General features: G+C 41.2%; 9 protein-coding genes and 1 non-coding gene across 13 annotated transcripts; 5 read left to right on the top strand and 5 right to left on the bottom strand.

Annotated features, from left to right (window-relative positions):
• Positions 1-30,290: 30,290 nt before the first annotated feature.
• On the top strand, positions 30,291-39,377 carry slc16a1a (solute carrier family 16 member 1a). Of its 2 annotated transcripts, none has more exons than XM_053440748.1 (6): positions 30,291-30,641; positions 33,340-33,495; positions 33,922-34,194; positions 37,061-37,204; positions 37,386-38,159; positions 38,263-39,377. In XM_053440748.1, exons 3-6 carry the CDS (start codon positions 33,978-33,980, stop codon positions 38,496-38,498), a joined length of 1,371 nt encoding a protein of 456 aa, XP_053296723.1. In that variant the 5' UTR covers positions 30,291-30,641; positions 33,340-33,495; positions 33,922-33,977; the 3' UTR covers positions 38,499-39,377. The 2 variants fall into 2 exon arrangements, with proteins under 2 accessions (XP_053296723.1, XP_053296715.1); XM_053440740.1 differs by having other exon boundaries at positions 33,340-33,511.
• Positions 39,378-41,266: 1,889 nt separating this feature from the next.
• sycp1 (synaptonemal complex protein 1) lies at positions 41,267-48,784 on the top strand. The gene is made up of 35 exons (XM_053439718.1): positions 41,267-41,395; positions 41,506-41,590; positions 41,678-41,721; positions 41,841-42,005; positions 42,109-42,176; positions 42,275-42,348; positions 42,440-42,498; positions 42,628-42,694; positions 42,816-42,889; positions 42,975-43,083; positions 43,297-43,391; positions 43,488-43,672; positions 43,764-43,831; positions 43,908-43,969; positions 44,061-44,177; positions 44,291-44,395; positions 44,497-44,591; positions 44,681-44,790; positions 44,847-44,854; positions 44,909-44,979; positions 45,062-45,143; positions 45,236-45,298; positions 45,383-45,445; positions 45,548-45,610; positions 45,709-45,825; positions 45,910-46,020; positions 46,102-46,194; positions 46,289-46,363; positions 46,444-46,530; positions 46,617-46,763; positions 46,973-47,026; positions 47,397-47,468; positions 47,558-47,665; positions 47,787-47,852; positions 47,954-48,784. The coding sequence occupies exons 1-35, from the start codon at positions 41,267-41,269 to the stop codon at positions 48,086-48,088; spliced, it is 3,126 nt and encodes a 1,041-aa protein (XP_053295693.1). The 3' UTR covers positions 48,089-48,784.
• Positions 48,185-50,024, bottom strand: si:ch211-105j21.9 (sialomucin core protein 24-like). Of its 2 annotated transcripts, none has more exons than XM_053439729.1 (4): positions 49,910-50,024; positions 49,016-49,507; positions 48,771-48,923; positions 48,185-48,684 (listed from the first exon to the last, which is right to left on the bottom strand). In XM_053439729.1, exons 2-4 carry the CDS (start codon positions 49,491-49,493, stop codon positions 48,557-48,559), a joined length of 759 nt encoding a protein of 252 aa, XP_053295704.1. In that variant the 5' UTR covers positions 49,494-49,507; positions 49,910-50,024; the 3' UTR covers positions 48,185-48,556. The 2 variants fall into 2 exon arrangements, with proteins under 2 accessions (XP_053295704.1, XP_053295713.1); XM_053439738.1 differs by having other exon boundaries at positions 49,016-49,502; positions 49,910-50,000.
• A 377-nt stretch (positions 50,025-50,401) lies between these two features.
• On the bottom strand, positions 50,402-57,278 carry slc5a8l (solute carrier family 5 member 8, like). Its single transcript, XM_053439233.1, has 15 exons — positions 56,925-57,278; positions 56,496-56,561; positions 56,278-56,329; positions 55,655-55,722; positions 55,221-55,375; positions 54,388-54,528; positions 54,171-54,300; positions 53,990-54,078; positions 53,668-53,780; positions 52,177-52,244; positions 52,007-52,093; positions 51,747-51,910; positions 51,208-51,311; positions 50,996-51,081; positions 50,402-50,904 (listed from the first exon to the last, which is right to left on the bottom strand). Exons 1-15 carry the CDS (start codon positions 57,276-57,278, stop codon positions 50,809-50,811), a joined length of 1,773 nt encoding a protein of 590 aa, XP_053295208.1. The 3' UTR covers positions 50,402-50,808.
• A 1,468-nt stretch (positions 57,279-58,746) lies between these two features.
• Positions 58,747-60,328, top strand: tshba (thyroid stimulating hormone subunit beta a). The gene is made up of 3 exons (XM_053445206.1): positions 58,747-59,082; positions 59,179-59,375; positions 60,053-60,328. The coding sequence occupies exons 2-3, from the start codon at positions 59,214-59,216 to the stop codon at positions 60,326-60,328; spliced, it is 438 nt and encodes a 145-aa protein (XP_053301181.1). The 5' UTR covers positions 58,747-59,082; positions 59,179-59,213.
• Positions 60,329-64,770: 4,442 nt separating this feature from the next.
• On the top strand, positions 64,771-70,650 carry slc25a55a (solute carrier family 25 member 55a). Of its 2 annotated transcripts, none has more exons than XM_053439216.1 (10): positions 64,771-64,893; positions 65,590-65,680; positions 66,325-66,450; positions 66,878-66,933; positions 68,338-68,428; positions 68,516-68,634; positions 68,728-68,917; positions 69,011-69,165; positions 69,246-69,321; positions 69,416-70,650. In XM_053439216.1, exons 2-10 carry the CDS (start codon positions 65,661-65,663, stop codon positions 69,573-69,575), a joined length of 993 nt encoding a protein of 330 aa, XP_053295191.1. In that variant the 5' UTR covers positions 64,771-64,893; positions 65,590-65,660; the 3' UTR covers positions 69,576-70,650. The 2 variants fall into 2 exon arrangements, with proteins under 2 accessions (XP_053295191.1, XP_053295199.1); XM_053439224.1 differs by lacking the exon at positions 64,771-64,893 and adding an exon at positions 67,603-67,673.
• A 733-nt stretch (positions 70,651-71,383) lies between these two features.
• tspan2a (tetraspanin 2a) lies at positions 71,384-80,798 on the bottom strand. The gene is made up of 9 exons (XM_053438120.1): positions 80,523-80,798; positions 77,200-77,302; positions 73,934-74,031; positions 73,449-73,523; positions 73,256-73,348; positions 73,098-73,169; positions 72,866-72,949; positions 72,469-72,537; positions 71,384-72,320 (listed from the first exon to the last, which is right to left on the bottom strand). The coding sequence occupies exons 1-8, from the start codon at positions 80,589-80,591 to the stop codon at positions 72,472-72,474; spliced, it is 660 nt and encodes a 219-aa protein (XP_053294095.1). The 5' UTR covers positions 80,592-80,798; the 3' UTR covers positions 71,384-72,320; positions 72,469-72,471.
• A 6,137-nt stretch (positions 80,799-86,935) lies between these two features.
• ngfb (nerve growth factor b (beta polypeptide)) lies at positions 86,936-88,271 on the bottom strand. The gene has a single exon (XM_053443992.1). It carries the CDS (start codon positions 88,269-88,271, stop codon positions 87,669-87,671), a length of 603 nt encoding a protein of 200 aa, XP_053299967.1. The 3' UTR covers positions 86,936-87,668.
• Positions 88,272-134,134: 45,863 nt separating this feature from the next.
• Positions 134,135-135,676, top strand: kcna3a (potassium voltage-gated channel, shaker-related subfamily, member 3a). The gene has a single exon (XM_053439861.1). The coding sequence runs from the start codon at positions 134,135-134,137 to the stop codon at positions 135,674-135,676; it is 1,542 nt and encodes a 513-aa protein (XP_053295836.1).
• Positions 135,677-138,717: 3,041 nt separating this feature from the next.
• On the bottom strand, positions 138,718-138,789 carry trnad-guc (transfer RNA aspartic acid (anticodon GUC)). The gene has a single exon. It is a non-coding gene; the product is annotated as a tRNA-Asp (tRNA).
• Between the last annotated feature and the right edge of the window lie 3,734 nt (positions 138,790-142,523).

Raw genomic sequence — 142,523 nt, 5'->3', positions numbered from 1 at the left:
TGATGAATTATCAATCATAAGTGTTGAGCAACGTGTTCACTGTTCATTAATGCGTTACAGCTAATTTAAGATTAAGATGCATTTATTAATCCCAAACACATGCACAGTCATGCAAAGGAATACTCATGCAGGTAGGGAAATTTAATCTCTGCTTTTCACCCATCTGGTGCAGGACACACGGAGCAGTGAGCGACCATGTACGGCGCTCGGGGAGCAGATGTTGGGGGAGTAAGGTGCCTTGCTCAGGGGCACTAGACAGGGTAGAGAGAATCCTCTTGGATTTTTGGACAGATCAATCCAGGTTCGTCTTTTGTTGTCTCTCCGTGGAGTCGAACCAGAGACTAACCAAAAACCTTCTCTGCCCATAGTCCAAGTTTCTGCCACTAGACCACCGCCTCTTCGGTGAACAGGGGAGAAAAAAGAAATCCTCCATAAAGAAATGAGGCACAATCTGTGGAAAGTGTAGCTTGCACGGGAAGACATTCATTCCTAAAATCTGCTTATCTGTCTGATCTGACTAATGCTGCTGCGTGTCATCCAGCAGCTTGATTAAAACGGCTGTCGGTGTCAGCGTGTAACCAGATTACTGAATTATTCTTTATAGTAAAACTGGATGTTCTGTGAAGTGCTCCAGCTGTGAGCCTTTCAACACACGTTAGGAGTGAAGTGGAGCTCATTAGGCAGGATGGAGTGTTTCCAGAGGAGAGAAGTGTCAGCTTCCTGTATACCATGAGGTGAGAACTTCTCAGGGTTTGTTTGAGAAACCCTGAGATGCTCTGCCGTTCTTCTCTGTTATCGTTTTTTCGCTCGTGGAACTGTGTGGTGGTCGTCAGGCGCAGATGTTAACAGAGACAACAATGGCTGATTGAATACTTGAAATCCTTTTTTCTTGTGATATGTCCTTGTCTCAAATAAGATGAAAGCAGGCTTCTCAAGCTCGACCCATTGAAACGTGAAGGAGTCTTTAGTAAACACTCGATTGTTAGTTGCTTGTGCTAAACAAATAAGGCTGCAAGTCACAGGCGAAAGAAAAAAACATCTCCATTCTCGTATTCTTATTCTTATTTCATTTTCATTATGATGTTGATATAGTAAAGAATTTTTAATAACGTTACCTATAATCCTACAAACGAAAGGTTAACCACGTCCTCCTTAGAGTTGGTTACTGTATCAAGCTAATGTGCTGATATGCTACTTATCAAAGCTCAATGAGCAAATTGTCTTCGCTTTTCATCAAGCTACTGTCTAATTGTACTGTGTTGTATTTTTGTAAATATTGTCATGATATTATTGCAGTATAAAAGGTAATATATTTATCTGTAATGTTTCAAAATGATGTGAAAATGCATATCTTCGCAAAGCCTAATCTTCCAGTAACCATTTACATGAAGCATCAATATTTGGGCCATTTACACATTCATATGGGGTTGGACTAAAATTATTTACACTCTCAAAACACTCATTATTTTTCTCGTACCATTACACTTTTAACCATAGCAGCAATGACATTGGCTTGGCCGTACCAATCTGAGTCAAACTTACTGGTCAGTGGAGAAGTTACATAGTACTACGTCAATTCTGCAGTGGGGGTGGGGGGGGGATCCAGGAATGCAAAATAAGAGATGTGTCCTAAGGTTAAATCAAACCGGACTTTTCTTAACAATGCTACAGAAGACACAAAGTACTCTTATATACTGGGCAGAACTTTTACATTCACAAAAATCTGTTTGACACAAGACAGGAAAGAGAAAAACCTGAAAAGCATAATACAGGCACACGTATGGAAGAAGATTTTTCCCCTTATATTAAATTCCTCCTCCTTAAATTCCTTCTTTCTCTGCCCTCTCACGTCCACACAATGTACCTACATACTGCGAATCAATTCCAATTGTACAGGCTCCGTGAAGGTTTTCTATGAAAGCACAGGCGCCGCAGTCTGACTTAAGTTATAGGCGGATACCTGTAGAGGAGGCCAATCTTCAGCCGAGCTCCCTCTCAAGCTCAGTCGGCTCACAGTTGGTAATATGATGGTGGGCTGACACTCTGAAAAGCTCTGAGCTGCCTTGAAGAAAATCCAATTATGATCTGTGATTCCTCTCCAGGAACAGATTACCTATCTCACTAATGACTTTTTTCCTTCCCATTCATGCCCTCGCTAAATGAGATGATTGAGAGGCTGAGTGGCTGCAGGGATGGTGATTACCATCTACTCCTCACAGGTCTATCAGATGGACAGCTGACACTATGTATAAATGCTTGTCTTGAGATTCCCAGGTGAATGCAGTTCACTTTTTAAAGGATTATTCAAACTCCTCCATATATATAAAAAAAAAGGCAACAGAGGAAAAATATCTTTTGCTCAGTTTGATTCAATTGAAATAAAATGAGGTGGACATTAAGACAACTTCTGGTTTAAGTCCTTTCAGTCTCATTAAAAGCTGAATTTTAGGTTGTATTACCGCCCCCTATTGTATATTTAATATTAAAGTGTCATTAGGGAAGGCAAAGCAGGACAGGATCTGGGGCCCTGAGCTGAGAGGCGCCCCCCTGAGAACGGATGATTACATTACTCCACAGCAAAGAAAATGTTATGAGAATCTAAGTTTTATGATCGGCTACAGTTGACTGCAAAGGCACTGGAGTTGGCTATCGTTTGGTTTTGTCTTATTAAGTTTGTCGTGTTCCTCCCTTTACACAGAGTTGTTACACATCCCAGTGTCGGAATCCAGCCTCACTTTCCTCCATTTAGCTTTAAGCCATTTGCTGTTTCAACGCGAGGTAGCTGCTGGCTAACTATAGGCTAATGTTACGTGCTGCCAGAGCCATGCAGAGAATGTGTTGCCCCCTAATAAGGCCCCATGCCACCAGCTGTCTGCCACAAGATTCATAATTTGACCATTTTGTTGGAGATTAGAACATCTAAATGTGTAATGTGTAATATTTTAATATAGTTGTGATGGTAAAATAATTTGTTTGGTTCTTTTTGGGCCCCCCAGGTCTCTTTTGCCAGGGCCCCTGAAGTCCCTTGATACACTCCTGGGTGCTACTGCAACATAGTGAAACTTTTCAACATAGTCAGCACTTCCAAACCAGTGTCCTTGTATTTTTTGTACCTAAAAATTTTACTTTTCACTTGAATATCATTTTAAGTGATGAATAATTCCACAATTCATCCATACCGCTCACTGAAGCCTCTATTTCAGAGCCCTGCAGGCATCACACGGATAATTAGAACCTGGAAAGCTTCCTTTACCGCAATCATACTGGGATCAGCTACTGCAGAGATTGCAAATCATTTTGTGCATTTTGTTTATAGACGACGCTTTGTGTGCTGGATATCTGTATTATGTAAATCAGAGCAACTTGTGTATTGTGCAATTGCTAATCACGGGGTCTCCTCAGGCCACAATCAGAGCAGCATCAACCTGACGGGGGTATTGGACTAAACATATTGGGGATGATTTTTTTATTAATCCTGCAAATACTGAACCTGAGGCTTCTTTCCCTGGGATTTCACGTCCTCTCACACAGTATAGCTTGAGGATAGAATGCCATTCTCTCTCTAACACACCAAAGTGTAACTACCGCACCTGCACAAATACTCCTGCCAGTGCACCTCTGATTCTGCCTCCAAAGCTCTGGCAACACTACGGGCACACTGGCACTCAGGTGGAGTACCTGCTGCCAACCATTAGAGCTCCACACCTGAGGCTAAGTGAGCAGCAGTAACACAAACCACAAAAGAACCAGCTCAGCTTTGCAGTGCTGTTATGTTTATTTTATTTTTATTTTTTTACCACCTTCAGACCACATTGAATGAGGGACTCTGTCTCATTCCAGGACCCGCTGTTTGCTTGTGCGCTCCAAAATGAGTAAACATGAGTTTTACAGAACAAGAAAGCTCAGTGTGTACTGTACGTCACTGCTGATTTCATCCTGTAAATATCAATCGTCTTTTCTTTTGAGCTTTTTCGTATTTTAGAGTCTCACTTGTTTCAGCAGGCTTCCTTAAGAATCAAGTGATCAGGAGGTGAGTTGTAGATTCAAGGAGAGACGCAGATTGACGGTCAGCGGACAGATGGACAGGGCAGCCGTCAGAAGGCCCGGTTGACTCCTCTTTTCTTCCTCGTCTTGAATGATCAGAATCTTCATTGAAATTCAGCCACGTTCATGGCCGGGTAGTTAGCATGTCTCCAAGGTTAACATTTTTAATGCAAGACTGAGGGATTCAGAGAAGTGCTCCTTTGAAGTTCCTTGTAGGAGTCAGAAGGGAGGCTGCGAGGCGGTTGAAGACTGTCTGCGATATTGACATTAAAACTCAACACATAGAATGATGCCAATTGAAATTTCATAGTGTTCCCTTCGGGAAGCTGGGGAGTTGGGCATGCCAGTGTGAGATGAATAATGAAACTCCTCTCGCTTTGCTCATTTTTTATTTAATGTGGAACTCTCCTTTGTTGCTCCCCGAAGCTCCACAGGAGCCTGTGTGCTCATAATACAGGTGTAGAGTCAAAGGAGGGGAGTCAAGTTCTTATTTTACACATGCATGAAACTGGGCGTGAAGGTTAAATGATTATGAGTAGTCCTTTGTTGTGGATTCATGGATCACTGCTGGCTGGTTGTTTGTCTTCACACGCGGAATCTGTAAAGCAGGCTTTTGTAAAGACTTCGGGCTGCGGTTCAAATCTCATTTTCACTCCGGGATTGACAAAGGTACCTCAGGGTATAATTGAGTCATGCCATTGTGTGTATATATGCACACACACAACCAAAATGTGGAGTGCAGTTTTCCCTCGTCTTCTCACACATTCAAAACGGGTCACATCCACTTACTCACACTGCCAGTTTAGCCCATAGGGACTGGAGAGGTACGGTCACTTGAGGTTAACTGAATTCGCTGGGTGCACGATCTCGCTGGTGCAATGGGTGATTTTTAAACTGCTGCATCTCTGCCCGCTTGGATTCCGACTTTGCAAGAGGCAGAGGTGTTGCCAAATATAAGTGATGTAAGAGTACTGCGATATAGTGACACACAAAAGAGTAAACGCGTATTAGTCCACAGTTGAGAGAAGCCTCCCAGCAAATGTACAATCTTTTCTCTAGAGCCTGACGGATTTATGGGATAACGATGAACCAATATGAGCCCTTTGCAGACATATTGGTATCGACTGTGTTTGCTGATGCTTTTATTTTACAGAATAAACAATGCACACTAGAATGGCATTCAGTAACTGTCCCTTTACGCCTTACATTTAAATTCACTAAATCCAGATCTTTATTAACAGCTGCACCAAATTACACGGACTCATACAACTCTAAAACCTGATTTTCTTCATCAAGATCCATACATTAAAGAAACTAGGGAAAAAACCCTGGTTCCATCCTCTGATCCATATCTGCACCACATAATGACATCTTAGGAGTCATTGTCAATTGTTTAAAATATGCATTGATATAAGTTTTTGCATTTGTTGACATCGACCCCCCCCGAAAATCCATTTTGCTCGGCCCGTCTTTGGGACATTTGCTCAAAACCGGTTTCAGGAAAGAGATTTTAAACTTTTTATATTCGATTCCTTCTTCCTGAGTATGAACTAATGGTTGGTGCAAGGCCGGAGACGGTAAAGCCGGAGAGAAAAGATTGTACTGATCTATTATTCACAATAAGAAGAATATGAAACAACACCAGCTTCATTCCCAGTCTCTCAGTGCATGTTCTGTAGGAAATCTGACGGAGAGCAAAAACCTGGTGTATAGTCATCGGGGCCTTTTGAGAATTTGTTGTATAACACGGGGGGGGGGGGGGCAACATGGGATGGAGACTCGACACAGCAGAGTTAAACTGTACAAGCTCCCGGCTGAGCTACAGAGGCCGGGCTGCAGCTCCTCCTACAAGATTGAAATCCAACCAGTGATAAAAAACACGAGTATCAATCCAGACAAAATGGCACATTTGTTGTTTGTTTATTCTTCTGAGCCGTCGTTGTGATTTGACACATTCCGGCGGAGACACTGGTGATTCAGCAAAACAAGACTTTTTAAACATCTGTTGTTTTCCATTTGTCAGAAACACCTGCCCTCCACCTCCACCTCCACCTCCATCTCTCTCCTGCTGCATCTCCTCTGTTCATTTTTTTCTTTTTTTCCTGACACTGTTGCCTTCAGGGACTCGGAATCATAGCTCATCTCCCAAAAGGTTAATAACCTAATGAAAAGTCAAGGGCATCTGTTTGAGCCGCGCCACAGCTCAGTGCTTGGGAAGCAGGAGAGAGGAGACAGGAGAGAAAGTGCCAGGGCGGTGTATTGGATTTTGATTTAAGCAAACAAAGGTGGTTCACCCTTTTCAACCCCCAGATGGAACGACGATGGAGCCTCTTGGCTTTTTTATGAGATCATGAGGTCGGGGGGGGGGGGGCAAGAGGGTTGTTTGTGTCTCCCATTATGATATTGTCTCTGAAGTATTTGATGGCCGGGCAGATGCTGCGTGCTGCCAAATATTAAGAAAGGTAGGGTTTCAGGCCACGCTGGCTGATTTATCCGTTTGGCAGAGGTATCATTTACAATATAGATGTTTTCAGATATTAACCATGAAAAACACTTTCAGGATCTTCTTGTTAGATTTAAAGAAACATCTATAACACATGTGATATGCATAAAGAACAGCTCACACCTTTCAACAAATAAAAAAGAATCCCTTTGGGGAAACAGAATATCCACCAATATGTCTTTTCTGTGACAATACCTAATTGCAACGAACAATTAAGAAAACATATCGGGGAGAAAAAGAAAGCACACAATCCATCACAGCCTTCAGACGCCCTATCAGGAGATTACTTGATAAATTGGCCTGCCTAATCTAGATAACACGGTAATTTTTCAGATTTTAACGATTTCCTCAACGAGTCCTGTCTGAGGAAACTCCTCAAATAAAGAGAGAGCAGGCAAGCTGACGGTAGAGGAATAGAAATCGTCCCTTTTCCTGTTTTAGTGAGAAAAACAGCCACATTTTCCAGATGTGAATTTTTTATTTTATTTATAAAAAGTAATTCTGAAAGTTTGCTACATGCACATATTCAAATACTATGTTTTTCTATTCAGTGTTTTCCAACCAGTGAATACAATTATCTGAACCCTGTCGACTTGTCATTTACACACCACACAAATCCAATGATTCATTCCCATCTGCATTTGCAGATAAACCCAAAAAAAAAAATCCAATCCTCACACTTTGCTGTTTAATCCCAGGGTTCAATTCAAGCTGACAGATTCAGAGGAGCTTTTCCTTTGTAACCTGTGCTTTCACCATTAACCACAGAATGGGAACCAGCAACCCTGGACATGGAGCAAATTGCATCAGATGCTATCATCAATCTCTATCTGTTGGCAGCGTGTCTTATAAACTTGCCAGGGCCGAGGAGCCGCAGTGTTGTGCTGTATCTCAGTCACACAGATCTGTTCAGAAAGTCCTGTGTGACAGCCCATGAAAGACCTCCTTGATGAACCCTCTGCACCCCCGGGATTTCCAATCTATCCCAAATAAAAGAAAAACAAACAATTGTTACAGAGCGGCTGACGTAGCCAAGCTGTGCTCTTATTTTAAAGGTGATAACATGATTCTAATTCTATTATTTTTTTACGTATGGCAGTGTTTGCATGTCAGTCAGTCTTGTCCAACTTTTTGCTCCAAACTCAAATATCTGAATTACAAAAAAATCCTGCCACTTTGCTCCATGATGCTCAGACAATGTTTTCTATTGTCTCAGGTGATCTTCAGACGTTTCACCTCCATGAGGTTGAGCTCGTGGAGGTGAAGATGAGAAGATGAGCCACTTCTGAGAGAAGTGGCTCATCTCTTATTACAGAAATGAATGTCCTGACAATGTTTAAACTGAACTACAACTAAATTGTAATAACTACGATAATCCCAAATGTTTTCATGTAGCACCACCAGCAGGTCGGATTCTAGCTTCAGTTCACTTCCTTGGCTAATGACCATACACTTTGTTGTGCTAGGTGCTAATTAGCATAACGTACCATGCTAAATTAGGTAGGGTTAGACAATGTTCAACAGAAATGAATGTCCTGACAATGTTTAAACTGAACTACAACTAAATCCGTTCTAGATGCTTCATATTAAAAAAGTAAAAACTGGATTTCTCCATGTTTTCAAAACAAAAAACAATGAATGTAATGTGAATGTAGTTTAAATCTCTACTGCCTCTTATGCTTACACTAACAAACTAATACTACCACACACGTAGTCAATCTTAAACCTATCATACACACATCATAAACCCTTGTGATATGATTTAGGTTTGACATATAATGCCTTTTCTGAAGACATTTACCCAAATAATACTTTCACAATTTTCAAATGGTATTAATTTATCGCAAAGTTAATGTTGTTGCTCGACCATTTTAGATTTTCTTTTACTTTTCACTGTTGAACTCATATTGTGAGTACTGCCCCCAACATTTGTCATAGTCTTACACTCATAAATATCCAATACTGAAACTTTTTTGTTCCTCGACTCATTCATAATATATCAGCTGGAGTGTTAGGGGAGAGGAAGTGTGTCCTGTGCTGTTCATGTGTGTATGTTCAGCCCTCTGCTGTATATTTCACAGAATTTACAGAAACTTTCAAATACCACACAAAACCCACATTACATTTCTATAGGTTGTGGTGGTTGAATTATGCCGACAAGACACTTACATACAGATGTGCTGAATATATATTTCGTGATTTCTGTGCAGAATTAAAAGCCTTTCTGAGCCGTTGACAAAGATCTTTTATCTCAGGTTTCAGAGAACGTTACTCCCCTAAAGGATCTGCTTCAACGAATAACAACAGCTTGTCTTTCTTTTTTTCTGATCAAGCCGACTTTAAAGCACCAAAAACCCATAAACCCACTAATGATCCACGACTGGCTGCCGGTGTTGAGGATTGCTCTATTTCAACAGCTCTTCATCTTCACCACAGCCTTGGATTCAGATGATTGCTGCGTTTTTTACTTGACAGGAAATGAGTTAACACCGAAGACCCAGTGTTCATATGTTGAAGCTCCCTGTGTGGTGCAGGTTCGAATCCAGGTACATTGATGGTTTCAACAAACAACCTACAATAAATAGCAGATTCTCATTAAAGAAGAACCAATACAATTTGGATGAACAGGTGCTTTGCTTAGGACTGTTAATGGGCAAATAGGATATTTTTTCTTATTTCATATTATCTTACAGAAAATGTATTTATTTCGGGAAAATAAACAGCAGTTTAGAATGTAATTATATAATCAGTATTATAATAATATTGATATAAAAAATAGTTTCAGTCCTAAACAGCTACTTTATATTTATAAATGACACCAAAGATAGTTTTAGTCATTTTATTTAATAAGGAGTCTGATTTTATTATTTAATTATTCTGTTTGTTTGAGCTGAAGTTACAGAAAAAGTAGCTTTTCAATTTATTATCATATGTAAATCACTTATTGTTTAAAGTTACTTCATTAACTATATTGAGTCACATATCAACCTGAAGTATTTATTATTCCCTGGTTGACAAATTACAGCCCAAGATCATCAGCTGAGATATTGATGATCCACAATCCTTTTTAAATGAATCATGTACCATTGATTTATTGCTTTATAAACCGCTCAGCTTGATGCGATAGAATTTTGATCAGGAGCCTGCGGGTTATTCAAAGTCGGTATAAACCTGCTGGGATTTGAGCAGTGACCAGTTTAGCTGCTCAAACGTGTGTGAGTCTCACCGTGGCTGCCCTTGTACTCGCTCTCAATGAAATGAGGCGCAGGTCGGCACTTTGCTCGCTGCTCCACACCGTTGCCCGAAAGGATCAATATCCAATTCAGACTACAATGCCTTTCGCCAATAACCACCTCACCGACCGAATCACTTCGTCCTAGAAATCGGTTTCACCTCCGATGCCTTTGTGAGACTTAATGAGACGTCTCTATGACTACGACAGCTCGTGCCAACGTCTCCACCTTCACCGCCGCTGTCCTCTTCGCCCCCCCCCCCCGCCTGTAAAACTGCTCATATTACTGTCAAATACATTCACTGGCAACTTTATTAGGTCGTCTTGCCACTATAAAATCTAATGAAGTCTAATACAACAGCTCAGCCATAAATACAAGCTTTACACGGATAATAATCTTGTCAGAGGAGCATTCATTTAACTTAATGTTAGTTATAGTGCTGGTGTTGACCTGGACTATATTTTATTGAAAGGTGTTTATAATATTTTTTACATTCACCACTGAGGAGGAATATTAGAGGCACATTTTAATAGATGATAAAGTCCAGTTCAACACCACTTTAAATGGCAGGAGAGAGACTAAGGCTCAACATGAAACCATATTTAAATTCACCATATCTGGATTTAGATTTTGATCTGCACCAAATTTCCCACTTTCGTAAATATCAGTCCCCTAACTATGCCAGAGGTTTTCCCCCATCTAGATCTTTGAATTATTCTCACTTGAAAACGTGGAAAAACACGATGTTCAAGAAAGTGACACAGAATTCGTGGAACTGACCCCTGATCAGGATCCACACCTTCCCTGACCTACATCTGTGCACTACTTATTGTGTGATCCTTCAAACTAACTGACAGACAAACAAACTAGAGACAGAACGATTTTATCGGTTGGCTGGAACTTTCACAGACAAATCAGTCTCTGTGTTAATGTTTCCTGATGTGCACTGAGAACTTATATTTTACAGACAAAAAGCTAGAAAACACATTGGCTGTTGACATTTTTGTCTTTTAGTCGGTTGTCCACAACAAATTGTAGTTATTAGTATTATTTCTTTTCTTTTTTGATGTTCACAAAGATCAATACAATGTTAACTAAAATGTAACACTATTTTGATTGTATACATTTGTATACATTTATTTTGTATTTGTTTTGTTTTCATTTATATTTATTTTTTAACAAAGTTAATGATCAAGCCTCAATTACATTTCTTTGTGATAACGGTTTGATAACGAAATCCAAGGAATCATTGACAAATATCACAATGGGGGAGTTTTTACTCCTTAATATTGTCATTAAGCCCCAACCCCCGCAAAATCCATACTGGCTATATTTCAAACTACAAACTCCTATATAAGCTGAGTGAAATGTTGACTATAAAAGTTCATACATATCCAGCAGAGAGAAAAACTTTAGAACGCCTCCACTTCATTCACAGTTCAAATATATTCTATGGTGTATATATTTGAACTGAGTTGGCAGTGATTTACTGTTTGTGTCAAAATCTGCTTTAAACTCAAATATTTTGGACTGTGTTGAGTTATTAATCTCTGAATTGAAATTCCACAAGCTTGAGTGCATATACTGGAGATCACCGCCTGATATTGGCCTTTATAATGAGCACAACATTAACAATCCATTTTCTGTGGTGGTCCCATTTATTTTTTGCAGTCCGTAAACCACCAAATATATGCTCCTGACTGCAGCCCTTATTAAAACAAAGCCATAACTGGTGCACGCTTCTCAACAGAGAGGAACTTTACTTCTCGTCGGTGCAGCGTTCGGACGTGATGGAAGTTTTGCATCAGTACTTGTAGTCAACAGCACGTGACCTTTTTAATTGAAGCATCTTTGCTCCTAAAACAAAGCCATGAAGGAAAAGATTGTCCTTAGATTAAGTTACAATTATTTCAAGGGCCTTAAATAAGGAAAGCTGCTTCCAGACATACGCTGAAGTGCAAAGTCAGAGTCAGTTGGTCTGGATATTTTTCAGAGTTTACTTCTGATTATCTATGGTTTCTGATTATTATGAAAGAAAGAGTGCAATAATCTTCATTTCCCAAAAACACAATTTGAAGTGGTCAAATAAACGAAATGGAGTTATTGATTAATTTTGACAATTATTAGCGCAGACACCAAATCCAATCTGTACCTGGTTTGGAGACTTTTGTTTTATGAAGGAAGTCTCAAAATATACAGAATATTCAAATCGCAAAAATGACTGTTTACACTTTTCTCTATTCTTTTAAGAAATTGTGGTATTTCTTTTGTGACCAGACCAGTTCAGGATCCCTTTATAAACATCAAAGGGTTTTGTCTCCATTATTCCAGCTCCCACTATAATCTCAATAACCATGACTAACGGTGTCAACCCCCCCCCCCGACACTTGCTTCATATCAGCAAACCCTCCCTGTGTTGTTGTGTTGTCACCTGATCCTCGTAACATTGTATTTTGTTGTTTCATTCAGAGGATTTTTTTCTCTCATGTTTCAGTTGAAGGGAATTAAAACTGTGAGCCAAATATAAATATACCTGTAATCCCATCATACAGATTTGATTATTACTCACCCAGTCCCACTCCGTCTAATATTGTCCCGCTAAGTCCTCTTTGTTAACAATCCAGATATTCAAGGAGAAATCACATTTTTTACACAAGCAAATCTTAAAGAGAGTTCTGGCTCCCGTTCATGAGTCGAGCTGCAAAATAAATCTAACAAATAATGAATAAATAAATAAAACATTATTGTCTAATAAGAAACACCGATGAGGAAAGTAGGACGCTCAAATACACACAATCCTCGTGAAGTGGAACAAGCTTGTGAGGTTTCACTACAATCTAATTGTTTTCCTGTTCAAGGTTAATCCATTAACTCCTTTACCTTCTTCCAGCTTGATTTCATTACACAGAGTTTTCAGGGTTTTTTGTTTTGTTTATTTTCACTTCGAAACACGAAAAAATGATTAATAAAGCAAAGCCAGGCAAGTTTTATTTTTATTATAGCCCCATTCAGACACTGCCTTAAATTAACAATAAGACATTAAGAATACTTTCAAATATAAAACTTTAATCGAAGCAATTCAGTTTGTTTTCAGAAGCAAATAATAATCATAAAAAATGTATTTTATTGAGAGAAATTTAACTCAGAGAAAAAGTTTTCAAGATTGGAATTTATTGGTAAGCTAAATAAACTGACAGTCACTCATACTTTGATCAGAGTATCCAGCCCCCTGAAAGTAAAGCCAAAGCATCTTGACCCCCCCCCCCCCTAGTGGCTGGCTGCAGTATAGGTCATAAACCACAACTCCTCCACGTCATGATTGACAGCTAGGACTTGCTTGTGGTTGGTCGAGCGTGTGTATCAGCGGGAACCTCAAAACCATTATACTCACTACTGGGCAGACTGTGCTTTGATATGATGTCAAAAGCAAGATGGCGGCACCGTTACCCTGGATAGTTTGGCTTCATTTTTCTACAGTTGGAGGAAGTGGAGATGTGTTGTTTATCTTTGTATACAGTCTATGGTGATAATTGTTTATATTGTAAAGTCCCCACCTAACAGACGACACAGAACCTCTTCTCTTATTTGCAGCTTTATTAAAGTCAACACGAACATGTCACACTTTTTGTTCCTCCTACAAAACTCCTCACATCAACACTTGTCTTCTTCACTCTCCTTCCTCATTCACCCTGAACCGCCAACAAACCAGCCAATGAGAGCCTGTCATCCCACACAACCCCAAAGCCATTGGTCTAGAACTGTCACATGCCCCACCCCGACCTGTTCACTGACCCTCAGGACATCTCAATACTTATTCAACACGGTGTACTTAGCTGAACATAAGTCATGACACAACATAAGCATAAACCTAACTACCAGGCCGTTGCAATATTAACCCAACCTTAAATTAGGAATATAGAAACAGAGGGTCAGGATGGTGAAGCTGAGATAAACATTTAGATTATTCCTGTTGTTTGCTGACTTTAGAAGTTAAATCGATTGAAGATATTCTGATCTGATAAAAGCACAGTGTACGATTCCCTTCCATGCTAAATCTGTGTAATAAAAAAATATTCTTAATACAGCAAACCTGTAAAATCTGCCTTTTTTTTTAAACCATGACCTTTTTGCGTTCCAAGTTCGACCAAATCCGACGCTCGGCTCCGCGCCCGCCTGATCCCGGCGAGCTGTGAAAAGCATCATCATCATCCAGCACCAGCGGCTGAGAGATCCTGACATTTAAATAAAAGATGATGCAATTCAAAAGAAACGCCAGGCTTCATAGAAAACCTGATAACACGGAATAGCTTTTACTCCCATTTCATAAAGAGGTCCTCACTTGAAGGAAGCATTATTTTTATCTCCTGTGCTACGTTGCCAGGAGATTAAATATTCATGGGCCGCTGTCTTCATATTTACATATGCGTTTTCCCTCTGTAGGTGTGTTTTCATCACGGTGATTCACTAACCTGTCCTTTTAATTGTGCCGTTGAATTCCGAGTCGCGACTGAGCTCTGATTCAAACAAGCAGGAATTATGTAAGCTAAATTCCGGCTAGGATTTGTGCACCTGAGACGTTTGGAAGTGAGATCATTGTCATGTAGCCTCATTGTCAAAAGACAGCAGCCGATTAATATTTCATCTCTCCAGCCTACCGCTGCTCGCTGCTTACAGATGTTCGCAGCATTAAACCCTGGTTGTGGCCCGTGGAGCTTCCTGTGTTCGAGGGTTTGGATTGTTCAACTGTGCAAGATGGCCATAAAGCTTCATTTGGTCCTTTTGTCTCTTCATGAAATAAAAATCTGCATTTTGATTTAAAAGAAGCTTGTTTATCGCTCCATCACAGGAGATTTTGTAAACTAATCTTCACATTTATTATGGGTAGACAGAGCAGCATGACATTTTGTTATCGATTCAGTTTTATCAAAGTAGCTTTAGTTTTAATGTTGTTGATATTCAAGCAGAGCCAAGATGTTAAAAATGAGAACAGCTGTAATGGCTCATGGACAAATCTGATTCAAATCTGAAACATTAGATGATGTTAATAAAAAAAAAATTGAAAACTACATAGAGTAAAACATCAGTTACAGCCACTTTAATGTAATTAATTACAGTGTTGAAATGAAGCCGTCTGACCACCCAAGTTATTTGTTTGTCATAAAACATAGTTAAAACCAATGCAAATAAAAATTCCTCTTCATTTACAGCATCTCCCAAATGGAATGTATTCAGGCTCCATACCTCCACTGAGTTTGGTTGAAATCAGTGGAGCTGTTCTCTGTGTAATCCAGGTCACTGATGAGCCAACACACACTCCAGTGCGACAGCGTGAACAGTAGCAAACCCTGAAACTGCTTCACCCTCATCCATTTGGAGCCAACATTAATTAAAACCAGTGCTTTTCATGGTTTGACATGTGAAGATGTCAAACCATGAGAACGGCCTGTAGCAGGTCACTGTCAGGAGAGCTCACAGTGAGTGTTGACATTTCTCTCCTTCCTCCTGCACGTTCTACACAAGTGTCATCCTTCCTCTCGACTACAGACATCAGCGTACTATATATATATATGTATTCTTGTACTTTGAGTGGGGGGGGGGGCTTATCTGACGTGGACAATCTACTGCTCTGCTGCACGTGTGAAAGAGCAGGTGAATCTCCGCTATTGTTCAAAGATCATCTGACACTTTAGAGTGAGTTTCAGTCCATTTTCTTTTTGCTGAGTGAAAACAAAAAAACATGGAGAGGCAACTTTCTGCCATCATGGACCAAAAGGGCAGAACAAACATTATGGATATGAGACATTCAACTTCTGTGAAATCCTGTGAATAAATATCTTAAGACTCATCTTTGTTCAATGTGAATCTGTGGGAAATACCTTGAGCTGCATTGCATGGATGTGAGAGTGGGTTTATTTTCACCTCTGTCCGTTTTGTTTGGAAACAGGATTACACAAAAACTACTGGACGGATTACCACTCAACTGTGAGGGAGGATGTCCCGTGGCTCAGGGAGGAAGCCATTCAATTTGGGTGCGGCTCTGGAACAGGGGCGAATCCCGGAATTTGTCATCTCGTGATTTACAATTGTAAGATAGTGTTTTTTAGGAGTATAGTTCATATATCTTAATGTAAAAAATCAAGCATATTCAGGGGAAAGATATTTATGTGACATTTGATACAGCCTGGTTGAATTGAAGGGGACTGTTGGGCCATGGAGGAGGAATGTGCTCCACTGAGTCCCATTCTGGCTATTTTTTTTTAAAGTATAATACAGTAGAAGCAGCAGTTGCATTCCGGTGCTGAATATGTAAAAATATCCAGGGTAACTGTTAACTCTGGCTCATACAATACGTGCTGCACACACAGGACAGCATGGTAATGTGTTCTCTGCTCCTCTGTCCTGCTCCGGCTTTCCACTGCCTCGCTCCCTGGAGGCCACCGGACGGCATTATGAGGTATGAGGTTTGAGGAAAGCTCCTCTCAGGCCGTTTGCCCTCCTGCAGAGCGGTTGCCACAAATCCACCACGCACATTCAGAAAGACGCTGAGAAGCAAACCAGGCTTTTACAACAGGTCGGGATTTGTTGATGTCATTATAGTTTTTTTGCAGTATAAATCCGCAGGCTGCGAGCTGTTGTCTCATGCATCTTTGCAGTGATGAATATTGCATTGGATTCCTGCTTGACTGGCCAGCCCGGGCCGGTCCTTAATAAAATCACTGTGAAATGGTGAGGTAAATTATGCTCTAACTGCGTCGGCACCAATTAATTATTCATTGGCTTTTCAAACAGTCCAGGCCTACATACTGACAGAGCATCCGATGGCCAGGCTGAGTTATTACTCACAGAAAAGTTCTGTGCGGCAGAAATAAAGGATTGTGTGTGTACCTGTCATGGAAACAGATGTGTGAAATGCAAATGGAATTGTATTACAGGCTTTTTCACTTCCTCAGAACTTTGTTTACCCCTTGTTTGTCTTAGAATTTACTGTTTTATTCACTAAAAACTGGGAGATTATGATAATGGATGTGGTTTGTATTGCACTAGAGCCACTCTGTAGCTAGAGAGGACGGACACACATACAGAACATGACTCAACAAACAGTTACATATCTGAGCTCGACCAATTCTCCAGTTGATGTAAGGGATATGAGCCTTTCACAGATATCGGTATTTATGTTATTTTAGCTTAACGAAATTCTGAAAAAAACTTTTGGAAATGATGTCATTGTGTATTTTGTTTGTGTAGTCTATAGTAATTAATTCAATGTTTACAAAGATGTTTACAATTTAGGTAGGATGTTTATTTGCGTTTATACATTTTTCAAGTGATATACATTTGTGTTTTACTGTTACAGGTTGTTATTTTTTAATAAAGTTTAAAGGTTAAATGGTAAAATATCAAGTGTCAATTACATTTTTTTTGTAACAAGCTTTTGAGAGCTAAGTATATATATATATATATATATATATATATATATATATATATATATATATATTCGTCAATACTGTATAGATCCATATTGGATTTTTTTTACTTCCAAATATCTGCATCAGAGACCAAAAATCTATATTTGTCTTGCCATAGTGATAGTATATTCTATCACTATGTCAAGACATATTGATGCACCCTTTCATTATTGAAAGGTGCATCAATTTACTTGATGCACCCTTTGATGCATCAAGTATATTGATGCATCAAAGGGTTTTAATGAAATTACAATGTATAAGGATGTCATCAAGAATAAAAAAGAAAAGGCTCTTCAAATAAAATGCATTATAATAATTTGTTATGAATTGGATGTCCAAGAAAAGGACATCCAGTGAATGTCATCCTCAAGTTCAAGTTTCAAGTTGTATTCGTCATATGCAAGTTAACACCGGGTCGACACAGCAATGAAATCTGATGGACAAGAAAAAACCACTCAGCTCAGCAGTACAATTATTTTATCTTATAAGTAAAAGCAAGGTAGAAAGAGCTTACCATAAATGAGTCAAATTCAAAACTAAAACTATATCCATTCAAAGGTGCAGAGTGAAGCAAAATCTTAAAAACGTCTGAGTGTGTGTGTGTGTGTGAATAGTTATCACATCCTTTCTAAATGGTCAAATTTAATTTCGGAAAGAGACCAAGGTTGAGCTCCAGCTGCTTGATCCACTATTTCACTCAAGCATACGCTGCCTTTTTCCCTTTTACGAGCCTCGACGGGAAGGAAGCAGCATCCTAAATTCCTCTCCACACCTCGGCCTATTAATGAGAATGCAAGTGCTGATGGTTTTTATTTGCAGCATGGACGCTCAAGGTCTCTGGAGCTGCTGAAAAAAAGCCCCATGCATATACCTGCGCCACACTCCGGTGCCCTGTGTCTGAGCGTGAGAGTGGAAGCTGCAGCCACTTTGCATGGGGAATTTCTAAGTCAATTTTCCTAACTTCCTCAAGCGGAAAATAAGCCGAGCACAGATAAGATGGGAGCGTGTAGTATATCTGCTTTATGACAGCATTCAGTGAAAACTCCTGTAGACTATCAGCAGGGACGCCACTGTAACTCAAATGGCGTTGCATAAATATTCCCCCATCAGCTCCACGGTAATGTAGACAGCTCATCCGACCATTTCTGGCCCCGATTTTGTTTTGTTATGCTCTCATCAGGTGTTAGCCGGTGTGTATACACTTCACTCCTCGAGCCGACAAAGCCATAAAGCTATGAATTCACGGATAAATGGATTTACTAAAAGCTCGGATAAATGCTTGCGATGCAGCCATGGCATTGAAGAGACATTAATGAATGCGGTTAAAAGCCAACAGGTAACTACAGTGAATGAGTCATTGACCCGGGCATTCACACTTGAGGAGAATTGAATTATCAAAGGAGGGAAAATATTTAAAACTGTACAGCACTTATAGGGGATAGAAGCGATGTCGTATAAAACATCTTCAGAATTTTTTTTTATTTGTATAAATGTGCGTTCAGCAGGTCTGAGGAAGTTGCTTTAATGGACTTTCCTTATATTTAACGGCTGCCTTTTTTTGGATTTGTCGTGACGTGTCCTGACAACTGCTGGATGGTCGACATGAAACTTGGTGCAAAGACTTATGTTCCCCTCAGGATGAATTTAAATGTGGTAATACTTAATTATTTCCAGCAATGAGGTTAAAAAAAACTACTGGTTGGTTTACCACAAAACTTTGGGAAAGAATGCGGGTCAGGAAAGAACCCAGTGAATGTTGTTGTGGATCCAGATCAGGGGCAGATCCAGGAATTGTTTTGTAGAAGTCTTTACACATATTCCATTGATTTCTCTGAGAAGAATTCATGGATCTTGAAGGAAAAAAATCCAAAACATTTCGAGGATTTATGTAAAATGTACAATTTGAAACATCTTTATTAAAATTATGTGGACCATCGGTGGAGGTATGCACTCTGCTGTTTGCCACATTACTAAAGTATTTTATAAATACTTCTCATTAGTCTCATTAGTCTCCCAAGCAGCAGAAGAACTAGCAGCATTCCAGTCCTCAGACATCAGACATGTTTAGGGGACTGCTATTTGTGATTGTGTGCAATTTGGTGCAAATAAAAAAAATGGAAGTAAGCATTCTACTTGGCGTAATTCTAGTCACAAAATGTAAACTCAGGTGGTGAGCATTATATCTGCTTAACAACAGCATGTTAGCATTTAGCTCCAGTGCCGCTGTGTCTCAGACTGTTGACTTTTGGTCTTTTCTTTTGTTCCTCAGAGCTAACCCGAAACCTGGATCAGAGGCACGACTTCTTGTTGATCCTCCACAGCACACATCCAGACCAATGATGCATCCTTCCCAATATCTAACACCTCCTGTGTTTGTTCACAGCTTGTGCAGGAGGAGCAGTAAGAACACAAATCAATACATGCAGACACATGGAATACAAACTGTCCTCCTGTAAATAAAAAGAATGACCACGGCTGGTCTGTGCAAGCAGCTTATTACGATCCAGAGTAATGTGAAGAGGAGGATGGATGAGCGGGTCAGTCCCTCGAATTCTTTTCCAGGTTGGACATTAAAATCAGTTCATATATTGTCTTGGCTTTCCATGAGAACAAAATGAACAATAAAGGTATAAAGTACAATTCATTTCTCAAGGTATAACAGTAGAATCTGTAGAATAAATGTAACGTATATCTGATGTGGTTTGTTCAGGAGGTCGCAGCATCACACCAGCATGAAATCTGTTTGAAGGTTGTAAGAACATAGGTGTTTACGTTTTATTAAACATTTGTAAAGATTTTATACTTTTCTTTCGCAGTTTGCAAAGGATTCAATGGAAGGATGAGCAATTCTCTCTGCTCATCAACATCAAGCATGTTTTTTCTGCTTGTAATTCAAAGTAGAAAATAAATAAAATATTGAGATTCCATCTAATGCTTCGGAGGCCTCTCTTCTCATGTGGCAGATCAATCCAATGCAAAATACACCTCGTCCACAGGGTGTCCCCATCCATTAACATTATGAGTTTCATGTTTTGTTTCACACAGAGGGTTTTATTTGCAGAAACATCTCAGCTTCCTGCACAACATCTATCACACCCATTTAATCTGAAACAGCTTGCATGTGGTCGTCCTGCATAACTCACCCTCTTCATTATGATGTCCAGCCACTCTGTGGAAACCGCAGCTCAGTCTGTCGGCCGAGCGGGAGGCGCAGATAACGAGAGGAATTCAAATGTTGTCCCGAGTTATGTGCTCGTTGCAGCCTCGACTGGAGCCGGGGCCCGAGCCAGAGAGTCTCATGGCGTAACAGTGCACTTGTCTCTCAAATTTTATCACCCAATAGACGTGCCATCTGGCCGCACTGGTAGGTGCAGGGAGATGGGGATCTAAAATAGAAGCAGTAGTAGAAAAGGTCGGACAGAGTAGAGGCAATCCGCAAAATCATTCTTTACAGGTGGAACAGGCCACAGTGTACCCCCAGTCTGGACTATACCTGGGGTTAAAGGGGCCTAGGGTAGATTATACCCCGGGTATATTACGGCCTAGGACAATTGATACCCCTCAGGCCAGATTATACCCCAATGATATCAGAAGTGTTGAGTGATATAAACAATAATTATTTTCAACATTTTATTGGGGGTTCAGCTCTGTCAGGTAAGTTAAGTGAGAAAGCTAACTGACTTAAATCTTAAAACTCTAAAACATAGACTTTATTACTTCAACCAGACAAAAATATTAGACTTCCAGAAATATCAAAGATTACTACGTCCTGAAACTTCAACTTCTAAGACTAACAAGTCCTCGCTACAATATAAATGTTCAAAGTTAAACACTGATAACAACATCAAAAATATCATGCCTGTCTCCCGTTATTGCAGTGCGTTGTGTTTTATTTTCTATCAAGTTATAATTTTTTTTTTTTTAAGAATGTCCGTTGTACCAACACTCACCCATACCCATCAATGCGCTAGCATGTTCTGGCAAGACCCTACCTCTTCTGATTTTTGGCAAATTTCCCCCTTATAATAAATATATTTTTTAATGTCAAAATATTGGTTGGAGAAATAGAAGGGGCGCAAAAAACTCAAAACAAAAAAATGTTGCCAGGCGCAGTTTTTGTCGCCCCCCTCTACGTTCTAGGCAACCACCTTTGTCGCCTATAGGAAGGCCCAGCCCTGCCTGTAGGGGTATAGTCTGGCCTAGGCTATTTTACACCCCCGGGGCCAAAGTATACCCAGGTCTAATCTGGGCGGGGGTTAATTTGGCCTGTTCCACCGTCATCGCTCTGACGTATCCAGCGTAGATCTTTGATGTCTTTTCTACAGCGAGGAGGAATATGCTCTGGCCACAAATGAGGATATTCGTTTTTATCACTGGTAATAATAACATTAATGCCTGTATCCTCCAGATAATAACCTGTTCCATGTCCTTGATGTGTCAAATAATTGAAGGGAACAGTGTGAAATTGCCTCTTAAAGAAGATTTGAGTTGGATTGGAGCCAAAGTGCAGAGGCCGCAAATAGCAGGAGATAAATCTGCTGATGCACGTTTTCCTGCATAACAAATCCTCATGATTACCCCGCTCTGCTGGGTTTTGTGTGAATGATTTTTCTGGGGCTCAATCAGCGGCTCAGTCATTCAAAAATGGATCCATCCTAACCTCTCCCCGTGAAGGCTTGAAAACTCTGATCTATGGTACTGCAGCAGGAATTGACCCTCATCGGATAAACCGCTCCAAATTGCCTCCCTGATATATAGCAGGCCCTTGTTACTGCTCTCCCCCCTCTGTCAATTTCCCCTTCCCCTCAAGGTCAGCTCTCCGTGCTGTTGGACAAAGTAGCAGAACAGCTCTCCCGTTATTGCCTGCCTACCTCACTACCCAGCTCGCCGTGCCGCCGCCCCCTCCGCCCCTCTGCTCCAATCACATTACAGATACTTTAATGACTACCACCACCTTCCTGCAGCGCCACGGGGGGGTTAGAGGGGGAAGAACGTGTTGACAGCAGAAAATGGCTCCAAATCAAGGAGATACAAGGTTTAGATAAACTGCTAAAGCTTCGAGGCACTCGGCTCTAAAAAGCCTGTGATGCCTCAGAGGTGTGTTGATCATATTAGCCTCCAACAAAACCTAAAGTCACTTTGTCATTTCACTTGTTGGACTAGAAGCAATTATTAGCTCCGCTAAAGAGGTTATGTGTTCACCCCTGTTTGTTTGTTTGCAGCACGATGATGTAAAAAACAACTACCATTAAACCTGGTGGAATGAGGCGGTGTTAGTCAGGGAGGAACCTGGAAGCTTCGGTCTCTTTCTTCAACATTGCGAGAAAGGCAGTTTTTTTTAAAGATTTTCTTAGACTTCTCAGAGATTAATTAAAGGATCTAGATTTGTTTTAATCAGCCATGTTTAGGGGACTGATCTAGTGAATTTAAATGTGGTTTCATTAAGGGACTCTTGGACCATGCTGGAGGTATACTGTGTACTTTCAATTTGACTTTTTAATTACTTTCTGAGTTATTTAATCAAACGCCACAACCCGAAGATATTGGGTTCTAATTTCTTAAATGATTGATTACAACAGTTTTCAGAGGTATAGGATCTGGGTATAGAAAGCAGGAGACATGATGTATAAAATGCGAAAAGCTTTAGAAACCACTTTGATATTTGTATTCATGTTATATTTCAGTTTTGTGTCGGCCTCGTGTTAGAAATGTCAACACACCCACTCTCCCATTGTGTGTTTTCCTACTTTATTCTAACATGGACTCACTCTGACATTTCTCGGACATCCTACCAGGGGCCTGGCAGGAGTAAGTCCACACAATGTCCTCAGCCTTGGACATTTTCGTTCTCGCATGGAGCCCCTTACAGGAAATTCAGGAGAGAGCTCAGTGCATGTCTGAACACGTCTTATGTGAGAACACAAGGTGTTTATCACAACCCCCTGAATAGACACAGCACGTCTGTTTCAAAAAAATCATTCAGCTGAGAGTTTTCCGATTTCCAGGCTTGGTTACGTTCAGACGGTGAAAGCTATTTGTTCAAGGTTACGGAGCATGATTGTGGTGATTGTGTAAATAGAAAAAAAGACAATGTTGACCGACCCTTGCCCATCCACCGTGACTGTGAGGTTACACACTGTCATTTGAACATCATGCTACTGCACCGCCACCTTTGCACCTGAGAGACGACACTCTTCTCTCAGCCGAGGGAAAAGTCCCTGTCAGGAAAACATTGTTTTCTGAGGCGTTATCTTTATTATGATTCAACACTGGCTTCTCTGGCTTCGGTATCTTCCTGTGAAGCCCAAACACATCAGACAGAACCACGGCAAAGTGAATGTTTTAAATCGAATCCACCTTTGTAGGCGTCGGTTCTGATCTATACATCAAGATCTGAAACATAAAGAAACACTTGTGAAAAGGAGAAAAGAACAAGGGACACGATGAAGTCAATGACATCGGTGACATGTCATCAGTTTGTGGTTTATCTCACATTTACCTGATGAAAATCCACAGACAGACCAAAGAGATTTATTATAAATAGGGAATAAAGGACAAGTCCGATGGTCGTTCAACAGATAATTAATCAGCTTCTGGTCTTCAGTGATTTTTCAGGACAAACTGTCAGATATTCCCAAATTGGTGTCAGTGTTTGATGCATAGACTCAGTATAAAGATGGACGACATGGCAGCTCGCCAAAAGTGAAGCCAAAGTGCCGATATAGCCCCCTGGTGGCTGAAGGCACTATAGGCCATAAGCCCCACCTCCTCCATGTTAGTGGATGGAACTTGAGCCGACCACAGTCAAAGAGTCAGTTTTTTATTACTTGTCATAAGTTTGGTTTTTAATTATCTTCACCTTGGGGGTTATGTTTTCACCCCTGTCCACAAAACCTGGATGTTGTAAAGGTCAGGGAAGAGGCCATTGCATTTTAGTGGAGCTTGATTGAATTTAAGTCAGTTATTAGTTTGTTTTTAAGCAAAACTTCACAAAAACAAAACTTGCTTTATATTTTAGGGGACAGCTCATGACACTTTGGTGCAGATGCAGCAATTTTTTTTTTACTTCAACATAGCAATAGGCCTTTTTCAAAAGAATAATTTATGAATCTTTCTTGAAAGATCCAGTCCGTTTAGGGAAACTACAGTCGTGCTCTGCTGCTGACGACTGTGTCCCCTGTCCTTTTGGTTCCCTCTGGAGCAAATCGATGTTTCTTTAGTTGACGACAGGCGCTGCTTCCACATGTCAGCGTCAAGGTCCTCACTTCATCTCAAATGCTCTGTGATCAAACAGTGGGATCCCTGTGATAGCGGAACATGCCCCGATCATACATGCTTTGTGTGTGCACACAGTAAACCGCTCTGCTCGGTGTTTGCCGTGTGATGAATCACAACCAGGCTGTTCGCTCTCCAGAGATCTAGAAAAAACATGTCGGATTCATATTTTTATTCCTTTGTTTTTCCACCGGACAAATATGTGCCTTGTGAACAGTGTGTTTTTAAATTACGTTTGATTTGGGTGGCAGAGAGGTTGGATTTTATTTATTTAAAAACGATATCATTAAATATTCAAAGCTATAAAAGTGTTTGCATCAGAAAAACTCTCTCTTGTGTATAATGAAAGAACACAGATAAAATTCCAGACCTCTGCTGCTGGAGGTTTTTCTCTTTGCACAAATATTTGTATTTTATGATGCAGAGCACATTTGATCTTTAGTGCGAGTTGCTCTTCCAGGGGAAATTTAGCTGTTGCATTAGAAAAGTGCTTCAAAATGTAAATGTTTCAGGAAAGTAAAGCAGAAACCTGTATTTATGTTTAACATTTCTTCATGTCATATTGATGATAAAGACCAGATACTATTAAAGATAACGAGGCAAATAACCACAAAGAAATGAGATAAATCCACTTGTAACCAAACAAGAAGGGAGTTGGGGTTTTGTTCGATGTGGACGTGAGGACATAGGAGATGCAAAAAAGAAGATAAAACACTGTTTCACAACCAAAACCTGTGATTTTGTGTGTATAACATGCATTGTCAGATTGTGTTTAAAGATGGAAATACCGTCAAATACTCAACTTTCAATACCAGCTGCTCATTGGAAAACTGTGCAAGCGAGGCAGGTGCACCGAGTGGTGCAGAGAGGAGGAGTGGAGAAGAAAACATGAAGGTCTACGGTCGCACACGTGTCCAGCCGGGGGCCTCAGCTCAACACAACCTATAGTGCGTTGACATTAAAGCCTTTATGGCCGAAAGTATGTGGAGCCGGATGTCTGTCAGCGCAAAGGAGTGCTCGAAGGATAGAGAGAGGGTTGACTGTGTGTGTGTGTGTGTCTGTGTGTGTGTGTGTGTGTGTGTGTGTGTGTGTGTGTCTGTGTGTGTGTGTGTGTGTCTGTGTGTGTGTGCGTGTGTGCGAGTGTGTGTGTGTGACTGTTGGAAGCGTAGGAGGCTTGTAAACAAACAGGAGATCAAAACAAAGCGTGTGCGACTGAGATATTTATCAGAAACCTTAAAAGTAGCAGTTCCCGTACCTTTCACCGACACTTTGTGCGGCCCACGGTGGTGTGTGTGTGTGTCGCTCTGTCTCAGACTCTGTGTCATAACATTGAAATGTGTTGTGACATGTAACAATACCTCATGAATCATTTGTGAGTCAATAAAAATACATGTGTGCGTGATGCTGGAGCTCTGGCACGGACCTGCATGCTCTGGTCTGTCCGAGCACATTAGGATGCACAGTCAGCCGCGTGTTGAGCCACACAGCACGACGACAAATTAGAAAGATTAGGTTGTGTAATGTTATTATTGCACTCAGGTGTATCTAGAAAAGAACCGTGTAGTTGCTGGTGTAATTATTATCCGGGACATACCCCCATTAAATGCAGACACGGCCGGAAGCTATGATACATGATCAGGTTCATTTAAAGTATTACAGTGGACCCAAGGTTTTTTATCTTAATGTAGAATTTTATATTTGAAGATTGGGATTTAAAAAATGGAAAAACAGGTTCTGCACTTATCCTTATTATCAATGTATGACGAGTAAATGCTTCTGCAGTGATGCTAATGATGTTGGTTTGTGACGCCCTCTCTTTCACACGTGGTCTGATTTAGCTGTTAGGTGGAAGTAACCGCCCACTATCCATCAGCAAAAGCTCTGATTGGCTGATAACAAAATCAGATCACAAAATCTGATTTGGTGGAACACTGAAAACAACAACACACGTGTTCTTGAAGCCGATCAGGACGGAGTGGCTACACCGCCACTCCCTCACTGTCGCTTGCTAAGTAACTCACGCCTCCAATATACCAGTGGAAACTAAAAGAAGAGCCTGGTAATTTCTTTTTATTCATAGTTAATGATAACGTTTACGGTTAATCTCCTTAAAATATCAAGCCTCAATTACATTTTCTTTTTTATTCACCATATAAACTAACCATGCACATAGCTAGCTCATTAGCTTTGTCACCACAATGAATCCTGGGATAGGTTAGTGCAAGTATCCATCCATTAGTCCCTTCTTTGCTCACGGATGGAAGGATGCATCTGTCGGCCGCATTTCAAAACGGGACAGGGTGGTCCAGCGCTGTGGGACAATCAGATTTCAAACAGCCTCTGAGACACAGGTTCTCTGTCTTTAACTCACAGGGACGGACACAGGTCCACTTACGCCAAAACTTTGAAACTAAAGTTTGATCCACAGACTCTGTCCTCGACACCACTCCGGTCTGCGTCGCCTGAGATAAAACAGACTGTACTCTGAGGATCCGAAAAAGTCCATTAATCCTCATGTGATGAATGCGCTGCCTCAGGTCTCATTGATCTAATAAGAGCATTATATCCTGTAGTAAGCCGTTCAAGAGACTAATGTTCCCTGAACGGCTTTCTCAAGCAAATGAAGCATCGCTGCCGGAGCCGGAAGGACCGTCAGTCACTTTCAGGCTTAGTGTCCCAGTGACTGTGTTGCCTGGCTTTGTTCCACAGAGAAAATGTCGGCCAGCGCCGGTTTCCCTGTCCCGAGAGGACCCGCAACAAACACACAAACAGTTTGTGTGATTGTCGCGGTGGAGGGAGGTGCGCTGGGGCCTTGTCGAACACTGCACCAGGTGAAAGCTCGGCTGTCACTGCAGCCACTAAATGAAACAGATGTTTTCCTACTGGTACGTGTGAGCTAATTGGTTTTTTTCTTTAACACCCTGCCCTCACACTGACCCTTTATGAAGCCTGCTCTCGCTCCCAGTTCAGCTAACCGGGATTTACTCCGCTCTAATCTCCGACACCCTGCCTCAGCGAAAAGGTCATTCCCACTGACATTTGACCTGTGAGTGTCAGTTCTGTGAGCCAATTACCTTCAGGTACTTTGTTAGGTTTCCGGGCTCAACTGCTGGTGTTGTTGTTTTAAAAAAACAAAAACTATCCCGTGTTCTTATTATATTTGTGTAAAAAGAACAGGTAGGTACTCTACACTTTATGGGGAGAGGGCTTACTGCATGTGAACACAAGGCAGATCAGTCCCAGTAATGAACAGAGACCAGTGGTGCTGTGACAGAGAACGCCTCAGCCTGATTGGGAACGTATAGTGCTCTTACTATAGCTTGTTATACTGTACAGGGGCTGTGTTCACATAGCTGAGCTTATACATTTTAATCCCTCTGATGAATGCTATAAGGTGTTTTACTGCCATGCTTCCTGATCGGCCTCGAAACCTTTGGTACCCGACAGAAAGGAAATATTATGATTTTTTTTAAAAAGCAGGAAATAATTCTGCAGTTTTAAAGGCTTCTGTTTTTACAGCAAAGCAGTTATTTGGGGCTAACGTCTCCCGGTTAATTTTTACATTGACATTAGTTCAATCATTTAGGACGTTTACTCACCTGAAAGTCTGAACCCACTTTAAAGTCTTTGTTGCATTTGATCTTTTAGACTTGCATCAAATATAAATATATATATATAAACATTTAAAACAATAAGCTCTAACACACAGTCTCAACAGTTGGTTTCTGTTTGCTGCAGCTACAGAGACGTTTGGTCTGGTTGTGACTTTTTCGGTGCAGAAACTCATTTCACAGAGTTGCAACTTTAAAAATCCTTTTTACATGACTGCTTTAGAAGGCTGCACCACCTGCAGCCTGTTTACTACACATAACCCCTGACTAAGCATGCCCCCCCCACCCACCCTGCCCACCACTTCTCTGGTCCTGCCCGCTCATATAGGAGGATTAGCACAATTAACTCCCAGGGCACCGACAGCTCTGACACGTAGCCCACAGACAGCCAGACGTGATTGGATGTGATGTGGGAGAGGATGGTATCATGGTGCCTGAGCCTTTGAGTTGAGATCTGCGGCACTGAGAGTCACTACACTGATAAAATGGACAGATTCCTGCACCTCTACCGGTCAGCGATAATGTAATTATTTGTTCTGAGGGATTCCAAATGGAAGACAAAGATATACACAGCGAGGCTCAGACTGTACAAACCTCTCGTGGTTCACACACAAGATAGAATCAGAGCAAGCCGTGCCGTGGTGATATGGTTTAATCTGACAGAAACACCGGAGTCCTCTTCAGATTTAAAGCAGATATGGCAGCTAACAGTTACTTTGCATGCAGGAAAAAGACTCAGAGTCTGCATCAACACTCGTCTCTCCGTGAGGATAGATTTAATATCTGTGGACACCATCTGTACCTTTAGAAGCAAATGCAAACCCCTCTTATTACAGTTTTACTTATTTTATTAATATTTTTTATTTTACCGTGGCTCTGTTTCTCCTCTCTTTCTTTAATCGGTTACTGTGGAGCACTTTGTGATGTCTGAACAAGGAAGCTGCTGTATAAATAGATCAGAGTCGTTCCAATTCATCCTCGAGGGAACAGCCGTGAATGTGTGTACCGAATTCCATCGCAATCCAACCGACAGAGATATTTCATATAAGAGTAGAAATCTAAAATGTTTAGAGGAGAAGTCAGAGGATTTACCATCTAGATCTGCAACATGCTAGTCTACAGTATGTAACATGTCATGTCATCAGGATTCATCCTCTGGGGAGCATGAATCATAATCTGTATCATGGTCATGCTATACTTTCACTATCTGCGGAAATATCTCGGTCTGAACCAAAGTGGATTAGGGATCAAGATTATCTTTATTATCCCTGAGAGAGCAGTAATTACACATCCATCACAACAACAACTGACATTGAACTATATACAAATTAGAACAGATTACATAGGCACGACAGACTGAGGACATTTTTGGAAAGTGAGGACATTTTGACCGGCCCTCACTTTTTCGATGGGCTGTTTGAGGGTTAAGACTTTGTTTTAGGGTTAGGCATTTAGTTTGGATGGTTGTGGTTAGGGTAAAGGAATAGGGAATATATATATGTGTGTGTATTAGTGTCCTCACTAACATAGTAGAACAAATGTCCTGGGCATGTGTGCGTGCATGCATGCATTTGAGTGACATTTTGTCCAGATATGAAAGTTTATGTCCCAAACTCTTTTCCGTTCTACCAACTTGTGAATAACCGGCCCCGGGAGGAAACTAAGAATTGTTGGCGGCGCTCTATTGAATCCTCAGGTTGAAAAGCAATAAAAAAGGAAAGTTCTTATTGCAGTGAAAAATCGAGAGGAACAACATAAAACAGCGCAACAAAGAGAAATCATGTATCAAGGATGTCAAAAAATGAGAGGGCACTTTGCTGGCCCTTTCCTTTCACAGAGTCATTAATGGTTCCTCGGGGAGTTCAGCATAAAGGCTGGACCAGCACTGACCCCTGAAGGTTTCAGAAATCTTTCTTTCAGGTGGCTGACCGAAACAATGTCCAAATTGACATGACGCTGATAAATCAGCAGATGCAGGAAAACAGTGTCCCAGAAAGCATCTTATCTCTCAGAGTGCAGACATTATTCGATTTCCTCTCAGGTCACACATGCTGGACGGCCACGGCGTGAACTCCTCTTACCTTGTGTGTGCGAGCCCGGCACATGACAGAGGGGTGGAGGAAGTGTGGCAGGGGCACGGCACTAAGCCTCCCGCTGCCTATAAGAAGTGGACCGACCCCAGCGTTTAGCACCGTCGTGTCCAGGTTGTCCAGCCGTTTGATCCGGACGCTGAACGAACTCAACTTTTCCACTTGAGTCACTGGAGGAAGCAGATGAGGTCTGAGGCCGAGGTGCCACGGGCGACGTCCGGCCTGTCACAGTGGATACGGAGCCAAAGCTCACGTCTGGAGTGTTTGTGAAACATATGCAGAGATATTTCTTTTTTCCTTTTATACATATTCCGAGACACCGAGTCCCTTTCAATGACATCTGCGGCGTGTTAACGTGCCTCAGAGACGCCTGTTTATCTGCAGAGCTCATCTGGCCTAGTTGGAGAGCTCCTGCCAAGGTAAGAAGACGCCTGACAAAGACCACGTGCACCATCCAGCATTTGACAGATGTTGCTTTTTGTAATTACCCGCATTTGAGTATTCTACTTTCACGAAAGATGTATTTATTTGTCAGTGTTTCAAATATATGTGAGTGGGCCAGATTTTCCCTGAACAAATATTCTACACACTGTTCTTCATCTATCAGACAAATGCACTAGATCTAATGGGTGGTATTAGAAACCTGCAGGTCACAGGAGGCCCGCGGGGTGAATGCAAACAATTTTTGCCAGAAGCTCAGGGGGATAATGAAAATCCAGCAAAAGAAGCAGAATGTAAAGTTCATTTAACATAACTCAAGGTACATTTACCGTGAATCAAACAAACCTAATAAACAAACATGTGGCTGATTGAATAACTCAGGAGGGGGACTTTAGAGAATCCACTCAGGGTCTGTGGAGTTCGATGCTCCGTGTAATATTTCTGTTAAAATCTCTTTATGCATTGACTTTCAATCCTGCTGTGTTAGTGTCCTCTGCAGAGCTGACCCTGCTCTGTGCTGATATCTGTGTGTTGTCAAGTGGCACTTTGAGGCTGCCTACTTTAACTGCTTTATTTAGACCTGAGCAGCAGCAGGAGGAGGTGGTGGTGTTGGGGGGGGGGGGGGGGGGGGGGTGTTACCAGCGATGCCCCAGCCCATTCGTCTGCTTACATCACTCTCCTGCCGACCTTAAATGAGTCAACTCAGTGAAATGTTTGATAGCCCACATCTTCCTCTGTGTTTTAGAGCCAAGACGATCCGTCCTTTGTAGGAAATCAGTTGTATTCATTATTCCTGCACTTCCTGCCATTCCATTGTCCCGTCCGTATCATCTCCTCCCTCTATTCGTAATCTAATGTTCACGATTGAGCCTTTTTTAACTTTTTCTTTTTAAAACACCCTCAGTGTCGTCTCGGTGCTGCCAGCGCTTTTCCCCAGCAGCCTGTCCTATTTGAGAGGCCTCGTGGATGTGCGGTGCGTCTATTTTAAGAAAATCTTTTCTGCTGACTTTCTTGTGATTGTGCAGAACTTCTGTTGTGAAAGAGGAAAAGCTGACGGCTGTGGATCCAAAACATCCATCTCTGTTCATCAAACCGTCTTTGTTATACTGGATGGATAAATGAAACACAGAAAATGATAGTTGTGCTGCTCTATTTTAATTTGCACAGAGCCAGGTTAGCTGTTCCACCGTTCCTCCAGTCGTTCTGCTAAGCTAAGATCAGCTACACCAGCCCTGCACAGATAAATCCTGAGCTTCTCAAGAAACCCAAAAAAGTAGTTATTTCCTGAAATGATGAATTATTCTGTTTATTGTTAGTAGCTGTAAATGGTTCCCTGAGAAGTGTTCGAGGCCTTGTTCCACAGTAGAACACTCAAGTGTTGATATGTGATGATGACCAGAGCCGGACCCATGTGGATTTTTGGCAAATCCAGATACTTGTATTTGGGAGTAAAACCTCAGAATCCAATACATCGGCCTATTTATAAATGCAGATACCTATATACCTGTGAAAGGCTCTTATATAAATTTGTATTAGCTAACCAATAGGTGAGCTTTTTCAAAAATCACCTGTTACACCAACGTGTATGATACGTGTACCGCCCCCTGCAGACATCCCTCTGTCTCTGTTCAACTTACAGGATGCCGAAAAGTCCCTGATCATCCAATATATACCAAACACTTTTTCATTACACTATTTTAACTTTATGTGTTGCCTGTATGCAACTTTAATTTGTTACCCCCAAGTGACACAAATTCCTATGTCTCCTCCTTTACTTAATTTATCTGCAGAATAATGCAGCAGGCGCTTTTACAACTGCATAGCAGCAGCTAAAATCCCAGCTCAATAACAAAAGTTCTTTAACACATTAAATATTCACCACTCGCTGCACACAGCCGGCCTACCCAATAAGTTTCCAGAGCGCTAAACTAATTCATCAACAGAATCAAGCCCTCCTTGGCTGAAAAACACTATATCATCCCCCACTCCCGAGGATCGCAGCGGGCTACTGAGCAGTGTAAATTCAACCTGTATTCACGGCCTGATCGATGTTCTCCTCGAATAGTCTCCTCTGTGTAAACAATACAGTAAAAACCGCTTGACTCTGCAGATGGACTCTTATTCATCACCTCTAGAGTGAGACTGTGGAGGATCAGTGGGTGGGAGCTCAGTCAATATCACGCAGAGAGCAATTCAAAGCAACGCCAGGCAAAAGAATGGCGTCCGGAATCTTAAACTCTGTTGTCGAGTTAGGGAAATGTTTTTTGACAAATCTGATCTTTGGGAGTAGGTGCGAGGTTCCGGCAGAGCAGCGGTGCTGAGTGGTGCTTAAAGGTCAGGGTGCCGGGGGTGCACTGTACCGCACCCTGCGCTCCACACCTTGATGCTAAATGTGCACAATGACTGGAATCAAACGTCCGGTCAGTATTGTGGATGAGACAAAACCAGCGTCAGGGGGTACAAGGATCAAAACTGTCACAGAGCTGTCAACGTGAATATCTTGTACATAATGAAGGTAGAATATCTCTTACAGTTCAGATGTGAAAAGCACTTACTGGTGGTTGGAAAGAAAACTGTGTAATTAAAGGGTAAAAGGGTTTTCATAACTCTGGAAGCAATGTTATGTTTTACCATTGTGTGCTTAACATGAATATTGTTTTTTGTTTTTTTCTTCAGCTTTGAAACCTTCGGCGAGAGTTGCACTGCACCCACACACTCCTCCCCACACCCCCACCATCATTAACGGTTCCATTGAAATGAAGTGAAACCTGCCTAGAAAGTGGAATTAGAAAGTCAGAGCGACAAACAGTTCTGAAAGGACGAACTTAACAGGTGAACTGTGGCAGACGTGAGTCACATCCATTAACAGCACAGAACCACATCTAGGTCCCTCCTATTGGAATGATCCTTGAGAGTTAACACTGATGACCCGAGGAAACTTACAAACTAAAATCATAATTTAGTTTCTTTTTTTAATCTGTATAAAATGATTAAATGTTAAAATAGTCATATCACCGATTTACTTTGATCACTTATTTAATGTTAAAAAAAACTTGTATTGCTCAGTCAGTAATTTAGTTAGAAATATTTAGGTATTGAAAACGGCTCATTCATTCATTCATGAGTCTAAGTTACTGAACTAAACTATTTTATGTTTCAGTCTCTAAATTATCTTAAACAGTAACATAAATTATTATATGATTAAGAAAATCTTAAATTAATCTAAAATAACTAATTGCTTTGCTCTCTCCTGAACAGGTCCTCATATTTGAAAACCGTGTTCAGTTTGAAGAGGCCGTTATATCCGCGCAAAAATGGCGCCCGCCGTCGGTGGCCCTCGAGGCTACACACCACCCGAAGGCGGCTGGGGCTGGATGGTGGTGGTCGGGGCTTTCATATCAATCGGCTTCTCTTATGCATTCCCCAAGTCCATCACGGTCTTCTTCAAAGAGATCGAGGTGATCTTCGACGTGACCAGCAGCCAGGTGTCCTGGATCTCCTCCATCATGTTGGCCGTGATGTACGGCGGAGGTGAGCGATGGCCGAAAACACAACCTGCCGAACGTGGCCCTGTTAACGTTTGACACCTGGGAGATTTATTCAGGCTGTGTCCGGTGAGGAGCCGATCCATTACTGTGAGCACTGTCACCTCTCAGCCTTGGTTTGTCCACAAAGAGACCGGAGACGCTCAGAATTATGATGCAGCTTAAATCAAACATCTCACACTGAGATTAAATAACACTGTATCTGCTGTCTGAAGCCGTATCTGTCTCTGGGGCATGTGGATGGGTTTGTAGCCATGTTGTTTCCCCCTGTGCTTTTACAGTTTGGTCGTATTCCTTCACTAATAAGATGAGCGGTCTCTCTGGGTGATGTCACACGGGTCCAGTCAGTCCCGTGATGAGCAGGCCTCGTTCTTGAGGGAACCAGAGAGAACAAAGTTCAAAGCAGCTCCCCTCGTCCCTGCAGACGGTCCGGCTCTGAAGTCAAAACACTGCGGCTCTCTTTACCCTAATGTGTGATAAACTGGGAAAGATGATGACACAGGCAACTTTCTTCTAATCTCAGGAAAGTTTCTGGAAAGTTGCCTCAGCGTGCCAAACTGATTTGAAGTGGAAACTCTATAATATACCAGCACATAAAACACTTTATATCCAATCTTCTTTTTCTGGCATGAGGCTAACATTTATTTGCAAGATCTGCAAGCAATCAAATAAAAGTAGACAGTATTTTCTTGCTAAGCTGGATCTGCTAACATTGCATATTGAATGTTTTAGATAAAGATTTATATTGTATTTTTTACTACATATTTTCTATTAAGGCAAGTTTCCACATATCTGCCGTTAAAGGAATCGGTGCTGCTTATGCAAGTAGCTGCAGGGTGACATGCGAGCAATAGAAGAGGCAGGGGCCGCTTTATCTGTGAAGCACATTTCATACACAGAGGTAGAGTCAAGGTGCTGTACGGGGACATTAAAAACAACACAGACACACAATTACATGAAATCAAAAGGCCCATTTCAAGCAATATAAGAGAAAGAGGTAGGTGAAGAGATTAAAAGATGTAAAAGACATAAAAAGGATAAACACCTGTTTAGAAATGTAAAAATATGTAAAAGGATTAAAAAAGCAAAAAAGAAAGAAATGTATAAAATAAAATGACCTTAGTTATTTTAATCTGAATGTAAATGCTGCAATGGACGGGGGGGGGGGGGGGCCTGTGCTTGATAATGACTGAAGGCTGCTTTCTGAGTTACAATGTTGATTTGTTCATTTTTCATTGTCCACGTATCCATTATCTTTATCGTGTTTCCTGGAGGGTCACAGGGGGCAGCTGGAGAGGTTCACCCTGGACAAGTCTCCAGCGTATCGCAGGGCCAATACATAGAGAAACAACAACATCACACTCATACCTACAATGCATTTAGCATCTCCAATCAACCTGACCCCACTCTGCATGTTTTTGGACTTTGGGAGGAGGCTGAAAAACCCCACAGACACGGGGAGAACATGCTAACTCCACGCAGCAAGGCCCAATCCGAGTTGGGGTTTGAACCAGGAAACTTCTTACTGTGCCAACCCTTGCACCACCATGCAGATATTGTGTAATATTTGTTATCAGAAGTAATACATAATTAATTTAACCTCCTGTGACTTTACCATCTACTTTCACGGCTGTATAAGTGATATTTGCACCTCTCCTCACAAGTTCGGAGCCTCAGTCGACTCGACTTCTCTCAATGTCTCCACGTAACTTTGCCAGTTAATGCAAATGTTGTCTTTGTACATAAATACACACTGATGAAAAGGAAGCTATGCATGATGATTGAAAGTAAGTGACAAGTTGTTTCTCGGAGCCGTGAGTGGATGACAGCTGACGTTGTTGCTGTTTGTTCAACATTCCGAGCACACCAGCGGAAGTTCATTAACAAGTCACTGTTGCATACCTCCGCACTCCTTCAATTTGGGATTCATTACAATAATATTCTACATTGGTTTGTCTCTTCCTTTTTTTTTTTTCATATATCCGAAGCTACTCTCCCTGCAGGGCGGAAGGAAAAAACTCATTGTTGGGAGTGCGGTCTCTCTGTATTAGAATTTAAAAACCCTTTGTCTTGCACCGTGCTGGCAAATGAGACTGGACAACCACTAAACAAAATCTGTCAGTTTCCATTTGGGTTCATTGGGTAGTGCAGGGATTTGGCAGAGAGGCAGAAGTGTCTCCTGCATGGATCCTCACACTCATTTAGGCCAGTTGTTATAAGCCATAGATGGAGGGGGTGCTCGGTGACCTGAACCCTGCTTTGGATTTTCAGCCATTTGTTTACAAGTTATTGGGATTTTGTTGAATTGATGTCGTATCCAAGGTGCATGCATATTAATGAGTTGGGTTACTGTTGGCTGACACACACACACACACACACACACACACACACACACACACACACACACACACACACACACACACACACACACACACACACACACACACATACATACACACACACACACTTGCATACTCACACCCACTGAGTTGCTTCCAATAATCTTTTCAAATGTGTTTAAAGTCCATTTAGGAAGAATTCACAAACAAATCATTCCTCTGTCAATTTATATGAAGCTCTGAACCAAATAAGTGATTATTTCATTAGAGCTTTCATGGTTTTTCTGACAGATTGCATTATTAATGACAGGAGAACACATCTACTGCAGTGCAGCACTGACAAAAAAGCGATTGCAGGAGTTGTTTGAATGCGTTGAGCCACAGATGTGGCACCAGAGCCCTCTGGTGGTTAAATATTGAACTGTGCATTGATGATGGAATAGATATCAGCATCTCTCAGTTTTAATATGGATGTTTGTCTGTTTGCTTTTTTTACTTATTTTTTCTGTTAAGGTCCCATCAGCAGCATCCTGGTGAACAAATATGGCAGTCGTCCTGTTATGATGGCCGGAGGATGTCTGTCTGGTTTGGGCCTTGTTGCTGCCTCATTCTGCAATTCTGTTGAAGAACTGTACTTTTGTATTGGAGTGGTGGGAGGTACCTATTTTCACTTCTTCTATTTTTTTATATTTAATCATGACTCACCCATTTACTTGCCTGCGCACCGTTGCCCTCTTGTGCTCTTGAAAAATAACAGCACACACACACACACAAAAAAAAGAAAATAATGTTTTATTTAAGCTCATAAATTTAACATTAATCATTTAAAATCGTTCAGGTTTGGGTTTGGCCTTCAACCTCAACCCAGCCCTCACCATGATTGGAAAATACTTCTACAAGAGGCGTCCTATTGCTAATGGCATTGCGATGGCCGGCAGTCCTGTGTTCCTCTCCACCCTGGCTCCTCTGAACACCTGGTTCTTCGACCGGTTCGGCTGGAGAGGAAGTTTCCTGATCCTCGGCGGCCTGCTCTTCAACTGCTGCGTGGCCGGGTCCCTCATGCGGCCAATCGGACCCAAACCCAAACCAGTGGAAGAGTCCACAGAGAGTAAGACAGTGATCCAGACCATCAACAGCTTCATTGACCTCTCTCTGTTCAAACACCGTGGGTTTTTGCTTTATATCCTGGGCAACATCATCATGTTCTTCGGCCTCTTTGCTCCTCTGGTGTTCCTCAGCAACTTTGCCAAGAGTAAAGAGATCCCTAAAGAAAAAGCAGCCTTCTTATTGTCTGTGCTGGCCTTTGTCGACATGGTCGCCCGGCCCTCAATGGGCATGGTAGCAAATACCAAATGGGTGCGGCCCAGGATACAGTACTTCTTTGCTGCCTCTGTGCTGTACAACGGTGTGTGCCACGTCCTAGCTCCCATGTCAGTGGACTACACAGGCTTTGTCATTTACGCCATCTTCTTTGGGTTCGCCTTTGGCTGGCTGAGCTCAGTGCTTTTTGAGACCTTGATGGACCTGGTGGGAGCTCAGCGCTTCTCCAGCGCTGTCGGCCTGGTCACTATTGTGGAGTGTGGGCCGGTGTTGCTGGGCCCCCCTTTGCTTGGTATGTACATCAACCAATTTATGAAGATGAGAAACATTGTAATGAAATCATATGTGTGATGTTAGGCACCGTGGATGGAACCTGACTCTTCTTGTCCTCACAGGAAGGTTCAATGACATCTATCATGATTACAAGTACACGTACCAGGGCTGCGGGATCATCCTCATCGTCTCCAGCGTCTTCCTGTTTGCGGGGATGGGACTCAACTACCGGCTGCTGGACAAAGAGAAAAGAGAGGAGGAGAAGAGGGCCCGGGGGGGAGGTGGAGAGCAGGAGTCCAACAGGGACAATGCCGCCAAGGAAGTGGCGGACGCAAGGAAGACAGACGACACCGTCTAACCTTCTGCAACATGTTAGGTTACAGTCTCTCCAATTTAATATTGTCTGTGAGATGTATATTATATATCATATTCATTAAAACAGATGCTTGCGTGAAGCAGTACAGAGAAACAATGTTCTGTTTCATAATGCATTGTATTTGAGGACCACCATAGAAATCATCGCTTCATTTGCAAAACCATGTAAAATATTTACACACCTATTAAAGCCCTTTAAACTTTTATAAAACAATTCATATAATACCTCTGATATTCCTCTATGGACTGGTATAATGTGTTTGGATGACTATTACATTTTATTTTGCCTTTTATGTCACTATAATATATTGATGTTTTTTTTTTTATCTCAGATTGTGTAACTCTAACTTTACTGCAGCATATTATAGTAGTTAGTTTAGTATTTTAATATTTGAAAAAAGTACCGTCTGATAATCAAAGTTTTTTTTCTTCCATTAAGGAACATTTACAGAGCAGGGTTTATTTTGTAAAAGAGACTTTGAACATATATAAAAGAGTATTATTAAAGTATTCACCGCCCTCTTTGCTTTCAAACTCATTTTAAAGACATTTTTGTGTTTACAAAGACCTGGTCGCACACTATTTGCACTTTTTGAAAGTTTTAAAACACCCTTGGTTCCACAATATTCTATATTCCACAATGTCTTCATGTAATCTCAGTTCACTTATAAACTTGCTTTATTTTTTTGTTAAATTTTTGATTATGAATGATGCAAATTATTAATAATGCAGAGGGCTTTGAACCTTGTCACATATTCACGATAGGAAAATGCACCACTGACTAAACTTTCTTGTAAATTTAGCACATTTCTGAAAATTCAATAAACTGTCAATTGACAAGAATAAAAACATGTCCACTGTATCCTCAGTTTATATTCTTATTATATTATAAGGATACTTTTAGACATGTAGCAGTAGCTGTAGTTTGAAGTAAACAGGACCTTCTATTCATGCTTGACTATTCTGTACAAAACTGCTTTTTCACTTGTGCTTTCTCCTGTAGAGAAATGCTCAAAACTTACAGTGAATTTCAGGACATAGAGAGTTTCACATGTTTTCATTTAATTAATTCTGCATAATTCATGTTTTTTTAAGATGCCAAGGAGTTAAATCTAAAGAATCTCTGGAAACTTTTATTCTTTTTTTATCCCCTGTCAAATTTATTTAAGGCTTGATTGATCAGTTTCTACTTGAATGACCTGTCTCCCACTTCTTTTCTGAACGTACGATTCCTTCAATGAACCTGAGAACCTCACTGAATCCTCTGCTGATGGTCTAAAAGTCTTGGCCTGGCCTGGCAGAGGATGATATATATTATTATTATTTCAAGCAGGGGTGGAAGAACTACCATCTTTTGCTTTGGTAAAATAGCAAAAAACACAAAAATAACCACAACACAAATAATGATTCTGCTTTTAAAGTTTAACTGAAGTAAAAGAACAAAATAGTAGTATGAAAGTTCAATTAAAATAACAAAAGTAAATTCCTGTTGTAGAATAGCCTATTATATTATTATCTATTATAAACCAGGTTAGTGCCATTGAGATTAAACATCTCTTTTTACAAAGGAAAAATAGAAGCAACCCAGTTTCAACAGTAAGAAGTTGTTTATTAACATTAGTGATGTGTATTCACGTATTGCCTTTTAATTCAACTAATTAAATTACAATAACCCGAATATTATTTATGAAACACATAATAAAATAAAATATAATAGGCAAGCTTATAATTGCTTATAATACAATTCTTTACAATAATGATTGCTAATAATCATTATTGCAAAAACTATTATCTCTCATCCCTCCCATGTGAGCGTGAGTGTAACTTTATAAGTCGGCTTATATACCCTGTCCGATAACGGACGCAGGCACCGGGACGACCGTTACAACAGAACGAGCCGAGCTGTCATTAACGCACGAGCTCGCGTCGCTCACCTGGACTACGTCACCTCAGTTTAACGGTTAACTGCCGTCTAACGGTTAACTGCCGTCTACAGGTTAACTGCAATCTAACGGTTAACTGCAATCTAACGGTTAACATCCTTCACATCCTCCCGTTTCTCTACCGGTAAAACCTCCCGGTTCACGCCCCGCAGGTTGGTCCCGCCGTTGTTTACCGGGAGAATAACGTCGTCACAGCCGAAGCCCGGTGTTTTAATTTGTCCGTCTGTCGTTTTATCTTTGTTTTATAAGAAGTTTTCGAATTTAGCTAACGTGCTAGCTCCGCATGCTACATCCCGGTACATTAGCCTGCTAAACCGAATTAGCATTAGCAAGTTGAAAACCAGTCAGGTGAGTGGGTGAAGTCAAATCCTGTCCTCTCTGACATTATCATTATATTTATTAAACTAAATTTGTTTTTCTTTGGATAGAGAGTTATCCATACTAGCTTCAAAGCTAATTCAACTAATAAATTGCTACAAATTAGCTTCTCTACAGTAGTTAACATACTTGTCTTCACTATTTGATGCCATTTTAAACTTGTTTTCAATCTTGCTGCACAACATTTATTAAACAGATGTTTATACTTATGCTTATAAAAAGCAGAAACTTTCTCTGTCGTCAAATATCTGGTGACTTTTTTACCTTCAATACCAAGAAAAATGGTGATTAGTTGAGTGTTTGAATCACAAACAAACGTCTAATAGAATATGTTTACAAGGTTTTATTCATATTTATATTGTGTGTTATAGATGTGCATACTTCCTCCATGTCTGCTAACTACTGTGTATTACTGTGTGGTGCTTTCAGGATGGAGCGAGACCGAGCTTTTAACTTCAAACTGCTGGTGCCGCCCCGGGTGAGCGCCGGACAGGTGTCTGCTGTGAGGCCTCAGGAGGCTGTGGACAAGTGCGGGGATTTCATGAATACATTACAGCAGGTGAGCTGAAAGACTCTTTACACTTGTGAGCGGAAGGCTTTCATGTATGGAGTCAGCTTAACGTAAAAGAGGTGACTAATATATCTATAATTGTTGTTTTTTTCCTCTAGGAGTACAGTACCTACTTTGACAAAGGGCAAAAGATGGCTTTTCCCGATACTAGTATGGTGACACCAACTAAACCCACCAGACAAGGTGTTACACAACACTGTAAATATAATTTCAACGCAATTAACTGGTTGTTGTTCATGTTGTAAATTTGTTAATTTCTCTCCCCAAAAGACTTTTACAAGATGAAAGTTGTGCCACCGATGGAAAAAGATGAGGTAATATTTTCATTGTATACGGAAAAGATAAATATGAGGAGAAATATGTACTTGGCTTCTACAACAGTTTTATTCTAGAGTACCTCAGTTTACTTCCCATCATTGTGATTGTTCCCCAGGATAAGAGTAATCCTGGACAGCTCTATACCAAGCTGCTTGATGAAGTTGATAAAATCAAGGACTGGAAGGTCAAAGTGGATTCTGACACAGTACAGAAGGAAAGAAGACTCCAAGAAAACAAAAGAACAATAGAAACTCAGCGCAAGGCCATTCAGGACTTACAGGTGTGTGTCTTTCTGTCATACGTGCAGATCTTTTTAACAGCATATTAAAACCCCTTTTGAAATATGTATGGTGTTATCTGTTGTGTGTGTCCTGTTTTTACAGTTTGGTAATGAAAGTCTCAGTTTAAAGCTGGAGGAGCAGATCGGTGAAAATGAGGATTTGAGGAACAAGTATGGGTTTTGATATATGTGACAGCCAGATTTTTAAATATGTATGACAATATAATTAATTTAGTGTTTTATTCATAACAAATTCATGTTAAATGCAGAAACAACGCAACCAGGAACCTATGTAACATACTGAAGGACACCTTTCAGCGGTCAACTGAGAAAATGCATCTCTGTAAGTAAAAAGACCCGCCCATATACATGTCTGACATATTGCTAAGGTGCAGAAAATACTGACATTTTATACCAACATTTATATTTTGTAGTTGAATCTGAAAGAGAAGAAACTCATCAGCTCTTTCTGGAAAACAGTGAAAGTGTTCAGGTAAAACGCATCTACATTTGTCATGATAAAGTATTTATATAAATGATTTTTTGTTTGAAATGAGCTTGTAAAGCGGTTGGTTAAGAGGTTTGCCGGCCAGTTTGCAAGTAATGTTTTTTTTTTCTGTAGAAACTGATTGGAGTATTCGAGAACCTCTGCATCCGAGTAGAAGCTGATCAACAAGAATTGCACAAAGGTATGATTTTCATCGCAGCTAACCAGAATCCTAAAACATTTGAGTTCTTAAAATTTATTATAATTTAATCCTGAAATAACATCGAAGACTAAATCTTTATAATAATTGTATCTTCTCCCAGTGAAAGAAGGCTTGCTGCAGTTTGAAGAACTCAAAGTGAAATATTGTCAAGAATACAACATGAAAGAGGAAGAGGTTTGTGAAAAAAAGAGATTAATGTATTTTGGAACTGGACAACTATCTTTGAAACAAGACTTGAAGGATGATGTTGCATTGACAGGTTGCAGAGCTTCAAACACAACTTAAGAATAAGGAAAATGAAGTACAAAAAATCCTGCTTGACCTGAAGGAAGCCCAGCAGCAGGGCAAACAACTTCAGGAGGCCACAAGTAAGATCATGATTAGATAAGATAAGGTTTTTGTAGCTGGTGACAATTTTGTGTGCAGGGTCTCAGGACCATTGTTTAACTGCTTATTAAAATGAAAGAAATAAATATATCAATCCACTGAACACCACGTGAATTCCACTGCTCTTTTAAGTCAAGTTCAGTTTAGAGGATTATTAGTAATTATGTCATATCCAGTAATTACTGCTCTTACAGATCAACAAAATGAACTTCTGAAAAGCTCAGCAGCCGAACTGAAATCTCTTCTTCAAAAGCTGCAAACAGCCGAGCATCAGCGTGAAGAAACTCAGGTGAGTAGGTTGAGATTGTTGTGATTTTCAGTGGAACTTGGCTCTGTTCTGCTGTGTTCTGTCGGCGTTTATTGACACATTATTACTCTCTAAAAGAAAAATCACGAAGCCACTGCTGCAGCACTGAAACAGAGTAAAGATGAATGTGCTCAGATCATCCAAAGCAAAGACTTAAGCTTGCAGGAGCTGGAGACAGTTAAAATTCAACAAGCTGAGAAGCTGGAGAAGATTCAGACAACCGTTGAAGAGCTACAGAGTTCATTGGCCTTAGAGATGTGGAGGTATGTTAACTTCTGAAAACTTCATATTTTTTGCACAAAATACAATGTTTACTTGTATCATTAAATTCTTTGTTTTTGACGCATTTTCAAGGGCTCAAGAGCTTGAGGAGAAACTCATGGCAAACAACGAGGAACTAGAGATAAGGAGTGTCGTTTCACGTATGTCCCACCGTGTGAAATATGTGTTTTATGTGATACTCTGTCCAGATGAACAAAACATTTTCTTACTCAACAGGTGAGTCCAAGGAGCAGAATGTTGAGAAAGACGGGCAGATCCAAATCCTTGAAAATGAACTGGTAAAGAGTCTATTGAGGAAGTGTCTATACCCTTTATTCATTTGCAATATAAACATTGCTGAAAAGACAACATGTATATTGTTGTTCCTAGGACATAAAATTAAAGTCCATTGAGTCCATGAAGAATAAGGTTAACGTAACTGAAGTCAGAGTGGTGGAACTGTCCGCTGAGCTTTCAAAGAAAACTGAAGAAGTTCAGCTATTTAAGGTGAAATAAAAAACTTTATCGCAGAAAAAAAAAATTGTTTATTCAACTGCCTGATGTAGATTCCTTACAGATACCTTGATTTAATGTACATTATATGGCTTTTATTGCTGCAGAGTGAATTGGAGATGGCCTCTGCTGAAAACCATCTACTGAAGAAGGCTTGTCAAGCTGCTGAAAAAGCACAAGAAGATTTAAAGAGGAAATCCACTGTGACTGAGGTTTTTATTCAGTTTTCATTTTCTTGCTCCGCTTTTGGGAAATTTGTTTTTATCATAAAAAAGTGTCGGTGATATTGTGTGTCTTTTTCTAATACCCTCAGCTCAAAGTGCAGGAGCTTGAGGGGCATTTGTTTACTGAGAAGAAGAAAAATAAAGACGAGACGGAGCAACTGAGGAAAGAAGCCACAAACCACAAGTGAGTTCATAACATCCAGCCAGTCCCTAACGTCAGCTCATAGAATATTAAATTAAACTGTCTAATGTTTATCTTATGTCATTTTAAAGAGCAAAGTATGAAGAGCTGTTATCTAACTTTGATGAGCTTCAGTCTGAGAAGATGTTCATTCAGCAGCAGTTTGAGTTTGGATCGTCTAATGCGAAAGCTACTGAGGCAAGTCTTCATTAATTATCCATTCAAATATGATTTTCATGAGTCCATTATTATGTGTAGATGTTTGGGTTTAATGTTGGATTGTTTTATTTATTTGTTACTTATAACTTCTGATTGATCAGGAGAGTGAGGAGAAGGCTGCAAAGCTCACAAAGGAAATTCAAAGACTTGAAGAAGAAAACGTATCTTTACAGTGAGTTCACAGGTTAGGAACAAAAGTGTTTTTTGAGCATGTGTAGTTTTGAAGATTAAAAATTCCATCTTTTGTTAAATAGCGAGGAAGTAAAGTCCGTTAATACCAGATTCCAAAGGAAATGTCAAGAAACTGAGACGCTGGAGAAGAAAATTGAAGAAAACGTAAGATTGTTAACAAGAATAAGAATCAATTCACAAACAACGTTAAAGTGTTCTCAAAGTACTAAACAATGATTTTTGCTTTTTGTGTTTAGTGTGAACTTCTGCAGGACGAAGTTACAGAAAAACAAAAACTGATCAAAACTGTGGAAGCAAAGGTGATTTAAAAATACTGAAATGTTTAAATGTTTTTATTATTTTTGAACTTTTCAGGAACCAACAAGAAATATTTTGTTTTTCAGTTGTTCAATTTCCAGAGAAAGATTGAAGTTAAACAAAAAGCCCAGGAGGAATATCAGAAAGAGGTTTGTGATAAATGTCAAACTGTAGATATATAACCCTTGATAAAAGTTTCATGTTTATTTAGCTTTAAAGTTTGTATCTATCTGTACACTTGTATCTTTCAGAATAAAATGCTTAAGAAACAAATTGCAAAGGAGATCACAAAATCCAGTCAGCTTGAAAATGTGGTATGGCTATGTTTTAAATTTTCCAGTTCGTAATATTCATATCGAAGATTTTAATGAACATTGCCTTGTTAAATTGACATGCATACTTTTGTCTTTAGATCAGTGATCTTCAGGATGAGTCCCTTAGCCTTAAAAAACAGAACGAAGAAGACCAACAGGAGTTGCTCAAGGATCTTGAGAATAAATCAACCTTCACAGCAGAGCTTGAGAATGAGGTTAGTTGAATAATGTGAAGTTATGTGCCACATTTTTAGCTGATTAGAATAAACAAAGAAGAATAAGGGCATCTTGTCTCACAGGTACAGAAGCTCAAAGTAACAGCAGCAGAGGCCGCCAAGCACAAAGAGGAAGCAGAACTCAAGTGTCAACAGAAGATAGCAGATATGGTCGTTCTTATGGAGAAACATAAGGTAAAGCTATCATGTGACGTTTGTTGTGTCTGAAAAAGGTTCCTGACTGTCAGTTCCAAACAAGCGATTTGTCTTCATTAGAGCCAGTACGAGCGCATGGTTGAAGAAAAGGATGAAGAGCTCGAGGACAACAAGAAGAGGGAGTCGGGGGCTGTTGCCCAATCGAAATCCCTGGTATGAAGTAAAACACTTACATTTATATATGTCACAATGAGATAATTAATCAGTTGTATCCTAATATTTTCCAAAATTCATTTCTTAAAATAAGGAGTTGGATCTCTTGAAGCTTCAGACTGAAAAAGATGAACTCAAGAAAGAGCTGAAGACAGAAATAACAAAGAGGGTATGACTTGGTTAGAATCAATTTAATTTTTTTATTGTGAAAAGATAATGTTTTTGAGAAACACTTTATCTTGCCATCAGGAAAACCTGCAGAAGGAGCTCATTGATCTGAAGACAGAAATGTCATCAATGAAATTCACTCTGCTGTCAAAAGCAACGACCAAGCAGGTAGAGAGTGTGTCCAACTGCAAATATGCTACTGAGGATGTTTGTTTGTCATCACTTAACCAACCAAGTTATGTTCAAAATTCTAGTCACCTGCTTCAAACCGTAAACAAGACGGATGTTCAGAGACTCCAAAGGAAAGTGCTTCAAAGAGACACGTGTTCGACTTCTGCAGTACCAGGAGAACTCCCTCATACAGCAGAGACCATGGAAGTGCTGCCGTTCTGAAGAGCGTGGTGAGCTTCTAAAACGCTTGTCTCCTTTCAGGTATATTCTTTAATGTTGACCTGAGTTGGAAAATAACTCAGGTAATTTGTATTCATAAGCAGCTGTCAATGAGATTTTACCTGCCATGAACGGAAAACGTTCAGTTAAATACTGTGTATTGACTCACCTGTTAGTCATAATCATTCCATCATCACAATCAATGTTTTCTGTTTTCAAGGAACCTGACACTGAATCTCTCAGATCCTCATTCGGAACCACACCAAAGAAAAAGGTAGACACCAGTTAAATATCTGTCTAGTAATTCCAGAAATATTTGTCAATCAATATGTGGATGTAGCTCGAGAACTGTTCATTGTATCGGCTTCAAACTTGGAATGTGTACTATTAGGGCCCAAAGAAGTGTAGTGATGAATTTGGATTGATTTGGACTCATGATACATTCAATTAGGGCTGGGCAATTTGACTTCAAATCAATACCACAATTATTTCAAACTTTTACTTCAATTACGATTCATTAACAAGCTCTTTGTGCGGCAGCAATAGATTAATAAAGTAAATAGAGTGATTTAATTAAATTTTTATCTGTCTAGTTAAGAATACTATACATGATATTTCAAAATGATACTGATTTTGCATCGTAGGACTTTCACATGGACGACTCGAAACCCTCTAAAACTCTGACCTACAAGGTTGGCGGAGCATCAAAGATCAAAGTAATATACTGTATTATTCTGACATTTTCCCAAATGAATAAAAATGTCAGTGACCTTTGCTGACATTTACTCTGTGAATTCCCTTACAGTCCTACAGAATAAGAACGCCACCTTCTGATGAAAAAGCAGCGCGCTGGAAGAAGACTACCATCGAGCTCGACCCTAAGTCTGACAGCTCTGATCATAATGATCTTCTGGTGTGTGTTTTTTTTTAAATTTACAGAATCTTTCCATTAATGTATGAATTAATATTGGATTATCTGTGCAGGATCACCATAAGAGCTTATTTGCCCTGTTTCTCTTTTTTCTCTTTGACAGACCTTTGCAAACGAATCAGCAACTGTTTTTTCTGCTTCACACTGCAAACTCGACACCTTCAAAAAGGTAACACATTACTTATGGGTGTAGTGCTACTTAAAAATGATCTTTATGCATGAAAAACATAAATAAGAACTATTTTTTATCTGAACACTTGAACGATTCAGAGCCCGGTCACTCATAAGTCACCAGGGAACTTCCTGAAGTTGGCTGCAATGAAGAGAATGAGAGATGCTGGTTGGACCGCAGTGACCAGCTGTGACAAGAAGAAGAAGAAGAACAGCGAGAAGATCTTTGCATAAGTACACAAGTTACATTTCAGATAAACTGTATTAACATATACACAGGTTTTGTATAATATGCTTAAATAATTCTGTTAGGCATCAAATAGAAAGTGGTAATAATAATAATAATTTTATTTTCTTTACATTCGTTCAGGAAGTGTTGTTATGGTTAAACAGTGTTCTTGGGTTTTTAATATTCTATCCTTTTAACCTCTGATGTTACCTGATGCGTTACTGATGTTCTATGTTTAGTTTATATGGCTGGTATGGGGAGAGGTGTAGGAGTTATGTATTCAAATCTAAACATATATAAATCTGTTCTCGTTTTGATAGTGATATAAGTAAAGGTGTTCAAATAGATCAGCTCAGCTCTTGTTTGAATGACTTCCTCATTTTTTCCTTCCACATGAAGAAATTTATCTTCACATTGGTAGATGAGGAAACCTTGTTGTGTGAGGGTGACGTCTCAAACGGGGGTTAACTGTCTCAGTGAAGGAACTCGAGGCGAAACCGAGATTGGTCGTCTGGGGCTGCAGGTGCATTATCATCCATGGGATGGCCGTCATAAAGTCCTCCAGAGATTACGAGCGTGTCATCATCGGCTACGAAAGCATCTGTTGAAAATAAATGGGTATTATTACCTGCTAATGATACATAGAGTGGTTGGTATTGATCGTGCGATGAACAGGGAGCTCCTTACCCGCGCAGTCAGAGTTGTTTAAAGGCTGATGCAAGTATTGGGTTTTTTGTCTGCATCTTCGAAACATGAATACGACCAGGGACACGGCAAAAACTCCCAGTACCACGCTGAAGACAATCGTCAAGTTCTGTTCTGAAATGTTTAGTCTTAAACCTGGAAGCCCAGTGACAGACAAAGTGATAGAAGTTAATAAAGGCACGGATTAATCAAACTCTTACGATTAAAGAAAGGAACCTGATACGTACCTTGTGTGGTTGCGTCCACTGAATGTGAAGTCGTATTAACAGTGCGAGTTGAATTCGCGCTTGTAATTGCCGTAGTGTCAGGAGTCCTTGTGTAACCTGTTGTGGTCTCACTCGTGGGCACTGTCAACACAGTCGATGTTGGAGTGAGAGCAGCAGGCGTGCTGGTCGTCAGGGTGGTGCTGTTTGTCAGAGGAGCCAAGATGGTGGTTGACTGAGAAGTCTGCAGGTTGATTGTAGTTTGGTTGATTGTTTCATTGTTCCAGGTTGTGCTGCTGAACGCGGTTGTTGTGTTCTCATTCACTTTTGATGTAGAAGCTGTGTTTCCCGTGGTGTGCGATGACATCATTAATTCAGTTGTTTGTGTCATGTAGTCTGAGACAGAAGGTTTTGTTGTGAGGGAATGCCCTTCTACTGTTTGCACCGCAGCAAAAGAAATGGCCAGAAGGCAACAAGTCAAAACAGCAGAGAGGGTATCCATGTCAGAGTCCTAAACTGGGAAACAAAAACAACACGGGCTGAAAACCAGTCTAAGAGAAACACTGGAAATTCTGCTCTGGTAAAACATCTCTCTACATTATTGTATCAACATTCAGTTTAAAGAGTGAGTTTGTTCAATGGTGTCAAAACGCAGTGAAAACAAGTATTTACACCTGGTGCTTTGTGTAAGAAGATCTCATACTCAATTACTTTTACGTATGTGAAGCAGGAAACAACTTTACACACTAAACATGATTTGGTACAAAACAAGAAATTACACAACATTCAACTCTTATCTTCAGAGGAAACATTTCTAATCTCCCTCTCGTGTGAAGTAAGTATTAAGTACAAACTTGAGTTTAAAAGTAAATAACTTTTACACAGTTTATTCACTGATTTAAAAAGAATAAGGCTCACCTCTTGTCGTCACTTTGACTGAAAACAGTAACTTCTTTGACTTCCCTGGCTTCAGTGAGTCAGCCTCCGCGGCTGAAGAGTTGATTTGCTGGCATGGAGGCAGGTAAAAGTGGGCGGGGTCAGTGCTTTGCAAACTTCCTCTTTTGTGTGTTGCCATGGAGACAAAGGGCACGGCTCTAACCGAGATCAAAGCTCAATCTTTGTCCGTCTGTCGCTCCCTCTCTCCCTCTCTCTCTCTCTCTCTCTCTCGCTCTCTCTCTCTCTCTCTCTCTCTCGCTCCCTCTCTCTCCTCTCAAGTACATTTTGCATACCCAGAGTAGAATGAGCTGCTTTCTCAAAGCTATCACATACATACACGTTTACAGTCAACAAAATATACAAAATATTTATTAACAAGTACAATTTAAGTACAGGTTGTTGATTTGTGCTCAGACAAATCCGGATTATATAACCAGGAAATTAACAAATAGTCATAAACCGAACAACCGGGCAGCAATCATCATTTTCCAGTGAGTCAGAGTTAGCTTGAGGTGAAGCAATGCAGCTTTCACGGAGAACAATGGAAGAAAGGGCAGTGAGCCATATCACAGTGTGTCGTGTCTGTGCTACTTTAGGTGCCCTTTTCTTTATTGTCCTGATAACAGTTACAACATAATAAAACTCTTGATAATAATAAGGTTTTTTCATTTTAATTGCATTCTGTACAAGTTCAACTCTTCTTTTTCGACAACTTCTTTAATACAAAATCGAATTAATTATCTATATTCAGCAAAATGTTGAAAACATAAATATGCACAAACGAGTAGTGGATTTAATTTTCTTTCTTTTTTTTATCAGCACAATAAATGTAGAAAAATAAAACTGAAAATGTCTCCATGATGAACATTGAGGGAGCTTCGTTACAGCTTGGTGGACTTTTCAACTTGTCTCTTCAGATCGAAGTCGTCCGCGCTTATATGAAACTCTGTTGAATCCTTCTCTGTGACATCTGACACCTGTTGTGGGTCAAGAACATGAAGAAGCACATCAACACCACGACAGACACGGCTGTAGAGTTTCGAGAGACAATAAGAGACGTCGTCGTACCTTTGATTTATTGAAGAAGCTGAAGCAGATGAGGTCCTTGCTCCTCACAAACAGATCCGAGTTCAGCTTCTCTTGTTTACACCCACCTAAAAAATGCAGATTTATATGGCAGTAACTGTTATATAGTAGGTTATAACTTTAAACATTTACAGGAGAGCAGCTGTACGGTTCCTCTGCAGTGGAAGTCGAGGTGAAAGAAGGATATATCTCACCTGTGGCCATGCTCACCAGCAGACCAAACACCATTGTGGTCAGTGTGCCCAACGGACACAGGTAGAGGTAGGAGAGGGAGTACCAGGAGTCGGCCAGAGCTGGTCTGAAACTGATACACAGAGGAAAGTCTTCAAGTTTCCAGGTCAAACTATTCTTTTAACTTTATAACCATTATTGATGGTGATAACACTGTCAGTCTAGCAGCCACATAAGATCCAGTGACTGATCAGTTTTTCATGTTTGAACTATATATATGTGTATATACATTTAGAGGTTTTTTTGATCTTCTCTTAGTGTAAAAACATGTTTTCCCTCTGGAGCTGTTCTTGTCAGATTCAGCATTTATCTGGAAGTATATTTAAAGAGTACAAAAGTTTAATTCTGGAACACAGTCCAGAAAAGCAGTGGTTAGTGAAATGTATTTTCAGATGTAATTCTAAGTGTTTTGATATGAGGTCAGTATTAACTTACTAACCGTGACTATATCATTAGTTGGAATATGATCAGATGAAGCTTTGTTTTCTGGAGCATGACTCACTCAGGCTGTCCGGTGGTCAAGGGAGCCATGGTTGAAGCGTTGAAGCAGCCCACAGTGGTGACAGGGAGAGGAATCGTCTTCTCCTCTGACGGTGGGTAGACCTGGCCTCCGATCCCCACCCACAGAGTCAACACCAGACCAATGATCATTCCCAGTAATCCTCCCTGAAAGGTAAACACACACATTTTTCCTAAATCAAAAACGTCTTTCTGATGTCAGAGGGTTCATATGTTGTGGTAAATACTCAAGTAGATACCGACCACTGAATTTGTTGTTCGGAAAAGCATGCCCAGCAGGTAGAGACCGAGAAGAGGTCCGCTGATCATGCCAAATATGGACAGAGCTGCCTGAAAATAGACAATTGTGTGAAGAATTGTAGTTCCTCGCATTCACCCTGGGGTGGGGCTGTAGAGCAGTAAATGAGTGTTACCTGCAGAACACTTCCCATCAGAGAGGCAACTCCAGCCATTCCGATACACACGACTCCAAAGAACACACCTTTGGAGATGCAAATTATAGATGTAACTATAAAACTGAAATCAAAGGAACAATCTAATCACAACTTCAAATGTCTACACATGAAAATGACAATTCAACTTTGTATCTGAGTCATACATATTTAGATTTTCTCTTTTAGAGATAATTTGTGATTAATGCAACCAATGTTTGAGTTTTTCCAGGTGGATGGTGCAGCAGTTTTTTTATTTTAAATTGAAATCACTATTCTGCATAAACTTAATCCAACATTCATAATTCTTGATTTACAAAAGCCTTAAATATTTCTTCTTTTCTTTGGGCATATCTGCAGTAATCCTAGTTATCTAAACAACTGCATGTTGTCAGGAGACAGTACATTCTTAGCCATTAGTAGGCGTGTTGTGACAGTGCTGTGTGTCCAGGAATCTGTCTAAATCCTTTTTCTCCTTTTTTAGTAGAGTTGAAGTGCCAGAAACAATTCTGGTTCATATAGATTTGCTAGAATGATCATGAAACAGGTTTTTAATTGGATTTCATTTGGTATTCTGTCACTTTATTTTACACAAATATTTCCTTGAATTATTACCTGTGTAAGACTAACAACATTATTGTATTTTGTAAAAACACCATACAAACCCAAATGTCAGTCTTACACAACAAAGAGTGCAGCATTATTTCCCTGAGGCTGTATTGTGAGATAAATGCAGAAGTCGGCCATGTTCTTGGTCTCAGCCTATCTCAGGTTCATTGAACTTCTGTGTTCCTGCTCGCACATGTTTGTCTCATTTAATCTACCTGATTGAGACAGTAACTGTTTTTGCTTTGGGTCCTGCAAAGTCTGTCTGTCTTCGAGTGTGCGTTTTTGTAATGAACTAGATTTTGTTATTTGTCTTTGATTATGTTCTAAATTGTGTAGCGGAAATGTTCAGCTAATTATTCACAAGATAAGATAAGGTTAAATGGCAGTGGAACACTTCCGTCACCGTAAATTCAATCATGCTGCACCCCATTGCAAACACTGACAGATATCAGTCCTCTTAATATGCCAGATTTTTCATCAAGATCCATGAAATATTTCCTGGGAAACAACCTATCACACTACTTTAAAGAAAGTGGGGAAAAATCCTGGATCTTCGTAAAAATGTATTGGTTTCTTTCGTGGCTCATGTCCCATCTTTCCACAGAGTTATGTGGAAATCTGTTGAGGATTTTTTGCGTAACCCTGCTGACTAGCAAACCAACTAAGCCACGAACAAACAGACAGATCGTAAAAACGTAACCTTCTTGGAGGTAATATAATCTTGGTCTCTACTGAGAAGTGTATGTTGTAATCTAAGGCGATTACAGCATTTATTCATAACAATAGTTAACTCTCTTTCTCTTTCAATTCTCTATTGTACATTTTTTTTGCTTTCATTCTGGCGGCCATCAGAACACAACTTACTCAGACCCATGTTCATCCAGGTGACTTGTTTCTCTGTGAGGTTTTTGCACACTGGGAGGATGAAGTCTTCCACAGTGACGGCAACCAGGGCGTTAATGCTGGAAGACACGGTGCTGGAAAACAAATGGATTCATTTAAGATGAATTGAAATAGTAGATTAGATTAATATCATGTTGTTTAGTACTCAAGTGATGATTCAGTTGTTGCTCAAACACTATCTCCTTACAGCTGAAGCTTAACTTCTACTGTATTTTCCTTTTCAACACAGCATTCCTGACTTTGTTGTGAAATAATACAGTTGCCTTTCCTCCCCAGGCCTCACCTCAGAGTCCCGCTGTATGCAGCAGCCACAAACAAACCAGGGATTCCAGGGTAGATCGCCAAAATATCCATCACAAGGTAGGGCAGCAGCTGGTTTGCAGACACAAACCATTTTACTGTTAACTTTTTTTTTAACTCAACGTACAGCAGGATGGCCGTGTGATGGGGAGTAAAGAGACTACCTGGTCGGGGGTGCTTATATCACCGTTTAGGAGAGGGTCACATTTCTTGTAAATGGAATACATGGTGAGGCCAGAAAACACAGCCAGACTCACAGTTAACCACAGGCCGATCATGTTCAAGTACAATGACCTGAGAGAGGAAAGAGAAGAACCTGTCAGTGCACGAACCCTTGGCTCACAGTCTGTGTGATTCTGTACTGTGTAATGGAACGCTCACGTCTTGGCATGGCCCAAGGTTTTGCAGGAGATGTAGCGCTGCACCTGGGACTGGTTGATGGCGTAGATGGACACCCACATGATGCTGCCTCCGACCACAATGGTCCAGAAGGTGTGTCGCTTCAGAGGATCTGGGTCAAAGCTGTAGTGAAGATCAACGACACAAGGGAACACGGAAAAATACTTTGAGGGACATTATACCATAAACTTATAATGTAAATCATATAACTTAAAAACGTGGAAAGTCATTTTTAAGGTTTTCACCCCTGCCTGTTGGTTTGTTCGTCAGCAGGATTACACTTAGACTACAGAATGGAATTCCACTAAGCTTGGCAGAAGGATTGGAAATAGCCCAAGAAAGCACCCATTACATTTTGGAGCAGATCCAGGACTTTACTTTCTTTTACTTTCTTCAACATTTCGAGTTAGGAGGTTATTTGACTTTTACATCTATTCCTCAGGAAATAATTGATGATTCTTGATGAAAACATCTGGCGTAGTTTGGGTGACTGATATCTACGATTGTGATCAATTTGGTGCAGATCCAAATAAAAATGCGTGTGTAGTGAATTTATGTGTGGTTTCAAAAGGGGAGCGCTGGGCCTTGGTGAAGGTTTACGCTCTACTGAGTTCCATTCTGGTTAATATTCAGTTTTTTTATTATAATGAGTGCAGACAAGTTGCGTAACAGGGAATAATAAAAAAAGTTAGATGCACTTTGTTTCCCTGTGTCTGCAAATTCATAAGACACTCTGATTCATGAAGCCCCACCTGTCTTATATTGTAATTACTTTGAAACAAACTAAAACAATAACTAACTGCTGGTGCACTTACTCAAACGCCTCCAGTCGGCCTCCTTCGCCGGCATCTTCCCAGATCTTGGTCAGGCCTCCCTGCAGCACGGCTCCTCTGGCTATAACAGCCACAAACCCCGACAGCATGATCACCATCTGGACAACATCTGTCCAGATCACTGCTTTCAGGCCGCCCTGAGAATATATCCATGTAAGAGAGTTGAGTATTTACATGCACTTTCGTGAAATACATCATGTGTATAAGTGTGCATCATCATGCAGAAAATGGTTTTAGTTTCAGTAACAACAAACTGCTGCAGGTGGATGATTTAAAACTGCTCATTTAAAACCTCGATGTTTTTGAGATGGAAGTATACTTGGACTGGATTGTTGTCTTGATGTGAAAACAGTCATGATGCACAGATTATGTATTTAATCCAATAAATCATATTCTGTCAAATGTACAGTACAAACCAAAGTGCAGTAGAGGATGCAGACCGCTCCTGTCGCCACCAGCACTCCCCACAGGTTCAGTCCAGTGACTAATCAGGAAATAAAATCTCATTATTCAGATATTAAAATGATGTATATAACTTTGCTTTATTACAAGAACACAAGTAGAACACATCTTTTTTAGGTTTAACTATGTGTATAAGAGAGAAATGAAAAATACAGGCTCAGGTAAGGGTGAGTAAGATTTGTTGTTGTAAATGGACTTAAATAAATCTGCATGAGGAATTCAAAATTTGACATGTGTAGAAAAGATTTGTGAAAGAGAACTTCGGACTCAAATAAGAAAGATAATAATAAGAACTTAACACGACCTTCCATTGCCTCTGTTTTACCCTCTAAGTGATTATTTATCATAGATGTAGCCAAAATCCCAATCACACTGTCTCTAACTTATGATATGAAATGGTTTTATACAAATATGAATCTTTTCTATGCATGTACAACCATGGGTTTCCCTAACCCTTTACTTAACAGGTTAAAAGGGTTTGGGATTGTGTGTGAACATTAGGAGCTTATAAAAACAAGGAAAAGTAAGAAGTAGTGAAAGTTTTCTCTTGTTTTTTGAGCTGTTGTCGTCACCGTACTTTGATTTAGTGCGAGAGCTGGAGCGTAGATGACTAAACCGGTGTACAGCACCTGGAAGAAGATACCAGCATTAGCTGATTAGACAGAAGCACAACAAGCATGTGATTCATATTCAAGAATCCATCTTACATAAAGTCAAACGGAAAGAGGCAGCTGCTGTTTACCATGTTAGATTAACCATTTTAATCATCTGAATGGTTTTGTTTGTGCTAGTTACCGTTTGTGAGATGTACATCGACGTCCCAATTATCCGGATGGGCCGACTGAAGCGCAGCCCCAGGTACTAGAAATACAAGAGAGAATTAGATCATCAAGCATCTTTAAAAAGATGGATTATGTTGTTTGCATCCACTGCTTGAATCCATATCTACAGAAGATTAAAGCTGTTTGTTTCTTTGTTTTTGTTTCTTACTGTTTTTACTTCACACTTATGTAGAAAATACTTTTATAGCAGTTGGATTCAGTTCCGGCCCCATGAGCCTTTTTATCACCGCAAACAAGAGATGATTCATCTGCAGCCTGTGTCGTGTTCCTAAAGAGCATGCTTGCATTATTGGGTTATATATTATATGAAAGTGATTATGTGCTGCATGTGTCTTCCAGCCTCTGAGCCATTAAAATGATTTAGATGTCTGTGATGTCTCACCTCGTAGGTGCTGGTTATCCCCAGTCGGTAAAAAAGCGGGACAAAGAGCTCAGCGGTGACGACAGACATGATGGCATAGGAGAAGCCGAAGAGCCAGAAGGCCGATCCAAACCGGTAAGCCTCAGTTGGTGTGCCGATGACCGTGATCCCCGACATGAAGCTGGCGGTGAGGGACATGGCGACCGGCACAGCTGTCATCTGCCGTCCACCCAACAAGAACTCTTCGCTGCTGGTCTCCTTGCGGCCTCGGATGGCCTGGAAGAGACCGATGCCGGCCGCCGCCAAGATTGTGCCAGCAAACACCACATAGTCCCACACTGAGAAGGTATCCACAGGACCACCTGTACCAACCATGGTGAGTTCAGTAGAAGAAGCTTCCTTGTGCAGCGTCGATTCAAGAGGATTCCTCTATTATGCAATCTTGCTAATGTTTAATGTTCTTCCCTCTGAATTGTCCTGCAATTGCTCTCAAGTCCAGTTGTTCATGAGCCAAAAGAAAAATACAGCCTGAAGACAACGGAAAAAATAAGCTGTTCAGCTCGTCTCAGAATCTGTCGACTGCTGGACACCAATCTGGGTCATTCATCTTAAACGTTCTCTTCAAACCTTCAGGAAAGAAAGAACAATCCATTCCTTTTTTTTCCCGTCATCTGCTAGTTTAGAGTATCAGTGCGTTAAGTCTTTCCTGCTGATAACAACACACCACTGCTCCTGTTGTAGTGCACTCTGACTTGTTGGTCCCACTATAAACATTCTTTACTGGAGTTAATAATCCATCAGGGACACATAGGGCTGGAGTCAGCCAAAATTCCAACGATAGTAAAACATGAGGATCTTATGATGCGTCAGCGGCCGTTGATGTCGTTCCTTTTACGTTTCCTTCTAAAGCTCCAGGTTACTCAGTAGTCATCAGTTAAATCAGGAATTTCTGTGGCCAGGGAGGTTTAAAGTTTAGGGTTGGCTCACCTCTCCGGCTGTCATCATTACTGAAGCTTTACCTAACACATCCTTGTCACTCCTGCGATGCACAAAGAAGTTTGTCAAACTCCAGAAATAATCTGACGACTGCAGAGGAGACGGAGAAAGTCGGTTTAAAGCAGCTGCTGAAGTGTGATTACTCCTAAGAGTGTGATTACTCCTAAGAATAATTAATAAAAAATGGCTTTTTCTGTTAATGTTTGTAAAGCTGAGCAGATAATGAGCAGCTAAGATGGAAACTGAACTGACCCCAGCGCTCTTCATGTTTTCATGATGTAAGCCTTGATTGCACAAACAGCATTATTAGTCACTGATACACCAGAGAAGAACAAGATTCTAACGGTGTGTGTCATAAAAGATAAGGTTTATTAAGAGGAGGAGTTTAGATCATTGTCTATAGGGATCTGAGCCACTATTAATAAATGTCAGATGAGAAGTAATCGCTTACTTAACATTGTAACTTTTCTCGACAATCATTAATCAAATATATAGATAAGTCCCTGAAGTGTCAAGGTGATGGATGTCAAATTAAAGAACTTTGTTGTCTATCGGAAAAATCCGGTATTGGGACGTGAATGCTGACTGTAGTTTTTATTTTCTACTGACTAAGAGAAAAGACAAACACTCTCTGAATGCCTTCTACCCATGTTCAGTGCAGGTTTGTGCACATGCTGAATTTGGATGTGCTTTAGTGTCACTTTTTTCAGTCCTTATCATTTTCACGTGCACACCTGACGTGCACGGAGATATTCTGTTAAAAGAAGTTAATATTTATTCAAATTAGAGACCGACAAGGTTTGTTTTGGAAAAAGAAGTAAGACTCAGGTTACTCTTTGACTTTTACCGCTTCATGAAAAACCCATTACTTTCAAGCAGACACTGAGCGATTGGGGGATGTTGTGACATCTAGTGGACACGGACTCAGACTCCTGAATCAGATACTGAGACGCACTGAGGAGAATCCGTGGCGTCCTTCCTCTCGGTTACTGCATCACATGTGTTCATGAAAGACATTATTAATTCATGTCATTCACATAATGGACAGAAAGTTTAGTTCCTCCTCTCCGTCACCGATGGACGATAACGGCCGGTTTGCATAAAGGGGGATTATATAAATATCACATAAATCCTGTTCAGACTCACAGCATCGTCAGACCTGCAGACCACATCTCTCTTTAAGGTGAGCAAAGCAACAGAAACATACCATACCAAATAATTTGATTAAACTCCGTTATGTGATTGTCATTTCATCTCTCTTTCTCTCTTTCCCCTGCAGCTTCCAACTGATCGCAGTAAAGAACACAAGTAAACATGGAGACGGCCGTGTTCAACTGCTGGCTCCTCTTTCTGCTGTTCAGCCCGACTGTTCCCATGTGTTTGCCCACAGACTTCACTCTGTATGTGGAGAAGCCGGAGTGTGACTTCTGTGTGGCCATCAACACGACGAGCTGCATGGGATTCTGCAAATCATGGGTGTGTACAAGAAGAAAACACTCGTTTCTATTCAGCTGGAAGGGTTGGCTCAATGTTTAACCTGTAATTAAGCATGTATATGTGTAATTTAAGTGTTAAGGAATGGAAATAATGGTTTGGTATTAGGTTTTGGGTTAAAACTATGAGATACATGAGTGAATTTTTCCCTTTTTTTCCATTTTACAAAAAGCCTTGTTCCATTCCGTTAATTTACTGTCATGTAACATAAAACTAGTTGTGACTTGATATAAGTACAACGCGAAAGCACATTTAATAGAAATAGTTTTTTCTTAGATGAGATAAAAAAAGTCATTTTAAAATTAAACCCTCACCGCACAATTTTGTCTCACCTGTATCTCAAATCAACACTTAACTAGAATGACATCCCTCCACCAAGGCCTAGCAGTCCCCTTGTGAAACCACATTTTATTTCACTGGATACACATTTTTATTTGGATCTGCACCAAATTGCACACACTCATAAAAATCATTCTTTCATCAAGATCCATGAAGGAAAATAGTGAAAAATGCCACATAGTGCAAAGTTAAAGAAAGTGGAAAAATCCTATTTGTGATTTAATGAGTTCTTTCTTGACCTTCCACTGGGTTTCATTGGAATTCATCCGGTACTTTTTAATGTGCAGAGGGGAAAACCTGTGTTTGTGTGTGACGAGCAGGAACGCAACTTGAGGGACAGCTTTGGCCCGCGTGTCGTCCAGAGAGGCTGCACCTATGACGAGGTGACGTACCGCACGGTGGTGCTGCCCGGCTGTCCCGTTAACACCAACCCTCTCTTCACCTACCCGGTGGCCCTCAGCTGCCACTGCAGCACCTGCCGGACCGACAGCGACGAGTGCGCCCGCAGAGCCAGCGCGGACAGACCGAGGTGCACCAAACCAGTCAGACATGTCTACCCATACCCCGGCCCCAGTGACTACATGATCCCTTTGTGATTCTTTTATTTCCTTTGAACGTGTCACTGAAATGACAAAGCTGTAACCACCTGATCCATGAATGTTCTGGGATAAAAAACCCACGTCACCCTTTAGCCTGGGGTGGGTACACTCATGTCTGCACTGTGTTTACTGTCTCCCATTGTCCCAGCTGGTTTTATTGTGCCTGTGTAGGTCAGAGTGTCTGGGCTGCAGCTCTGTATATTTCTGGCAGCATCATTATTTACCCCCCCCCCCCCTTGTTTGTGTGTGAGTCCCAGACTTATTGTGTTTACTGTGAAAGTGATACTCTGAATGCAACTCAATTAAAGGTGAAGTCTCTAAATAGCTCCTGGACTTAGCTGCGCTTGACTTAATCACATCCTGTGCCTGGCCGTGGCTTTCTGTTTACTACATAACAAGCTCGGGGGCCAGGTCTCCTCCATGGTGGCACCTCCGGGTGCTATATCTGCCTCCACAATCATTCTGGGAAGCACATGATTGTTTTCACGCCGCTTCCCGTTCAGTGGATTACCGTGACCTTGTGTCAGACCAAAGATATTTAGCACAACAGGTACAGAAGAGTCTCCATAACCTATATTTGTGAGACATTTCACTGTTGTGTCACATCCAGTAGAGTTTGTGTGTAGTTTTCCATTCACAAAGGGGAAATTTGGGAAGACAGCTGGAGCTTATTAATAGCTCAGGGGGTCAGTTGGAGAATGTAGGTTCAGTCCGTCCTGTGTTTCATCCCTTTATATTATATTCTGTCACATGTGTAGTCATAACTTTTCTGTTAGAGACATTTTATATCAGTGTCTCTGTTGATTGTGACAGTTAGAGGATGTAACTGAGCCTTATCTGTTCCCCTAATTGGTAGAAGTAGAATTTAAAGAAGGTAACACGCATTAAGATTTAAAGATGTATTTCCTCTGGCAGAAATAGAAGGTCTCAGTTGCATCAGCCACCATCTGCATTGCTCCACAGTTCAAAACGCCTCTGTGCCACTGATTCCTGGCACAATTCACAAAAGTAGGACTATCCAACCCACCTCGGGGCTGGGTGTGAGGTTAGATGCAGTGAAACGTGGATAGTAAATCACTTGCTGACACTGGTTCACGTGCATCCTGCCGCCTTGAGGAGGCTTGTACAACTTCTTTCAACCTGACACCCTTAACCTTTACAACAGTCAGTATTGTTCTATTGTGGGATTTGTGGTCCAGTGCCCGTGTCCTTCGTCCTCCTATGACCTATATGTGCAACAGGGACAACATTAGGTTCACTCTAGCAGAGATGTTTGTTTATACCTTCATTATAATTCATTCGTTACAGTATTTTACTTCTCTGAAACCAGTTCTATGTTGATTATAGTTAAAACACCCCTGTATGCACAAGAGATTGTATATATTTTCATCCATTTTGTGCCAGTTACACAGAGTCAGGTTACAGGTTTAGCAAGATAGTCCTGATGTCCCTCCTCAGAGCCACGTTCTCCTGTTCTCAAGTGTTTGCCGACCGGGGACAGCTTAGGGCAAGCTGTCGTCTAACTCCTGCAGTTTACAGTATGCTGACAGTCGTGTGGATACCTTCTTTCTCACTCTACTCAATTAAAGTACATTTCACCAGTTGAAGTCCAGTTTGCTACCGGGGGTACAGAATAAGTTATTTTGTTTCTAAAAAGTTACGTTCTAATATAAACTTTGAGAAAATGTTAACATCACAAGAACAAGACAGTGGCAATACAACTAATAGGAGAATGACGTACAAAGACGATGTCTGTGGCAGAAGTTAGACAGTTTCTTAGAACTGTGTCGTCTATCCAATCATCCTGATGTCTGTCTCCCTCCGTCATCCTGGGAGTTCCAGATGGAAATGAACCCTGTGCAATATACTTGTGTCCCTGTGTTACAGAAACTACTAAATGAAATGAGATACATGGTCTCTCCCATGTATTCTGGGTCTACCCCAGGCTCCTCTGCCAGTTGGATGTTCCCAGAAAACTTCCAATGTAAAGTGGTCAGGAGACATAATGTGTTTAACCCTAACCCTAAAATATATGATATCATTTTATGTCAGGTTAGGATTATTCCATACATTGTTCTCATTCTAACTGATGTGTCCGGTGTGGTGTGACTTTACCTGTAAATCCACATTACTGGAGGGTTATATACTCTGTACTCTACCATCAACAGTTGATCCAGCGTGGTTCTAAAATCATGAGACTTTTATGGCACAATAGTTTGAATTCCTCGTGCAGAGGTGTTTTGAAAACCATAATACCCCCCCCAGATGAAGTGGAATGTGCCTCCATCAGCACTCCGGCAGAAACCGCTATGTGGAGCAGACACCAATCTCTCAGTCATTCAGACGCACAGCATCGCTTTGTTTGCGTTGTGTTCATCCAACTTGAAAAAATTTGGGAATTTTTTCGCTATGCTACTCGGTCCCCCTCATTCTAGACTCATCGTCTGGCTTTTCCAGCAGCTTGGCTTTTTTTTTACCATAACAACTACCGGATGAATTGCCTTGAAATTATGTATAAATATCTAATGTGCCCTGACTCTGTATTTTAAAATATATCAAGCTATTTTTTATATAGCGCTGACCGAAATAGGCCCCACACAATGAATCCTTATGGCTTTGGTGACTTTTCCTCAAGCAGCACCTTTAGGTGCGTGGTGGAACAACAGCTGTTGAATGCATTTCCATAAATGTGGTTTCAAATGTTCATGTTTCTCTTCAGATGAACTGTAATAACTTTGGTTACAAATACTTGTATCTGTCCTCCAAATTTTGATTAGTCCCGTTCCTTATTTTTATGACCAAATATCTGCTAAACTAATAATATTTCCATCGTCCACTCGTGTAGTTCACATTCACTGCAAATCAGCAATAGATAGCCTGCCAAGAAACTAACCTGATTTCCTAAGATGTGTTAGCATTTAGCTCGCAGGACTACAAAAGAAAAAACTTAACCTACTTCTGCCTAAACATCTTTTTTTTTTCTCAGCGTGCCTGCAACCACTCATGCAACTTTTCAGCTTCAAATAGGAGTGTGCAAAAAACGCTGGGTCCTTATCGCTTGGAACGCACCTTTAAAAGCTTTATTTGAGATAAACCAGTTTTTATCCCAACAAGTGCTCGCTTGCTTTTCGCCATCCACCTGGTAATTTTCCATTCGGCTGAGGCTTGCTGTTGTGAGCACCTGTAATTACAAGAGTCGTGAATATAATAGGCTGTGCTACCGTCTGTGTTGCCACGTCAATAGATATGTTTTATACCTTTATTTGTCTAAGGTGGACGGACAGGCTCCTTTTCAGTACAATTCTGTGTTTCATTTACACAGTGGCCCAGAAAGAGACGAGTCATCCAGCAGTTGTGTTACACTGCTGCAGTTCAGAAATAGAAGTGACTCGCTTTGACGAGACGTTAATGATGCATTATGAAACTTTTCGGCTTCCACACCCACGTCTATTCTCCAGCAGTGGATTAAGAACACACATATTTTCTCTAGGGCTGGACGACAAGGCCAAGAATCAGTGTCTCATTGTTTTTTTCATTTTCGATTTTTGCTCTTGGGTGAAGTTTGTGGTTTTAAACTCTTCTTTATGAGTAGAAAAAGACAAACACTTGATAACCTGCAGAACTAAATAAATAAATTCATAGTTCAATATTACTTAAACTGTTTTATTTCCCCGCCCTATGTACAATTTAGTTAAGACATCAATCTCCAATTTGTTTTGCCAAATCTTCAGTTTCTATTTTCTGGATTTGGTGCATGTTTCATTATTTTTTCTTCTTCTTTTGTCTCTTGGCTTAAAATGTCTGATTTGGATGTTTGCATTATTTATGGACATTTTTCTGATAGCCCTGATCGAAAAGGTAATTTACTAAGAATAAATGTGAGTTGCTGCCCTAACTTAATAAACATAACGGTGCAGACTCAGGCTACAAATAACTCACAGTCATGTGTGTTTTCTGGAACTTTCCACCAATGAGACATACCTCAGGACATCTGGGCTAAATAGAAAACTCCAGAACCCTAGACACCTGGATGATGTCATGGAGCCACAGAGCTTACACGGGGATCTTAATGCCATGATGCTCTTAGAGACTTACTACGAAGCCCGGCTGATCCCATTAGATCCTGATAGTAAACAGTCCTGACGCGTCTACGAGTAAAACACCTGACTTCAAATATCTAACTTTAAAAGTACTTTCCATTTGAATACTTAAACAACGAGAGAACAGTGGTTTTCTTCCGTAGTCCCCCCCTTGCCGTGCTTTGGATAAACCTGATTGGAGGAACTGCTTGACTGAGGCGTCTCTCCTCCACTGACACGAGGAGCTGAGTCCGGGAGCAGCCAATCAACTCCCTTGGCATGCACACCGGCTGACCGCTGATTGGTCGAGGACTCGCCGGCACTGCACACTGCTTCTCTGTGTGTGAGCACTCAACCACGCCCCCTTCCCCCTCATAAAGCCCAGTGGAAATTTCCGTCGTCCGCTCAGATCTCTGTCACTCTCACGGCTCCTGTTACCGAAACGTCTCCGGAGAATCTCTCACGTTCACCTTAACCCTCTCGGTGAGTTCCAGCTTTGCAACTACCACTAAAGACGATGTTTCTTCGTAGCGTCACGAAGTTTTTCCACGACAGCTAGCTTTGTTCCTCCTTTTAGCATCGCTATTGTTCTGAATGGGAGCTAGCGGCCTGCTAAGCGCTACCGGCCGTTATGTGTGCGCTAACTTCAAACTTGTACAAACCGGGAACCGGAAGAAGCTGTTATTTCAAACAAGCGCAGTTTCCTTCAAAAGACGCAGTGAATTCGCGTGACTTAAAAATGAAGTTGTGTGTTTTTTTTAACGTGACTTCAGGAGAAAGCGCAGTTAACGTGATGAAGTGAATTCATCGAGTTGTTAAAGTTTCTCCTGCAACACAGGACAATGTCTGCATGGGATGAGACAGTTAAATCGTTAAATGAACCGATTCGTCTTTTCTGATTGTTTTCGTAAAAAACTCACTTTCGTAACAAGCAGCCACAGGGGAAATTTAGCGGAATCGCGAATGTATGGGGAGGCGGCCCTGCCCATGTATGGTGTTCCGGTATGTGCAGCAGAGGACACGCCCACGCGTTTGAACTACTCGTGGTCGTGTTGAGCTGACGAATCTCGCACACGTGACTGTGAGGCCTCGGTGGGAGGGGTCTGTGTTTATTTAAACTGAAAACCTGCTCATTCATCCTGAGTTCACAGACTTATCTGTTTTTATCTCTCTGTCCAGCACTCGGCTCCTCGCTTCCACTGAAACTCGCTCGAATCCACATCTCAAGGTTTCTACATCTCAAGATCGTCATGTCTCAGCAGCACATCAGGTGAGGTTTTCATGTTGTACTAACATGACCCTATGAGGTCAAGGCGACAACTAACAGCTGTCTTCACGAGCTAAAAGTGTGCTTTTCTTTAGAATCATTGCTTTTAGTGAAATGTCAAATACTAGAGATTCAAGTAAGTTGACTTGACATTGGTTTTCAAAAAGAAAACAACAACCCACTGAAGATTTGGGAATAGCATCTTATAAGTAATTATTGCAATGTAGATTTTATTAATTTTAATGTTTGTAGAATATATATCTCTCATTTTTACTGTATTGATACTGTTTTGTTATTGCCACTTTATTCAATTAATATACGACATGGCAATAAGATGATAAATGGTAATTGCACATATATTTCATCAGCAGTATTTTCTTGTCCTATTTTGTGCTTGGTGATCTTAAAGTTTGTTTTAGTCCTTTTTCAACAGAAGAGTTTCAAACCACAACCTTCACGCTGGATACAAATTTAATAGAAGTAATAATGTGACCGTCATGTTTTTTGTTTTTTTACCATGTCATCCAGCGCTTATCGTTGGCAATTAATTTTGATTTCAGTCCCCGACCTTCATTTCGCTGTCCAGAATGTTACGGTTAATTTCTCCATTAACTTACTGTGGATCTTTTTCTGTTGTCTCCCTTCAGCCTCCCAGCCAAGCTCATTAATGGAGGCATCGCTGGCATCGTGGGGGTCACATGTGTCTTCCCCATCGACTTGGCAAAGACCAGGTTGCAGAATCAGAGGCACGGTCAGCAGGTCTACAAGAGCATGTGAGTATTTTTAGGCATTGTAGTCATACATGACTAACCCAGCATACATGGCTGTTTGCCAACACCCTTGTTGTACCTGCTTCATCCATGTATTATATCTACTAATCCCTAAACCCACATACAGCGCAACACAGTGAATTTATTTAAAAAACATCCTCCCTAGATGGTGGCTATTCATCCCTTTTACATTCCTTTCCGATGATGTCACCCATATCCCTTTTGGAGGGTGGAAATTTACAGCTCCACCTCTCAGCTCTGCATTTATGTTCCCTTAGACACTGGTCCGTTACCCTGAGGCTTGTTAACCATCTGGTTAAATGTATCTGCTTTGAATTCACTCATAATCACTAAATGTTTTCCTCTGACTCAGCAGCTTTAATAAACGGCCCATGCTAATGATATTTCCCATGCTTTCTCGTCTCTAAAGGATGGACTGCCTTGTGAAAACAGTAAAATCAGAAGGCTACTTTGGCATGTACAGAGGTAAGATTCATGCACATCTGAACATTAAGAACCAGAAGGTCAGAACATGTCCACAAAGATAATTTGTAGTAGAGGTTTAACATTGAAATATGTACTACTAGGTACTTTTGTTCAGTGCATGGGATACTTTACATTTAAATGACATACTGTGGTTATGAGTAGAGTCTGACTGATGGATTTTTGTGGGTCAATGTTAGAAGATAAATAAATATCTGATGTTTATATTCAGAAAATGAGTGCTTCCTAAGATGTCCTCATCAAACCTTCATGACAAAGAAATATATTTTATCTTTTACAATTTAACCACAAACTTTATTATATATAGCTAAAAGTAATGCTAATACAATGAAACATTTTTAATTTGAATTAAGCTCTGTAAGGTTCATATCGACCAAATGATGTCAGTCAGGCTCTAGTTATGACTTTTTTAATTGGTTGTAAAAACAAAAGTTGTCAAAGTGGTAGTTGTAGACTCTGGTGTTTTTTTTAACATGCAGTCAGTAGCCAATCAGACCAGTCCTGTTTTAATTAATGATCAGTTCACTGACTTTTGATGTAGAACAAGTAAATGTGGACATGGCTCATGTGAGGAAAATGGAGACCTTTAGTCTGGGTCTCAGCCTGTGTGAGGAATGCTGTTTGTCTGCATCTGTGTTTTTCATATTGCAGACGTGGGTCCCCTGGGCTATTGAAGGCTAGCCGATTATGGCGCAGCCACGCTGGAGGCAAATCATTACATGGTTCTTACAATATTGCTCTATTCAAAACTATAGGCACAAGTTTTTGTTTTGCAATCTATTTGTTTTGTGATTCGACAAATTCTGTCAATAACCTCTTGGCTGTCCTTTCACTGTCCTGTCAAGTTTGTCCTGATTCCTCATCCTCCCTCTCCAGTCTATCCACTCTGCACTTTCTTAAGACTTGATGTTGATCTTTCTCGTGTATCTTTGACAGTTCAGTTTTAATCTACATGCACATTACAAAGTCTAGAATTCTGTCTGTTCTTTCACTAACATCTCTGCATTTCTGTTGCTTCATTAACATATTAACTGACTTGTAGATGTACACATTCCTCTCCACAGACAGTGAGCGCTGTAGATAAACTGACTCACTCTTCTTTATTCATTTGATGTTTGCATCTTCCTCTGATATTCACCAGCCTCCTCATTTCTTCTGTCTTGTGTTTTGCTCGTTTCTCATTTTCATCCTGAAACTTTATGTGATTTCTTTTCTATAGTTATAACTTAAGCTACTGTATATTGTACAATTGTCTTTTTCTAGATTAGCTCTGTTAATTACTCTAATGTTAAAATGAGTGGCAGGGAATGTTTTTTTTTTGTTTGGTGATAAATAAAAAACGCGATCGTGGCCCCAGTGCTAAATGTGTGTGTTTGTCTTCCTCAGGCGCTGCAGTAAACTTGACCCTGGTCACCCCGGAGAAGGCCATCAAGCTGGCTGCTAATGACTTGTTTCGCCACCATCTTTCCAAGGATGGGTAAGTAAAGTTCTCTTGAAAAGTTTGTTCAACTAAAAAAAACGCCCCCTCACTGTGTGACTCATCATTTCTCTTATCTGTGAACAGAAAGGGGCTGACAGTGTTTAAAGAGATGCTGGCAGGTTGTGGTGCAGGGATGTGCCAGGTCGTTGTCACCACGCCCATGGAGATGCTCAAGATACAGCTGCAGGATGCAGGCAGACTCGGTATGTTTCAAATTTAACGTTATCCATTTTAAATTAGAACCCAGTTATCACTGAATGAATATATTTATCTTTTGGTCTTTTTTCTTTTTTCAGTGGCCCAGCAGCAGAAACCGGTCATGATGACTCCTGCAAAGCTCGTGGCCACTAACACGGTGCTCAGCCGCTCCTACAACTCGGTGGCCTCGGCACCCCGAGCTGTGTCGGCCACTCAGATTGCAAAGGAGCTGCTTCAGACCCAGGGCATCCGGGGGCTCTACAGGGGACTGGGGGCAACACTGATGAGGTAAAGACGCGGAAGCACATGGGAGCTTGTTGGACCAGTAACTTTTTTTTCAGGGTGTCGGTCTGAAACTGTGTTTTGTAATATTTCTTTCAGGGATGTTCCCTTCTCTATGGTCTACTTCCCATTGTTCGCAAACCTGAATCGCCTCGGAAAACCCTCCCCCGAGGGATCGTCCCCGTTCTACTGGGCCTTCTTCTCAGGCTGCGCAGCCGGATCCACTGCTGCAGTGTTTGTTAATCCCTGTGATGGTGAGACTTGAGAGAAATTATCAATCTTTCAAATCAAAGTTCTGGAATGTTATCTTATGACTTATTTTTCTCTCTCCCAGTGGTGAAGACAAGGTTGCAGTCAATGAGCAAAGTGTCCAGTGAGGAGACATACACTGGTGTCGTGGACTGTGTGAGGTAAGACAGCTGAGTCACTAATCGTTGCACAACTAACTCTCGTTGTCTCTCTCCTGTGCTCGTGCATGGATTAATCACCGCTCTGTCTTTGCAGTAAAATCATGAGGAAGGAGGGGCCGTCTGGTTTTCTGAAAGGAGCCGGCTGTCGGGCTCTGGTCATCGCTCCTCTCTTTGGAATTGCCCAAGTCATGTACTTTGTTGGTGTTGGAGAATACATCCTGGACAACTCTCCCCTGAGCCTCCTGTCGGCGTGAACCCACATCAGCTTCCTGTCTATGCATACAACCTTTTGGGCGTAAATGACGTAACAACTGGCAGCTACACACCACCAGTTAACAGCAGAAGAGGGAAAAAACTACACAAGGCTTGTTTGACAAAGTCAAAAAGGCTTTGAGATGTGAAGACTTGTATTTCATCTTTTGTATGATGTGTTGCACTTCAAACACTTTTCAGATGTTCAGTGAGACTGTGGCCAGCGTTAGCTCGAGCTGTTAGCCTTACTGAGTCGAGGGACTCTTGAGTCGCAGTGTTATTCTCTCTTTGTCCCGAGACTGTCCTATTGTGTTCCCCTCTGTGAGGGCTGGAGCTCGCTCCTTCAAAGAGACCGGTGGGTTTTCCTACATGTTATCACATTTCATATTATTGTTTTTGTACGTGTGTGAGCTTGAGATTTATTTTCAGTTGCTGAATGCAGTAGCTTGCAGTATTTTCTGTTTGTGCGTCTTTCTTCCTTTTTCCATTGTTGTCTCATATTTCACTTTTGGAACACGAGGCTTCAAATGGGGAAACAATGGAACCATTCATTCTATTCATTCTATTTAAAGGGATCTTTTTATTTTATTTTTTTTACTTGAATATACAGCATTTCCTGTGATTATACGTGTTAAATTGGACTGATAGTGAACCTTCCTAGTGACGTGGGACCAGACGGTTTGAAACCATGAATAGTGTCCTGCTTGGTGCTTGGACATTAGCGCTTCTGTTGTTTAGTAGTTTGTAAACAACAGTGTTTGTATCTTAATATCTGCAAAAACTTGATGCATTCATGCACATTATATTGTATGTGTTTGATCACATACCCTCAGTTCAGAGACTTGCATATCAGACCTACCATCTCAATCACTGGTTACTGTGTTTCCTGCCTTAACAGTGGAAGTTGGCATTTCTCTCTGAAGAAACGATGCTCTTGGCCAAAAACAGCATTAATATTATTGTTACTGTGACCGTGTGACAAATGACTGTTACCTTACTTTGTGTTTGATGGCTTTTGTATATAACGTGTGTGTGTATATATTTATATATATAATTCATTAAAACCTGCAAACCACTCGTCCTGTGTCCATGAATCATTGACTCAATAACTACAGCTGCATGTTTTCCTGATTCAAGAACTATAAAGGAAATCATACTTAAAATACACAAACGTGACTTATGACACGTTCTCTAAATATGTGGACAAATATGACACTTTGTTTTAATCCTTAAAATACTGACAATTCCTATTTGATATAATATTATTTCAATTATCTCATTGTAAAGCAAAGATAAGAGCTGTAATTAAAGTTTATTTTTGTAACTACAGGCAAGATAATGACGCTGTATTTTCCATAACAGGCTCAAACGAACAGTCAAGTGGAACAACACTAGCCAGAACTTTACTTAATGTGATAACTAATGACTGATTATGTTGGAGCTACAGTTGGACAATAACAAAACGATTCTGAAGAAGTCTTATATTTGATAAGTTCATACTTGATCTTGAACAGACTTTTCAACAGCAACTAAACCAATGCAACGTTATCATGAAGAATCCAGAGTTACTGGGCTGTTTCTGACCTCATGGTTCATATCTCACATTATACGTTTAACTTCCTGCTGTCGTTGGCACTACGTGTCTCCGGTGTAACATTGTGCGGCCGTTTCCTGTGAACCCGCGCCATAAGCTCATGAACCTGAAACCAACACAATTTGCATGATGGACTGGTGGTGGTGGGGGGGGGGGCTCCCCTTCTGCAGGTGAGTCACACACTTTGAATCCAGGAAACAGAAAGTAACACGAGAATAAAAGCACCCGGGTGTTGTTTTATTCCGTTAAACAGTGCGACTTCCACTATATTACTATATTACACTACAGCTCTCGTCTTATTGGCACACCAACAAGATCGAGATCCACAAGAGTTCACACACAGAATGCAAAAACTAGCTCACTGTTACAGTTCACACAGGATGAGGCGTCGATCAATGACCTTACACGTGAATTTGGACATTTACAGTCAGTTTATCATGAGACCTTCCCGAACCCTTTGGGTTGATACATCACCTCTACACTTCCACTATTGTGCTTTTTAAGTTTAGCAACAGATCTGAGGCCGGGAGCAAAGCACTAGTCGTTATGTTCACAGGTCACATGGAACAGGTAAATAGTATAGTCGCTGGAGGCTTATGTGTGTGTGTGTGTGTGTGTCTTTGTTTGTGTGTGTGTGTGTTTGTGTGTGTGTGTGTGTGTGTGTGTGAGTCAATAGGCACATGATGGAAACTGAATCATCAAGGGCGGCTCATCCTCCAAACATTTAACCACACAAAGTTATGACTGGCATTAGAGGCCTTCTAAATGACGTAAAAACATACAAAGGGCACAGAATAGATCATGTTAACAGCAGGTGCACAAAAACCGGTGTCCATATTTACAGCAAATACACAACATTCCTGGCAGAGTCGGTGTCTTTTGTGTGCTGCGCTGTGGCGGTGGGGCAGCAGCAGTGTAGTAACCAGGGAATGTCACAGAGTCGTGCCGAAAGCAGAGCGTGTGTGTTACAGTAGAGAAACAGAGAAGTCAAAACAAAAATCTGTGAAGCTTAGGAAGAGAAGGACGGTGTGAAGGTGACGATCCGGCGTGTGGACGTGTCGAACGTGGCCCAGTAGGAACTGGGACCGCTGGGATGTGCTGGACTTGAATTTGTGAATATACAGGAAAACCCTCCCGACCAGATCAGGACGGACTATGAGAGATGACATTAGAATGTGACTTTGGTGTTTTTTCCCCTCTTATGCACGTGTGTTGATCATCAATCTCATCATTGGTTCAGAGAGCACGCTGTGAGTCTGGCCGGTGGGGGGGGGGGGCGGGGGCTGGGGGGGGTAACTCACCATCTATATAACCTCCCTGCTGTTCCTGATGGCACAACACAGAACCATGCTGAAGATCATCCCTATGATCTGAAACCACACACAGTTAGGGGGGGGGGGGGGGTGTTGTTAAAGGATGTATGGGATTTAAAGTAGAGTGTCACAAACTAGTGTAATAATCATAACAATAATAATACTTATAATAATAATAATAACCTTTTGAGACTGTTGAATACACATGACACACACATCAAGGACTATGACTTACACACACGCACAACACACACATCACACACTCCACCCTCAGAGTCTCAACCCCTAGAAAGAACTTGACTCTTGCATCTTGAGGTTCAATGATCCAAAACTCAGAAAAAAGTATATTTCTGTTTAATAAGTTGAAGATTTAGTAATTTCTCACCATTACGCCTGCGACCCCGATCCCGATGTATCCGATGGTGTGCAGCTTTTCATTGAAGAAGTCTGTGATTGCATTCAGACAGTCCTGAAAGCAACACAACACAAAGCGTCACAGACACAGACAACCTGCTGATACCTGCACCATCCACCAGCATGTTACAGCAAGTCTTACATCGGCATTGTACTGCCACCTTCTGGGTTAACAGTGTAATAGCAGACAAGGAAAGTTTTACCTGGGTGTCACTTGAAGCGTCTGCACACAAGTCATTAGACACGTCTGACATGGACCCTCCACAGCAGTTTAACTGGAAATCCAAACACAACAGAAGTGTCACACGAGTGGCAACGATTCGACTGAGGTGGAAATGAACACAATCGGTGTCTCACTCACAGTTTTGTGGTAGATCAGTGCGATGGCCGTGCCGTTCACGTTGGTGGTGTCAGTGATGGAGCTGCTGTAGAACTTCTGGACCTCCTCAACAATCTGCCCATGAGGGAAGATAACAACACACAATCAGCTGATTATGTTTCTGAACCATGTTTCACAATCTGGTTGAATACAAACAAGTCATTGAAGTCTCCACCTGTTCCTTGTTCAGGAATCCAAACACACCAGCGGCGATCTCGGCTCCGAAGATTATCAGGAGGCAAGCGAAGAACTGCACAACACAACAGAGGATTGTTCCAAATGACATTGATTATCATTATTTTTCTTATCAAACTGTTTGTTTCCTGCACAGAACATGATTTGGTCCTGCTCATAGAGAAAACAGACAAATCCTTGAAAACAGGTTCTATTTATGCAGTTGTCCTCATAGTAGTAATTTAAGTTTGCCAAGTTTACTTCATAGTAATGAAAACTCTTGGTTATGAATAACTGTTAATGTAATAGTCAAACTCTATTTCCCCTGTAATTAGTACCAAATTATAAAGCTACTACCAGGAAGACTGGAAATAAAAACCTGACAGACAAAATAAAGAATTCCCACTTTGTTTATCTTTGAAATGCCAGTAAAATGAACACTGAAACAAAAACCCTGTAGAATGAACTTGCAGGACTTTGACTCACCGATGCCAGAAGACACTGAGACTCCCGCACGGCCCCAAAACATCCAAAGAACCCAACGACCATCATCAACCCTCCGGCACCGAGAAGCATGTACACAGCTGGAAAGAGACAAGAGCATAGAAATGAATCAGGAAATCAAAATAACAGATGCTTAATGTCACTTATAAGATATTTCTCAACCATAACAGACGAGAGTATCATCATCATCATGTTGGTTGGTCCAGTCACATGACTGCAGTTCAGGTTTTCAACTGAGGATGGCAGCATGTTCCAACTCCTCTCCTGTCTCTGTTGAAGCCCAGTTCATGAAAAGCCTCTTGTTGGAGGAGACGAATAGGAAGAAACTTCTCAAGGAGCCTGAAGCCTCCGAATCGCCTCCTCCAGTTTTACTCTGGTTATCACACGACTCCTCCAGGGAAGCTACTTAAGATTCTTAAATCCTTAAACTGAGATGAAAGAAGACTGAGACTCATAAACAACCCTCTTAACACAACCCACATGTTTGGCTTATTGCTATTTTGGTCACTTTTAAGTTGTATCTTTTGGTTATTTCCTCTTTTAGGAGATACATAAGCACAAAGATGGATCCCTGCTCGTGGAGAAGCACCTGCACCATCGAGCACACGACACACGGCCCCCCCGTCTATACACGTCTCAGAGGCCCCAGCACCACGATCAATCTGAGTTAAAGACGATGGAGCTGGAGAGTCGACTTCCGCTGTACTATTTGATACATCAGTGTTTCTTCCCATAACAGGGACTCGGTGCAGTCGCGGTCCTGCAGGACGGAGCAGGAGCACAGACGCCATCTGTCAGGTTAAAAAGAGGCAAATCAAATTTTCATGGGTTTGATTGCCTCTGAATTACACTACTCCCCACGCACACACTCCCATATCTCCCCCCCCCCCCCCCCCACCGCCGTCCTCTGTGAGCCTGGATGTCGTCACCTTCCGCTGGTCTGCTCCCCCCCCCCCCCATTTGCTCCCAGCCCTCACGACTGTAACCAGACACCGGGGCCCGGTCCCCGAGGTCCATGGTAAGAGCCTAATCAGTGACATAGACAGCAACCACTGCAGCAATTTAATTAATCCACATGGGGGGGGAATGCAAGCTGTTGTTTTTGCTGCTGTCGAACAAAAGAGAAGGTAAAGACGCAGGAGGGAGCGAGGGAGGGCGAGCGGAGGAAAATATAATGAGACCAAATTCACAAAGTGTCGGCTGCTGCTGAGGGTGTTTTCCATCACTTTAATATGTCCTCTTTACCACTTCCTCTGAGTGGCACCACTGAAATAACAGTCAACTGTACTCTCCCTTTGCGGGTAGTAAATGGCTCTGTTTAGTGTCCTTGCTGAATGTGAACGCAATTAAATTATTTGTTCAATAAGTACAGAAACTGTAATAATTGTGTTTTTTATTTTACAGGGAATTTAAGTTCTAAACTATTTCCTGGCCGGATGAACTAACTTTCTCGACTTCTGGTGACCTTCTCCAGGGAGCAACTTCACCTGAGACATAAGAACTATATCTTCCATGGAGGTGTAGAAGAGGAGAAGACCAGGTTAAAAAGAAGATTGGCAAAATTAAAGTCATGTTCAACGAATTTGAGCGAATGTGCACGTGGAAAGAAATGTGACACAAGTTGGAACGTTAACGGAGAAGTTGATATTTGCATGGAAATGTAAAGCAACTTGAAAAAGAAGCTATCTCACATACTGTACTTTGCATATATAGATAACTGTGATAACTGAGGTGTATCTTAGCTGGATAAAGAAAACCTGGCACAGTCGACTCTTCTTTTCCTTTTATCAAAGGGATGCTCTATGTGATGTAAACGTCTGCTCCTAGAGGAGTGTTCACCTGCTGCTCATGTCCTGAGGGAGACGGCCGGTTCCATGAAAGCCCGGCAGAGAGCTGATGAAGTGAAGTCACCATTTTAGGTCATGGTGTCAATACAAGGAACAAGAATAGGCTTCATTCTAATCATCAGCTCCTACACACAGAGAGAGAGAGAGAGAGAGAGAGAGAGAGAGAGAGAGAGAGAGATAGAGAGAGAGAGAGAGAGAGAGAGAGGGGGCCTATTGTGAGGACACTACTGAGGCTGTTTGTCCCGTCTACTGTATGTTTTACTCATCCACTGTGAGTTTTAATGGGAGCTCAGTAAGAAGCTCCGGAGATATATTTCACAGAAGAGACACAACTGTTCATTAATTAGCTAAAGTCCATTTGTCACCATGTGTGTGTGTGTGTGTGTGTGTGTGTGTGTTATTCCAGAAGAGGGAGAATCCAATCAGTGTTTGTAAAGACAAGTGCTTCTCTACATTACCCATAAACCAGAGCGCTGACACTGATGTGATCCAACCCTCATTTGACATCGTTTCCTCACATGAGGGCAAACCACAGAGCAAAGAAACACTTCTGTGGAGTTTAGATAGAAAAGTGTTTAGTCTTAAATGGGCTGAATAACAGGATGTTATTAAAAAAAAAAAAAAACTGAACTGTGAAATGTGGCTGTTAAACATTTATCAGTTCAAACTGCCGCGCCATTCAACCCTGTGTCAGCAGGTCTTGTGTGACCTCGTGAAGAAGACGGATATTCATTCATAAAGACATCAGGATGTCAAAGTGTTAGTTGACACCATGGACTAAAGGATGGACGACACCTCGCTGCAGTAAAGGTCACAAAGTGCACCTCCTCCATGTTGGTGGATGGGACAAGGGCCAAACTAAAAAGTCAAAGCACTGTATACGTCAAATACGTTTACAGTATTAATTATATTAGATATTTGTTATCACACTGATGTTTGTTCCAGTTTGTTCAAGTTTGGTTTTAACTACTTGATTTGACGTGGGGTTGAAATGTAATGATTGACAGCTGAGACTGCGTCCTGATTGGTTAAGAGCCTGTATCGTGCGGTTCCATCCCCTGTTAAGTTGTGTGCAGACTCTGGATCCAGATGATCAAGATGGCAGCGTTCTTATCTCGGATATTAACTGGAATGGAGAGCGTGAACCGATCCCAGCCTGAACAATCCTACACAAGATTCTCTAGTTCATACAAAGAAAATAGGAAAATGGTCTGATAACCTGAAGGAGGAAAGAAAGTGAAAACAAAAATCCTGGATCTGCAAATGGATCCAACAAATAAACCAACAAACAAAAGACAAACAGACAAACAGACCAAACAGATTTAACATCTGGAGGTGTACTTTCTGATCTGTAGGTGTGAGGCGAGGTGCGATCGGTGAACTGCAGAACTTGTCACGTACCTATGAAGAAGGTGTCGGGGGCTTCATCGCCCGTCAGGAGCTCCACTGTTTCTGGGTCAAACCTGAGCCAGAGTCCCACAGCCAGCACCAGCAGCCCTGACAGCTGAGGACAGAGAAGAGACTTTTCAGTGAACAACAAACAGCTCCAAACAAGGTTCTTGTTTTTAAGGCTTTGAGCGACATGTTTGGTGCGAAGCCCAGAAATCACTTCAAAACTGAGGCCCAACGTGTTTTTTGTCTTTGAATCCTCGGTCGATTTAGATTCATGAGGTTGTGTCTCTGTTATTGTCTCGTCAGTGAAGCGGATTCTGATGATCACTGCTTCTGTTCACTCTCAACAAACCACAAATGCTAATGTTTCTCTTGAGCGACTGAAATATCCGCTTGAGGCTTCTGTGGACTCACCAACACATCACAGGCTGGAAAACTGCTGTTTCTGTTGAATCTCTACAGAGTTACAGTGGACCACCTTCTCTGTGTAAACGAATATCCCCTGTAATTATATAATTTGTCATGGTTGCATGTTTATGAGGATAGAAAAATGACGAAAGGTGTGATGAGTTTGTCACACCACAGAGGAGACGTCATTGGTTCCTTGGAAACTGAGACCAAGGTGTCGCCAAGAGAAGATTGTGGTCCGTCTAGATTCTAGACACATCTAGAAAACATTGTTTGGCTCCAAATACAACTATCACTGAAGATAGTTTTATATTTTTAAGACGCACATAAAGTAACACTACAGTTCTACGTTATCCACAAACTTCCATCTTACCGACATATGCATTGTGTAACCTTGTTGAGGGGGTATTTATTCAGCTATTCAAATATATACCCTTTGAAACAGCATGTGTAAGGTTGTGTTACAGGTTAAAAACTAAAACATCCCTTATTTCATTATCTTTCTCTTTATTTCCAGTGAAATGAGCTTCACTTATCAACTAGGAATAACAATATAAAACCATCTATAACCTCATTCAGCTCCAAGAACAGAAATAATCTGCTGTCAGGAGACGACAAGAACCAAAAATGTCTGAACCAGGAACAGAGCATTTTGCAGCAGCAGTTCTTCTTTCCCCACATGGCTCATCATCAAGTATCACATCTGAACGCCAGCATCTCTGTCAGCGTCGCTGGTCCATCTCCCATGGTGCATTTCAGCCACAGGCTGTGCCAGCCTCACAGAGCCGGGATGATGTAACTCACGCTGGCATTGGCTACTCGTTTGGCTCCGAACCCCAAAATGACAGCGTAGTGTACTGTACCCCCCCCCCCCCCCCCCACACACACACACACACACTCCACCGATTGGCTCCGACCACAACGGCTCCGCTCTCGCTCCCAAAACCGCTCAACAAAGAAGCCGCTGTTTGTTTGGGTGACACAAGCCTTCGTCTGAGTGAGCACACAGAGCACCACGTGATCCACACAAATTTAATACACCACATACTTATGTCATTTTTTAACCTTATAAAACCAGACAATATTTAGCTACAGCTCGTCAGTTATGAAGATTTGCTGATTTTCTTTGTTTTATGGAAAATTAGGCTTTAAATAGTTTCTGGTGTTTTGTGGACTAAAAGATTTATCACAGAAATAACTACCAATACTTGTCATAATCTGGGATGAAAATAAAATAGTCTTTTTATTTTCAGGTGTGTAATCTATGTAACTGTGAACTAATATGGAAGTAACATGTAATATAATAATAATGATATAATAATAATAATAATAACAGCAAGAATAATAATAATAATAGTAATACAGTTACAAAGCACTTTACAGTAAGCACGACAACAAAACAATTAAATGGACAAAAAAGGAATAAAGAGATAAAATCAGGAAAGGTTTTCTGATAGAAGTGTGTTTTAAGAACAGATTTAAAAAACGTTTCTGGGTCCTGGCTTCATTTTGAGAAAATACATGTCAACCTATGCAGAATTCACAATATTGGGTGGAGCTTAAACAAAATCATTTTGCACTGATGAATCTAAATCAGTGGATCCCAACGTGGGAGTTGCAAGATTTGCTGAAAGAACATTTTCAGACTTTTTTTCCACCCCCATCAAAGTGGATATGTTTTTCACCCCTATCAGTTTGTGTGTTTGTTTGTTAACAAGATTACACAATAACATCAGAAAGGATTTCTACTAAACTTGGGGGAAGGATTTGGTATAGGTCACGAAATAACCCTTTAAATTTTGGTGTGGATCTGGACCAGATTTCAACACCATCACTGTTTCTCTCCCAGGGAAGAATTCAAGGATCTTGATAAACAAATGTTAGGACAATTGATATCTATGAGTGTGTGACTGTTGGGCCCTCATTTGCATGTATCCAAACCTCAAGTTGCAAAACAGTAGCTTTGTTTAAATGGGTTCCAAACCCGCCAAAAAGCTTCAAAACCACTGCTCTAAACCACGTTTCTCCAAAGTGTGTCCGCCCATCTTCATCAAGATGTGTAACACAAGTCAACTAAGACGAGTCACTGAGCAGCTACACGGAAAATGAAGCGTCCTCAGCTGCAGGTGGAACCACAGGTAACCCTATCTGAGCAGATCTAATGCAGCACCACAACAAAAGGCTTCCAGGGTGTGTACCCAAAACAAGATCAGCCCAGTGTGCCCAAGAACAGGCATCACGCTCCCAGACCCGCAGGAGGAAAGTCCCAGCACGACGTTAAATCACCAGCATCTGAACAGTGGGTGTGTTGGAGAAGTAGCAGCAGTCTGCAGCCGTGCATGTGCTGCACTTCCACATTACAAACCACACACACACATCATCAGCGGCTCACAGGCTCTTATCTGATGTGCTCATTAATTATTAAGGGCTTTTTATAGATGGAGGATGTTTCCAGAGCTGTGATGAGGTATTAACGAAGTTGAAATGAAATGGCCTGATGATAGATGGTTGATAGATGAACCCAGGGTTATGAGCACAGGGTCAGAGAGAGAGAGAGAGAGAGAGAGTGATGTGAATGGAGCAGGTGGATGGAGGGAATCTGCACGACTACACACCATCAGCACCACTCCCCCGGTGCTCCAGTGAATTATGAAACCAGGTTAGTTAACATTAAAAAAACATAGCAGCAGCAATAGGCTGGACACTGTGTGAGCCTGAGTGTGTGGAGCAGGGAACCACTACGAGGAGGAGAAACCAGTAGGAAAACACACGAAAACAGCTTTTACCAAATAACAAATTCAGCTCCTCTGACCAAAGAAACAGCAAATACTGCTGATGTGCACATTTAACCATGAGGAGGACTTAGATCTATTTATAACATCACCGTTGTTTCCATGCAAACGGTCCGTGCGCGGGGGACTTACCCAGAAGATGAAGTTGAAAACGAAGAGCAGATATTTCACGCATTTCATCCCGCCCTGCACTTTGCTCATGATGTCACCTGGTGTGGTCGGATTTCTCCAATCTGCAGCTTTTATTATGAAAAATCCTCTATTTCTTCTTCTTCTTCTTCTGTTTCTTCTTCGTGCAGCTGCACATCAAAACCCATGCACTGATGCGGGGGAGCTACAACATCCCAACAAACAAACACATGCGCACACGCCGCTGCACGCACGGGATGATGGGCTGTTGTTTGCACGCCGCCTGGGCCCCGCCCCTCCTTGCGTGCGCGTGCGTGCGTCCATGCGTGTGCACGGTGAGGTATCCAAGGAGGGTGATCAGGGAGAGTGAGGGACCCTCGAGGGAGGAAGAGGAAGAGGAGGAGGAGGGGGGGGTGTCCCTGGACAAAATAAGGATCAGGTTAATAATCGGTGTAATATCACAACAAGAGGTTCAGCAGCTTGTTTGGCTTTTCTCCTTAAGACTCCTTTTAATAGGTGTGTTCTATTTTAATCATTTCATTTTTTATTTTTGTTTACACTTTTCTCATCAGTAACATTTTCTGTATCTGTTATCTATTGATTTGTGATCTTCTAACTGCTTGGAAGGAACGACTGCTATAGATTTGATATTAATAACAACAACAACAATACAAATACAAATATAAATATTTACAATAACAACAATATTAATAAAACACCAAAGACAATAAGCAAAAATAATAAAATATAATTTAACATCTAAGACAACAGAGGATATAATACAAAATTTACCAATAACAACAACAAATAAATTAATACAAAATCATTTAAAAGTAGTGGCAGAGTAAAAAGGTAATAGAGATACAGGGAGCAGCTGAAAATAATCAAGTGAAACCGAGATGATTTAAAAACAGACATAGGTTTGGGCCCTGACAGCACAGGCCCTGTCACCTATGGTCTTCTTTATATGAATACATACTAAATTATAATCTATGTTTGTGGAGATTAAACCAGTAAAGAAAACGGTCCTCTGTTAGCAGAACATATTTCAATGTTTGAGTAAATATAGTGAATTTTAAGATTTGTTCAATTCATTGAGGAGACTCAGATACCAGGGGTCTGTGGGAGCAGCTGTAGAGTTTATCATGTCAGTGATCGTTAGTTTCTCACACAGGAGCTCTTTAAACTTGTCTTTCATCCGTATATTGTGCGACTGATATCCATGTTTGTTATGAAAATAAAGGATCTTGTCTCCACCCGAGTCACATGACCGGAGCTCTGTCACTGACCGTAATCTCCCCTCAGGAACCAAAACCAAGGACGTGACTACTGTCCTTAATAGGACACAGAGATGTAGCCTATTCTTTAGTATAAGGTTTCTTTTATCTTAGTGTCATGTTTAGCAAATTATGATAATTTTCCAAGAGATTCTGTCTATAAAATGCCAGAAATTATAATAAGTCTCATCTTAGAGAAGCTGGAACCACAGACATTGTCTCGATTGACTAAAATGTTAATAATTATCAAAACAGCAGCTGATGGATTTTCTGTCAACAGACTGTTGATAAATCGTCACTGCTGTCATGTGCTTATCATATTCAAAGTCAGTCATATCTGTTAATTCACTTAACAACATTCACCATTATCTGCATGATGTGAACGTGTGTATACAGTCTGTATAAACAAGTGTCGTAGTGTTTCTGCACATGTTTCTTTTGCCCACTGAATTCACACCGAGTTCCTGTGAATGCATCTTCGTGCACGCCGGAGCGTCACCAAGGCCCCTCTGTGTCTTCTCTGTGGGCACGAGGGTCAGTCTGGGTTCAGCCGCTCTCACTTTCAAGCCTCTCGTGTTTGTGCCGCCTTTGTTTGCTGCACTGGTGTGGGAGGAAGCAGCCAGAGACCCCCTGTGTGTCTGCCAGGCTATCAGTGAGGAGGATCAGCCAGGGAGGATCATGGGACACATCTCGGCCCACTCCTGCTATTTTCTATCAGGATGACAGCTGAAAGAAACAGTGTCAGACAAATACAATAGATAGAAAGATAGATACATGGATGGATAGATAGATAGATAGATAGAGAGATAGATAGATAGAGAGATAGATAGATAGATAGATAGATAGATAGATAGATAGATTTATAGATAGATAGATAGATAGATAGATAGATAGATAGATAGATAGATAGATAGATAGATAGATAGACAGATAGATAGATAGATAGATAGATAGATAGATAGATGGATGGATGGATGGATAGATAGATAGATAGATAGATAGATAGATAGATAGATTGATAGATAGATAGATTTTTTATTTATTTGCCTTTATTTAACCAGGTCGGTCCCGTTGAGATACAATGACCTCTTTTCCAAGGGAAGCCTGGCCAAGACAGCAGCATACAAAAAATGTCAACAGTCACAAGACACACAAAAATCACATAACACAGATCAAATAAGATGCTGTTCCCTTAAGATAAGGCAACAGGATTAAAGCTCGGATTCCCACCAAAACAAGAACAAGTGCGGTATGAAGCCGCTCCAATTTCTCTCACACGAGTCTTCAAAGTTTCAAGGTTTATGAGCTCCTTTAACTTAAGAGTTTTTTGCAGTGCATTCCAAGCAGCAGGTGCAGCGAACTTAAAACAGTGCTTACCAAATTCAGTGTTTACTTTGGGCATAACTAATAAATAAAGCTCATTTGAACGTAAGCTGTAATTGCTCTGGGATTTAAAGATGTACTTACATAAGTAGTGGGGGAGCAGACCCAAGATAGCTTTATAAATAAAAATATGCCAATGTATAAGGCGGCGTGCTGCCAGAGATGGCCACTCAACTCGAGCATATAAGATGCAGCGGTGAGTGAGGGCTTTACAACCAGTGACAAACCTTAAGGCACCATGATATACAGTGTCTAGAGAGCGCAGACAGTTATCTGGGGCATTCATATACAAGAGATCACTGTAATCAAGTACAGGGAGGAAAGTGGTAGCAATCAACTTTTTTCTGGTAAAAAAAGAAAAACAAGATTTGTGACGGAAGAAGAATCCCAGTTTCACTCTTAATATTTTGACCAGATTTGCTACATGTGGTTTAAAAGAAAGTCGATCATCAATTAAAATGCAGAGATACTTGTAACAGTTCACAAGTTCAATTTCATACCCTTGCAATAACAAAATGCTGGGTGGAGACACAGGCACTTTTCTGCCATTGGAAAATATCAACAGTTTGGTTTTGGCGGCATTCAAGACAAGTCTTAGTTCAATGAGCTGATTTTCCACAAGGTTAAAAGCAATTTGTAAGTTGCCAAGGGCTTCGGCTAGAGTGGTGCCACAACAGTATATAACTGTGTCATCAGCATAAAAATGAAATTTGGCATTTGGAACGTTACTGCCCAATGTATTTACATAAATAACAAACAGAATCGGGCCAAGAACTGAGCCCTGTGGCACACCAGTAGAGACATTTAGCAGTGTTGATGAGCTGCCTTCAAAACAAACACATTGTTTTCTATTAGACAGATAATTATTAAACCAGCCAACAGCCTGCTCAGATAAACCTATATCAAGCAGGCGTTGCTTCAGAATGGAATGATCCACTGTGTCAAAGGCCTTAGATAGATAGATAGATAGAGAGAGAGAGAGAGAGAGAGAGAGATAGATAGATAGATGGATGGATGGATAGATAGATAGATGGATGGATGGATAGATAGATAGATAGATTGATAGATAGAGAGAGAGAGAGAGAGAGAGAGAGAGAGAGAGATAGATAGATAGATAGATAGATAGATAGATAGATAGATAGATAGATAGATAGATAGATAGATAGATAGATAGATCGATCTTAACTTTACTCGTTCAATCCTGACATGGGCTTTGAGAGCTGTAATCATTGCAGAGCCAAACTGAAACTATATATCCTCTGTGTATGATGGAGTCAAAATCCAGTTTCCTCACCCTCTCCTCACCCTCCTCTCCTCACCCTCCTCTTCTCTGCCTCGTATGTAAATCTGGTGCGAGAACGTAACCTGATCTCCATCTGGTGCAACGGTGACTCATCCTCACTATTCATAAAAAACATGCCAGAGGGGAAGAAGGCTCCACATATAATTATTGACCTGGATATGTTTATGAGGTCAGGTCGTACCCGTCTGTTTGTTGGTGAATTACCGATACATTTTCAAAAAACATTGCGGGACATTGGAGAAAGACAACAACAAATGTAAATTCTCTTTGTTAGAATCCTGACTAACTAAAGTAAATTCATATTTTTACGTGCATTCACCAAGAGGCCAAAGCACAGTGAAGACCTTTGGAAAGAAAAGAACTGAATAAAATACACGTCATGAGGCTGTCTCCATCTAGTGGACAGATATATAATCCACAGTCTGCTGGCTTTAGGTATGCTTTTAAGTGTCTTTACTTATTTCATTCTTCTTCTTTACTACATATTTCTTAAAAGAAATTTATTATTATTATTATGTTACTAGCATTTTCTATATGACGTGATTAAAGTCCACAAATTGTGTCTTTTTTATCTTAAGTTAACAAAATATTTGTGTTTTTATAAATATTTATCTGCTGCACTTTTGTCACTCATAGTGCAAACACAAAAGTATATTATTATTACTTACTCTGAGTTTTTTTGCTAATTTAAAATGTAAATGTAAGCCCCGCCCCCAGGCCTCGCCACCTGGTTCTGTTCAGCCAATCAGAATGTGTCCGGCTCTGGACTGATCCCGCCATCCCACCTTTCAATACGGAAGAGTAAACTTCATGATGGCGCCCCCCTGCGGAGAGAAGTGTGTTACACAGCAGAAACGTGTGATCTCAACATGAGGTGAGTCCAGCACAGATCCTCACCTTGATTCTTCTACACGTGTGTTTGGAAAGATGCTTCACTAGTGGAGGAAAAACTAAACACGAGTGCAACATGACCTGAGAACCTCTATTGTTTTGTATTTGAAAGAGGGTTCACTTTGCTCAAAGTCTGAGAAATAGAACGATTTGACCTGATTTGTTAAAGGTTTTTTCTTGTTTGTGTGTTGTTTATCCCTTAAAGTGTTTTTCTTGTTTGTTTGTTGATCGCAGGGCCGTCAGGTTTTTATATAAACCCTTAAAAAGAGTTAATTAGACACTGGATGTTTTTGCTGTGTAATTGTAAATCTATTAAAACATAGAAACTGTTCTCAGATAAAACGATAAGATAATATTTTGTGGCAGTTTTGTAGCGATGAGGTTTTTCTACTCACAAACACGGGGTGTGTTTTCATTCAATGACCAAAGATCCACCAGGCTATATTCTATATTATCAAATATAGACATAAAAAAACAAAGGAGTTGTCTTTGTCTGCATAGATTCACTAAACAATGAAAGCAACACAACTCATGTGCAGTCTATGATTTTCTTTTCAACAAACCAAACTAATTGATCAAGAAAAATGATCAACAGCTAATTCAATAGTAAAAATCACTCACAGTTGCTGTATAAGATGATTTCGATGTCAATGTATAATGGTATGACAGTTTTTCTACACGGTTTAGTAGAAAGTACATATTACTGAATATACTTTTTTTTATATCTAAGTAACATGTAATAACTTGTAACAGAGAATGTTTGTACATATTTACAATGTGGCATTAGTACTTCTACATAAGTGAAGTATATCGAATACTTCCTCCACCACGATTAGCAGCAGACTTGTTAATCAGTTTTATTTGAGGACATATTAGACATGTTCCATCATTTATCCTCTAGAGGTCAGTGTTTAGTTGTTTTTCCAGGCAGTGCAGCGACGTGAGGTAAACACAGGCAGCAGTAAACTAACAAAGTGTTTATTAATATTCATAGAGTTCATATTTACAGGTGACAGGTAAGACGGCTCTGTGGGAATATGTCTCCCACACATCATGTCCGCAGCTGCTCTTTGTCTCTGTTTCAAGTTTTGACTCTAAGCTCACAGAGCTGACATCACACATCTGAAGTGTCAGCTGTGATGCTGAGGAAATGGGCTACGTGCCTGAAGACCGACAGCTTGTACAGCCACTGTCTGCCCTGAGTACTCTCTGCAGAGCACTCACAACTCTGACATGTCACTGCCAATTCAAAGAAAAGGATGGGCCCTGATATTGTCAGCCAGAGGAGTCAGACTGATGAATCACAGTCAATGCCTTTTTGTTTTTATGCCTCCCCCCCCCCCCCCCCCCTTTTGTTTCATATCTGCTGTCGAATGAAGAGCAGGAGGAAAACACAAAGCAAAGCCAAAACACCAAATTACTGGCGGCAAACTGAAGCCATATGGCTTTTCTCTTCTTTTCTTCATCCAGGCCAAAATGTCTTCTCACGTCAATTCTCGGGGGGGGGGGGGGGGAACAACAGGCTTTAGTGTTCATACAATAAACTTCGTCAGGCACACAGTGCATGGATGTGAGTGTTTAATAAATAACAATGTCAACAACAACATTTGAACAAAAGGTTTCGCTTATATCAGACCTGGGTCAAATTGTATCTCAAATAGTTGTGGGATGCCGTAAGCTGCTTACAGGGAGTGGGTTGTGTTTAGGAAAACATGATTAGTGGCAAAAAAAATCCCATAATTACCGTGTGGTTGTGTAAAAACTTAAAAAAGACCGCCCCCCACACACACACTGTCCCCTGAAGCTGCAACTCACACTGCAAATAAGGTTGTCTCATTCAAATCATCTATTGGCCACTAGAGGGCACTATAACCAAGGCTTAAAGCAACACTATGTGACTTTTACCGGGCAACAGCGCCCCCTGCTGCCACACCTGGTGACTAATTCTGTTGGATTCCGTGTTTGAGCGATAAAGTGGTTTTCATTTGAGAATAAAAACAAAGTTTTATCAATGTGTTGACTATGTCTACCCACCAACTGAAATACAACTCAGGGCTAGATCTTACCCAGGATCCCCAGCTACAAACCACTGGGGATACAGCTTGACCCAGGTCTGGTGTATGTACATGCAGTCCTGATACTTTGACCAATAATTTACTTTGTGCCGAGTGAGAAGTCTTTGGTGATAAGTTATGAAGAGAGAGTCACAAATGTCTGCATGTTAGCATGAGCACGTATGTGTCTGACCGAGTGTGTGAGTGTGTGTACGTGTGCGTGAGGTGCAGGTTCAAGTCTTCACTGCCGCCATGACTTGCGGCTGAGCACGCACACGCAGGCCACGTCGATGCGTATGAGCCTCCACGCCACCAGGTTCTTGAAGGTGGTCAGCGCTCGTACGAAAGTGTGTGAGTTGGTGCAGTAGGAGTTCCAGTGTCTCGCGTCGATTCCCAAACAGCCCGAGCTGCCCGGGCGGGTGCTGTGGCACATGGTCTCGAAGAAGTACTGCTTCTTGTTGACATTGTTGATGTTGACGTCCGGCAGCACCGTCACCTCGTTGCCCGAGATGTCCGTGGCCTTGGTTTTGTTGCCCACCCAGACGCTGATGCTCTCGCACACCGAGTACACCCCGCGGTGCTGCGGCTGCCCCGCCCGCCTGCGGGGCCGACCGCCGGGCGCACCCGGGGACGCTGCCGGCTCTGCATCGGGGGGCTGGGAGCTGAAGTGCACCCTGGGCGAGAGTTTGTGGCGCTTGGTGAAGAGTTTGGGGTCCACCGTGGGGATGGAGCGGTCACCTGGATGCTGCTGCTGTGCCGTCGTGGTGGTACACGAGTCCCCTCCGATGGAGGCCACAGCCCGGGCACTGAAGAAGAGGAGCAGGACCAGCATGGACGACCTCATGGGCACACGACCTGAGGGGGCCAACAGACACACAAAACACAGTGTTATTATAGATATACAGAAGATTTACACTGTATTTCTCACACGTTGCTTTAAACCTGAAATCCCAGATTTATTTGCTACTTGAAGGCTGTGGAAACACTGAGATACCTTTTAGATTATGGTTTTGTTGTCATTGGAAAAATTGTAGTGGGCTGATATCTATGAGTGTGTGATTTGTGGTGATTTGTCTGTTGGGCCTTGGCAGAAGTATACACTCTAAATTTTCTATAAATTTGCTACAGTTGCAATGTACAAAAACTGCACAGGATTAGTGGAGAGTATCTGAACACTGGTATTACAGCCTCAAGTATCTCAAAAATGTTTTTCCCGGTAGTTTGAGAGCTTTAATTCAGTCTCTGGATAATGACTGAATGGGTGTGCCAGCTCTACTTTAAAGTAGGACAACACACTTTTCCTAACAATACAGTCTTAGCTCTAAGAGATGTCTCAAGTATTACACATCTGTGGTCTAATGGGACTTTGTCTGCTGCACCTCATCACGGCTGCATCCTGACGGCACTGGTTCCAAAGACCAAATTATTATTTTTCCATTAATGCTTGAGATGGTTAAAGGTCCAATCATGGGCTCAAGAATTCCACATATCTGAATGGAAACGATTTGAATTTGAGCATTTAAACTGGAAGTCGTTTATCAAGTATTGAATTCAATTGATTTTGTGAACTGTGCGCAGTCTACACTGCTGTGTACGATTACGAAGGATCTCTAAATGGTGTCTTCTCTGTTTTAAACAAATGTGACAATCAGAAATCTGTGCAACATAAACTTGAACTTTTAGCTTTTATCACATTGCTTTTAGTCTATAGTCAAAACTTATTTCTCATGTTCTTTTTGATAAATAAACAAAACCTTGTAAAATCAAAGTTTGAGGAAACATTTTCCTCTTTATTCCACAACATTGTGATGTGATAATATTCACGGACAGGGAAAATTAATCCTTGAGCTTGTCTTTGGTTGAGCAGGAAAAAAAAAGAAGAGGAATCATTCCGCCAGAAAGAGCAGAATTCTTTCAGTTTTATAGAAGAGACGATTCCTGGAAACATCACCCACGGGGAATAAATCTGACATCTCATCAAGTTGCAGAGATTTTCCTTTCATCGCGCTCTCCGTGCTTTATTGGCTTGCATAAATTGACAGTGTGTGAACTGTATTTAACACAGCACAAGAGGAGGCGCAGGCGTGTCAACACCTGCTGCTGGCAGGCTCGGTCAGGCTGCTTTATTATATGCTGCGTTTGCCTGAGGTGTGAGGGTGAGCGCTCCTGGATCCACAGCGTTGGCACAACAAATCAAACGAGAACCACCGCCTCTGCAAACGTACTACACACGGGCCATGGGTGCACCAATAAATACTTTTTAGGTCTGTTCACTTCAGCCGGTGGAACCTCACCACTTAGCTCTGTCTTACCGTGTGTGGTACAAAACCTTACTGCATTCATTTTTATTGCTGAACAGAAAGGGGAGGGTACAGCCTCTCTTATTATTATTTTTACACTGCGTGCCAATTTGTGCGATTGCCACGGGACACGCAGGAAGCTTGTTTTACAGCAGGAAGCAGGAGAGAGAGGGATAAAAAGAAGAAGGCGGCAGAAAAAGGAAATCAAAACTTTTTAAATGAGCACAGTCTCTCCCCAGTGGCAGCGTGTCTGTTGCAGGAGGAAGTGAAAGGGTCAGGATTCCAAGACGCAACAACAACACTGATGTGACAGAAAGGAGGGGTTCTATTTTTTCCCCATGGACTCTTTTATCAAGTTATGACAATTAAATACAGTAATGCTTAAAAAATATACCACCCGAGGCATTTTTTACTTGTAACCTACAGGACATGCATCAGCTTGGTTCAGCAACAACAATGTCTGAGTCCTTTTTCACGGTAGATATGTGGCTAATGAGGACGAGTGGATTTCATTAGGTACTTGATTTATTAAAGGTTAGGAAACGAGGCAGAACCCCAGTTTCCTTCTTTGGGAAATCATCTGTGACATTTTGACAAGTATTAAAATCTGCTTCTTATTAAGGCTTCTTCTTATTATTATGCTTGTGTCATGTAGAGAGCAGCTTGTTCATGATCTGAAGCCAAAAGTGTGGCATTATGGCAGAGCTCGTATCCCAGGACATCTTGGCTTCATGTCTGGATGGAAGTGGAGATACGTCATCCATCTTTATACACACATCTGTGGTGTTAAGGGACTATCATCCATCCATCTTCTTACCTTCTCAGTGTCTCCACGTGAACTGTAGCACCTCGGAGCCCCCTAGAGGACGTGGTTAGAGCTCGCTGCGTTCTGGGCTCCTGCCATCAGGACCCGGCTGTGGCCCCCATCCAGCGCACCCTCTGCCCTCGTCTGTCTCCGGGAAGCAGCGCTGTTGAGAGGCGAGCAGAGAAAAAGTGTCTCTGCCGGCTCATAAACCCACTGTAAACACATTCTTTGTGAGGCTGATACAGGAAGAGAAAGTTAATGTGTTATTCCCGCTCACCGGATCCTCACATACTGAACATACCCAAATAACAAAAAAAAGCAGACCTGCATCATGTAGATTATCTTTTGCGGTCAAATGTATACATGTGTGTGTGTAAAAAGCAAATTATGAGCATTATATGTGTAAGTTATCATTTTAAATATGAAAAAACTAACTTAAAAACTTAATTTTGTTGAAGCAAAAGAAACAGACAGGAAGGTTTAATTCTAACGTTGTAAATTCTGTCAGCATTCCTTTACATGTGAGGTTGGACAGAGGGTTAAACACACTGATACCGTAAAAGACAGATATATGTAGTGAGACATTCAATGTTTAGAAATCATTTATGGACCAATGGAAACCAGGTCAAAGCTACACAACATTTTCCATCACAGCAATTAACCGTTTGTTTTTGTGACACAAGCCTCTGTTCCTTCACCGCAAAGCAGGAGCCTCTAATTTAGTTTTGTCATGTTTTCCGACTGTTGTGTCGCATGTGCTCCAGTGTGTTCATGTCAGCGGCCGACGTGTTCGGTTACATCTTACTCAGTCTCAGTCCCCGGAATCCCACATGAATAAAATGTTTAAACGCTGAAAAGGATCCCAAATAAAACCCACAAACACCTCGTCGGCCAAATGAAAATGTCCTTTTAGTTCTATTCTTTTTAAAACTCAGATATCCTTATAGTTATATTCAGGTAGAGCAGAGAATCTTAGGAACGGTCAATAAGACTCGACACACTTACAGGAATTCACAGCAAAATAACAGGAATGTAAGTTCCACATAAACAGAGGTAGATGGGCAGTAAATCTAAATGACACCAGTGTACTCCTGTGAAGAATCTACACTGGCACAGGAGGTGTTCTTGATTTACAGCTTCTCAACAGCAGAGGATTCAAACCCGTGACCTTTCACCCGCAGAATGGACTGTATAATGCACAAGTCACCTTGACTTTGTTCGACTTTCAGTGAGCTCCACTGTCCTCGGCCTCAGCACGTGTCTGTCCTGAAGTCTATATCTCAAACATGTCCTTCTTCTCTGCAGACAGAAAGAAATCAGCCGCTGGACATAGAGAATGAATATTTACCAAATGGCTGATGATTAGATAAAAAAACAAACAGTTTTGTGCAAATTGAAAATCCATTACAGCTGTGTTTTCCTGTTGGCTTTCATGATAATCTCTATGTATACAGATCTGTGTATACTTCGACAATTATCTGCATGTAAATAGAATAATATTTGTTTTAAGAGTGAAAGTTTATTGACCTATCAAGAGTTGGAATTCATTAAAAACTGCTGAGCACAGCTCTACAGCTTTTAATGAATTCCTCCATTGAACATTTAGAACTTCTCCTGATCACATATCGACAGATCGACTGAGCAAACTTCATCTGTCAGGTTGAACGTGCAACGAAGCTGATGCTGGGAAATGTTTGAAAGCTCTGGGAAAAAGGCATGTGAGTGAACACTAGGTATTATGCTCTAATCTCTGCCTTGATATGAGTTTAAACGCCACAAGCCAGGAACAAAAGTTCAAAGAATTCCCAACTCACGTGGATGTTTCGGGTTCTGCTTTGCACAGTGTGTACGTGTTGGGCTCTGAAACAACGTGTAGTTGTATGTGGTGGATCCAAATTGTGTTCACCCTGTATTTGTGATTTAAGTAAACCTTGAGTTGAGATTGTTTAGTTTAGTTTGGTAACGTGCAACTATTGCACATTTCGTAAGAGGCTAGTCGAGGACGGAAAAATGAAATATTTTTGTTAAAGTCATGTAATCTTCTGCAGACTCTGCTAAAAAGATTTGTATGATTTCATTAGATTTAAATGTTAACATTGACTGGAAGTATGATGCCTAATGTGACTTTCTGTTGTACTGAGCTGACGATATACCTGACATTTTGAAATAGCAAAATAAAGCCGATTCATATTAAAGTCTAAAGTCTAAATCTATTCGTTTCCTTATTACTAAAAAATCCGGTATCTTAAGACGACTGGCAGCTGAGCTATTTGAATGCTCATTAAGCAATGACTGAATATCTGCACTTTGAATCAAAAACATACAAATTTTCTCCGTCCTATTATTTTGATGCTGTACACAACATGGACGTTATTCCTGTATATCACGAAACAACATTCCCGTTAATAGAACACAAATGTCTCGGTTACAGTAAAAATGAGATCTTGGAAAGCGGCAGCAGCAGCTACACTCCGCGGTTAGGAACCGTGCAGTCAGCAGTCTCATCCTGTGGTGAGAGGAGAAACGGCAACATGCTAGGTGGGCCACAAATATGCACACAACCACGCTGCACAACATTAGTGTGCACTGGGGCATCTCGCGTCGCAACACTCATCGAGCCTTGAAGCAGATGGGCTGCAGCAGCACACGTGCACCTGGCGACTGGAGAGCGGAAATATGTGTTGCTCGGTCAGATAATGGTGATAATGGTGCTGGTGGTGCCACTGGGAAGGAGATGGTATTTCTTGGCACACCAGCGGCCCCTGTGTGGGCAATTATCAAGCTGGATAATGTGCTGTGTCACGGTGCCAGGTCGGTTGAGATATAACTTAAGCTTCCGTTGGAAAAAAAAGACCTTAACAGTTCAGGCCTTGCCCAATAAAACACGGTGGGAAGGATGTTGAGCAGGATGTTTACAGCTCCATGTGCCAACGGTAACACGTCAGGAGAATCAGGATGAACCAGATCCTTGTGGAACATCTCCAGAACACATGACCCTCAAGCAGTGCTGGGGTAATGTTCTCCCATCGGGACAAATTATGAGAAGCAAAAGGTGATATATCTGTTATTGTGTGGTCATGTAACACACCGATTATTATTCATGAATGAGGTTATGTAGCCTATTATAATTGTTTTAGGTTTCTTGCTTATACTGTGGATCTGTTTATTATTATTTATTTGACTATATCTAACTTCATCAAACTTTTGCTATCGTAGTGTAATTTATTGTATGCAGCACCTTTTTATTTTAGTGGTTGTTTTTTTATTTTTATATTTCTTTCTTAACTTTCCGTCTCTAATCTGAATGTTTGACTCTTCTTAAATTCATTAAATATCCAAGCGCTTTAATTGCATTTGATTTGTTTTATGGCTGTTTTGTAAATAAAGTTTAATTGATTGATGGATTGATTGGGCTCAAGCATCTTTTAAATTATTTGACAGTTAATAATAAGATTTATATACCTCATAGCAGAGATAATACAATATAATATAAACTTTCAGGGAAAAAAATACTTTCTGCAATAAAATGACTGATTTCTGAATCTATTTGACATCATTAACATAACATTGTTGATGCTGAAGCATTAGTGTAAAGGAAGATGATGATTAAAAACGGAAGGAGGAAGGAAAACACACATTTCTGAGTGACACACGATCATATTCAGGTTTTGGGATTTTCCTTTGATTTCTGCTGTGAAATGTGTTGAGCCTTATGTCTAAATGAAACCATCTGGGAGGGTTACAGGGAAAAGTCCCCGACATATGACATATGACCCCCCCCCCCCCCCCCGACATGTGAAGCATCACATGACCCCCTGCTGTTTTTTATATAAGATGTCACAAGCCGAAAAGGTTGTGAATCATTAGTTTTCAACAGTATAATTTATGAAATTACAAAAAAAAAAAACACATAAAAAAAATGTGTTTTTACTCAAACAAATCTGCAGTAAAAGTAAATTATTTCCCTTATAGATGTAATGAAGAGTTTCTAAGTAGTAAATAAAATGGAAAAAAGTAAAGGAGCCAGAAAGTTAAATACTTGAGTACCTAGTTACCCTCACTGATATCAGCTAAATGGATGCAATCATTAAAAAAAATCTCAATGACAGATCAATTTACTTCCACAGTTTGAGTCAATATAGCTGCAGTTAGCCAATTAACCTCCATGGACAACAGCTGCTGAGACTCATGGGTATTGTAGTTTTTTCATCCATTTGGCTAAAACCCCGATTTCTCCGTGACTAAGTGAAAATATAAAAAACGTAACCAACTTAAAAAATAAACTCAAAGCAGTGCTTAAACATTGAAGAGTCTCACATGAAGGAAAAAAAACGTTCATGTCTGATTTTACTCAACAGGTGCAGCAGCTCCACACACACCTGACCACGAATCAAACGCACCTTCTTCCACTGGGGCTGGGTTATTTAAACTCTCACCTTCAAACTTAACTTTGCTTTCAGCTAACAGAAAACTGGGCTGCTAACATGTTCAAGCTAGTTCACCTGAAGTTTGGAGTTAGCCACTGTTTCTGTGTAATGTGTTTGACGCCATGTTGGGTCGTTGTTTGTTATGAACTGAGTTTTGGGACCTTCATCCATCACTGGAGCACCGAGGACAACTTCTCACCTCAAGCTAAGTAGCTGCTAACGTTAGCTAACGCTCATGAGAAAGATTGTGTGTCTGTTGACGTGTTTGACAGCTGGTTAGTCATGTCTTTTGGTGGCTGAGCTGAATGCAGAGCTGCCATGTTGTGAATTTACAGTGTTGTTGTCTGTTGTCGACTTCCGTGTTGTGCTGTTGTAAACCAGGTGTGCACAGCTGGTTGTTGTTCTGCTTCTACAGGTGTAAAAAGAAATGACCGTGTGTCACTCATATGATTAGCTGCTGGGGAATCCTTCATATCTTGTCAACACATTTTTATATTTAGCTACTTGAGGTGTAACCTGCATATTTCTCCTCATCATAATTACTCTGCTGAACTCCTGCTATGCAGCTCATGTTTCTATGTTTAGTGTCAAAGCCTGAAGCTTAAAATAATTGCTTATTTCAATCAATCAATCAATTAATCACGTTTAATTTGTACAGCTCATATTCACAGATCGCAATTTGTCTCATAGGGTTTAACAAGCTGGGACGTTCTCTGTTCTAAACCCACAACAAGAGGGAGGAAAACAGATAGAAACCTCAGAGAGAGTCACATGTGAGGATCTCTCTGTGCGGGAGGTGCAATAGATTTCACATGTAACTGAAAACATCTGCAAAATAAACAATATTCACAACACTGATTTAGAAGAAACAGTTACATAACGGAAAAGTGTGTCAATGTCTTAAGTATTTGTACATAAGAAAATGCCTGATAGAGATGAAGGGAGCGGCAATGACAAATGAATTGAGGAGTTATTGTCGGTAATGGTACAATATTCCAAAGGGCACATTTTATATCAAGACGTTTTTCATTTATCTTCATCAACATTGTTTCTAAAGGAAGAACAATACACATTTCATATTTTTTATATATATTTTCTGTGATTGCAGTTACATGTGTCTCAGCCTGCTGTTTTCCATCAGTTTGTTCCTCTGCAGCACAAACACACGTGCGCACCATAATAACATTAATTGTGTTTATGTTCCATGTAAATGTCCCAGTGAAATATGCATTGTGCCGGCAGTGATTGTTATTAGGAACATGTGTTGTCCTGGCTGCGACGTATTAACCTCAAAACGGTCTGTTACAGATTTCCGTCTGTGAGGCACTGTTTTCCTTTACAGTAGCTGCATTATGCTTTGATGAGGAGTTCTCTATGGTTATGGATCCTATATATAAGCACTGGTCTTATATCTCAATCGTAGACTTCACATAATTGTTGTTCTTTGTCTAATGAGGTTTTTGGAGCTGAAGTTCCTCACTGAGCTTGGTCCATGCTTGTCGGCCCCAATGAGGTCAGAACCTACATCTGTTTTGTGTGTGAAATGGGGCAAAGCTTGTGGGCGATAGCTGGTGTTGTACTTGTGACCATACTTGCGTCAACAATACGTACACAACGCAGAGCTGACATTATTGTTCATTCACTCAATCTATAGTTAACTGGCAAAACATTTCTTTCCCTGTAGACTAAAAATTAAGTGAAAGTGAAAATGCCAAGTTTTCAGTTTCAATCATTTCAAATGGGAAGATTTACTGGTTTTCTTTGTTTTTTATGGCATTAAACTGGAAATCGTCGGGTTTGGTGTTGTTAGACATCATGACCATATTCTCCACTTGACTTCCTGCCCTGGACTTTTATCATACATGCTGAACAGTACAGAAAGCCGAAGATGCTGATTGGAAGTTTGGATTTACTCCTGAAGTCGCTGCTGCAGTTTTGTTGGATTAAAATATCTTTTAATGTGTGTTAGTGTTACAAGTTGTTATTTATTATCATTCAAATACTTTTTAATGTCCACAAGGCAATGTCTTGTTTCTCCTACTGTCATAATAAAGCAACAGACATTAGTAGAGCTTAGTCTATGTACTGTAAAAATACATGCAAAGCAACAACACAACCTTTATAAGCTGAATATAGCTCACAACCTCTGTGTTTTTGTGCTCTTTTTGTGTGAAAGATCAGTCAGAGGTCCTTCCCCTTGGATATACTATGGGAAATAACACAAACATCCAGACTCTATTTAATTTGTAAACCTGCTGTAGCACCACTTCTGTTGCTCCTATGCATTTTAATGAGGCTTCACTTCAACCCAGCATCCACCTGTAGGCTCGGAGTTCCCCCTGAGGAAACGTGTGTGGTTGTCACGGCCCTATCTCTGTTGTTTGCTTGTGGAGGTTAATGCAGTCTACACAATCAGTGTATATATTTACACAGTCAATATGTGATCTGACCGACTGCACTATGACCCTGCAGCGGAATTAGACGCACTGCAGAGAAACTAAACAGTTATTTTCCTATTTGGGTGAATTTGCTGACTCGTCTCGAACAAACCAGTAAGTTACGTGGTCTGCTGGTTCTGAAAGGAGCGGCCACCCACAGCCACTGACCTACAACTCATTAGGCCTAATGGAGGCGTTTAATGAACCCGTCTGGGTTGAGTGACATGCAGCCCGGTGTGGCACACAATCCAGTCTGTGGCCCAGGAGCAATCCACCTCCCTCTGGCAGGGGCTGCATTCATATGGTAAAAGTCACACAGTGCCTCCGGTAACCTGATCCACTGAGGCTGGCTCTCATTCAAAGAGCGAGGGGGGTGCAGGTGACTCTATCTGAAAGCCACCACTGGGCTTTGAGTGACATGCTGCTCATTATGTTGCCGCGGTCATTCATGCAAACCTGTCGGCCTGGTTGAAGTGTAGCTTTGTGTCGAGTTTGAGTCCTCGTGCTTAAAAGTTCATGAAATGACAGTATAGTCTGAGTAAAAACCTGAGTATCTAGTGTGTAAAGTTCATGAATATGATCATCTTTACTTTTACGATGATAGAAACTAGTTATCCTTTTTCTATATTAAAAATATGGAAAAAAACACCTTTTACAAAAACTTGTAGTCTGGACTTTAAAAGAAATGAATGAATTAATGGATTGTTACTGACAGGTTATGGCACTATAGAAAATATTCAAACTTTGAAAGTTCATTTAAAAATACTCATTTTATGAGTATTTATACCGATAGTATATACCGATTTTATGTGTCAGAATTTAATTGAAATACAAGAATATTACTCACATACATGTTCATAAATGCTGCTATTACTAAATGCCTATTACATAAATATAAGTTGTATTGAAATAGTTGGAGTAAGTAAGTTACAGCAATATTCTGCTTGAAAGTCTATACACTTTCCTAGAAGTGTTCAGGCTGCCGACTAAATTGTGGAAATGTTTTTTTTTTACTTGTGCTGGCAGCCATCACTGATCAGACATTTAAATATATAATTGTTTGTCTTCAAAAACCTTCAAAATGACAAGTAATACATATTAATAAATTGGAAGATTGCACCATAAAATTACTGGTAAATGATTTCAGCCTCAGCTTTGATTGTACAGTATGTCCTGTCTCTTCTGATTCACACCATAATTAACGGATTAGACTTTGCATGCAGCTCTGATGTGGTGTTTTCACACGAGTTACACCGAGAAGCAGGAGATCACAGGAAGCACGGTGCCTCGACATCTTCTGACTTGAATAGTATTTTCTATCAAGTGGCCATGAAACTACCATGTTCCCTCCTGAGGCTACTTTTTTTACGAGTGACGTAAATTAGTACACGGAAGGAGGTGAAACGGGGGAAAGCACTATGAGGCATGCAGAGGAGACACGTAATGGCACCAGAGAGTTGCACAGCTTATGCAGCTTTATTCTCAGATTTATTACAAAACCCAGGAAGGTCCCAAAACACACACAGGGGCCTGTTCCTGATTAATGAATTTGCTTCCTGACTGTGGTCTGTAGCAGAAGAAGGTGAATTATAGTTCAGCTCTTGCCCTCTCATTGATCCTCCCCCTGGACAAAAATTATGTTCTGGCAGAATGCAGACACTTCAAATTGGAGTCTGTTGGACAATAGGCCTGACCCCCCCCCCCACTCACACACATCAACACGCAGCACAGCAGCTACAGCAGCAGGTGAGCGCTGGCAGTGGGCGAAAACCAGTTAAATACTACAATGGGTTGTATGTGAATGATGGATAGTCGTGCCTTTGTGTTTCACTTTGACAAAAGATATCCTGAGAGAAAGAAGAGGAAGACAAAATATTTTTCTCTAATTAATTCTTTGGAAATTTCCTGTAAAAACATTCTCTCACTTTCCAATAAGATGAGTTTTGTCGTTGTTCTTGGACAATGAGTTCCGATTTTCTTTTCCGACGTGTAAATGTTTTTCTTTCAGTAATAATAACCGAAAACAAAATGAAAACCCAAAAGTTATAAAGATATAAAAGCCATGTGAATCATTTTGAGTACAGTACTGTCTATCATTCACCACAATAAGAGTGAAAGGCAATACTTTGTGTTTATATATGTTTGATATAAAATGTCTTGAAGGCCTGGATTGAATTTGAGACGCTTGATGCAACACAATACATATTTTTACTGCAGCTACAACCACAGACATGCTTACACGTGTTATTTGGATGGCTGGCTTCGACACAAACATGAACATTACCGTGTTCAATGACACGTATGCAACGCATTAAAAGTTACATTTAAAGTGATTCCTGCCTCAGCTTGTCCTCAAGTTGCAGGAGAGTGAAATGTCTTAATTTGTCTTTTGGCAGCGAGGATACAGGTTGAGAAGGATAATGACATTCAATTAAAGCTCATAATTGCCCACTTTCCCCCGACATTGTTGTCCTGTTGCATCTAGTTGAGGCAATTTTTTGGTGGGAAATCGTTTCAATCCAGAAATGGACTTTGGTTAAGAAAAGCAGGGCCTCTGCTGGCAGTTGGTTGTGATTTAAGGCAGATGTGTGAGAGTCTGCATCTCACTCAGACCTGGAGACCACATCAGGTCCAGACCCAGACTGAATGGAGTCAAAGCAAAGGCTGTATTAGAGAGGGCCAACTAGTCACTCAGTAGCACTAATACCTCCGCCAAGGCCCGACAGTCCCCTGAAATTCAATCAAGCCACACCAACTTACACACAATCACCATAAGCTGCTTTCCGACATGTACTTAACTCAGGATGTTCTCCAGAAATGATCCGGAGGGGCTGTATTTGAGAACGCACGTGTCTGAGTCAGTTGTTCTAGAGTTTTTTGTTGCGTTCTTCATATGTTAAAGGAAAAATCTGGAGAAAGATCGGATTCAAATGTCAATGTCTGAAAACTGCTAATTATTCCAGTCTCCTAAATCCACCTGATATTTTCCATCATAATCCAAAAAGCCTGGATCTGCCCCTTTGTCATGATCATCCCAAAAACTTAATGGGTTCTTGCTTGGCCCATGTCCATCAAGTTTTTGGGAAATTAGTTCTTTAGTTTTTGCTTAATATCGCTGATTAATGAATAAACCAACAGGAGGGAGAATTTAACCTCCTTGGTGGAGGTATTAAGAGAACTCAGTATCTCGCACACACCACAATCCAACAAACCTCATGATGTCAAAGAGAAGTGAAAACAGATTCAGTAAAATATCTGTCTTTACATTGCAAAAAAACCCAACAGCATGAAATATAATCACAGACTGGGACAGAAACGACCACAGGAGGATGGTAACTGGCAGATTTAACAAGGACAGTTTCATTACTCACTGATGGTTGTGTTAGGTCTCAGAGCGCTGAGGAAACACAGCTGACCCCAGTCTCTATACACAGTGAAACAAAACACAACAGACTCTGCTCCAGTATTTAAAATTAGTTAAATAAACTCTCAGAAGAACGACTCGAGGGGGTGAGAGTGTGTGTGTGTGTGTGTGTGTTGTTGTCGGTTTTCATCACCCAGTGGCACACGCTCAACAATACAGAGGAAGTTTAGTTAGTGTTGTTTGATCAAATCTTAACAGACCTTGGTCGACTTAGATGAACCGTTCAGTCATTTATCATCAAGTCTACTTCAGAAAGAACTTTGGCTCAGTTCAGACCTGAAACCTAAAGAGCCAAAGGGGCCATTTGTAGGTTCACAATTTAAACTTTGGATTCTACGAGGTTTATGTGCTATAATGTTCCAAAGATTCATTGTTTGTCTCATATAACACACGCTCCCTGTCTAGACAACTGGCCATTTGAGAAGTCATGGCCTTAAAGTTGGTCCTGCACTGTGTGATATGAGCCTGATTTCTCTGTTTGACTGAATAATAGCTTTGTTGAACGGCTTGCCGTGGCGAGGAGCGATCAGGCATCCATCTCTAGGCTCCTATATAGCTGAAGCCTAACCATGGATCCCCAAACTCAACATTATTATTATTATGGTCTCACCGAGCCTGCGTGGAATGGCAAGAAACAGTTAAAAACATATGAAACAAGGACACAGCGTATCATGTGGCATACGACTGGTCGATCTGAGGCCCCAGTATACCCACATGTTCGTTTCCTCCTGTCTTCACAACTGGCAAACCAGTAAGAAATGTCAGCGCCCGACTGCAGAGTGTGAGCGGTGAGCACTTAAATCGGGAGCTTTGGCTTTCCCATCACAGACGATTTACTTTAACAGTGTATGCTGAAATCCAATAACATATCTAAAGTTTGCACAGTGTATTGTATTCCCGGCTTTATCCAGAGGCTTCCTGATCAGCTGTAAACACCAGTGCAGCCATGTTAATAGTAGCATTGGTCCTAGCGTAACAATTGGATATATTCAGAATCAGAATCAGAATCAGAATTCTTTTTATTGCCATGTATATTTGCACATACAGGAAATTGCCTTGGGGTGGTTGGTGCACTGTACAAACAACAATATACAAACAACAATATAAAAACAACAACAATATTGAACAACAATATATACAGTAAGAGAGTTTTGTGCGGTTCTAAGGAGATTATATTGAAGATATGTATGAAGAAAATGATAGAGGCCAAACACTGGCTAACAAGGCTGGAGGAGGTCATTTCACTTATTTGACACGTCTTAAGTTGTATTATTATTAAGAAAGAATTGTAAAGGGAAAAACTAAGAAATATGCAAATTAGGTTTTTCAGGTATAGTATTTTTTACCTTTCAAAAGCTGTAGGACTCTCTAAAGGAAATGTTAAAACCCAGAAGGCGACCTATTTATGGCTTTAAAAATCAGCCTCATTGACCGAGAGCTGTTTCATGTTCTCAGGCTGATAACGGTGGTAATCATATTTTTTTCCTAGTCTTCAGGATTACAGACAGTTTCCAGATCAGATATGGGTTTCAACACTTGGACGGAGGAGCTGCTTTGATTTCTCCATTTGCTGAAGGAAGTTGTTTGGCCAGACCTTCATATTCCCCAGTGTCCACACTTGACTGGTGTTAAGTCTTTTACTCTTAACTCCCACTAATAACAATCACATGTGTCCTTCAGACACATCGTTCACATTTGAGGAATTCTTCTGAAAAACGTCCAGACACAGTCAAACTGTTTTGTGTATTTACTCCTGTGGCTGTGGTTATTGCTGTTTGTGTCTTTCAGCAGTATCACTGCGGAGCACGAGTTCACACACTCTCAGATTACATCTTGGTTTAGCAGCTATGATAGTCTGAAGATATTATCAAAAATATATTCTGGTATTAAACCTTTTAAGAAGTCCTTTTTTTGCATTATATTGAGTTGTGGCTTGTATTGTTTGCGGTGACGTTTCTTCTGTGTTTCACTGAAATGTCTCGAAACAATTGTTTTCATTTCCCCTAAATGAAAACCAGGTTGCGGGGGGGCCACAATAGCAATTGTTTAGAGAAGAAAATACTCATATTTTGAGGCGGTAAGACGTTGGTCTCAAGTATCAGTGTGGTTTTGACACCTTGGGGGAAACGTGATTCAGTTTTCTTTTCTGGCTTTTCTTTCATCCTTTGCTGGGACATCTTGATTGTTTATTTTAGTCTCGTTATAACTGCATCAATTGTGGTCAATCTAAGCTCCTCCATGTCTTTGTGGCTCTTCTCCTGCAGCCATTGCTTTCGTCCCTGCACTTCTCTGTTCTCCCACTTTATGCTCATGCTGTGTTCAGATAAGGTCCCCTGCTGTTATGGAGGATAAATAAAGAGACGCCTCACAAGCGGTGGTCCTGTGTTTGACGTTTTGTCTCTCCCGCCAATTTTGAGTGACCACTTCCAATGATAATATGGGCTTTTCACATTTATGTTCAGATGAAGGGGAATCATTTCATGATCACTTGAAGCTTTGTCTTTCTAGCCATATTAATTGCATTGAGATGTTTTTCTACCGTCATTTTTAAACTTTGTCCTTTGACTGACCAGTTTTCCTTCTACAATTAGTCAGAAACAATTACCATTAGCACCAAGAATAGATTGAAAAACATATTGGTATGAAAAGTAATCGATCTTAAAGATCAGTCATTTAAACAGTGTCCCTGTAAACCTGAGCGTGTGAAAGAACAGACATTACTTGGGGATTGTGGGGCTACAGGGTAAAGGTGTAGCTGGTGTAGCTGGATGAGTGAGTCACCGCTCACTCTGTGTGTGTGTGGCCTCGTTTCCAGAGACGATGAGCTGCTCCTGCTTGCAGGGACACTTCACTTGAGAGAGGCAGCTCGATCTCAGGCACAGGCCTGTTGTATCTCTGCTGCTCGGTCCCACACATCATCACTGCTACACTGCTTTCAGCCAATTTGATAAACTCTTATTTACTATAAATATTAAACTACAACTGCATTCATGTCAAAAGTGACACCACAGAAACAAAGTTGCACAGCAGTAGGTTTAACAGCGTGTATGTTTTTCTTTACACGTTTTGTAAGTGAGTTTTATGTTCTTCGCTCTGTGCCTGAGGCTGCATGAGATGATGGAACATGTCTGCGTGGAAGCATAGATGCTAATGCAATTATATATGAAGGTTTAATCAGGTTTAATGCCGGCAAAGGGAAGAAATAACACAAACTGGGGTAATTGTTGATAATTACAGTCCTGCTTATTAAGGGGACGGGAGAAAAGCAATTATCCAAATATTCCTAATATGCGTTATCACGTCAAAGGAGTACATAAAAAAACCAAGCAGTGAGGCAGTAAGAAGTCTGTGCACATGTTTCATCACGATATGTCAAATCCTTTGGACAACATCATATTTGCTGACACATAACAATTTCAATTTGATAAAATTCAGGTGCCGATGTGGATCGTTTGATTTCATCTTGCAATAATTGTACTGGATCATTGATCTATGAATTTAAAGGATCAATATAGTTTGATAAATCTTTTCACCACTAGCGTATAGTTTCAGATTTATATCGACTGACCAGCAGTTCTGGATGTGAGCAAAGGCAGATAGTGGTCTGTGAATTCCTCCACTCATTCCTCTCATAGCTGCGTATCCCAGTGTACTCTTCACTCCTCACCTGCTCTCTATAAAGCTGTCAGGAAAAAAAAACTGTTTGTCTTTTTCATTATTTATTGGCACCTCTGTAGTCCAGGAATTACTGTTATTAAACACAAGCTTTAACGTACATCCCATGGAAGCCTTAATGGTTTCTGATTTGCTGTCTTTTTCCTTTGAGAGGAAGCTGAAACTATAAATTACCATAGTTTTGATGCACCAGGAATCCAGCAGGAGGAGGATTCTAATAAAAGTCATGAAACATAAAGGAACCATCACAGGTCCAGAACAGCAGTGACTGGAACCAACCTGAATTTCCACGAGGCTTTGCTGTCAAAAGTTGAACTAAACTGAAATTTAAACAGAATCAAACCACATTCTTTGAAATGTGCAGCATTTACAGGAGGAGGAAAAGTAGATTTTATGTCTCTGAATTCCCTTAAGTTATAAAACAACCTATTTGCTTCCAAACGATTAATCGATCAGTAGTTAGCTGATGTTCAGGTTTATCTTTACATTGTGCTGTGGGTCGAAACTCTTTCAAACTTAGGACAGTGGGGATCAAGTCGGTGGAATCTAACGATCATAAATGTGTTCACTTGGAACAAGTGTTCACTTTTGGTGTATTTCCATCAGAAGTTTGATCTTAAATTCATTTCAGGTGGTATCCAAATGTTCTTTGAAGTCTTAGATTGAACTCGTTTCTTGCCGTAGAAACCCTGCTGTGCTGCAGTAAGTGCTGAGCGTTGTGTAAACACTGGAGTCGGACTGCGCTCTGCTGGAAAACTGTGATAACACCTTTTCTAAGTTACCCTTATGTGTAAGCGCCAGGCATGAAGATGGAAATATGTCCACCTGACTCTTGACACAGTCTGCCCTGGTGTTAAAGTCTGTCCTAGTGTCACTAACTATCTCTTAAAACAACAACAAATGCAAATGTTTTGTGAATAGATTGCTTTAAAACATTGCTCGGTAGAACTGGACCTCATAATTTATGTGTACGACTATCGCATCTCCTTGATACAATGGACATTTCCTCCTCGAATCTTTATTTTGAGCCACATGGGATAAAAGCATCAGTGACTGTCGACTGTAGATGGATGTGTTTTTTGCCTGAACATGTTTGATTCTAGGTATACATAAGCTTTGACCCCTGGTTCAACTCAGACGGACCAAGCAGCATCTGTAACCTGTGTGACGGGTCTGAGCCTGGACTGACAGACCGTCCTCATCCACCTGTGGAACAGATTGTTCAGAATTGAGGAATTACAGCTGGTGTGCAGAAAAGCTTTACTGACTGCATACCAGAAGAGATGGAAACTGAGAGAGCACAAGAAGAAAACTTTTACCATCTGCTGCTGCAACACACCTTCTCAGAAAAATGAAATTTTTTCGAATGATAACAGATCTGCAAAAATTGGAGGGTAGCTTAGTTTTAGGTTGAATGACCAATGTTAATCTTGCAGTTTTTCCGATAGACACTTGCCCCGTTGCTTTTTAAACTTTCTCTCAGATCTATACTTTGGCAACATATAGGCCGACTAAAATGTTTTTAGATTTTTAGGAATAGTTCAGAATTTTTATAAATTATGTGTTTTTGCTCGGGCAGCTGTTCCAATATGACTGGATCAAAGAGAGCGAAGTTTGGATTATTGCTAAAAGATTTAGTTGATTAATTAGGTGATCAGTCAGATGATTGTTTTCTCACATATGAAAAGACTTAATTTTCTGTCATAAACATTCTTTAGTGTCAGCTTGTTGAATGTAGTGATGTCGTCAAATAAATAACTTTGAACTGCTTTGAACATGCAGTGTGAGCACTTGATATAATAATAAACTTATAAGGAGAATAATGATATATTGCAGAAGATTCCCATTCAGAATAATGGGCCAGACGAGGACAAGCCACAGGAAAACACCTTCCGTGGATCCCCCCCCTTTAATTAGCACCTTAAGCTAGGGAGGTTCAGACGTTCAGACTGAACTACTCCATGTTTAAGTCATCAGAAACCTGTAGTCAAGCACATATGGAGACATGCTTTGAGGCACGTACACAAAATTATGTAGCATATCTTATATTAAAGATGTGTTTCTCACGGGATGTCTCACAAAACGTAGCTTCCTGAAGTTGAAGTTTATAGTTTCAGAATGAGCTATTACAAGTATAGAGCCATTATTTGAGTTTACGGTGCTCAAGAGACCATGTGGACGACCCAGTGGGCGGCTGTGGCTGAGGGGTAGAGCGGTAGAGCGGTCTTCCTCCAACCTGAAGGTCGACAGTTCATTCCCCATCTGCATGCCAAAGTGTCATTGGGCAAGATGCCCCTCAAAAAAGTGCTGCTAATAGATGCACTCTGTGAATGTATGTGTGAATGGATGAATGTAAAACTGTACTGTAAAGAAATTTGAGTGGTCATCAAGACTAGAAAAGCGCTATATAAATACAACACCATTTACCCTCTGTTTTACCATTTGTCCATTAAGATGAAGATATTGCCAGAAATAAAAAGTGTTGCAGCCTGTAGATAATGGTCATCCTTGTCATCTGCATTTTTCCTTGTCTTCGGTTTAAATGCAGTAGGAGTCGTGTTGCATCGACTGTTTACTTGCCAAGCCAGTGTCTTGTTAACCACAGCTGCCAAACAAACTGCTGTGTGCTCATCGTCCCATGTCACAAAACAGGGCCGCAAGTTCCCCTGGAGGGCGGCGCTTAGTGTCGGCCACTGGTTCAAAGACTGGATGTCGGACCCCCTCGCTGCGGAGAGCTAACCGAAGCTGCCAGTCATGAAGCTTAGCAGAACAACTCTGGACCAACCGCAGATACCATCAGAGAGATTCTTCAAAAATGTTGTGCTTTTGTTATTTCTTGTTTTTTATAAATCAAAGTGCCTTAATTAACCACTGAGGCCAACAACCTACCGACAGACCACCCCCTCTGATTCCACCGCCCTGACTTCATCACTTCATTGTCATTGAGAACTGAAAACTTACTTTATTGTCTTGTTTCAGAGTAGAAACCTCTGGGTTTTGTGGTTAACTCTCACGACAGCTGAACAAAACCATATGGTTCTATGAGAAAGTAGCTGCTCTGTTCTCGTATTTGAATTGTATTAGTAGTAAGTGAAGTATTTACCGGCAGACCCACTCTGCCGGTAAATACTTGGAACACTGTACCTCAGCCAATTTCCAGAGTCTTTTAAGTCACCAAAAAAGAGAGTTAAAAAGAAAGTATCCAAAATAAATCCTATGCATATTTAAAGGTTCTACTTAGTGCCTCTATCAAAACAGCATAGCAAGTCTTCTCCGGTATAATCACCTGCTATTATGTCAAGAATGCAATAATTTGTTTCAACTCCGTGGCGCACATAATTTGAGAAATCTACCCTGCAGCTAGCTTCTTGTTTCCAACCCAGCATACCACACAAATACAAAAAACTCCTCTGCTGGAACATTGTGAGAGCGGTACCTAGCCCTCGGGAGACGAGGAGTGCAGGTCTGATCGGTGCCATTGTAACCTGATGAGCCCGAGGCTAAGCTTCAGCAGTTTCTGAGAGGATGGAGGAGATGATCAGCTCCCGGTTGAGGCTGATCTTCAACCCTAAGCCCTCACGAGCACTTTAATACATCACAGTTTGTATTAAACAATCCTAAGCAGGTAACTATCATAACACTACGAAAGAGGAAATGTGAAAAAGTGCTGCATGTGAAAGTTAAGACTTCCTCTTTAACTGTTAAAGATATTTTACTCCTCAACTGGGACATGTGCACATGCAAAACCATTCATTATTCAAAAAGAAAAGAAACGTGCAAATTTGTCTGTGCATTTGTTTAGTTGTAATCATGCCGATCTAATTAGTAGTTTGCATTTCATTCAGTAGTCCGTGTAATTCAGTGTGGTGATCCATGCAGTGTACATGTGAAGGTTAAATATTCTACCTCTGCAGAAGCTCTCTCTTCTCTCCACTGATGTGAGGCTCCTGGTGAAGATTACTGAAATATATTCCAGTTTGGGTCCAGTTCCACAAGATGCCAGGGAGGGGAAGAAGAAACTTCCTTGCAAATTACCCTCAAACAGTCCTTTGTGAGTCTTACACTTGTTTGAAAATTGTTCTGAAAGTAAGTGAGGAGCCTCCGACAGGCTGCAGGCTCCGACTGACTGCGGAGCGCTGCAGGTCCTAGTGCCTGTCCCTCCACCAGGGAGGGTAGATCATTTACCTGATTGTATCATTGAATGCGGCATTTTAGATCAACATCTATAACAGAAAAAATACCTATTCCTATTATAATAGTCTGTTTTAAACAATTTTCAGAATAAACGGAACAGAATGAAGAGAATCAATCCACTGCAGTTATCTTCTGTTCCGACTATATTAAGCCATAGTTGTGTGGTGGCTCCAAGCCATTTTCTAGAGATATAAATGGTTGAAACTTGAATTTTTCTCCTGAAAGATCGTGAAAGAACTATCGGATGCATTTCCATGAAATCTGAATTTCTTGGGTACCAAGAGTGCTTTCACTCAACCTGGGACACATTTCAAAATCTGCAGATTCTTGCTCACACATTCGTTGCTCCCAGAAGATTATTCCTATGCTGACTTATATGATCCCCGACTTGTCCTCTAGCACCACCATGAGGTTCATGTTTGTTGATTTGGGTGAGAAGCCTCAGTAGCTGTTGGACTAATTGTAGTGTAATTCGATACCTGTCTTATTCATGTTCCCCTCAGGATGAATTCTAATGATTCTAGCGGTTTCTTCAGGTCATACTTTTGAATAATTTGAAAACGACTACAGATCTGCAAAACAAATGCTATATTTAATGCTAATTGGAAAATGTCAACATGTTAAACTGAGATGGTTAACCAATCAAACATTAGCCTGTTAGCATAGTGTGAGCATGTTAGCATGCTGGCTTTAGCATTTAGCTCAAAGCACTCGTGTGCCTATAGTATTAGTTATACGCTTGTCTGGTTTTCTACTGCTTGGAGTGTGAATAAACCCTTAATACACTTAATACACTACATTTAATTCCATTCATACTAACTCTAAACTTCTTTGGAAGAAATGTCTCTCCGGATGAATAGAGTTCTACTTTGGGATTGCAAAATAATTTTTTAAGTATAAATCTTTTTCTTCTTCGTACAGCTATTGCGAGCCAAAGCTTTATTTTCTTTATAGTTCAAACACGCTTTGAATTGAAATGAGTTAAACATTTCAAATCTACCTCATTATCCATCTATGGAAGCGTTAGTTTATGTATCTATTCTCAGAGGATGGAAAACCCCCAAAAGGCAGATTATTTTCTGCGTCTTTGCAATTTATGATCCTATAGAGATGCAAAACAGCTTGCATCCAGAATTCTATTCATTCATTCAATACATTTACATTTCTCCTCAGAGGTGTTGCAGGTGTGAGAATTTCCTCCAGATGTCAAACGGGTGAAATTGAACTACTTTTTTCAAAATGATGTAATTGTCGACACCAGGATCGAGTTACACAGCGTGAGCGCTGGAGTGAATAGTCCTAATGTTTCAAGAAAAGATTTTCAGCTTAAAGGTGCGACAGCATAAACTAATCCAGGTGTGGAGAGAAATTACACGTGTGGCCCCCCCCCCTCACAACAAGTTTAACTCAAGGTCACTTGATAGTCTGTGGTTTAGTTTTTATTTTATTTTCTTGCCGTCTCCTCGTAAATTAGTTAATGGTTGAGGTTTTTTCTTTTTCTTTTGAATAAGGGCTTCACTGTGTCCACATTTATGTCACTACCGACCTCCAACATCTGGATCCTAATATGAACATGTGGAAGCAAAATCTGCTTATCGTATTATATGTGTATTACACCCTGGCTTGGATTATTGCTCTGAAGTCTTCATGGCACAGCTGGTATTTTTAAGACTGGTCACGGTTGTGTTTTGAAAAGCTGTCGTCTCTAGTTTCTTTTCTTTTTTTTTAAGTGGGAATTTCTCCGTCGCTTTTTCTGTCCTACATAATTGATTAGATCCAATTTCTCGATGATGAACGTGACAGTTAGAATCTGAACAACCAGACACCCGGGAAAGACAAGTTGCATCAGTGTTTTCTTCCTGCTCGGGGGCTTTGGGGATTTGAAAAGCTGGCCTCCCACTGATATCCTGTAAAACCCATTTGCCAGAGCCCATTTAGTCACTCAGGCCAGACCAGACTCCTCTGCTGTTTATCACGGACTTTGGACATCTTTATACATTGCCTGGAATAAACGTAACAGAGAAGGAGGCATGGCTGAAAGTAAAAGTGGTTCTGGGCGGTTGCTCGTGCATGGAGGCTCGATTCCTCCTGCAGCAGCCACAGGTCCAGGTCTACCTCTTCCTCTTCCACACTTAATTGTGCCCTGTTGAGTGACGGCTAAACGTCCAGACAATATGTGAGATGCCAAAGATGTAATTTGGGCAATGTCTCCTCGTTCAAGTGTTCACAAAATGGTTATTTTAGTGATTTGGCATTTGCAAGCTGCCAGTCCTTGGCCATGGGAAAATATGTGTTTACAATTTATTCCAGTAATTGCACTGCTGTCTGAAGGTCAGGATGGGAGAGACTGTACATTACTTATATTATAATCATTGTAATTGGAGAACCCAGATCTGCTCCTATATAATGGGATGTAGGTTGATCATGCAGATGGTACCCTCTTATTGAGGGGGTCAGTTGTATCATTCTCTTATTTTATTCGTTGTAAAATTTAATGTAGTCGAACATCACGGAGAGAAAACATTAATTTGTCAACTTGAGATATATTTTCTGTATTTCCCCCCCCTGGCTGCATAACAAAACCGACAATGTTTTTTTTTTTGCTAAAGTCAACTTCTTGCCAAAGAAATAAAAACCAAGTATGAAATAATAATACATGCATGCCACATTAAACCAACTCAACCCTTCCAAAATGAAAACCAAGATGTCACTTAACTCAGCCTGATCGCCCCGTGACGTGAGCTGTATTTGGCGAGGGACCACAGATCAGTTTGTGTGTGTTTGCAGAGCGACACTGTAACTCTCAATTTTTTCGGAAGAAAAGAAAATGTGTGCGCTGTTTGGCGATCCACATCTGGCCTTCATCAGCCACATCAACTCAGACCCGGTGTTTGAAGAGACAGCTGACTTCGTGGAACCGAGCAGGAAGCAAGGGCTCAATCTTAATTCTATGAAACATTCAGATTTGATTACCACAAAGACATAGCAGAGCGAGATGCGGCGCAGGTCATGTTTCTCTGCCGGCTGCAGCATTCCTGGTCAACAGTGGTTATGTTGCACATTATTTTAAGATGCACGCTTGATCTGAGGTTATATTCAAATATGCTAATTATATGGGACTTTGTCCTTTTGCTTATGAATCAACATTGAATTGTGATTGGTAAAACGTCCGATGTTGAATTCTGAAAAGTTGTGACTCCAGACAACTACCACATTATTCATACCATATTTTTCTATTAACTTCGTTGTTCTGGTTGTGAACATCAGTGATCTTTATAGATAATGTTAGGGATGAAAAAACAATTTTAACAAAGAGTCGATTAAATTTTCATCTTGTAATAATCAGCTTGAATATTTATGTAAGTGTGGAGGGATGTTCCTAAAATCCACTGTCTATTTACTAACCTTTTACTGCTTTGTAATATTATCTTGCAATCAAGTGCAGCATCAAATTCCCAGAGAATAACAGAATGATTGGTTTGCGTTGGTTTGGGTAATATTTCCTTCAAATATATAATATAATTATATAGTGATGTATAGATACTTTAGTGATAGTGATATTTATGGTGAGAAGCTGGTTAAATGCACCCCAAGCCTTAGCTGCCTCAAGTGAAGGAGCTAAAATCTGGCTCCCAGGACTTCAAATTGTTATATAATCTGATATATTAATGGCAGAATTATTTTCTCCCTAATCGGTATCCATGTAGGGGGCAAAATTCAGTATTGGCTGTGCTGGTAGAATAAAAAAGTTGCTGTATTAAATGCTATTTATGCTACCCTTTCCCCACTAGCTTTTTGGAGCTGACAGCAATTGTTAGATCTGCTAACAACAGCTTAACACACAATTTAAAGTCTACTCCTCTACAGTAATATTAGGACAGATCCAAGCTACCTGTTTTTGGGAGTTTGGGAAATACACTTTCCCGAACTGTTGTTTTTCTGGCTTTAATGTCCCTTCCACTATCAATCGGTATTTTACTGTTTGTGATGTAAATAGCAACAAATAAATGTATTACATTTATAATTTACTTATATTTAGACAGTTTTAACGCAGTCTACATTTTAGAACATAATTTTATAGATTTGAAATATAACTCTCTACTTCCATATCAGGGTGCATGTGAGCAGACTCTCTGTTTGACATGTGGCCTCAGGTCGACAAATAGGGTTTATGACCTCAGACAAAATGTCCAAATCAGAGAAAATCTTTCAAAGGTATGTGAGCTCTTTTGTCAGATTGTCTCAAGCTAATTGAGCACCTGACCTGAGCAGTGATCTGAAGGAATCTGTGCTCAGACCACCGGCCAAAACCAGTCGAAGCATGTGGCCTGTGACCTCCACTCCACCCCGCCCTGCTTAGCCTGGGGCCACCAGGCAGATAGCCTTTCAGGATAAGGCCCCCGAACTCTGGAGGACAATGGACTTGTTGTATTTGACCGAAAAGACCATTTCTGCATTGGATTAAATTTCGTATAGAACAGAAGAATTCTAAAAATGTCCCATCCACTCTGTGTAATTTCACGTCTGCCTGTTTGAGTTGCTACTGTCTTGGCACGTTTATGGTTCTTAAATCCATATCTAAAACTAAATTTAAGCTCTCCAACGTTCCTCTTAATTATAAATAAAAATGTTTTTATCTATTTAGACTGTATATGCTGCACCAGCTCTTGCATGTGTACATACAACATGTTCACAACCTACAGTACTTCCTGTTCCGCCTTGTTTCACGATTCGATCCTCAGCACATCTGTGTTTACAGCTGTGTGATGGTGATCGGGGGATCTATTCTCTCTAGTTAGCGATTGTTTACAAAGGCTTCAGTGTGTGTGGTTGGTGGGAGGGTGCGTCGCTCTCTGAGGACACACTGCTGACAGATGAGCTCTCATTTATCACAGTTGTCAGAAGGATGTGCTGATGGTTCCAACAATCACACCAGGACAGTATTTCACTTCTCTCTCCTGGTTTCTTCTCTCCGAAGGTCGAATGACCACAATATCTCACACTCGTCAGTTGTGACAGCTAAACATCTTAAATTTAAATAAGCATTGAACTCTTATACCTCTGTCTTTTACTTTTCTTGTGTATTTCCCCCTCATTTAATGCAATATGCAATATTATCTGCATATAGATAGATAGAGATAGATAGATTACTTTATTCATCCCCGAGGGGAAATTAAGTCGTCATAGCAGCCGGTACATTTGAATACAATAAAATACAATACAATAGAATAAAATAAAAAATATTTAAAAAATATATTACCTTTGCATCCCAGTATATTTGTCTCAGTGCCATTATATTAATTTAAAATGTTGGTGATTCCTCAGATCTTGTCATTGAACCCTGATAACAAATAAACATAATTGAGGCTTGATAATTTTGGTTTAACCATAACCTTTTATTATTAATATTAATGATAAAAAGAGACAAAACACACGAACAAATCCATAAATCTTGAATAAAGAAAGTATTTGTTTTGTTGCAAAACATAAACATGAATGCACATCTTTTCTGCATTGTTTATTCTGCCAACTAAAAGCTTTCATGTTGATGCATTTATGTCAACAAACGAAAAAAACTGATTTGTTTGTAAAAGGATAAATTGGATGTGCTCTAGTGAAGCCTTCAGAATGGGCTGTTTGTCGCTCCTAATTATTTGTTGCTGTATACTATATTATGAGATTCAGAAATGATTTTGCTGATAACGTATTCTCTGGAAACAACCATCCCCTCATTTTCTTAACAATTTCAGCTGCTCACTAAACAAGTGATCGACCTCCAGATAACACGAGAATGAACAGTTAGACCTCTGTCAGTTATATTTTATTGAACACACTTGCAGTCTGATTAGGCCGGCCTCCTCCATGACACTGTAGTTTGAAGATAGTTGTTTATTTCTTTGTGATCCTGATGCCAGAGGAAGTACGTCAGTTGAAATGGCTTTCTGCCACAATAAGGGTTTTGTGATTGTCTACGAGGAGCTACATCTCGGGGTTGGCTCGCTGCCCACTGCCGATGCCCCGCGGCAGCGATTCAGCGCCACCGCTCAGAAGTCTTGTGCCGGAGGGTGAACCCGTTTTGACAGAAGGAATTTGCTGTCACATCCACCGAGGTTTTTCCATGGATACTATGTCTGCTATTCAGTTGGAATGTTTCCCTTTATCAACTGTACTTGTTGTAAATTGCTTATGGTCTGACTCACTGGATGAACACTGGAGGTGTAGACCTGCCATTGGATGCTTTTCCCATGTGCCACTCTCCTCCCCTTCTGGTTCTAGGGTGTTAACATTATCAAAATCCCTTTGGCCATGGGACACAAAGAGAGAACGACAACTGAGCTTCTAACCAACACGCTGGAGAAGACAAGTTAACACAAAGATGTGGATCTTCACACACAATCATCCACTTATACAAATATATATATTACACTTTGTTGAGGCATTTTCATCGCAGAGAATTAACAATTTAAATGAATAAATTCACTGTTAAATACACACTATTGACCTTATTGGGAAAAATACATTATCTTGATTATTATGTTTACATGAGTTGATTAAAGAATGTTCCTTTCCTTTTCAATAGCTGATATTCAAATATTGGTGTCTATGTAAACATATCTACTGATGGCACAATGATGATGTGTACAGACAGATTATTCTCCATTCTCACTGTGATAGGTCTGTCTATAACAATAAACTGCTTTTGTATTATTGAGTGAAATGCTCTATATCTTTGTAGAATCAGAGCCAACCTCTTAGTTACTGTTTTCATATTTTAATTTAATTGTAGATTTGGTTCCTGTAACAGAGTTGCCCTATTTCCATCTCTTCTTGTTCCCTGTCGAGGCCAGAGAACCGAAAAATCCTGATCTGCTTACTCAGCGTTGAAAGGCATATTTACTCCACTTATAAACTACACAATGGTTTATAAGCCTCCACAATTGGAGGATCAAGAGCTAACCACGTCTCATGTGGCTTCTAAGCCTGTAACCGATTTTTACAAGTGCTTCATTTTTTTAAACAATTTGCTCTTACTCGATTGCAGAATTAAACAAAACCTTGTGTATAAAAAAACCAGAGACGCATCCATATAAATGTTTTATCTTTTACCAGCTTTAATATTTCCGTTTGCATCTTGTTGACAGTGATGCACAGTTCTCTCCCTCTGCCTCTTTACTCCCTTTAGAGAACTCCTCAATTCAAAGCCTCGGCCCTTGAAATCAAATATGGCTGAGGCAGGTCACTTTGTTGAAGGGCTGGAGCGCTGGCCCCTGGGGCGGGTTGGTAACTATTATGCTATTAGCCCCAAAGCATGAAGACCCCCCGACTACCACACACACGTGGAGGATCAGGTTACCTCCCCCCCACCCCCCCTCCCACCTTGTGAAGCTGCGTGTTTGATCAAACCTTCTCTCTCTCACAGAAGGAAACAGACCTGTGTCTCTTGGATGTTTATGAATACAGTAACGAGCCAACAGTGTCATTAATGTTTGGATTTCTTACCAGGGACCCCGACAGAGACAGCGAGTAGTGTGTGGGGACAACATGTGGGGATAACATTGCTGATTTGTCAGTCTCGCCAAGAAGAGCTGCATAGTTGTGTTCATATAAAAAGTGCCACTGATTGTTGTGTAACATTTCTGATGTTATCAGGCCGTTGCAGTTTGGAATGTTTAAAAAAACTCCTGCCAGAGATCTCAAACGAAATGGATCAAGGGACGTACATCAGAGCAAATAGACCTGGAAGATCCACAGTTATCACATCTGGGAGATACAGGTTATGTATTTTAGGGAGCTGGCTCTGCTTGATTGCATCCCACATTGTTACTGGAAAACAGCGTAACAGTTACTGGTTCATTCACTGATGGGTAAAGAGTGCATGCAACAGGTCAAGCTGATAGTGAGCGCCCTCTGCTGGATCTAAAGGCCAACTACTTCCAATGGTCCGATGTGTGTCATTACAGTTCAGATGTAGGATCAAAAGTGACAGCCCCCTTCACAGTCACTGTAAATCCCACTCTATGCCTTTTCTATCGAGCATCCTTCACACACAGCAAATTGGGGTTCAGTGTCTGTATAGAGGAGCCAGGAATCGAACACTGACACTTTGGTTAGACCTGCCAGATATCATCCTGGGGATTCGATTTGGAATATCCTGCATTGAGTTACACCGCCCCATGAATCATATGAGGCATTTCTTCTGTAATCGTTCTGTACAAACGGACCTGGGATTAATTAGGCCCACTTGTAACACAAATGCTAACACGCAGGATGTATCCCGAATATCTGGCTGTCTGCACACCAGATGTGTTGACTCCATATCAACACAATTCCCATCACGGCTGCTCACTAACACAAAACATTGATGCACTGTAGATGATTAATGGGGTAACCATTTACCGTGTTGATTTTATTGTCACCCAGAGGTGCAGAGTGAATATTATCGACAGGAAGGTTAATAACTCTTAAAAGGTGCCACCGTTTACTGATCATGCTACAGGGCAATATGTTCATGATCCAGTGTGTGACCTTCAGAGAAGAGTTAACCTTGAAGGGTAAAAACACAGACTCCCGTGTGCCCCCCACCTAGGTGCCCATTTGTGTCCTTGACCTGCGGAGAACTCAGGCTCTGAAGTTGAGGCGTGCATGTAATTATTAGTTTAAACATCCTTAATCCAGTCTGAGGTGTGTGTGTGTGTGTGTGTGTTGGGGGGGGGGGGGGGGGGCACAGTCTGGAACAGGAGATGGCTGAGGTGTTGGGGGTTTCCTTTTATAACGGTGCTGCTGCTGCTGAGCGTCCACAGAACTGACAGGAAATGGATATAAGACACCTCAGTCTGCAATGAGTGAGAGCTGTGTTGAATGAGCACAATCTATCTGCTGCCCCCTTGTGGATTCACGGGGAAATAGTTCATGTTAGAAAACTAGATTGATAATAAGTAGACACAAAAAGTCACCCCCAAAGTAGCTGTCATGTTTACAGATTGTTTGTTGTCTCGCTTGATTGAATTCACTTCTACTGCCTTTGGCCTTATTCATGCATTCATCTTTCTTTAGTTTAGCTTTTTTCTGAACCAACATCTTGCAAGAGAAATGTAATCAGTGTAAAATGTATGTTCTGTGCATTGAACCTGAATATTTACATTCCGCTCTACTGCTTTAAATGTCATTTTCATAAAACGAGCAATAAAATGTCTCTAAAAATGTAGATGCTCCGAGACATGGAAGTGTTTTTTTTTTCTTTATTTCATCATTTGCTTGTTTCTCTCCTCAGTAGCCAGCCACTCCATTTGCTGTATAGAATAACACATCCTGTTTTGATGCCTATATCCTCAGAGGAGCAGCAGCGGGGCAGGTATGCCTGTCTAACTGCTCATTAGAAGAAAGAGGAAAATGAATCCTCTCAGGGATCTTTTCACTATGCGAGGCCAACAACAACAACAGATGCACAGACCCGCTGCTGGAAAACTCCAAGTATTGGTTAATTAAGCTTTTTCTTTTGTGAAGGGGAAGGTTCACCCAGATCGTGTCACGAGGACCCGGGGAAGGAGACAAAATGTCAGCAGCAGCAATAGCGGTAGCAGGGCATACGGAATGATGCCCCCGGGGCACGAGCGACTTCCTCTCTGTGACAGTCTCAGAGTGGAATGCATTATGGTCTGACTGGGTGAAGACGTGGTCCACCATGGTATCAATGATGCACAGTGACTGATTGTTCAAGGACAGACAAAAGCCATGCATGCTGCCACTTTAGAGCGAATGCTTTATGCATGCACATCTGTGAGGTATCCCTGCATAATAATAACCCTATATATAGACGGCAACATGCATTTCAAGCTGCACAGAGCCTTAGAGGAGTGTAATGTGGAGCAGGGTGTCGTATATGCAGGATGCAGAGCTGTGAACGTGTACGATGATGGATCACATAGTTTTCTGTCACTCTGCCGTGTTATTGCATCTGTGGTTTGAACGTTGTTTCTCTTCCCATCAAAACATTTACCAGTGATGTAGAGTCCATTACACTAGTCAGCATGGAAGGCTTTGTATAAAGAAACAGTTACTATGGCTCCAAATTTCTATGTAAGGACTGGAGTTTTATTTGTAATTATTTGACAATTGTTATTTAATCAGTGTGACATTTAACAGCTAGAAAAAAGTGTCAAGTCTTTGATTGACAGGCTAATACTCGGAAGTGACACTGCTTTGAAATTACCTCAAGCATAATGTATGGTTTTCATGGTCTGACTCTGCAGGTCATCATGTCCTGCTGGTGTCGATGACTCGTTTGACAAATTCATGAGAAGTCAAGGACATAAAGAGAGATGTTGTACTTAAGACACCGGTCCTTTCAGATTAGATTTCAGAGTATCTTGCTTTGTAAATTTATAAAACACGTTTATATTTGTACTCGTTATGTATCATGCAGATAAATAAATGTATGAAAAACATTTGCTTTTTAATAAGGTAGATGACATAAACAGGACGAAACTAATTCAAACAAGATAAATATGCAACTTTATTTTTTACATACATAAAGGGACTAAAAATGTTTGATCAAATTGTATATAAAATGTTCTTGCTGCAGAAACTTGTATATTGATTTGTTAAATATATATAATTCTGTTAGCCTTTTTAATGACAGACTATATGTGAGCACATGTGTTGGTTTCTCATGGAGATCAGATAGCAAGACATGAGTCAATCTAAGTGCAGTCTGTTTTTATGGTAAATATAATATATGCCAATATCAATATAAGATAAAGTAAAGGAAATATATCAGCCACGCTCTATCTGTCCTCCTCTGCTGAATTCACCATCTAATGAAATACTGCTGCTCTGATTCACACTCCAAGCAAAATGTACTTTACCATCCAAAATCAATAAAACAGTCAAATGAGGAAATTGTTTTTAGGAGGGAGTTTTCAGTTTTTTAGTTTTCATCACAGAAACATCGCCTCAAATTCTCCCGGGGGGGGGGGGGGCCTTGAAAGAGTGAAAAAAACAAAAACCTACTGATGTGTTGTCCTGGCAATGTGCCGGTTGGATCAGGTGTAGGTAGAACACAACCCCGGCTCTCCTGACTTACCACACATTCAGTTATAACACGTGCAGATTCCCGAGGCTGAATCTGTATCCGTCCCTGGAAAAACATCTGTTTTTCAAGTGGTTTAGTTGCATAAAAGATTAGAATTTAAAAAACAAGTTTGATAAGCATTTGTAGCACAAACACACACTTCACATCGGCTTTCTGTTTTCACCTAAGATTCACACTCTGGTACCTCATTGGTGCACAGCTCCAATTCTCTGTGTGTCAGAGATCAACTAAAGCCAGGAGCATGTGATCTCCTGGTGACAGGTCAGCATATATAAATATATATATATCTATGTGTGTGTGTCTATGTCCCATCTGTGCACAGATTGTTCTCCTTTTCATAAATCATTGAGCAAAAGCAATTGCACAGACAGGAAGGAGTGCGACCTCCCCTCGGTGTGTCAGGAGCAGCCACTGGGTCCAATATCTCTCACTTGTTTGTTTAGTGAGATGTGCCGGGAGAACAAATGTGAGCGGTATCAAACGTGACACATTTAAAGTCGGGGCGGATGTTTTTGAATGAACGTGTCACTTTCTGCTGTCTTCATTGTGTGCATGAATAACTGTGTCTGAGTGAGAGCCCCGCTCAGCTCGGCTCGCTCCAGTAAACGAGCCCGAGCCCGAGCCCGCCCCGTATTTTATCACATTTGAACAAATATGTTCACATAAGATAACAAACAGCGCCGAGGAAAATGGGTGCCTGAGTGTTGGGTTACAGCTGCAGTCAATTTCAGAAATGTCTAATGGGTGTAATATTAATAATCATAATACCAGGGGCCTCTATGTTTAACCAATATATAGAATGTAGACATTTCTCTTGTTGGGTTTTGAATATTTTGAGAATTAACTACACGTTTAATTACAAGCTACACCACCACCAATCTCTGACCCATAGGCTGTTATATCCACAGCAAATTAAATAAAAGATATTAGGATGAATCACTACCTTTATAAGTAAAAATACTTTTTAATGATTTTCACCCAGTGACATGTGCAGATTTAAATTGCAGGGGGAAGAAGAGCATCACTGTCAGATCAGTGCAAAGTGTTGGCAGATATTAGCTCTGGGATCAGAACTGATGAGAGAACAAGGCGGCGTGACTCACCCTCACTTTCCCTGAGTTGGAAGAGGAAGCAAAGTTCTTGATTTGAAATGTAATGTCATATATAAGAAGATCCTCTGACAAATGCTTTTTCACTCCAGTAACAGAACTTTTGATGTCCTGACAGTCTCTGGTCCGACTTCCAGCTCCTCAAATGTGAGGATTTGCTGTTTAATGCAGATTTATTTCATCATAAATCATGAATATGTTTGGGTTTTGAAGGTTGATCAGACAAAAGCTGCCTGGCTTTGGGAACAATGGGGTTTTGTTTACAGTTTTAGTCAAGCTATAATATAACATATGATCTCTCTTATTAATTAGAAACACCAGCAGTGGATATATAGAGAATCAGTAGAATATTTCGTTATGAGAATGTGGGTTTCCAGATGATTTAAAATAGATTTAGTCCCTATTAATATAAGGGGGAAATAAAAGAGAGGATGTGGCTGTTAAGAGGTTAATCCTTAATCCTGAATTAGCAGTCAACCCGCTTCCTGAAAGGTTTTCCACAGTAATTGCCCTTATTTCTATCACTTTTCATCACTGCAGCCAGAATCAGCAAGAGCCGCCAAACCTCTGAAAAGAGCCAATAATGAGACTTCCACAGGATGGAGTTGTCCACTATGGCACTGCACTGCACTGCAGGGAGCCACACGCCAGCAGGGGAATTGATTACAGTAGGCGGTGATAGAGTAAAACTGTACACACGCCCACAACCAAGCCTCCAATTCATGAGCTGCAGATACGACACATTTAAAGCCGTAAACAATACATCCTGCTCATGTGCTCATTATTACGGGAACCCCAGCGGGAGGAAAAAGCCCGGAGATCCATCAGCGATTGAGATGGTGTCTCTGCAACGATTTCTGGAGAGGACTCTGAAGTCTGTCCTCACGAAGCATCCTGCTCTGTCCTCTTTTGTTTGGATGTGAATCACTCAGGCATTACGATTCAAATTATCTGTCCTATTCGATCTGATTGTAATGGTTTGGTAATTGTTATAACCATTTAAAATGACACAGCGTGGTCCACGGAGGACGAGAGCCCTCTCCACACACTGCCTGCACAATGAACTCATTATAAAGCGCATTAAGATGGAGCTCTCTGAAACCGTGTGCAGCAGGTACAAGATGCACTCCTGGGAAATATGAGGGAATGAATTAAAATACTACCATAAATAGGCAGAAATAAATACTCTAAATAAATTATTAGGCTGATTGAATTTGCACTACACCGCTTTCTCCTCTATAATACATTGTCCCTGGGAGCTAACACAGGATGTGTTTTTCTTCCGCTGGGTCTTCTCCCACAGCTGTGCCCTCTCTCTCTCTCTCTCTCTCTCTCTCTCTCTCTCTCTCTCTCTCTCACTCTCTCTCCCTCACCCTCTCCTCCACTGACCTGGATCCTTACCTCAGTCAGGTCCTCTCAGCACTATTGGCAAGTATTTCAATGCTAAATGTAAATGGTCCTGTCGCACAGAGTCATGTGAGGATGCACATCTGTCGACACGTGGGGGTAAAGGAACTGAGAGGCATCTGGGATCTTTGGATAATAGTCGCTGCAGATATAGATTATTGTAGAGGCTTGTAAAGGTAACAACTTTAAGTGATATAATTCCCTGTCCAAACTTTGTCCTTTGGGTTTGGGCCTCTCATTAAAAATATCCTCCCAGCGGCCGTGAGACATTCAACAGACATTCGCAGGTGTGTGCCTTGCCCTTGGACCACAGCTGGAACTTGACAGATCACTGATGGAGACTTTAACGCCACCTAAGGGCCCGGCTTGTTTGAGCGTTTGTTTAGTGTTTGTGTTTTCTTGTTTAGAGGCGTGTGATGCTTATAAAACCTTTTATCACAGTATGTAAAATGTTCTGCTGCAAAAGGGATCTCAGCTATAATAGATGTTCGAGAAAAGCAATTGAAACGAAATCCATTGATAAAATGACTAAATGGAAACGACAGATAGAGGCATTCATCGCATTCAAGTTTTCATTGACAAAAGAGACACTCAAGGATTTCAAGAAGGTCAGTTTGCTCGTCACTAGGAGCGAATCGCTGCTCCCATGAAAACAGTCTTCTGAGGCTGAAGAGGATGAAGATGAAAACTAATGAGATCCTTCGTGTTGTGGCTTTGGCCGTGTTTTCTGTTATTCATAATAGGATTCTACTAATTGCTATGCGGCTTGAGAACTTTATCTAAACCAACTTAATTGGATGTAAAACTGAATGTAAAGACCAAGTTTTAAAATAAATCACAGATAAGGAGAGCTCAGCCTCCCTAACCCTCTACAGCCGGTGTCACCGAGGAACAACTGGAGTAGTAATGATGCTCCTGTCTTCACAAGTGGCATCGAACATAAAACTGTTCTGCATGTGTCCACGTTAAATCCTTTTCTTCCTGTTGTAGGAAATTAATAAGTAGGATGTCTCTAATCCTTCTTTGCATATCTTCCTACTTCTCTGTGTGTGTGTGTGTGTGTGTATGTGTATGTGTATGTGTGTGTGTGTGTGTGTGTGTGTGTGTGTGTGTGTGTGTGTGTAGAAGCATGTGGTGTTTGTGTGTGTTAATACACATGTGGGGGTTCAGCTGCTTATGGAGAAGCAGTCTGTACTAGTTGGCAGCAGGCTGTGAAATTTAATCTCAAAGTGTTAATTTCACAGCCTGGAATATGTGCAGGAAGATTCCCATTGCATCACTGAGTCGGTGGGATCCCCCCCCCCCCCCCCCCCCCTTTAACCAGGGTTGCTATGGTTACCTCCAGCATGCCAAAATACCAAATCAAAATAACAATTTGATTTGGTCTTATATACAGTATATATATATATTATAGTATACTGTATGTTATTAGTTGGGAGGCCCAGCAGGGCTGATAAGGGCTTTATTTTTATTTTTTTTCTCTTCCTGTCACTCTTTCTCCTTCTTTGCTCTTCTTCTGCATCCTCCTCCTCCTCCTCCCATCTGCAGGGCCATGCAGCAGATTGATAGGCAGAAGTGCCTCTAGGCACAACTGGGATTTTAGTCATGCTAGAGCGCCCATGTATTTGGATTTTTTTTTACAGTTATCCATTATCCGGTTCTATTTTTATCTGTAAAATTCAAGGTAATTTTTTGTTATATTATTCTTTAAGGCATATAATGAATGTTGGATGGCTCTTGCTATATATAAGCAGTGATTGCACATAGATGCTACATAATTAAATATATCTCTATAAATGGTGCTGCGGAATCAGTCCTCATTAACGCTTTAACACTTTAAATCACCAATTTCAAATCCTTTTTTTAGATAGAGACTTGTGCATGTGAATCTCTCGGCTCATCTCCTGGTGCAGAGGCACATTGTGTTTTCCTATCGCAAGGATTTCCCCCAAAAGGTCGACTCGCCTCAGGGATATTTGACTCTGGAATACATAAATTGTCCCTAAATGGCAGTTTGGCAGAGTTTAGCAGATTTAGCAGAGTTTCTACTCATTTAGTGACTCCTTCAGCTCAGATCACATTTCTGCCTTCAATTAACTTTCACAGTCGATTCTTTCCTCTAAATGACTGACTGATATTTTGCATCAGTGTTTTTGTGCTGAGATATTCGCACACGCCTACATCTCGATGCTCGCAAAGTGAGTCAGTAACAACATCATCTTGTCTGATTGCACGAGACGAGAGAACCAGTAGCTGAGAGGACCCGGAATCGAATAAACATATGTCTGGTGTTGTTTATTATTGAGTTCTTGCTCCTCTCGCCGTCCTGGTGATTCCTTCTGCAGCCTGCTCCCGTTCCCAAATGAGCCGATCTGCCATCTCTCACTGTGACTTGGCAGCGAGACGCGCGCGGCACCAGTCAGGAGTTCCATTAGTCAGCCCATCTGCTCCTTACAAACTGTGGTTCACACTTCAAAGATGTCTCTCGCACCAGCTATTGCAGGGAGGTGCAAGCCGGAGCATTTTCACAGAGAATACAGCAGGGTGCTCTCCTCCAAGACATATGAGAGAACGGAAAAGTTCAAAGAATAACGGTTGTTTGTTTTTTCCAGCTATGATGCTTTTTACACTCAAATCCTCAAAGGCAACGAGAACCTGTTGAATGTATGCCGTCAATGAATTCTAGAGTTATTTACATTTACATCCTAATCCCAGGGAATAATTAAAAATCCATCTGGTATCTGAGTGTGTGACATATGCTGCAGCTTGATTGAATGTGTGTGTGCTCCAGTGAGTCCCATTCTAGTAATGACGGTTTTCCCTTTGTTTTGTTGTTGTATTGGCTAAATAATCAAAATGCATGTTGATCAATAATGAAGGCAATCTTAAACGCATCAGTCTTCACCATAGGCGGGAGATTAGGTCCCTGCATGTCAGCAGGATTTCCTGTGGACTTGAGGGTTTTACTCTCAACCTGATTCTGTGTCAGATAACTAAAAGGTGTGTATTATGTTTGCATGTGTGTGTGTGTGTGTGTGTGTGTTTAAGCGAATCCCAGCGAGCTAATACTCCCATCTTGATTACTTCTGACCTATCTCCGTCCTCCCATCATCATTTTGTCAAAATATATGACCAAGCCCAGTCCACAATCCATTGAAGAGACTTTATTAGCACCCAGTCCCATGCCTGCGGTCTCGCATCTTCTGAAAACAAACTCCACTCCGGCCAGATATAAAGCAACACACCAGCTCTCGGGGGGGTCTTTACGTGCTCTTACCAATCCATAACTGTCACAGCATGTCATGCCGGGGCCGGAGAGCCTCCTCTCCCCAGGGATCTCTAATCTAGGAGGCTGGATCCTTTCCCCAGCATACGCCCGCCTCATTGCTACTCGACCTTCACATTTCATCGCTGAGATGCCGGTTAGAATTACAACGACACTCGTAATTCCTGATACACGCTTCACACCGGGTTACGTCTTCCGAGGCTTCCTCTCGCTGTGCCTCAAAGGCCAGTTTAACTCACAGATGAAAAGGAATATTTGCTGTCCGTGTTTGGGACGTAAAAGGTCAGATGATGCTAATCAGAGATTTTTATTATTCAGTTTGGGGATTTGTGGTTTGAGTGAAGGAACAGGCTTTTTCTGAGTTTCACACTTGAAAGAGAATCACAGTCTTGAAAAGCCTGTGTTGACTTGTTATTTCCTCTGTGTGCGTGTGACACACATACAAGCACAATAACGTATTCTCTCAGTATTCACCAAGTGGAACGTCTCTGCTGTGTTTTGTGTGCTTGTTTTTGAAGTGAAACCACAACATTAAGGCGGAGGAGTTGACGGGATGCTGGGTTCTATTCCCTCCATGTCTCTGTGTGTGTCACGCTCATTTTTCTGCATCACGGTGGCAGCAGCTGCTCACATTTCCACGGTGGTGACACTGACTTACCGAAGCATTTGGCACGTCAAGTCCAATTCAAGCTCTTAGAATTAACGCACCAAATTGTCAGACCCCTAATTAAAACCCTGTTACATCCCCTTTAAGTCTCATTTACATAACATATCGAACAGACTTGCAAAGGTGGATAATGTATGACAGGAAACTGAGATCTGGCCACCTGACACATGCACTTTACAATATTTTTAGGACAATATGGTGAATTTCCTTTAATATGATTGAAGGTAAACCAAACTGAGGATAAATTGCAATCCAGCAGGCAAGGATCAGCAGATGTTGGTGACGACCAAGTGAGGAACACATCATTAGTTCTGTACCTGTCAGAGTTAGATCTGCAGATATTTGATTACAGTCAATAGGTCTGAACCTGAATTTGTACATTTCAGTATTTGTTTTAGTTCTTTGTTGCTCTTCTGTACGTAAATATCGGACTAACCACTTGTATAGTGCAAACTGGTTGTAGCCTGAGTCTTGCCTCTCTTGCTATTTCCATCTTGAAAGGATGGGTTTCAAGGTTCCATACACTGGTACCCTAATGTTCCAGTGGTGGTCCCTGTAGAATAGTGAGATGCTAGTGAGATGCTGATGGACTCTTCACTTATTGCAACATGAAGTTTTTTTTCCATCGCTCGTTTAACCCCTCACTTGACTGATCGTAGCAAGGAGAGTGCTGAAGCATAATTTATGACCTTGGCCTTCACCTTGGCTCCTGATGGCTGCGGCAGCGGACGGTGTGAATGTGTAATGATTCGGCTCGAGAGGGGATCGCATCCAGTGCGCGGCTGATCGATGGACGCTGGCCTGTCTCTCTCTTTCTCTCTGCCTTTATCGATCGGCCAGCGTGTGCCTCCGAGCCAAACTGAACGGACAGAGCGGGAGAGAAAAAAGAGAAAAAGACTCTTGCTCCTCGTTTACTCAGCGAGCGGTCCGAGCATTTTCATGTTTGATGGAAACCAGCGGGCCTTCTTTTCCCTGAAACTGTCTGCAAAGTTGAAGAATGAATAAACGCTCTTTTTCAGAGGGGATTATTATTAATCAAATGCCCTCGTCCCCCTCCAGACCAGAGGCACAATGCCATTTGTAACGTCACTTAAAAGTCCAGCTTCTGCCAGAGTTAAAAACTAATTTTGTTTAACTTCTCAGACTGATAAGAAGTCTATCTTTAGCTGCTTGGAACTCCAGAGGTTTGGATAATGTAATGCAATTTAATGGGCCAGTTTTATCCTCGGCAGGCAGCCAGTGGAAAGGGCCTGGAAATGATGGGGAAACTGAACTGATAGAAACGCTATTAAGCATTTTTGAATACATGTGAGATTGGACATAGGCTTGCTTACCATAGGGTCAGTGTCGGGGGAAATTCTTTGGCTTGTGTTGACAGAGACAATAAATCACCTGCAGTGAACAAAATTAGTCCTGATGCTGGGTCTGATGTGGGAATTGCATTATAACAAGGTATTGGTTGGGATTTGTTCTAAACCTGCAGAGGCACACGCATGCATTCAGACTCACAACACTGAAATCTGGGCAGCAGTTCTCTTCATGCACAGCCGGACACTGTTTGCTGCTATGATAATCAATTACTTCTGACCCTCATTTTGTTCAGAGGCTCATCAGGTCCCCCGCCCCCCCCCCCCCCACCTCTGTGATCAGACTCTGAGCGGATGCACTCGACTGGCCTGTGTTTACAAGTGTAAACACACTGCTTCACGGCCCTGAAGAAAATAAATTCAATGTAATTTATTTATAGCGGTTGGGTTTGAATGAATTGGGTAAAAAAGAAATGAAAAGGGAGACGGGGGGCTGGTGAGGGGGGGGGGGGGGGGGGGGGGGGGGGGGTTGAGCGAGGGGATTACAGCCAAAGGCTGTTCGATAACGAGCGTTGTTGTGAAATGAAAGCGACTCTCCTGCCCAGGGTCTGAGCTTTATATCTGTCCCTTTTTGTTGAGCTGATTGCTGTGCGTCTGATAAGTGGCCTTGTAGCGCGTGCACACACACTCGCACACACACTTACACACGCAAAATCACACACACACACACACACGTACACACATTAACACAAGTACACGCGAACACACACACAGGGACAAAGAAAAACCGACTGGCTACCTTTTCAATCCTGATATGTAACATGTTCTTTCCTCAGTGGGAATGTGAAGAATCGTCTCCGGTCGACTCGCTCACTCGTCTACAAGTTGGACCGGAGATTACATAACTTCAACTTCACTCTCTCTCTTTACTCAATGCTTTGTTGCCTTGGAGACGGAAACCCAGACAAAACTCCCCGTGTTTCCTGAGATGGAACCACTGGGACGTTGTTAATAGCAGCATGACTTTCTTGACTGCAGCTCTTCTTTTATGTTATTAATAAGATTATTATTATTATTATTATTAATCTGATATAGATGCTGTTGACTGTGATGTAGAGACAAACATGCATTCACTAAACAATCACGTCACCACAGATCATCAGCAATCAGTTTATTGGAATCAGATTCAGGAGACAATCAATGCTTTGTTGACAAATATTTCTTTAACCCCTTGATTAACATGCTTCTAATGAACTATCCCACACAGAGCTTAGTAGAACACATACATTAAGCATTTTACTTTAAAAGTGTTCAATCACCTCATTGTAAGGGTCAGAATATGGTTAAAATTAAAAAACATGGTAAACACGAATGTGACAAAATGTAAAAGGAAGATTGTATCGGGTTGGGTACCTGGAGGAAACCTGAAAACAGTATATGTAACAGGTCAATATATTTATTTTTATTAAATAATAGTTAATTGTAAAGATGAACTAGGTGTGTGGGTCGGCTGTGGGTGAAACAAACCTGAAAAGGATTTCTGTCAGGCCGATTAAAAAACGGAGAAGCAAACTTCACTGGGAGTCAGTCGTCTCTTTTGCAGTGGGTTTACCAGAATTTATTAAACCTGCGTATAACTGATCATTTTGGTATAAAAGACGCATTAATTACAATTTAATTTAGTTCCTCTCAGTTGTCAGAGTGAAGTGTAGTGACCCAGTGTTCTTTAAGAGCATGAAGACTCAACTCAGCACCACAGTGATTCACACACTAAGTATGTGAACTTTCATCTTGTGACATATTTAAATATAGAAAGAAAAAAAATAATGACACATTATTAGAACCATTAAATAATTTTAGTTTTTATTTTCAGAAAAACACACACGTAGATATTATACATCTGTTATTATATAAATTATATGTTGGAGGTTGTCATTGAGGGGTTTGTTTTGGGGAATAGGAAAGGGGTGAGGGGGGTGGGAGAGAAAGGGGTGGGAGTGGAAGGTGGGCAGGGGGAGGAGGGGAGGAGTAGGTAGTGAAGGAAAAAGGGTGAGTGGTTTCAGGGCAAACGTCCCATCATTCCTCCAATCTTTGGAGGTTGATCCGTCTCAAGGTTCAGGAGTTCATCTTAGTCCTCCACCTTCACCGCCTCAAGCTGCTCGAGCTTTCTGTCCATAAATCCTCTCTACGTTCTCCAGCTCGCTCTCCATGGCACTGAGCTTGTGCAGGCAGTCTAGGTACGACCTGGTAGAAGCTTGTCGTTTCCTGATTTCCTTTTTCACCAGCTCCTCCTTGCGCTTGACCTCCTCCTGGAGATTTTTCTGTTCACCTTTTAGATTGTCAACTTGCTTCTTTAGAGTCTTGTTTTCCTTTTCAACGGCCTCCACCTTCCTGCTGCTCACTCCCTCAGTCAGAGTCGTCTCCTGCCGCAGCCTCGCCGCCTGTATCTTTAACTGACTCTTGTTGACCTCCTCTGTTTCTTTGACCGTGAGCGTGGCCGGGCAGTTAAGGTAGGGGGTGGCTTGAAGAAGCTCGTCCTTCTTTTTCAGCTCATCTTCAAGATTCCTCTGTCCGGTCTTGAGAAGTTTGACCTCCACCTTCAGAGCCTGGTTTTCCTGGTAGACCTCCACCTCCCTGCTCCGGCTTGTTTCAGGCTGAGCCGGCTCCTGGTGCAGACTGGCCTCCAAGGTCTCACACTTGGCCTGACACACAGTGAGCTCCTCCATGCAGTATATGTAGTCCCTGGAGCGACGACGTCGTTTCTTCTTCTCCTTTTGCAAAAGAACTTCTCCTACTTTCACCTGCTCCTGGAGCTGCTCGACCTGCTCCTGTAGAGATGACTTTTCCTCTTTGAGAGCCTTAATCTGACATATGGCTTGGAGGAGTTCGGCTCGGAAGCTCGCCACGATGTCTTGGTGTTGCATGGTCGACAAACGGAGCAGATCTACTTCCCGATGAAGCACGACAGAACCGTGGACTCAAGTTCGTCTGAGGATCGTGGAGAGTTCAAAATGCTTCGGCTCTCTTCAGGATTGTAGACACGGAATGAAGGTTTTCTGCACCTTTATAGATCCATAAAGTGCGACTATGATCTTTAACATTAACAAAGATCATAGTCACGTCCTTTGCTCCATTGATCCTTTGTTCATTCCTTTGATCAATTCAGGAACAGAAATACATTGATGTGTTTTTTATTGGTGACAGTAAGTGCAGATATTTTGGGTGGAGACAACATTGTGTCTCTTTGGGTTCCGGAGGCAGATGCCATCTCTACATTGAAGTTTCAACCTAAAAAGTACTCATTAATGAAGCCTATAGTTTGAAAGGACTCACTGAAGCACTGAACCATGAGATCCATTAGTTATTCTGCTATAGGCCTAAACTACTGGAGGAACTCCCATCATGCACTGCAGCACTTACCTCACTCTGTGCACCCATTTACTTTATTTAGTACATGTCAATAACGCTCTCGCTCATTCTGCAAATATCTCTGACCCCACAATAAAAAACAAATTCTAATCACTGTTGTAAATTCTCTTATTTCGTTCTCCATTACATGTGGTATCTATTGCACTTCTGTCCTTCCATGGAGAAGCATCCCTCACATGGGGCTCTACGTTTTTCTACGACCCCTGTTTAATAGTTTTTTTTTTGGTAGTTTTTCCTAACTAGTTTTTTTCTTATCAGGGATTAGAGGAGCACTTTATGTCCTTCAGGGAAATTAAAGACTACCACAATGTAGACGAAGTGAAAAATCCATCCAGAAAAGAACTGTTGAATCTTCTGTTGAGCTGAGATTCAAAAATATTTCAGTTTGACTTCAACTTATGTTGTTCTGCTGTGACAGCACCCTTGAACAGTGAAACAGGGAAACAGATCCTGAAATATCTGAAATCACTATTATATGGTGTGATGCATTACTTCCACTATCAACATGTTTGCACAAAATACTCATTGGGAAATGCTCCAAAAATCGCACAATGGTGTTAAAACAGTGTATTTGAGAGACATAGAGGAAACGTTATGTGAAACAGGTCGCTGTATTTTTTCATATTAATTAATAGTTAATGATAATAATGTATGTGAAGGGAGCACTGGTGTGGACTCATTGCTATTTAAGAGCTTGAAGATTCAACACATCACCACAGTGATTCACACACTAATTAACGATACACATGCTCTCTATTCTCTACACAGGGAAAAGAGACAAATTGTGTATCGCTGTTCCTCTCATCAGCATTTGATAACAAGTGCCTGGTTTGTGTCTGTGGGAGGGAAAGAGAATAGAACAATTGACAATTACTATCATGAATTAATCTGCACATTGTTTGCTCAATTGATCAAGTAATCACTTGAGATGGAACTAGAAAACGTTTGTGTTCTTCACAAATTACTTAAATGATTCAATTATTATCAATATAGTTGCCTATTAATTTCCTGTCAGTTGACAAATTGAATAATTGAGTATGTGTCTCAGCTGTGATGTGAACCCTGGTTCAGGTTCAGAACTTCAGGGCTCCAGGATGGAGGTCAGGGGTCAAGGGAGATCCTATTGTACAGGATTTTCTAACTACAGTATTAGCTTTATGTTTGGTTTTATGTGTTTGCTTAATACTTTTGAATATTTGTTTTCCTTTTTGTTCTAAATTGAAGGTCTGAAATATTCTCTCTTTCCACTGTGAACAAAGCTTTTAGCTTTATCATGATTTTGCATCAGGGCTGGATTTTAGAAGCCCTGTACTCAACTCTATTAAATATGTTTTTCTAAGGTTGACTATAGTCGACTCTGTAATAAGAGGAGATAGATTCAGCCTGTACTGAAAATAAGGAGAGACTCAGACCGGACTGGGGAGGTAAAGGTCATTCTACCTCCAGGCTGCAGAGAGGAGATAAGACTGAAATAAAACTGGAGTCAGAAAAATGCATGAACTCACCTGAAGAGGAAAAGTTCCTGTATTTTTACTTTTTTTTGCATGTTGTGCACGTCACAATCTGCTATGAATAATGGAAACAAACTCATTTCTCTCAGCACAGGAGGAGAAAGTGTTTTCTAATTATCTTGGAATTCAGGGTTTTTTGTTGAGTTTAATCCTGAAGATCATTATTTGGCGAGAGACTTGAATATTGTTCTAAAACATTAAATAAATAAGTTTACAATGATTTTATGGCATTTAAAACTTTCTTAGGAGGTTGCATGTGGCTTATTTGGACTAATCTCAGTATATCTAAACCAGGAAGTCTCTGTGGAGCTTTCAACTCCCCGGTGAAATGGAGATTCCAGTGAAACAGATAAATGAAATCAAATTGTGGGATTTCCTACGACAGGCAAAAATAAACTTGAATTTATTACCTACCTTTTCAATTTTATTATCCTGCTATAAGTAGCTGCAGTGTGTGGTTTTTCCATGCCCTGGAACTTAATTTTTTTCAGGCAGCTATGAAAAAGGTCAATGGTTTTCTTTTTTTAAGACCAGTGTGAATATGTTTACAGTTGAGCGTAGTAGATGTTGCCATATTTGGATAGAAGAGAGACTCAGGGGGCGTCTCCCCAGGGAATCATATGTTTAAATTAACCCTGAGTGGCCAAATGAAAACAAAAAACACTGAGCACACGTGCTGCAGAAACCACAGATGGTGACAGACTCCTTTTAAATGAAGCCTGTCTGAACTTCGATTTTGCTTCATTAATTATCGCTGCTGGAGCACAGGTTGACACAGGAGATGCTGTTTTTATCGCCTCATATTGAGAAGACTTGGCTGCTCGTGCGTAATGTTCACGATTTCTGCCTCTTGTCTTACTCACTCGAGCCTGATTCAACCCTCAGCTGCTGAGGAGAGAGCGCGCAGTGATTCCACAAACCGCGGTGTCCGCTTGTTTTCAGCACCACGGAGAGCAATAAGCCCTTCAACAAGAAATAAGACGCACAATTAAAAAGAGAGCGAGCGATCAGATATTCAGCTTCATTCTGTGCAGTGAATATATTAACACCAACATAACAAGCGCGCGAATAAAACATGTTAACGAGCTGGATTTCTGGAAGAGGGAGAAGGAGTGACTAGAAAAAAAGTGTTGGTTGTAAACATTGCCATGCTTGGAAAAAGAGATGATATCGACACATGGGCTTTTGTTTCTGACGTTTGTTGGTTTGTGATTATTGACAAAAGGCAACAGTTATCTGTTTTTCATTCCCATGCAGGGGTCAGTGAGCACGAGCTCCACAGTGTAAAACAATGTGACCTGGATCTAACAGGTGATTCGTGTTGTTGTGGTTGTGCCATCACACTTGAATGGAGGTGCGTGCTCGCCATTAGGTGCCAAGTTAATTTCCGATTGGACGGCGGGTGGACGTATGTCAGACATATGCGCGCCGTGGGCGGGTGTCGACGTGTTTGGGTGGAGGAGAGGATAAGTCAGAGGAGAGCGCAGCGCCTCAGTGTGCGGTTACGCACAGATGCAGAGAGGTGATGGTTACCAGAGATGCTATTAAGTGGCGTCTGCCTCGGCTCTCCAGGGCTGCAGGCTTTGGCTGAGAGAGGCGTGTCGCCCTCGGCCCCCCCACACCGAAAACCACCTGTATGGATGAGCGGACCTCCGGCGGGATCCAGTCCCCCTCGTCTGCCGGGATCAGGGGCCACAGTGCGTCCGACAGCCGGGGCTATGCCGAGGTGGAGAAGGGCGTCATGACTATGGAGAACATGCTGGAGGAGTCCGCCGTGCTCTCGGCGCCTCACCTGACCGTGGATCGATACGAGCGCGGCCGCCAGGGATGCTGCGAGAGGGTGGTGGTCAACATCTCGGGTTTACGCTTCGAGACGCAACTTAAAACTTTCAACCATTTCCCGGACACGCTGCTTGGGGACCCTAGGAAGAGGATGCGCTACTTTGACCCGCTGAGGAATGAGTACTTCTTCGACAGGAACAGACCCAGCTTTGATGCCATCCTGTACTTCTACCAGTCAGGGGGGCGCATACGGAGACCTGTCAACGTCCCCATTGATATTTTCTCCGAGGAGATCAGGTTTTATCAGCTGGGGGAGGAGACCATGGAGAAATTCAGGGAGGATGAAGGGTTTATAAAAGAAGAGGAGCGCATTTTGCCCAATAATGAATTCCAAAAGCAGGTTTGGCTTTTGTTTGAGTATCCTGAAAGCTCGGGGCCAGCCAGAGGGATCGCCATCGTCTCAGTGCTGGTCATTCTGATTTCTATCGTCATCTTCTGCATGGAGACTCTCCCGGAATTTCGAGATGAGAAGGACCGAGCCACAGTGGCACCCGAGGTCAATGGCACAGCACCCTACGTGCCAAGCCCGTTCACAGACCCCTTCTTTGTGATCGAGACCCTGTGCATCATCTGGTTCTCCTTCGAGTTGCTGGTGAGATTCTTCTCCTGCCCAAGCAAAGCAACCTTCTCCAAAAACATCATGAATATCATTGACATCGTCGCCATAATCCCCTACTTCATCACCCTGGGGACGGAGCTGGCCGAGCAGCAAACCAACAGCGGCCAGCAGGCGATGTCCCTCGCCATCCTGAGGGTCATCCGACTGGTGCGGGTCTTTCGCATCTTCAAGCTGTCCCGGCACTCCAAGGGACTTCAGATTCTGGGTCAGACTCTCAAAGCCAGCATGAGGGAGCTGGGCTTGTTGATCTTTTTCCTTTTCATCGGAGTTATCCTCTTCTCCAGCGCGGTTTACTTCGCGGAAGCGGACGACCCCTCGTCCAGCTTCACCAGCATCCCGGACGCCTTCTGGTGGGCTGTTGTGACCATGACCACGGTGGGATACGGGGACATGCACCCGGTGACCATCGGTGGGAAGATAGTGGGGTCTCTGTGCGCCATAGCAGGCGTGCTGACCATTGCCTTGCCCGTGCCCGTGATTGTGTCCAACTTCAACTACTTTTACCACCGGGAGACGGACGGAGAGGAGATGCCGCTGTACGCGAACCCTGGCAGCTGCGAGCACCTCCCCGTGGAGGAGCTGAGGAGGTCGTGCAGCTCCTCGTCCCTCAGCAAGTCCGAGTACATGGTGGTAGAGGAGGGCATCAAGCAGCCCAGCTTCAGCACCGAGAACAAGCAGAACTGCGTGAACATCAAAAAGATCTTCACGGACGTGTAAATGAGCACGAAGGGAAATCTATAAATACCGATTTTATTTTTTTAACATAGCCAGTCGTAATGTGTCTGTCGATATCTGTGGATGCACTCTGCCAAATGTCCCTTTTAACAAGCATCTTGTCGTTTATATTAAAATTTACACACGTGAGAAATTATATCTCCAGTGTGTATTCGAGTGTCTTTAGTATTTCTAAGAAGAAGTATTCAAAAAGTCACCTGCACTGTAAACGTATTAATTTGGGTCAAATTAAAAACATATATAATGAACATGTATAGCTGCTTGTTAAAACTGATATTTCTCCAGTGAAGATGCCAACATATCTGGGTTTATGACTGGGATACACGTGTAGCCTACTATTACCGCATCTTACCCGTGAGTCCAAAAACTACGTCTTGTGCTTCGTGGAAAGAAAAAGTTGAATTGTCCAGTATAATGTGAAAGAATAGACTACATGGCCAAAAAGCCTGTTTAGGTTATATTTAATATCACAACCTGTCGGAAACGCGTATCACGATTAATAACACGTCAAGCTTTACGTACAAGTTGTGGTTATTAACTCAGAACTGCCTTTATAGAATATATTAAATAAAAACGAGTTAAGTTATCTGGTACCGACTCAGAATGTCATTATCAGCCTCGTGTCAGTGTCAAATTCAGGGAACAACCAACGTTGTGAATGACCGTGTGTGTATATGTGTGTGAGAGAGAGAGAGAGTGTGAGGTCACGTGGTGACAGGATGCAAAACACGGTGGATCATCGTCCCGCCCCCCTCGTGATGCAGTCTCCATGACGACGGTGGTTTCCCGGGTATCCCCCCCCCCCCCCCCCCCACCCTCTAGCGTTTCCATGGCATCTTGTCGGGAGACTTTCCTACTGTTGTTCATTATCTCCTGTTCGCCATCATCTTTGTGTCCTTCACGTGGCAGGATGTATAATTTTTTTTAGATATCATCCATGTGCAGACTTTATCAGTTGTCGTACGTGTGTGTGTGTGGGGGGGGGGGGGGGGGGGGGGGGGCACTGTGGGTCCTTTTACAGGTGAAACCAACTCAGCTTCGGGCGGTGAACTCTTTGATACATACATGAATATCATATAAAAAGCCTCACCTTTTGTTTCCTTTCACCACCTTGGCTCCATCTCTGGCTCCATTCTCTGAGTTGGCATGCCAACTAGGTCTGACGTCAGCTACCTTTCATCCCCCCCCCCCCCCCCCCCCCCCTTCCCCAGACACACGCTCGCATGTGTGTCTTTGTAGCACAAAGTGACACAAACAAACAAAAAAACAAACAAACATGTGCAGCTCAAAGGAGGCCGATGAAATTAATTACTGGGCCGCGTGTCCCGGGTTCCGCAGCATGAATATGTATGAGAGCTTCTCACCGAGCTCCATCTGAGCCGCCGCGGCAGCAAATGGCTGTTTTTCCCTTTTTTATGTTAAAATAGTTATTATTCTCAAATTCTAAAAATATATTTTCCCAGAAAATGTAACAAATGGCTGGTTATTATTTTTCCCCAGAATCCAATTTGGTGTCTGTGGATGTTTGGTTTTGTTTGACTTGCAGCTTAAAACCCAAAGATGTTCTGTTTGCAGAGAAAAGCACGTTCACAGGGGAGTGGCCTGCACACGAGAACCGACCCTTTTCTGCTTAAAAAATGTTTATAACGTTAATTAACTAAATGTAGATGATTGTTTAATCTACTACTAGAATATCTGCCAATACTTCAATCCCTTATTAATTAACTTTGTCTGTCAATTAGGGGCATGTCTCAATGTTATTTATTTTTTATTTAGCCTATAATTAAGACTTACAAACCAGTAAAAACAAATTAAGGGTAATAAGTGTTTATGTAAAGCTGCTTATCAGTAGGGTTAATTATTCTTGATTTCACGCTGCACTGTGTTTTTTTGTTGTTGTTGTTGAACCCACACAAAGGTTGCCTCTCTGAAAATAGCTCAGTGCGGACCCCTAGTGGATCACATGAGTTATTACGGTTGGACAGGACTCAAATGTGGAGTTACATTGATATTTAATTTCCTCTTATTCTTCTCAAATTTATAGCAATAAAAACACTATAATTTACCTGAACATTAATAGATAAACATGCTTAGTTCATGTATTTTTCAACAGCTATAACTCCTCCCGTTAGCCCCAATGGCAATACAAAACTGACGATGAATGAAAAACATTAAATAAGTTATAAAAGTTGACAAACACTGTTTAATATTAAAAAGTCAGTGCATCCACCTGAACTATAGTGAGCCAATTACTAAATGTGTGTATACTGCTTATAAACAGTGAACAGTTAAAAGAAGATGAATGAGAATTGCTTACGAGCATGTTTCAGAAATTTGCCACAAGGCAGGTTGTTTAATTTCTGAAGGTTGTTAAATCAATGTGTTTAATTCCTATTATGAGTAGTTTTTTAATTTATCTTTTTAGAGATTGAGAATAGTTTGTTTTTATGAGGTCCCTCGGGTACTGACCACAAACATGAGTCATGGCGCTATAATATAACACACTTTAGATTTCTGGGTACTACGATATAATTGAATGTAATCCAATTAACAGCTCTGCCATCATTTCAACCTTTACAAAGTCATTTGCATTCATCTTATCCTAACTGTGTAGATTCAGTGATATATTAATTATTTTTCAAGGCATAATTAAAGGACTGGACAACCTCATATGTGGTGAGATGTTTCTAATTCAGATTAAGATTAAGATGCATTTATTCGTCCCAAACACATGCACAGACATGCAGGTAGGGAAATTTAACCTCTGCTTTTGACCCATCTGGTGAAGGACAAACAGAGCAGTGAGCGACCATGTACGGCGCCCGGGGAGCAGATGCTGGGAGAGTAAGGTGCCTTGCTCAGGGGCACTAGACAGGGTAGGGAGAATCCTCTTGAATTTTTGGACAGGTTCGTCTTTTTGTTGTTTCTTCCGTGGAGTCGAACCAGAGACGAACCAGAGACCTTTTCTGCCCATAGTCCAAGTTTCTGCCACTAGTCCACTGCCTCTCCTAAAAGTAATTTTCCTCCCCGTCGGGGAATTGAACCCCGGTCTCCCGCGTGACAGGCGGGGATACTATCCACTATACTAACGAGGAGTTGAATGTAGTCTGTCTGGTGTCTCTACTGTTCTAATACACAAGGGGGCAGTGTATCAGAAATACCTCTGCATGTAGTGTAGTGCAGTGCCATACTGCACTACCACTAACTAGGACTTTATTGCAAAACAGACACATTTGATTTATGCCTCGTAAAAAACGGAATATCGTACATGTCATTAAAGCTGAATTTACGGCCGTCGTATTGGATGAGTGTTTGCTAGATATTTATATAGGCAGGGGTTACAGCTTCAGTACTTGTGACGTATTGGGTTTTATTCAGATCAGAGAAAATTCCCCAAAAAGTGTTTAATGAAGAATTATAATGTCCGTTAGTGATAATATTATTATGTTTTACATGCCACTGATGAAGGAATAATGATTTTGTCCCACATCCGTCCACGTGGCGGCCTGTGTTTTGTCAACCAGGTCAGACAGTTTCCTGAATATTTCACCCAGAGGCTTTTTTCTGACCCATAATTTCTATGTTTCCCTTGAGACAAAGGGAATTACAGTTTGTGAGTCAGAAGAAAAAAAACACAACCCTCTTCATTACTTACAATTTGCATGACTTTGAACCATCGAAAAAGGATGATCAAGGTCACTTGAAGGTAATTAAGGTAATAGCTGATGAATGCAAGATGCCAAAATACCTGCAGAATGGGTCTTATGATATACAAAAACTCCAGAACTTACGTAAATACTTTAAAGTTTGCTAGTAAATATTTTAGATGAGTTTACATTAGATATTATTCTCTTGGGTGCCTTGACAAAGTTTTTAAATGTTGAATTAAATGAAAAGGTGCTAAACAGTCAACAAATAACTATTTTAGGAAAGTAAATGCGAGAACTGGAGAACAGAAAAATGACTTAACATCATAAATGTCATGATCATTTGCAAGTGAAGCAGTTTTTACCATGAGATTCAGAGACCAGACACCACGTGTCCCACAGCTCCAGGTGCTGCGCCCCCAGAACTGCTGAGCGGCTCGTTCTCCATCTGTCTCCTCTACCGGAATTAAAGTCCTTCCTCCCTCTATCTGTACCCAGGGGACACTGAAGACATGCCTCCAGGTTCCCTAGAGCCGTTAATCAAGTCCTGCAGAGGTTGAGGACAGCGCTGGTGAGAGAGAGACACCTGCAGTTCAGCCTGTCTTCTTCTGGTTTGTGGAGAAGGGATGATCAGCCTCGTGTCCCTCTTTGTCCCTGATGCTGCTTTTCTTTAAATGAATACAAGAAAGTATCAGTCACTTCTGTGTTTACTCTTCAGGGTTTTATGAAGCTTATTAGAAGAAGATTAACTAACAAGAATCAATATTTATTCTGAATTTTGTCCTTGTCAATGTCAATATTGGGTAAATACTAATTTTCTTTATTTTTTTTTATGTTGCATAGAAAAGGACATAAAATCATGATATTATCATCTGACTGTGCAGCTTCCCCTCAGCTCCCCATGTCTTAGCATATTTCTGCTTCCTGTTTCCCAGACACAGACTCTGCTCTTAGTAATCATGTGTTTAACATAAGTTAGTTGGAGAAAGTAGAGAAGGATTTAGTGACGATAGAGACATGTGTTTCCCGAAGAGGAGTTTTTGGAGGAGAATACTGTTAAAAGGACAAAGATATTGGACTTAAATTCATCATGTAGCCAGTAATCCAAGTGAATGATCATGTTGCTCTGGATTAGTAACTGTGAGTGAAGTGGTTTGAGAAGGAATCTAAAGTGCTATTATGCCGGAGTTGGGATTTATTTGGATAAAAAAAACGATACCCTCTTTTGTTAACTGAAAAGTGAGTTTTGTAGAAAAAGACACGTTTATATTCTCAGAAGTAAAAGGTAATACGATTGTGGCGTGTAGAGAAACTTCAGTTTTGAATTTTCATACAAGGATTGGACATTTCAAAATGAGACATAACAGCATTACCCCTACAAGGCACTACAGATAAAAACAGATTCCACGTGAAATACAACTTTAAGAAGGATTAAAGCAAGCTGTACACTGAACATGTGAGTCTGTTGTGGTATGTCAGTAGAGGAGACCCCGGGCCCCCCCTCTCGTCACGTCCCCTTGTCACCATCAGAGGGATGATGCCTGGCAGCCGCTCGCCATGGATGCCAGAATGGACGTGTGCCAAGAGAGGTGCCGCCTGTCATCCATGAACTTTACCACAGCTCATGACAATGCAGTGTTGGGAGGAAGGGAAGGCAGCGGCTGCACATTTTCTCTTCCTGTTCCGATGACATTTTTGTGTTGTACAGTGTTTGCCCTAAAACTGTAACTCAGCGCTGTCTAAAAATAGAAACCCACGAGACATATTGCCATTATTTTCTCTGGGTGCCATTCATCCATCTGCTCTTTGGAGAACGTGTAACAGCACTCTGGGGGGCTATTCTTAAAGTTCACTTTTCTGCATCAAGACTCAGTGATCAGCGGCTTTCAGTGAGAGAAAGAAAAGCCCCATGGAGCTTGTGAAAGAAGCCCTATATACCCCCCCCCCCCCCCCCCCCCCACACACACACACAGGGCCAGACTTACTAACACCGGCTTCCTATAGGCAGCTGTGCCATACGCAGGAGGACACGTCCCAGGTGTGGAATCGTGTCGGCAGGAAAAATGATCATCCACATATCTTACACTTAATTCATCTTTAACTGATGCAGCTGACTGCGGGCGGGGGGGGGGGGGGGGGGGGGGGGGCGGAAAGGTGCTTTGTCATCATGCTGTAACTTCACCCAGAAATATCTCCACGGCACCAGAGACACCGTGGGCGTGATGTCACCGCACAGCCTCCTCCCACTCCTGCCCCCAGAAGCGGTCGCCGTAGCAACCCAATGAAGCTGAGCAAAAAAAAAAAAGAATTCGCCCGACTACAGAAGAAGTGCTGACCTCGGACAATTTCCCTCTCATGCTCTCAGGCACTTTCCAGGAGTCTCTATATCTCAGCCTTGAATTACAGGAGCGATATTATCAGAGGTTAGGATGTCTCTTGTCCCTCAGGTGTCCTGTGAGTCCACGTCCACATCCAGCAGCAGCAGCAGCAGAATGGACCAGCTGCACGAGGAGGCTCAAACATCTTGGTTCCTCCAGTCTCCTGACAAATAGAGAAGGAGCGGGGCGTTGCATCATCACGGTTGTCTCTGCAGCTGTCACTGTAAATGCCACATGTCTCTTAATGTGCCTCAACAAACAAACACAGCAGCCCAGTCCTTCTCACACACTGTGAAGCAGACTGTGTTTATCACTCGTGCTTTCGATCCCAAATTATTTCAAGTGTATGCCGACGAGAAAAGGTGGAGAAAGACTTAAATATTCAGGGGTGGAGTCACTGCTGAATGCAATGTCAGTAAACCACCACCCAGCGTGTAGGAGGAAGAAGCTCATTGCCACAGATGGTTTTATTTTTATTCTTTCACCTTCGTACCAAAGCGGATGGTATTCCTGCCATGACCTTGGTTTAATATTACTCGGTGTTCCTGCAGCAGGCACTTACCTTGACTTGGATTTCACTTCCCTGTACACGGTGTGCACAATGTGACTCGTTGCACATCGCAGTATAAGGACATCCCTGCAAACCGTGACACAGACTCACTCACTCACTCCCTGACTCACTCACAGTCCTTCTCCTCAGCATCAGGGAAGCTCACTGATCTGAGTACAGCAGCCGAGACTTGTTTTTTCATGCTGCTGCTGCTGTCGCTGCACATGACACAGAGCCGTGCAGTAAAGTAGACA

Source organism: Pleuronectes platessa, chromosome 2 (assembly GCF_947347685.1).
Source record: "Pleuronectes platessa chromosome 2, fPlePla1.1, whole genome shotgun sequence".
NCBI lineage: Eukaryota > Metazoa > Chordata > Actinopteri > Pleuronectiformes > Pleuronectidae > Pleuronectes > Pleuronectes platessa.
Note: the sequence above shows the minus strand (reverse complement) of the source record. Positions and strands in the feature narration are given on the sequence as shown.

What these genes read in the sequence shown, in the direction of transcription:
- slc16a1a (XM_053440748.1), top strand. Translation starts at nt 33,978, where the DNA reads ATGGCGCCCGCCGTCGGTGGCCCTCGAGGCTACACACCACCCGAAGGC. An exon ending in TTGTATTGGAGTGGTGGGAG is followed by an intron (nt 37,205 to 37,385) that starts GTACCTATTTTC and finishes AAAATCGTTCAG; the next exon opens with GTTTGGGTTTGGCCTTCAAC. An exon ending in GCTGGGCCCCCCTTTGCTTG is followed by an intron (nt 38,160 to 38,262) that starts GTATGTACATCA and finishes TTGTCCTCACAG; the next exon opens with GAAGGTTCAATGACATCTAT.
- sycp1 (XM_053439718.1), top strand. Translation starts at nt 41,267, where the DNA reads ATGGAGCGAGACCGAGCTTTTAACTTCAAACTGCTGGTGCCGCCCCGG. An exon ending in AGAAGAAAATTGAAGAAAAC is followed by an intron (nt 45,144 to 45,235) that starts GTAAGATTGTTA and finishes TTTTGTGTTTAG; the next exon opens with TGTGAACTTCTGCAGGACGA. An exon ending in TCAAAACTGTGGAAGCAAAG is followed by an intron (nt 45,299 to 45,382) that starts GTGATTTAAAAA and finishes TTTGTTTTTCAG; the next exon opens with TTGTTCAATTTCCAGAGAAA.
- si:ch211-105j21.9 (XM_053439729.1), bottom strand. Translation starts at nt 49,493, where the DNA reads ATGGATACCCTCTCTGCTGTTTTGACTTGTTGCCTTCTGGCCATTTCT. An exon ending in AGTGGACGCAACCACACAAG is followed by an intron (nt 48,924 to 49,015) that starts GTACGTATCAGG and finishes CTGGGCTTCCAG; the next exon opens with GTTTAAGACTAAACATTTCA. An exon ending in AAACAACTCTGACTGCGCGG is followed by an intron (nt 48,685 to 48,770) that starts GTAAGGAGCTCC and finishes TATTTTCAACAG; the next exon opens with ATGCTTTCGTAGCCGATGAT.
- slc5a8l (XM_053439233.1), bottom strand. Translation starts at nt 57,278, where the DNA reads ATGGTTGGTACAGGTGGTCCTGTGGATACCTTCTCAGTGTGGGACTAT. An exon ending in TTGACCACCGGACAGCCTGA is followed by an intron (nt 51,312 to 51,746) that starts GTGAGTCATGCT and finishes TATCAGTTTCAG; the next exon opens with ACCAGCTCTGGCCGACTCCT. An exon ending in GCTGGTGAGCATGGCCACAG is followed by an intron (nt 51,082 to 51,207) that starts GTGAGATATATC and finishes TGCATTTTTTAG; the next exon opens with GTGGGTGTAAACAAGAGAAG.
- tshba (XM_053445206.1), top strand. Translation starts at nt 59,214, where the DNA reads ATGGAGACGGCCGTGTTCAACTGCTGGCTCCTCTTTCTGCTGTTCAGC. An exon ending in TGGGATTCTGCAAATCATGG is followed by an intron (nt 59,376 to 60,052) that starts GTGTGTACAAGA and finishes TGTGACGAGCAG; the next exon opens with GAACGCAACTTGAGGGACAG.
- slc25a55a (XM_053439216.1), top strand. Translation starts at nt 65,661, where the DNA reads ATGTCTCAGCAGCACATCAG. An exon ending in CTACTTTGGCATGTACAGAG is followed by an intron (nt 66,934 to 68,337) that starts GTAAGATTCATG and finishes TGTCTTCCTCAG; the next exon opens with GCGCTGCAGTAAACTTGACC. An exon ending in CACCATCTTTCCAAGGATGG is followed by an intron (nt 68,429 to 68,515) that starts GTAAGTAAAGTT and finishes ATCTGTGAACAG; the next exon opens with AAAGGGGCTGACAGTGTTTA.
- tspan2a (XM_053438120.1), bottom strand. Translation starts at nt 80,591, where the DNA reads ATGAGCAAAGTGCAGGGCGGGATGAAATGCGTGAAATATCTGCTCTTC. An exon ending in CTCAGTGTCTTCTGGCATCG is followed by an intron (nt 73,524 to 73,933) that starts GTGAGTCAAAGT and finishes TGTGTTGTGCAG; the next exon opens with TTCTTCGCTTGCCTCCTGAT. An exon ending in ACGCTTCAAGTGACACCCAG is followed by an intron (nt 72,950 to 73,097) that starts GTAAAACTTTCC and finishes TGTTGCTTTCAG; the next exon opens with GACTGTCTGAATGCAATCAC.
- ngfb (XM_053443992.1), bottom strand. Translation starts at nt 88,271, where the DNA reads ATGAGGTCGTCCATGCTGGTCCTGCTCCTCTTCTTCAGTGCCCGGGCT.
- kcna3a (XM_053439861.1), top strand. Translation starts at nt 134,135, where the DNA reads ATGGATGAGCGGACCTCCGGCGGGATCCAGTCCCCCTCGTCTGCCGGG.